Source organism: Schistocerca serialis, chromosome 10 (assembly GCF_023864345.2).
Source record: "Schistocerca serialis cubense isolate TAMUIC-IGC-003099 chromosome 10, iqSchSeri2.2, whole genome shotgun sequence".
In the NCBI taxonomy this organism is placed as follows: domain Eukaryota; kingdom Metazoa; phylum Arthropoda; class Insecta; order Orthoptera; family Acrididae; genus Schistocerca; species Schistocerca serialis.
In genome coordinates, this window is record NC_064647.1 from 243,177,527 (window position 1) to 243,312,800 (window position 135,274).

Sequence of the window (135,274 nt, forward strand, 5' to 3'; positions counted from 1 at the left end):
TCCTTCTGGTTCCAAAAATCACGAACTTCGATTCATCCACTCTTCCGATGTCCAATTACGATGTTTTCTAGTCCATTCAAGTCTCTTGTGTTTATTTATGGGCTTTAGAAGGGGTTTTCTTGTGGTGACACATCCTTTCAAGCCGGTTTCCTTTCTACCAATTCTGCACGAATTTGGGGCGCTCTATTGAATCTATTTCGCTCACTGGTAATTCTGATGTATTTATCGTCACTTTTAGTTGTTTTACGAGGTCGTCCTGCTCGTGTTGTGTCCTTATTACTACCTGTTGTCTTCTGGCGGTGAAGGGTGTTTGCACTCCCCCTATAGACACTTTGGCGAATAGATAAACCTGCTTGGCTAAGCGGTACAACTGCAGCACGTTTTTCTATGGCTATCTCAACTCGTGGAGCCATAGTAGCGATGTACACACTTCAGTGTCACAAAGGCACTGACGTGCAGGAACCACATGTTATGTGTCGTAGCAACGCTTGCCGTTCGCTACGGACGTCACATCACTACAGCGAACAACACAGGTGCATCAAATGCAGCGTCCGTAGGCAAGTAGGTAAACAAACATATCAGATAGGTACATAACGTTTAGGTACACAACATTGTTTGTTGGATGCTATTGTATCTCGATGACGACAAACAAAAATCATGACATGTTGTACAACTGTTGTACTATTCCTTTGCTTCGTCACCTTACCCACGGTATTAACCCGTATCTGCAGAGAACTAGATGTCAGCTATTGGGTGTGTTGAAATTAGTGAGCGGTAGTGTAGCTTACACAGCAAAGTGAAAATAAGAAGTGGCAAGATTTGTTACACCGCAGAGAAGTTGCCACAGATAGCTCACCAAATGTAACGGTAGCAACACTACAACTAACCAACTACACGCCATGACTGGCTTGCAGAACACTTACATGAAATTGCTGTGTATTCCCGTCCAAATGATGTACAGTAATTCTTTTTTTTTATAGAGAAAACACTTTTATGTGGAGTCACCGTACGTTAACTTGTGTAAAATTACAACACAGGGAAAGGTCTTCAACTGGGACATCGTATTATGTATTTGTTGAATTATAGCCTGTCATCTATAATTTAAAAACAGACTGTATTCATTCTTACTCATGTTATTACCAGCAACAGCCAGTTTTGTTTTTGTATACAGTGGCAACTAACGACATAAGATGCACCTTTACAGCATTGTACTGGGAAATACGGAAACAAATTGTTACGCAACGACATTGGCAGCACAAGACAAAAGTAAACGAACAGAGATAAGAAATTATTGTCATTCGCCGCCGCCTTTTCACCGTGCTGATGCTACAGCTAGGCTGAGTTTGAGTTTCTCGGCATCAGTCGAGCATTAAACACTGGGGTGACAAGTCATGGAATACCTCTTAATATCGTGTCCAACATTCCCATGCCCTCGACGAGGCATGCACTCGACAAGTGGTTGCAAGTCCCCTGTAGAAATATTGAACCATAGCCGTCCACGATTGCGAAAGTGCCGGAATGGCAGGATTTTGTGAAAGAATTGAACTGTCGATTATGTCCCATAAATGTTAAATAGGATTCATGTCGGACGATCTGAGTGTCCAAATCATTCTTTCGAATTGTCCAGAATATTCTTCAAACCAATCGCAAACAATAATCCGTAAAAATTCCATCGTGGTTTGGGAGGACGAAGTTGAGGTAATGGCTGCAAATTGTCTCCAAGTAGCCAAACATTTCCAGTCGATGATCAGTTCAGTTGGACAGCCCACGCCATTACGGCGCTCAAATGGTTCAAACGATTCTGAGCACTATGCGACTTAACATCTGTGGTCATTAGTCCCCTATAACTCAGAACTACTTAAACCTAACTAACCTAAGGACATCACAGACATCCATGCCCGAGGCAGGATTCGAACCTGCGACCGTAGCGGTCGTGCGGTTCCAGACTGAAGCACCTAGAACCGCTCGGCCACATCGACCAGCCATTACGGAGCCACCACCTGTTCGTACAGTCTCTTGTTGGCAGCTCGGGTCTGCGGCTTCGTAAAGGTCTACGCCACGCTCGGACCCAACCATCAGCCCTTCCCAACTGAAATCGGGACATGTAAGGAGGCCAAGGTTTTCCAATAGCCTAGGGTCCAATCGATGTGGTCACGAGGCCAGGGGATGCGCTGCAGGCGATGTCGTGCTGTTAGCAAAGGCACTCGCGTCGGTCGTCTGCCGCCGCAGCAGATTAACGCCATATTTCGCAGCACAGTCCTATCGGATACGTTCATCGTACGTCCCAAATTGATTTCACGGCGTTGCTTGTCTGGTAGCACTGACAACTCTACGCAAACGCCGCTGCTCTCCATCGTTAAGTGAAGGCAGTCGGCCACTGCGTTGTCCGTGGTGAGAAGTAACGCCTGACATTCCGTATTCTCGGCATACCCTTGACACTGTCAATCTCGGAATATTGGATTTCCCTAACGATTTCCGAAATGGAATGTGATATGCGCCTAGCTCCAACTGCTATTCTGCGTTCAAACTCTGTCAATTCCCGCCCTGAGTCCAAAGGCACGTAGGACAAATTTTCACAGAATCACTTGATTACATGTGACAGCTCCGCCAATTCACCGCCCTTTTATACCTCGCCACACTACCGCCATCTGTACATGTGGATATCGCTGTTGCACGACTTTTGTCACCTCAGTGTATATAGTTGTTGTGTACATAGTTCCGCGTAGTCAGCGCGTACACAACTTTCCCACTAGAGCGCGCCCCGCTAAGCACAACAGCGCAGGCGCAGGGCTCGTCCGTCTCCGCACTACGAGATGGCGCTGCCATAGAGACGGACCAATTTCTGCTTCCGTCGATCCGTGTATTAATATGTAACGCAGCCAATGAGATTGCTGCTAACGTAGAACCTTTTCTCCTCGCGGATCACACTCGCGCAGTGATACCTGAACGCGTGAGGTATTATAACGAGTGTACAGACCTCCGATTGGTCAGTCTGCATTTGTCTGCAACAGTCTGTACGAGTTCTACATTTGTCTGTACCAGTCTATAGTCAAGTTTCAGTCTGCGCCTAATAAGATTACCATATTCCTGTACATAGGCACGAAGATAAATGTTTAGACCCTTTTGTCAAGTATCAGAGATATATGTGAGAATAAGATTAACGTACCAGTACCAAAGGAACTTCAGATTGTCAATTGTAAATAGCATCCAGAACCAAGTTAAGTAATTTTTATGCTCCTTATTATTTTAATAAATGTGTGTGAAAATTAATCAAGTTCTGTTTAAAGTTGTTCACCGTCAATCTGCTACTCTAAGCGTGCCAGTGGCATTTCTATCGTCTGACCTAACGGCAGAAGATAAACACGCCACGATAAGACCACGAGACATATTGCTGACACTTGCCTACTTCGTTAGAGCGACAAGTCAAATAATCTGACGGTGTATGTACTGTAGGTCTTACAGTACGCACACCACAGTAGTACTGGAGAGATTTCTTCCGCGATCCCCGCCTCTTGTCCCGCGTAATCGCAGGAAATGGACAGACGTTCAGCAGGTGAGTGGCTCGTCCATCCCCTCCCCCCCCCCCCCCCCCCCCCCTTGCACGTGGTCTTTTGCCAACGGCGTTGTCCCGACACAGTAGACGACGAGGCAAAAACAAATTCCGATCGCCTCCTAACGGAACACTCCGCCCAACCGTGTCCCCTTTGGCAGTTGTAGAAGCTGGCATTTGTAACGAGGGAATAATTAGTAGGGACACGCAATGCAGACGGAGAATGTAAATTACTGGACTGTATCTAAAAAAATATCGCCATCGTCTCGTAAACAAAAACTAGGCGCAGACTGAGTGTTGTTTTTGTTGTTGTTGTTGTCGTCTCGCGTCCGAAGACTGGTCTGATACAGCTCTCTACACCACTCTATTCTGTGCGAGCGTCTTCGTCTCTGTATTACAGCTGCAATCTACATTCATCTGAACCTGATTACTGTAGTCAAGTGTTTTTACCCACCAACAATTTCTGACTATATCTTAATGCCTCAGTATGTACCCTGTAAAACCGGTTCCTTCTTTTAGTCATTTTGTGCCATAAATTTCTTTTCCACCCAGTTCGAAGCAGTACCTCGTCATTAACTACATTACCTACCCACGTTTCCGAAGCTTCTATTCTGTTATTGCCTATACTGCTGTCTTACACGTAGTTCAGTTGTTATTTTTTCGTTACGAATATATGAAGAGCAGTACGTCTTTCTTACAAGGGAACCTCCCCATCGCACCCCCTCAGATTTAGTTATAAGTTGGCACAGTGGATAGGCCTTGATAAACTGAACACAGATCAATTGAGAAAACAGGAAGAAGTTGTGTGGAACTGTGAAAAAATAAGCAAAATATACAAACTCAGTAGTCCATGGGTCACATAGGCAACATCAACATCAAGAACAACGTGAGCTCAGGCGCTCCGTGGTCCCGTGGTAGCGTGAGCAGTTGCAGAAGGAGAGGTCCTTGGTTCAAGTCTTCCCTCGAGTGAAAATTTTACTTTCTTTATTTTTGCATAGTTATTATCTGTCCGTTCGTTCATTGACGTCTCTGTTCACTGTAATAAGTTTAGTGTCTGTGTTTTGCGATCGCATCGCAAAACCGTGCGATTAGTAGACGGAAGGACGTGCCTCTCCAATGGGAACCGAAAACATTGGATCGCAAGGTCATAGGTCAACCAATTCCTCCACAGGAAAACACATCTGATGTATTCTATACGACACTGGTGACGGCATGTGCGTCACATAACAGGAATATGATGTCGACCCACCTAACTTGTACACTTGGCGAATGGGTAAAAAGATTCTTCTACCATGCCCGATTTAGGTTTTCTTGTGGATGTGATAATCACTCCCAAAAAAGTGATGAAAACATATGAGTTTGTCACATAAACTGAAAATAAAAAATTAAACTCTTCACTCGATGGAAGATTCGAACGAAGGACCTTTCGTTCCGCAGCTGCTCACGTTACCACGAGACCACGGCGCTCCTGCGTGCCAAGTGTCCTTGATGTTGCATATCTTCGCATGAACTACTCAGTTTGTATATTTTGCTTATTTTTTCACAGTTCCACACAACTTCTTCCTGTTTTCTCAATTGATCTGTGTTCAGTTTTTCAAGGCCTATCCACTGTGCCAACTTATAACTAAATCTGAGGGGGGTGCGATGGGGGGGTTCCCTTGTTAGAGAGCACCCTGTATTTTTTATTCGGTAACCCACTTCCTCTCGTCAAAAAGTGCGCGGAAACGCATCACAGTGCACCACTAATGCAAATATGACTTTATTAAAACGTAACACTAAATTGAATCGAACAATAAATTGACTTGAACATCGAACATGTCATAACCTAAATCCGAACATCTATAGTTACGTTTAGATGTTGATAAAGTGTGTGCACGCCGTAGTTTGTAACTAATTTACGTTTTCTTCAAATAGTTCAATGATTGTCACTTTGTATACACTGTCAATTGCTTTCCCCGTGCTGCTGTACCACGGTACACAACTAGCTGCTGTAACATACCGAATATGGTGCAAGGCATCCTGACACCTGTTAGTGGACATTAATATGGAGTGTGTCCACCCTTCACCTTCATGACGGCTTGATCTCTGCTCCAGACCTTTTCAGTGAGATGTCTGATTGTCTGTTCAGGAAAGGCAATCCATCCTCCCTCAACAGCCGACACCGGAGGAGCTAGTAACGTCTGACGCGGTCGTCTGGAGCAAAGTCGACGGTCCGACTTGTCTGTAAGGAATTCCATTGGGTTTAGGTCGGGAGCTTGGGCAGCCAAGTCCATTTCAAGGATGTTATCGTCCACAAGTCACAGGTGCCCCTTTATGACAGGGTGGATTGTCACGCTGATCCGATCAATCATCGCCTCCGAACGGCTCCTCTACTGTACACACTACACAGTACCGTAGAACGCTTCCGTACCTCTTCTGCATTTAGCCTTCCCTTAAGCATTCCAAAGAGAGATCCGTACCCAAAGACTGGAAAGTTGCACAGGCCACACCAATACTCAAGAAAGGTAATAGGAAGTATCTACTTAATTACAGGCCCATGTCGTTAACGGCCTCTCCCCAATGTTATTCAATTTGTATATTGAGCAAGCAGTAAAGGAAACAAAAGAAAAATTCGGAGTAGGTATTAAAATCCACGGAGAAGAAATAAAAACTTTGAGGTTCGCCGATGACATTGTAATTCTGTCAGAGACAGCAAAGGACTTGGAAGAGCAGTTGAATGGATAGTGTCTTGAAAGGAGGGTATAAGATGAACATCAACAAAAGCAAAACGAGGATAATGGAATGTAGTCGAATTAAGTCGGGTGATGCCGAGGGAATTAGATTAGGAAATGAGACACTTAAAGTAGTAAAGGAGTTTTGCTATTTGGGGAGCAAAATAACTGATGATGGTCGAAGTAGACAGGATATAAAATGTAGACTGGCAATGGCAAGGAAAGCGTTTCTGAAGAAGAGAAATTTGTTAACATCGAGTATAGATTTAAGTGTCAGGAAGTCGTTTCTGAAAGTATTTGGATGGGGTGTAGCCATGTATGGAAGTGAAACATGGACGATAAATATTTTAGACAAGAAGAGAATAGAAGCTTTCGAAATGTGGTGCTGCAGAAGAATGCTGAAGATTAAATGGGTAGATCACGTAACTAATGAGGAAGTATTGAATAGGATTGGGAGAAGTTTGTGGCCCAACTTGATAGAAGAAGGGATCGGTTGGTAGGACATGTTCTGAGGCATCAAGGGATCACCAATTTAGTATTGGAAGTCAGCGTGGAGGGTAAAAATTGTAGAGGGAGACCAAGAGATGAATACATGAAGCAGATTCAGAAGGATGTATGTTGCAGTAGGTACTGGGAGATGAAGAAGCTTGCACAGGATAGAGTAGCATGGAGAGCTGCATCAAACCAGTCTCAGGACTGAAGACCACAACAACAACAACACATCGTTAACGTCGATATGCAGCAAAATTTTGGAACATATATTGTGTTCGAACATTATGAATTACCTCGAAGAAAACGGTCTATTGACACACAGTCAACGTGGGTTTAGAAACATCGTTTTTGTGAAATCCAACTAGCTCTTTACTCGCATGAAGTGTTGAGTGCTATTGACAAAGCATTTCATATTGATTCCGTATTTCTGGATTTGCGGCTTGTAGTGAAGTTGCGTGCTTATGGAATATCGTCTCAGTTATGTGACTGGATTTGCGATTTCCTGTCAGAGAGGCCACACTTCGTGGTAAATGACGGAAAGTCATCGAGTAAAACGGAAGTGATTTGTGGCGTTCCCCAAGGTAGTGTTATAGGCCCTTTGCTGTTCCTTATCTATGTAAGCGATTTGGGAGACAATCTCAGCAGCCGTCTTCGGTGGTTTGCAGATGACGCTGTCGTTTATCGACTAATAAAGTCATCAGAAGATCAAAACAAATTGCAAAACGATTTAGAAAAGATACCTGAATGGTGCGAAAGTTGGCAGTTGACCCTAAATAACGAAAAGTGTGAGGTCATCCACATGAGTGCTAAAAGGAACTCGTTAAACTTTGGTTACACTATACATGAGTCTAATCTAAAAGCCGTAAAGTCAACTAAATACCCAGGAGTTACAATTACGAACAACTTAAATTGGAAGGAACACATAGGAAATGTATTGGGGAGGGCTAACCAGAGACTGCGTTTTACTGGCACGACACTTAGAAAATGTTACAGACATACTAAGGAGACTGCCTACACTACGCTTGTCCATCCTGGCATCCGTCGCAGATAGGATTGACGGAGTACATCGAAAAAGTTCAAAGAAGGGCAGCACGTTTTGTATTATCGCGAAATATGGGAGAGAATGTCACTTCAAATGGTTCAAATGGCTCTGGCCCTAGAACTTAGAACTACTTAAGCCAAACTAACCTAAGGACATCACACACACCCATGCCCGAGGCAGGATTCGAACCTGCGACCGTAGCAGTCGTGCGGTTCCGGACTGAAGCGTCTAGAACCGCGCGGCCACCACGGCCGGCAGTCTGTCACTGAAATGATACAGGATCTGGGGTGGGCATCGTTAAAACAAAGGCGTTTTTCGTTGCGGGGGAATCATCTCACGAAATTCCAATCACCAACTTTCTCCTCCGAATGAGAAAATATTTTGTTGACGCTTATCTACTTAGGGAGGAACGATCACCACGATAAAATAAGGGAAATCAGAGCTCGTACGGAAGGATATAGTGTTCATTCTTTCCGCACGCTATACGAGATTGGAATAATAGAGAATTGTGAAGGTGGTTCGATGAGCCCTCTGCCAGGCCCTTAAATGTGATTTGCAGAGTATCCATGTAGATGTATATGAACCATTACAAGACTACCTTCTTGCCCCACGGTTGGTACTGCATATGATCACAGATACCGTTCTCCAGGAACTCCTCAAATCCACGTCTTCCATCGGATTGTGATTGTCGTACCGCGTGATTCATCACTCGTTTCGAGCCATTCATTCCTACGAGTGTCGTGGTTTCCTGTAGATCTACTTTTACTTAATTAACGTGTATAGTAGGCAATTTAGGCACACGGATACAATGATGGCAGTGAGACCTGTTTCTTCTACTTTGACGCAGTCGTTCTGTGGTGTTCATGTTCACCGTCTTGGTGGGTGAGATGGGCATGAATGGTTACAAGTTAATGACTGAGACTTATGCTAAGTCTGTCATATGTGCGTGGTTGTCCAATGCACTTATATCTAATTTTTATTGTTCCCTACCGAAATTTTGTACACTGGTGGAGATGAGGTCCACACTGTTTACATTGTTTGTATGGTTTTGCGATCACTCTTGCTGGTTTGGTACTGAGGTGAGAGTGACTGGTGACATTTCGGATAATTGCTGGCTATATATCATAACATGAACGAGTATATATACGTTAAGGATCTGAACCAGTTCTTGTTGCGAAGGCTGGTGTACTGGCACCGTTTTCTGGTCTTAGCAGATCGGAGCGCCTGGTGTTTGGGTTTCTGTGGGTCCCTGTCCCAAGTGCCCGGATCTGCGGATTCACTGAACGTCTGGGTACGTAGTAAAACGCGAGACAGAACATCGAACTACAGAACAGGGTAACATCAATATTAATGTAAATGGAAGAGCTATAAAATGATAAGCCGCGGGTAGCAGATATGTTTAACAATCATTTCCAAATGTAGTAGAAAATATGTATCCCCAAGATGCTAACTTTGACCACCTACATTTTTCCATTACTTCCTCTGCATTTTAGGAACTGTATTGCAGTAGTTCGTATGTAATTCTTTCACACAAGTCCCTACGTTCACTAACATAAGGAGAACAGAAGTTAAACAACAGTCACGATAATCACATCTGAATCTGAAGATCGCTCGAAGAGGCCGAGTTTACGGTTCTCCTTTCTTTTTTCGTGTTCAGTAGATTGCATCAAGCAAAAGAACCTCAGGGATATGGAGCAAATCAAGGTATAAATTCCGCTTCCCTCCTCCCCCCTCCGCCCCCCTAAAAGTAGAACATCGTAATCCCAGTTCCAAACAAGACGAATGCTACCGCTCATCTGTTGTTGCCTGGTGATGGGTTAGTAAGACGAAAACTGGTTCATAACATATGATACTAGCGGAAGAATAAAAACACAATTTCTTTGTCGCTTACCGTTAAATGTGCAATTATTTTACAGAGAAACGATTTGTTTATTTAATCGTATGGTGATTTTATACAATAAACAGTTGATATAATGCAGATGATTTTATACAATATGCATATGATATTAGACAAGATTAAACCTTCAAGTCCGTGTTTTTCAACCAGTTAATTAAGCTGGGTGTGAGAGTGAACACGTCATCGGGAATTCCAGGGTATGAATGAAGTGGACAGCGTCGGACTAAATGTTCAATTGTCTGCTCTTCTTGATTACATTCACACACTGGTGAACTGATCCAGCCCCATTTGTACCTGAAGTAGCTACAGCAACCATGTCCAGTCCTTAACCTATTGAGGCGGCACCAAAGGTTAGAGGAACAATAAAAGAATTCATTAATATAGGCAAGAAAGCATTTGGCGTTTATTTTCTGTATGCTCGTACAGACGGAAAGTTATTTACAATTCCCGTAGGCTGGAAGGTGAACGATCGCGTACAAATACACAAGTCCCATTTGTGAAACCCCGCGTGACCCCTGGAGAGAGCTGCCCTGCGCCCGTTCCGCCGCCATAGCGGTCGTTTCGTGGTGTGGCTGCCATCGTCTGCCCGTCTCGCAGTTCACTGCGCCTGCTGCCTCAGAACTCGCCGCAGCAGCTTCCCGGAGGGATTCTTGGGAATGGTGTCCACAAACTCCACGCCACCCGCCAGCCTCTTGTACTCCACAACCTGCAACAGCACACGGGAGCTTTGAAAATCATACACGCCGACGTATTTCAGAGTTTGGTCAGTGATACCTACGTAGGGTGTCCAGCAAGTACTGCAACACGTTTTATCCGAAAGCAGTTTGGCTTTAATCAAGATTCCAGTGCACCACGTTATTCCACAGTCTTCAGCCCACAACACCACAATTTCCAACATTGTCTCCGCTCAGTGCGACGGCCTTACGCCACCTGACTGGGATGGCCTGGTACCACTCCACTGGTCGACGTCGGGGCCGACGTGTCGCTCCATCAGTAGCCTCCCCATCGCACAGGTACCTCTTTCCGAGGAGTGCATCCTCGATTGGACCAAACAGATGGAATTTGCGAGATCCGGGCTGTAGGGTGGACGAGGGAGAACAGTCCAACGAAGTTTTTTGAGCTCGTCTGGGGCCCGCAGACTTGAGTGAGGCTTCGCATTGTCATGGAGATGAAGTTCGTTTCCATTTTTGTGGTCCACAATGCTTAAGGAAGTGTTATGCAAGTGCAAATCCCTTTTTTTTCTGTCACAGTCAATAAAATTCTTCTGGGTTTGAGGCCTAATTATCATCTGTAAAATTCCGACGTTTCGGCGACTGTTGCACGGCGCCTTCCTCAGGGTGTATTGCTAACTGCTGAATGAGCACTAGTTTGGATACTTATATACTATGGAGGAGTGCTGTCATTGGATGTGAGGGTGAGGAGGAAGGGTATTAGGAGTTCGTTTTATTGGTCTTTGCATTGCGTGTTGTCATTGGTGGAAATGGGTGTTTTCCACTGGAGTTTCCTTTAGTGCTTGCCATTGGAGGAAATCGGTGAATAGGAGACTGAGCGGCGACTACAGCGTAGCGTTGTTTACTAACTGCCCAGTATCGACCAGGCCACGTCAGCGCACTGTGTACCCCCCACCGCTGTGGCCTACCGCGCACCTGTTGCTCTGCGAGAGCTGTCCTTCCGCAAAGCTGTCACAGCTGTCAACCATGACGCTGAAGTCGGTACTCGTCTTCTCTATTCACGCAAACCAGAAGAATTTTATTGCCTGTGACAACGACCGCGGAAGCCTACGTGTGCATCTAACGAGCCTGTATGGGAAGGAGATCTACAGCCGGCCGAAGTGGCCGTGCGGTTAAAGGCGCTGCAGTCTGGAACCGCAAGACCGCTACGGTCGCAGGTTCGAATCCTGCCTCGGGCATGGATGTTTGTGATGTCCTTAGGTTAGTTAGGTTTAACTAGTTCTAAGTTCTAGGGGACTAATAACCTCAGCAGTTGAGTCCCATAGTGCTCAGAGCCATTTGAACCATTTTTTTTGGAGATCTACACGAACATCGGGCAGCTCGAATCACTGAGACTTAAAAGAGATAAACTGCTGAATGAACTTGCGTTCCTGAAGAGATGCAGGGATGCCAATGTAGTACCAACATTTTTACCGCTGACGTCCCACATAAAACCGTACAAGGCCAGGAATACCTGTGCACAGGCTAGCATAGCTTTGTTGTGGGAAAGGATCCGCTAAATTCTTGGTAGTCTCGACGAGAACAACATAAAACTGTGTCAACTTCACCTCTTTCTGAGTGGGAAACTCGATGGGGATGACTGGCAGGAGGTCGGCAGGTTAGCCTTCCAACAAGCCACAAGGTCAAGTGAAAGTATCATTAGTCGCCAGGTGACGAAGTTCGACAAATTGCGACGGAAAACAACAGATGAAGGACTGATTCTGGACACGCGACGAACAGTGGTTAACCTCTTGAGCCACACCTCGAGCGGTGCAGCCACAAAAATTTTGGCCAAAGGGATCGCACCAAAACTAGTACCGAAAGAAGACATTATCGAATCAGTGGAGGCCTCGGTTCGTCATCTACCACAACCAGAAGCAGAGAAGATCCGACAAGAAACAGTACGAGTCTTGGCTCAAGCAAAGCCTCCGAAGCAAAACATCAGTAAGGAGGAACGTCATGCCATCGAGGAGCTGAAGCACAACCTCAGATAGTGGTAATACAGGCGGACAAGGGAAATGCCACCGTAGTGTTGGACACAGTAGATTACGACAAGCGGATGGAGGATCTTTTGAAACAACCCATTTGCCATAAACTTAAGGCAGATCCGACGGCCAAGATAATGAAACCCACGCAAGCGCTGCTGAAGCAAACCAGGATAAATTTTGACACGACCCGAAGACTCATTCCACAAGTGCCACAGGCACCAAGAATATATGGTGTACCAAAGATCCATAAAGAAGCCTTTCCTTTAAGGCCGATAGTGAGTAGTATTAACTCTCCGACCTACAAATTAGCGAAAGAATTGGCTCCGAAGCTTAGACGTTTAGTGAGACACGCAGATTCATACGTCAAGGACTCCACCCATTTTATAGCACTTTTGAAAGAAAAGCGTGTATCGGATACGGATCAGACGGTCGGTTTTGACGTGAATGTTCAGGAATGTACCCGTGGCGGGCCACCATGAGCGTCGTAGAGGAACGCATGGCACCTGATCTCTGCGAGCTACTCCGTCACTGTTTGACGACCACCTATTTCAGGTGGAAAGGGGATTTTTATGAGCCGACGGACGGTGTAGCTATGGGTTCCCCTCTTTCGCCGGCCGCAGCAGACATTTTTATGCAACCATTCGACGAAACAGCACTCCAGTCCGCACCATTACGGCCAGAATGCTGGCTACGATATGTTGATGACACCTTTGTTATCTGGTCACACGGAGAAGAAGAGCTTCGGAACTTTCAAGAACATCTCAACCAGCAGCACTGCAAAATTCACTTCGTCATGGAGATAGAAAAGACCGGGGTATTGCCTTTTCTCGACACAGAAGTTGACTGTAAGCCAGAGGGGAAGCTTGGACACAGAGTTTATAAGAAGCCCACCAATACGGACAGGTACCTGCATGCATCCCCCCACCACCATCCTACGCAAAAGAATTCGGCCCTGCAACCTTTAACTAAGAGAGTCTACAGGATCATTGATGAACAGAATCTAGAAGCTGAACTACAGAACCTCGGGTCCATTTTTGGAGCTAATGGCTACGACATGATGATGATACACAAAACCATGGCGCCGAAGGAGGTGTAACACCCCATCCGTCACTAATCTGGTTTTGGCGTGTGTTCACTCCAGGTAATTGACTAACAGATCAACAGAGAGTGCAAAACTGCCGCAATGTCAGATAACGCAAAGAAAGTAATAAGGCCTTGTGACTCCTGATTGAACTGCAGTGGCAGTGTTGACATTAATTGGTTCACAATTGATCCCTTTTAATTAATAAGGGGTACACATTGATGTTATATTCAGCTATTGAACACGAGATGCAAATGTTGAACATAAAATTAATTAAGAAAGTGACTTGGGATTTCAACTGCTTGATTGAAAACAGATGCAGTCGACTAGCACAAATTTAACTCCCAACCTTCCATCATCACATTACATGACTCTCCTAACAGGCAGTGGTAATAAATTGCGTTTGCGTGGAGTAAAGCGCGATAAATCAAAAGTAATTCCAACGATTGACCCAGGCGTAATGCGAAGTGCGAGAAGAATTCTACAATACGCGGCCTATGAAACCCTCGTGGAATCTTTGCCGACGTGATCCAACAAATTAATCAGTGGCCGGAGCGGGCGCAATATCACTGAGTACAGCGTGGCAGGGCGTCGTCGTTGTGCGGACGTCGGCCGACCTCATGGTGCTGCAAGGCTGCGCTCATCTATTGACTCCTAGCTATCTTGCTCAATACATAACTGAACCAAAACTTCCTATCTCCAAGCTCAATCGTTCCATTTGCTGTCCTAAACTGCAGAGATGCTCACTCTTTCTCAGGCAAGCTGAGTAAAGAACGCCACGTCCGCACTCTAGGCAAGCTGGGAACAGAAGACCTCTATGGAGACTTCTCACAGTCCACTCTTCGCCTCGGTTTCCCTCCAGCAAAATCACTTACGTCAATTGCAGCATAAGTCACGTTAATTATGAGTCACTTCCCAGCGCCGACCAATGCCTGTTCTGGGAAGTGAACAAATTCCCACAAAATTTCCCTTCCTCTCAACTTCTGCTATTTAGCTCCTGCCAGGCCACCCATCAAGGTTAGCATCTGCACAAACACCAGTTTTTCTGGAATTCTGACTCCCAGGAGAGTACTTCAAATTCCTTGGTCCTACATTCCCATCGGAGGCCAGCGTATTTCATTCTGTCGCTCTTCACCTGATTTACTTCAACCTCTGCGGACCGTGAATGCAGCGTGAAGTTGCTATAGTCACGAACATGCATATTTTCACTTTTGTTGACCTCTCCACTGTAGCTTTGCGTGGCTTTCTCTCATGTTTCACTGAAAACGGGACGACAGACATTTATCAACAGGCATACAAGTTCTCTGTCTGCTCCCCGGTACAGCAGCATGGGGTCAACCACCCACTCACAGTCACTCATCTTAAGGCAGCTGGAGGCTGCGCCTCGTTACCACTTTATCAGAGCTTAAGCCGCCCTAAGCTGCCTATTGTCGCTTCCCTCCGCTGTTCCCCAGCCGGCCACGTTCAACTCTAAATACTTCCCTGGGGTAAACTAGCATCCAGTAAATCGACTCGTTTCCACAAAGTTTTCATGTCGTGTGAATTACTTTAAAACCATCACCCGACATTAATTATTCCAATACGTCCATACTATACCCTCTACAAGATGCATTGTGCCTTGTCAGTCATTTTTGTTCAGCCCTACTGTTCGCTCAACGTGAGTTAGGTGATCCTTAATGACTTCATGTAAGGGGCATAGTTCTTGCCATCCTACAGAGGAGGGCAATGGGGAAATGCAGAACGAAGCACAGAACACCGTCATGCTGCCATATATACAAGGGGTTACCGAACGTCTGGGAAAAATTCTCTGTCGGGCAGGCATTAAGACGATTTTTCGTAGCAACAACAAAATAAAAGACATTCTCGGCTCGACGAAAGATACAATTGACAAGTTTCACGCCGCCGGAGGTTATGAAATCGGGTGCGAATGTCGACTGGTGTATGTAGGTGAGACTGGGCGTCCAATAAGCACAAGGTTAACTGAACACGAGAGATGTATCCGCCTCAAACAATACAACAAATCAGCGGTGGCAGAACATCAGGAACAGCGCAGCATGAAGATCGAATTTCGAGAGGCCTGCGTACTGGCGTAACAGCCGTTTAGAGTGAGGAGGAAGATTAGAGAGGCTGTAGAAATAGCCAAGCGAACATGAACAGAGAAGACGGGTACCGACTTCCAGCGTCTTGTCTGTCAGCTGTGACAGCTTTGCGGAAGGACAGCTCTCGCAGAGCAACAGGTGCGCGATAGGCCACAGCGGTGGGGTGTACACAGAGCGCTGACGCCGCCTGGTCGATACTGGGCAGTTAGTAAACAACGCTACGTCGCTCAGTCTCCTATTTGCCGATTTCCACCAACGGCAAGCAGTAAAGGAAACTCCAGTGGAAAACGCCCATTTCCGCCAATGACAACACGCAATGCAAAGACCAATAAAACGAACTTGTAATACCCTTCTTCCTCACCCTCACGTCCAATGACAGCACCCCTCCATAGTACATAAGTATCCAAACTAGTGCTCATTCAGCAGTTAGCAATACACCCTGAGGAAGGCGCCTAGCAACAGTCGCCGAAACGTCGGAATTTTACAGATGACAATGAGGCCTCAAACCCAGAAGAATTTTATTGACTGTGACAACAGCCGTGGAAGCCTATGTTTACACTTTTATTTCGTGTCTGGTGTTCACTGAATGAATGTCGGAGTTTCTTCTGAGCTAGTCAGTATTGCCAATAACAAATCGCGGGACGAGGTATGTGTGCAGGGAGGGTAGAGATAGAATTCCGAGACACCTGAACAGATATGACACAGTAAGAGATGGTGGAATGGAAATAAGCAAAGTGAAAAAGTGTTGGAGCTGCGGTGTCAGAGACGGTGGAGCAGCATTCAGTTTCTGCGCAATATCCAAAAGCTCCCGAAATATATTAATTAAAGCGATTACATGTTACCTAGATGTTATTTTGCACCGTGACCTGCACAGTAGTCCCTGTGGGGATGCGTGTACAGACCTCAACGTTCCTGCCATTTCTCAAATGCATTCCGAAAGCCTTTCTTCGTCTCGGTGTTAAGTGATTTCTGCGGTTTCACTTGAGTCTCCTTCACTGCGTGAAATATTTGCTCATTTCCCTTGGGGAAGAGGAAAATGCAACATGGAGTCAAGTTCAAAAATGGTTCAAATGGCTCTGAGCACTATGGGACTCAACTGCTGAGGTCATTAGTCCCCTAGAACTTAGAACTAGTGAAACCTAACTAACCTAAGGACATCACAAACATCCATGCCCGAGGCAGGATTCGAACCTGCGACCGTAGCGGTCTTGCGGTTCCAGACTGCAGCGCCTTTAACCGCACGACCACTTCGGCCGGCGGGACTTAACACCTGAGGTCATCAGTCCCCTAGAACTTAGAACTACTTAAACCTAACTAACCTAAGGACAGCACACACATCCATGCCCGAAGCTGGATCCGAACATGCAACCGTAGCGGTCGCGCGGTTCCAGACTGAAGCGCCTAGAACCGCTCGGCCACACCGGCCGGTTTGGAGTCAAGTATCGTGAGTACGGTCGGTGGGGAAGTCGGAGGGGAATGACTGTCATCTTCATTCAATAAAATTCTTCTGGGTCTGTGACCGCATTTTCAGTGTGTTTCCGACGTTTCGGCCACTGTTGCAAGTGGCCTTCGCCAGGTTGTCTTACTGCTAACTACTGAACGACAAAAGTTTGGTTCTTATTTACTGGCGAAAGAGAGACTGTTATCGAACTCTGATAGTCTATTGAGGGTGAGGAGGATTGGCGTTGGACGCCCACTATTGGCGTTTTCGTCGTTTTCATTCAGTGGTGGAAATCGTGATTGGTGTTTGCTTTATTGCTTGCCCCTGGTAGAAATGGGCGAACGCGAAACGGGTGGAAGTTCTGACGTAGCGCTGTTTACTTGCTGCCCAGAACCGTCTGGGTACCAAACGCCCCTAATGTCTCCCGCGCGCCTGTGTGGGTTGCTTCGTATGAACTGCCATATGCAGCGTTGATTCCCTTGGAAGGGCACAGTCGATTTCGTTCCCCGCCCTTGACATAACCCGAGTCTGTGCTCCGTTTCTAATGATCTCGATGTCGACGGAAAGTTAAAGCCAGCCTTCCGTCCTTCCTCTGAGCTGCGGTTGCGTAGCGCTCTTCCTGCTGGCAGCGAAGACGCCAGAAGTCTGTACCCGTCCTCTTTATTGACGTTGGCGGGTCGCTTAGCTGCCCAAAGTGACCCATCTATACGAACAGGGAAGACTGAACATACACTACTTTCTTCAGATTATTCCGCAAGAAAGCGTCCAGTGGGTTGGTGACGGAGGCGGTCAACTTAAGGGCCACCTTAACCAATCCAGCAATACTCAATCACCTGTCCGATTCTGGAAGACAGATTGGTGTTAGTGCCCCATTTGGCTGGAACCACGTATTCGATGGACTGCAAGTGCCACCTCTTCCAGTAAATCCGGCAGCACTTGTCATTACGCAGCTATCGCCTGTAAGCCGAGGATGGAGCATGTATGGGCCAAACACGCAATCATGTATCTCGCTAGCCAAATGCTTTTCTCGACGACCTCGCTGTTGGGTGGCGTGGAGGTTCTCTTCCGTCCGAATACGTCAACTGCGAGCGTTTAACACACCATCATGGTTGAGGAACGCCTCATCTATGAACGAAACATGCGCAGTGTAATGAGGCTTTGTATCCCAGTGCTGCAAACACCACTGCCAGAACTCCATATGGGGAGCAAAATCCTGGGCCGTCAGCGCCTGTGCATTCTGAAAATGGAGTGGATGCCTTCTCTCCTCGTGCATCACACTCCAAACGGCTATGTGTCTGCCACAGCGCAACTGCTTGTCGACGGGTATGTGTTGAATCTCTCTAATACATTCTCTGCAAATCGTAGCGTGTGTACGCCTTCTATGCGATCACCACCATTTGGACGTCATTCTCAAGTTAAAAGCATAGGTGCACGGGAAAGGAAAAGTTCAGTTGAAACTATGCGGTCCTGACATGGCCAAAACGGAAAGAACAATACCAGCGCAATACCCCCAATAAAGGAGTTTGCGTCGGTAAAAGCAGTTTTAACAGGGAATTTTTAATTAGGCCCCTGAAAAGCGTTGCCTCACCCAAGCTGAATGATGTATACAACATTACACTGGAGTTATGAAGTTAGTGCCTGGAATAAGGGCTATATCTACAGCGATATTCATAACCACCTCCAGAGTTTCAGAAGCTGACCAACAAACGCTACAAGACATATAGACATTAGGCACATATCGGTGCATATCGCATCTCTCCAAGTTTTTAGTTCACTTTATAGGTATGTGCACTCAGCCTCGTGATTCCAATTGAGGAGCTACTCGACCGAATAGTAGCAACTTCTGTCAAGAAAACCATCATAACGACCGGGAGAGCGGTGTGCTGACAACACGGCCCTCCTATCCGCATCCTGCACTGAGGATGACACGGCGGTCGGATGGTCTCGATGGGCCACTTGTGGCCTGTAGACGCAGTGGTTTTTCTTATGTATGTATTGAACTGCGGACCTAGAAAAGTCGGAGAGGTTTCGTCCCTGCCGTAGCCCTCAGTAATTCACAACCCCACAACAGGCTACAGCAGTCCACTCACCCCACCGCCGCCCCACACCGAACGCAGGGTTATTGTGCGGTTCGGACCCCAGCCCCCTCCCCCCCCCCCCCCCAATTCCCGGGAATGTCTCAGTCCAGACGAGTGTAACCCCAATGTCTGCATGGTAGAGTAATTATGGTGTATGCGTATGTGGAGACAGTGTTGGCACAGCAATAGCCGACATAGTGTAACTGAGGCGGAATCAGGGGAACCAACCCGCACTCGCTAAGGTAGATGGAAAACCGCCTTAATAACCATCCACAGGCTGGCCTGCATACCGGACCTCGACACTACTCCGCCGGGCGGATTCGTGCCGCGGACCGGCACCCCATCCCACTCGGGAAGCAGTGCGTTAGGCTCCACGGCTAGCCGGGCTGGCCACGTTGTAGTTACTCATATGCGTACTGTTTGTCATGAGGAAAACCTCAATACGATAGTAAAACTAATGCTACACTCGTTCCAACACGTTATGGTCAAAATCAGTCCCTTCATCAATTATCCTTTCTCGCAACTCTTCCAAATTAAGTAGCACACGATCTTTGACGTAATCTCATGAGGAGATATCACATAGAGTTACGAGTAAGTCAGCTGACTGTGTAGGCCAGTGAACAGGACACGAATGTCTCATACAAAATGTGGTGCAGCACTGTATTGTTACAAAATTAAGTCTCCACGGTCTTTCTTTAACTGTGGCATAAGACATTGCCGTAGCACGTCCAGGTACACAGAAGCAGTCACAGTTTTCTCTGCAAAGAAACATGGTCCATTAATACTTGAAGAGAACGTGGCACAAAATACAGACATCAAAAACGGTTTTGCATCACCTCGGTTCCGAGACTTTTGGAACCTGTACAGAAAATTAGAGCAGAGAACAACATAAACATCATTTCCGCTCTTTTTATTGCTCATCAAATCCACACATTGCATGTTGCACCACCATACAGCCAGACCTTCGGAGGTTGTGGTCCAGATTGCTGTACACACCAGTACCTCTAATACCCAGTAGCACGTCCTATTGCATTGTTGCGTGCCTGTATTCGTCGTGAATACTATCCACAAGTTCATCAAGGCATTGTTGGTCCAGATTGTCCCACTCCTCAAAGTCGATTCGGCGTAGATCCCTCAGAGTGGTTGGTGAGTCACGTCGTCCATAAACAGCCCTCTTCAGTCTATCCCAGGCATGTGTGGAGAACAAGCTGGCCACTCTAGTCGAGCGATGTCATTATTCTGAAGGACGTCATTCACAAGATGTGCACGATGGGGGCGCGAATTGTTATCCATGAAGACGAATACCTCACCAGTATGCTGCCGATATGGTTGCATTATCAGTCAGAGGATGGCATTCATGTATTGTACAGCCGTTACGGCACCTTCCACGACCACCAGCGGCGTACGTCGGCGCCACATAATGCCACCCCAAAACATCAGGGAACCTCCACCTTGCTGCACTCGCTGGACAGTGTGCTTAAGGCGTTCAGCCTGATCGGGTTGCCTCCGAACACGTCTCCGACGATTGTCCGGTTGAAGGCATATGCGACTCTCATCGGTGAAGAAAACGTGACGCCAATCTTGAGCGGTCCATTCGGCATGGTGTTGGGCCCATCTGTACCGCGCTGCATGGTGTTGTGATTGCAAAGATGGACCTCGCCATGGACGTCGGGAGTGAAGTTACGCATCATGCAGGCTATTGCGGCACAGTTTGAGTTGTAACACGACGTCCTGTGGCTGCACGGAAAGCATTATTCAAATCTTGGCGTTACTTTCAGGGTTCCTCCGAGCCATAATCCGTAGGTAGAAGTCATATAATGCAGTAGAAGCCGTTAGGTGGCCGAGCGAGGCATGTTATCGACAGTTCGTGTCTCTCTGTATCTCCTCCATGTCCGAACAACATCGCTTTGGTTCACTGCGAGACGCCTAGACACTTTCCTTGTTGAGAGCCCTTCCTGGCACGAAGTAACAATGCGGACGCGATCCAACCGCGGTATTGACCTTCTAGGCATGGTTCCTGGTGGAATGACTGGAACTAATCGGCTGTCGGGCCCCCTCCGTCTAATAGGTGCTGCTCGTGCACAGTTGTTTACGTCTTTGGGTGGGTCTAGTGACATCTGTGAACAGTCAAAGGGACTGTGTCTGTGATGCAATATACACAGTCAACGTCTATCTTCAGGAGTTCTGGGAACCGGGGAGATGCAAAACTTTTTTTGATGTGTCTGTACACTATAGATGATTCACGATTGTCTTCCACAGCCTTGTGTGAACATTCTGCTCCTCAAAGACACGTTATGACGATTCACTTTTTACTATCATGTGAATAGAGACTTTACGTCTGAAAACCAACCTCTGTGAAAAACAGTTTTCTTCCAGTGTGCAATTCATTGCAAAAGTAACACTGGAGCTTATTCTTCCGAATAGTCAGTGCCTGTAACAGCAGCAGCCGGTACCGTTCTACACGCAGACTAGAAGGTGCCACTCAGGAGGGGATCGTTCTGTGAAATGAAATGCTGCCACAGACCATCTCTCCTGGTTGTCAGGCTGTACGGCAGGTGACGGTCGGGTTGGTAACCCACTGCTGTCCGGAGTATCAGCAGTTCTCTGCTCGCACGTCTCGTCGGATTCTTCAAGGATCCTGACGAATGTTCCTGGGCATGCTCCATCATACTTGCTGACCATCCCACCTGGCTTGTTTTCTTTGCAACACTTGAGCAGCCAGTCTCGCAGAATGTGTTGTATCATCCACGGAGTGTTCTGCCTTTGGAACTTCCGCCTGGTATTTGGTACGAAATCGTGGCTGAACCATCACAACTCGCGCATACGTCACTCCACTATCTGCCACGTTGTGTCACGCCTGCCCCCTGCAACTACAGTGTGGTGCGTATTACAAATCTAAACTTGGAGAGTTGCTACGTGCACTGGTTTGGGTCTGTTCCCTGCACGCCTGTTAGATTTCCCTCTCTGAAACCTATGAGGTACTCACACTGAGAGACACTTTGGAGACCGGCAGGTGCCTACCTTGCCGTCGACGAACTGCAGGACGTCCTCCGGCCTGAGGCTGCCCTGCGCGCCCTTCTTGGGCACCACGAAGGCCTTGGGCGCCTCTCCGAGCCTGTCGTGCCGGACGCCGACCACCGCCGCCTCCTCTATCGAGGGGTGGCTGCGCAGGATCTCCTCCAGTTCCGCCGGGGCAACCTGCAGATAAGCGCTGCCAGTAATGCAAAGTACTACATTTAAATGCGCACATTTTAGGTTAGGTTTTACTGTGACTGTTATCGATATCAAATGAAAGAACAAGTTTTCTGTAGACAATCACTGTTTATTTATATTCACGAGGCGTTTCAAATATGTAAACCTCCATCATCAGGTGGATTAGATTAGACTAGATTAAATTTACTTTCATTCCAATCGATCCGTAGTGAAAAGGTCCTCCATGATGTAGAACATGTCAAAAAACAACAATACAAGACAAATATTTACAACTCAAAGAAATAAGCTAATGTACCATTCCACAGGTCCCAAGTGGAATGATCGTCATTTTTTAATGAACGCTATATGAAAGAGTCATTTTACAAATAATAATGCACTGAATTTAAAATAAAAAAGTTTATTTATTTATTTATAAGGTAATAAACGTGTAATACAACTACTATAATACTTATTTACAATGGACACATTACTGCACTGAAATGGTGCAGAAGTTAGATTGTACTTACACACACACACACACACGCTTATTTACAATGAACACGTTAGTGCACTCAAATTGTGCAGAAGTTATATTGTACATATATATTTACACACACAAATCAGTTGGTTCTACTGAGAAATTCATCAATGGAGTAGAAGGAGTTGGCCACCAATAAATCCTTTAGACTTCTCTTAAACTGAATTTCATTGGTTGTTAAGCTTTTTTATGGCTGCTGGCAAGTTATTGGAAATGCGTGTTCCTGAATAATGCACAGCTTTTTGTACAAGACTAAGTGACTTTAAATCCTTATGAAGATTATTCTTATTTCTAGTATTTATTCCATGAATTGAGCTGTTGGTTTGAAAAAGTGATATATTTTTAATAACAAATTTCATTAAGGAATAAATATGCTGGGAAGCAGTAGTTAGTAGCCCTAGTTCCCTAAACAGGCTTCTGCAGGATGTTCCTGAGTTCACATCACATATAGGTCTTACTGCACGTTTTTGTGCCCGGAAAACTTTAGCTTGGCTTGATGAATTACCCCAAAAAATAACCCCATATGACATTATGGAATGAAAGTAAACATAGTATGCCAGCTTTTTCATTTTTATATCATCTATGTTTGACACAATCCGCATTGCAAATAGAGATTTGTTAAGACGCTTCAGCAGTTCTGTGGTGTGCTCCTCCAAGTTGAATTTATTATGAAGCTGTAATCCCAAGAATTTAACACTGTCCACTTCTTCTATCTGCTTGCCATCGTATGTTAGGCATATACTCGTGGGACACCCCTTACAAGTTCTGAACTGCATGTAGTGTGTTTTTTCAAAGTTTAGTGACAAGTAATTGGCTAGGAACCAGTGATTAATGTCCACGAATATTTTATTAACTTATCTTTCTAAGACTACACTTGATTTGCTATTTATTGCAATGGTTGTATCATCGGCAATACGACGTGTTTGTGTGTTGTAATATGTCTTCTCTATTACTATGTACAACAAGTTAGCACCATATGCAGAGGAGATTCTGGGAGAGTATTAATGTGGATTTCGGTCTAATAGGTCAACAACAGACCAGATATTTGTGTTGAGGTAAATACATGAAAAGGTATATGAGTGCAACACTGAGCTTCAAAACCTCTATGTACACTTTATGCAGGCCTTTGATAGTGTAGACAGAGCACAAATGCTAATTGATTTGCTACTTGGTATACCATCGAAGTATGACTCACTTATTCAAACAAGGCTGCAGTCCGCGTTGAGGGAGAACTCAGCAATTTGTTTAGCATTAGTAAAGGAGTCACACAAGGGGACGCACTCTCTACAATACTTTTCATTCAGACTCTTGAAGCAGCCATGTGGAAGCTTCAGATATCTGGTTACATAGGCACAAGGTCGACTCAGATAGGCGCATATGCTGGTGGTGTAGCATTTATTAATAGAAGAAGGGTATCACTAGAGAGGACAGTAAGCCAGCTGAAAGGACCCACAGGACCTAGAGACCTTTCTATAAACGAAACGAAGACTAAGTACATGGATTCCACCAGGAAGGAAAATAATAAATTGGATAGACCATCAGCAGAAGGTTTCAATTTTGAACATGTGCAGAACTTTGACTTTTTGGGCTCTAATATGAACAGCACAAATTCCATGTCAACCGAAATAAAACGGCGCATCCTAAGTGATAGCAGAGGCTTCCACACGTTTAAGTAATTGTTGGCCTCTAGATAATTAAGTAGGCAGCTGAGGCTGCAACTATAGAGGGTCATGATCAGGCCAGTTGTAGCCTACGGATGCGAAACATGGACGCTAACGAGTGTTGATGAGCAGCAGCTCAGGATGTTTGAACATAGAGTGCTGCGCAAGATATATGGGGCAGATGAGGAAAATAATGGTTTATGGAGATCTAGGACGAATGTTGAGCTGGACCCCCCTCTTACAAGGAGCTGACATCGTAAGAATAAGACTTGGACATGTCCTCAGAATGGATACTGGAAGAAAAAGTAAAAATATCTTTGAATGGAGGCCATCCGGTAGAAGACAGAGATGAAGGCCACGAAAGCGGATGATGTGCAAGAAAATATAAAATCTCCGAGAGTCCGAGGGTGGCGGAGAACCGCGCTGGAGAGGGCAGAGTGGAGGAAACTTGTTGCTGAGGCTAAAACCCTCAAAGGGTTGTAATGTTGTGAGAAGAAGAAGTGTTTTGTGACATGGCTTAAGCGTAATCTGTGGCACTGTCTAGTGGAGAAACAAAACACTATTTCACAACGTGGCTCTGTGGCGGTCTTCGACTAAAAGCTAAAAGTAAATGTAGATGTGCAAATAAAACAACAAAAACGGAATACCTTCAATGGTCACAGGCTCCTTTCTCTGCGTAATACGGCACATCACATTACAAACTGTCACACTTTGTAAACAAAGATGGTGTCTGGAAACTGCTAGGTGCAAAGAACATATAGCAAAACAGAAATACTATTTCAAAATACAGATAACTTCTAGCAAAACAGCACCATTAGTTCAGAGTATATCTTAAAGCGTTGTGGACATGTTTGGTTGAGTTGTTGAACGTATACTTTGGAGTAAATATTTCAAGTGGTATACAGACACTTCCCTGTCAAATTTACATATATCTTTAATTTCGTACTATTTTATGTAATCTTATGACATGTTGAAAGTCTTAAGTGCAATAATTATGTTGCCAACAGCAGCAAAATTACAGACAAATAACAGTTTTGGCTGGGACTCAGAGATAAAGGATGGAAGGAGTGAGAAAATGAGAGAAAAGTTTTCGATGTGCTAGAGCTGTAGGTTCGTTAAACTTATATTTGCTTTCTTATGTGTTATAACTAAGTAAATGTTGGAGTAATACTCTGTTACCGAATTAAGGACATACAAATAGAAATACCCTTAATAATAGTACTACATGATATTAACAGGTCATGTAATATCAGGCTGACATGGTGTTCAAACTGTTGGTTTTATTTGTTTGAGTCTATTGAGTTTTGTAAGTTAGGCAGGTCAGCTGTTCATCTGGAAAATATCAAGGAAAACGTGCAAATAACTAAATTGGTTCATGGTAAATATGAGAAAGAGGAGAGAGAGGAGAAAGAGAGAGAGAGAGAGAGAGAGAGAGATGGTGAAAGGACTGACTGAATGAGAGCAAAGTCTTCCAGAGCTGTAGCTTGTTAACGTTACATCCGGTTCATGTTATAACTAAGTAAAGGCAGGAGTAAAACACTGATTATGCTTTAAGATACACTCTAAATACAAAAAAACGACGCACCAAAGGGACGTAAATCGGTAGATGTCATGTACATGAGCAAATAAATGATTACCATTTCAGAAAAATTGGACGATTTAGTCAAGTGAGAGGGCTTCGGCTGGAACCTCGTCGACTGAAGTAGAATTGTCCTCAGTGATGGGTCCCACTTCGAACTGAGCCCCGATGACCAGCAAAGACATGACTGGAGGCGTCCCAGACATCAGTCGGTTGCCAATTCGACAACCACACTCTGTACAGCCTGACAAACAGGAGTGGTGCTCTCTGGTGCCGTTCCACCTCATAGAGTGGCAGCCTTACAGCGCAACAGTACGTCGACGATATTCCATGTCCCATTTTGTTGCCCTTCATGGAAAGCCATCCTGGGCTTACATTTCAGCAAGATAACGCCGGCCCGCCCACGGCGAGAGTTTCTGCTGTTCGCCTTCGTGCTTGGCAGACGGTAGCTTGGCCAGCAAGATGGCCGGATCGCTCCCCAGTTGCGAGCGTTTCGAACTTTATGGGAAGGCCCTCCAACCAGATCGGGATTTTGACGATCTAACGCGCCAATTGGACAGAATGTGGCACGATATCCCTCAGGGCGACATCCAACAACTCTGTCAATCAATGCCAAGCCGATTAACTGCTTCCATATGGGCCAGAGGGGGACCAACACGTTACTGACTCGCTTAATTTGTGAAGCTCTTTTCACTTGAATAAATCATCCCGTCCCATTCGGATAAATTCTTCGTTGTGCGTCATTTTTTGTGTTAGAGTGCACTATTTGTTCTCAAGCTGACAGATGATATAAGCTGTTGGTGTGTTGGTATATTTGTGAATAAGGCCTGGCTGAATGAATTTAGAAAATGTCACAGTAACAGAACTAATTTCATGGTAAATATGAATGTGACATGTGTGTGTGTGTGTGTGCAACGAAAGTTTAATAATGTACGCCGCTGTTAAAAGCAGAGATAATGCTACTGTAACTGTTGTCATTTTTGTTCAAAAATGGTTCAAATGGCTCTGAGCACTATGGGACTTAACAGCTGTGGTCATCAGTCCCCTAGAACTTAGAACTACTTAAACCTAACTAACCTAAGGACATCACAGACATCCATGCCCGAGGCAGGATTCGAACCTGCGACCGTAGGAGTCACACGGTGCCGGACTGCGCGCCTAGAACCGCGAGACCACCGCGGCCGGCTGTCATTTTTGTCCTTTAAGATGGATTCAGGTTGTTTTCTATGGTGTTTGTATATTCGGTGTGTTTCGAGGATGTCTAGTTTTTTTGCTTTAGGTTGGTTATGTAGGATGTTGATACTTGTGTTGTTAGCATGGTGTTTTGTTTCATGCAGCTGAGTGGCTATTGCTGTTGTGTGGTACTTTTTGTTTTTCAGTGGTGCCACGTGCTCTTTGAAGCTAATGTCAAGTCTTCTACGTGTCTGGGCCAAATATTAAATTTTGTACACACCCGTATGGTGAAGCGGATTTCTTGGGTTGGTATTATTAAGTAACTGTTGCTCAATCTTGTTGTCGGTGGTAAAATATATGTTTATGCCTTTTCGTTTGAAGGCACTGACAGTGTGATATGAAATATTACCGAGAAGTGGGACTGTATGGAAGATATTATTTTCTATTTGTTTTTTGTGCTGTGATTATTTTGCCATTATTGTTTTAGATATGGAGATGTTATAGTCATTTTCAATGGCTGTTTTATTGTTTGAATTTCTTGTTAATTTATCTTCTGAGAGTGGTGGCTGGATTGCGCTGCTGATCATACAGTGGAATGTTGCCATCTTGTAGCCTGTGGGATCACAGGAGGAGCTGTGAATGGTAGTGTGCTGTGGTGAGCTTCTGATAAATTCTTTATTTTAATAGTAGGATTTAAGAAGTTTGTGCTGTTATCTGCTTGATGTTCAACTGTCAACTTAGTTTTCAGGAGCTGTTGAACAATCGGTTCCATTCATTGATACAATCTTTTGTGCCATTGATTAAAGTGACAGTATCATCTACATATAAATAGGAGTAGATGATATTTTGGAGAGGTGATGGTTAGTTTCAGATCTTTGTTTTGTAAATTGTTTATAAATATTTGAGTTAACAATCCAGAAAGGTTTGATACCGTTGCTAGACTATCTGTTTGTAGAGTTTATTGTTGAATGTGAAATAGTTGTGTGAGAGTAAGGATTCCAATGCGAGTGGAAGGAATTTTTTGTGTTTGTGTAGTTTGGCATAAATATCCGTGATTTTGGATCTGTTGGTATAGAGGAGTAATGTCAAATTAGGCAAATGTGACTTCATCAGGAACTTTTTATGTTTTTGACGTGTTGTGTAAATTCTGCTATGTTTCTGAGTGTTCTATTACTATTGAATGTGTGTGCCTCTTTATGACTTTTGAAGAGCTTTTTACTGAGTTTGAATGTCAGTTCTTACAACTATAGCATTAAGACACAAGCGAATTACAGACATTGGCTGTGAGCGGCGATTGATTTAAATCAGTGGGGAAAGGTCAAAATTTATGCTGCACCGGGATTTCAAAATGGCTCTCCTGCTTATGAGGCAGATGCGCTGACCACTACCCCATCTGGACACAGCAGTCACTGCAGTTGCACGGACTACCCTAGCACGCCTCCTGTCAGAACCAAATTCTCAACTTAGACCACACACTATTAACGTAGTGCCTCTTGCCCATTATCCTCATTACTCGCGGCATTTCGCCAATTCCCGAGCCTGGTGTGCATCTGCTGTGAAGAAATCATTGACTATCTTCTCCTGAATTGTACATACGTGGTGTATGAAACTTCTTGGCAGATTAAAACTGTGTGCCAGACCGAGACTCGAACTCGGGACCTTTGCCTTTCGCGGGCAAGCGCTCTACCAACTGAGCTACCCAAGCACGATTCACACCCCGTCCTCACAGCTTTACTTCCGCCAGTATCTCTCGTCTCCTACCTTCCAAACTTTGCCCGCGAAAGGCAAAGGTCCCGAGTTCGAGTCTCGGTCCGGCACACAGTTTTAATCTGCCAGGAAGTTTCATATCAGCGCACACTCCGCTGCAGAGTGAAAATCTCATTCTGGATACGTGGTGTATGTTCTTTTAATCATGTCTGAAAGATCAACCACCACAAACACACACACACACACACACACACACACACACACACACACACAAAATTCGAAACTGCAAATACATTCAAAGTAATATACATAGAGAAAACTTTGGACTTCCTCCAAGTCAGCCCAACATTCATAATAAACAGAAAGGTCTCAAAATTCTTAAAGAAACGTACACATTCAATAGCAATATAACACCAAGAAACACAACTGAGTAAAGGGGTAACTGGAAACAGAAAACTTGTTGTTGCATTCAAAATGTTACACTTTGACTGAACGCTACCAAACAGGTAGCGACATCTTGATTAAAATTTCATTCTTATACAAACTTATTTTCAGTACAGAGAAAGCCATTCCTACAGGTGAAGAATGGTGTGAGTACACGACGAATAGCAGGTGTACCTAACGCTACCGAAACTTTCTCAGGCGATGATCGCAAGAGACCATCTTTCGTATTATGAGAGAGGTCCAGCCATTGCAGTGACAGAGAAAAGAGCATCATTCTGACAGATCGCGCGGGCAGTCGGTTGCTGGGCAACAACTGCGGAATGAGTGGTAATGGGGTTGACTCAAGCCAACAATGTGCCGAAACAGAGTGGGCGCGGGTTTTTCCAGAAGTGCTGTGCCGGGAGAAGGGCCTAGAGCTATCCGACTCTCTCTACCGAATAGGCAGATGGCACCACGAACTGTAGGCAACACATTAGTGGTTGAGTTGTGGAGCTGCCATGAATCGTTCACTGCTGACATCACGCCTCAGACAACTGCGTGGTGTGGAGACTGAGTCAACTGGGACATCGAGTGGAATTCTTTGGTGTTCAGCAATGAGTTTCGTTTCCCTCTGTCGCAGTCAGATCCACTCCAACGTGTCGCAGACCACTCGCCAAAAGGTAATAAGAAGCAGCGCCCTCGAGCCCCACACCTCTGCAACTCCTGGAATCGTGGTGTGGGGATCTATTGAAGAAGACAATATGTGTGATTCGGTAATTGTTAATTGGATGCCGAGTGCTCGCCAGTATGTGGCAAGAATGGAAAATCCTGTTATCATTTCCTTCATAACAAACGTACCAAATGGCATTCCGAACAGGATTCCCTGAGACCTCTCAAGGCAGTTTACACCATGGACTCCTTAGGAATGCTTGAATCGTTGACTGGTTTGCCCGGTCCCCAAATATCTCACCCGTAGAGCATGTTTAAGATGTGATGGGAAGCCGTATACTTTCATACCAATCCTCATCCAGCAATCTTCGTTAAGTGATGCGGCATATATTTTGGGAATTCCAAGAAATTTCTACATACGTTTTGAGGACGATCTCTTGCAAGCGTTAATAAACACATAAGTAGGGTATATACCACTACAATAAAAACTATGATAATTTATGAGGCCTCAGTGTGGTGGAACAAAGTAGGACACTGCTGGGATGGAGACCATGCTGGTCATGCAGTGGTTAGCACAGTGGCCTCTCACTCAGAAGAACAGCAGAACAAACTTGCATCTGGCCATCCTGATTTAGATTTTCTGTCATTTCCCTAATTTGCTTCAGGCAAATGCCAGGATGGTTCCTTTAAAAGAGTACGGCCGACTTCTTTCTCCATCCTTCCCTAATCTGATGGGACTGACGACCCTGGTGTTTGATCCCCTTGCCCAAATCAACCAACCAACCAGCATGCCCCCATTACACATTGGGCTAAAATGGAGGCAACCGTGGGACCATACAGGCTAAAAACTGGAAACAATTGGATACCCATTGATTATCCAGAATCCCACATAATATAGGAAATGAGGCAAATACGGTAGTTGTCGGGGGAAATGTTGAGTGACTATACAATAACTTCCCGCTACTTCTATAAAAAGAATTGGTGGTAACAATTGGACGAACAACGACGCCATGCTAGGACATGACCTGGAAACAGACGAAGGCGCTGGGGCCGGAATATACGAGGTACAGCCTACACTAGGTCTCTCTAAAGAAGCTGGCCACGATATTCGATGAGGAAATATCCGCTATCAGGATGTGCAAGGAGGAGAATCTACGTAGGTGGAACATGGATCGTAGCATCTCCATTTATTCAGAGATCCAAGCAGCTCTGAACTCTTTATCAGCCCCAAAACAAGATCAAGGATCCTTGCAGGCTGCAACAAAGCCCTTTTGAGAGTAAGGGAAAGTAACAGGGTAAACGTGATTCAGTTGGTTCAAATGGTTCTGAGCACTATGGGACATAACTTCTAAGGTCATCAGACCCCTAGAACTTAGAACTACTTAAACCTAACAAATCTAAGGACATCACACACATCCATACCCGAGGCAGGATTCGAACCTGCGACCGTAGTGGTCGCGTGGTTCCAGACCGTAGCGCCTAGAACCGCTCGGTCACCCTGGCCGGCGGGTAAACGTGCTGTTGGTGCTTGGTCACTCAGGAATTAGTGGCAATGATCAAACTGATAGGCTCGCCAGGACAGGTGCGATGACTCCATTTATTAGATTGGAACACGTCCTAACCATTACTAAAGCGGTGGTTAAATCAAAGCTGGTTCTGAAGGCAGCACATACAATACTGAACTATGATCCCAAAACAAAAACATTCGAAGCTAATGCTGTGAAGGCATATTTTAATATAAGTTCGGTAACCCTATGCGTGGAAAGGTGACAGAATAAACTTATAGTAGGACGAGTGACTTTAAGAAACACCTGCAAACGGTGGGTATAGGGACAAAGCCCCTAAGTGCGGGCTGTGTGGTGAGGGTGATGAAGCCACACCACACCTAACGTTCCAATAGAAAGTGTCGGAGGTTAAAAGACAGAGTATTCGATGATCATCAAGTTCTGAAGAAATTTTGTCTAATAAAGAACTAGTAAAGGACCTCCTACTACTTTTTAAGCGTCCATGTTCGCAAAGATAGAATTGCAGGGAGTTAAACAGCGCAATAGACCGTGTTTTGTTGCGATCAGTAGTGATCTATGACTGCTGTTGTTTTTGTTTCCCTGTTCAAATCAAAACCAATCCTTCCAAAGCATCTACTAGCAAGCACTCCCTTCTCAGTGAATGTCCCAACCAGTTCTTCTTCCTTTTTCTTACAACCTTCAGCAGACATCGTCTCTCACCAAACATTTCCAATACTCTTTCATTACTCACTCTTTCCATCCAGCTAATTCTCTCCATTCTCCTCCACATCCACTTCTCAAATGCTTCTAACCTTTTTTCATCCTCTCGTCTCAGTGTCCATGTTTCTGCCCCATACAGTGCCACACTACAGACAAAACATTTGCCAAGACTTTTCCTTAGTCCTTTATCTAATTTGCCACATAAGAGTCTCCTCTTTCTGTTGAATGCCTCCTTCGCTGTGGCAATTCGACTTTTCACCTCCTGGTGACATCTCAAGTCTTCAGTTATTGCACTTCATTTGTGGAAGAAGACTGAGGAAGAAGGAGATACAAGATGATAGATGACATAAAGGGAAGACGAAATTATGCAGACCTGAAGAGGATGGCAGAAGACTGGACAGCCTGGAGAACTACCATGTGAAAACCTGCCTTTAGGCAGAACACTGTTGATGATAATGATAATGATGATGTTCAAATCAAATCAAATGAAATCAGTCCATGAGTATATTCGTACCTCTAGGATTCATACCTTATACTGGTGCTAAAAATGGACATAATCATTTCATATCTGTTATGATAGGGATATCTCGACAAAGTTTGACAGATATCGGACTGGTGCTTCATGGTGTAACACTTGCCACTGCCGTCACTGTTTTAGTACGCTGGTAGTGTCACATTCGAGAGAACAATACGTACCGAAAAGCCCTTCACTTTGATGAGCTCCTTCAGCCTGTCCACGATGTAGAAGTTGGAGTCTGCGTCGTAGTAGCCGATGTCTCCTGTGTGTATCCAGCCGTCACCTCTGATGGTCTCCGCTGTCGCTTTGGGGTTATTGTAGTACCCCAGCATCACCTGTCGCATTTGTAGGCACATAATCATTCGGATTCCAAAGAATTAGCATAAGTTATGGTTGCAAAATGAGCATACGAATTATTAACACAAGAGTGGAAAAAATAGCAGAAGCTGACATCACGGAAGATCTGTCTGGCCATAGGCAAAATGTGAGAACACGCGAGGCAGTACTTGCCTCAGAAGACGGACTGAGCGACTGCAAATCTATATTTGTAGCATTTGTAGATTTGGAGAAAGCTTTTGCCACTGTTGACTGGACTACACTCTTTCGAATCACGAAGGTAGATGGAGTAAAATACAGGGAGCGAAAGGTTGAAAGGTTGTTGTGTGAGAAGTGGCAGTTTTGTCTGAGATATTGACCACAGATAACACTTTTTCTGAGCGCATGTATGAAGGAGATTCTCTGGATTCCAAAGATTATGCAGTTGTTAAGTAGTCAGTCCACAGGAAACAGGGGCACTACGCTGTCAGGCGTACTTGGACGCAGATGTGTGACCTGGTAGGGAGGACTAATTTAGGAATTCTGTCACTGTAATTTTGAGGATGTTTAAAAATGTAATTTTCCATATGAGCTAGCTTTGCAGAAAATGGGACATCGCATTTAGGGAACATTTTCAGTTTTGGTTTATAAATTTTCGTAATTCGCATTGTTTGACTTTTAAGGTGCCTTTGTTTCATTATCTAGCAAATACGTGGCTTCAGGTAAGGAACACATCACTCTTTACCTCTTTTCATTTTCAAGTGCTGCATATAAATTTTATTTAAACAATTACATTTTGTGAGAGTTTTATCGAAGAGCTGACTTTGTAAACTTACTACTTTTTTCCAAACTATAACAATTTGCTGGTAATAATGTCCAATGATGTAGGTATGTATGTTCACATTTCCTAATTTAGTTAACGAATATATTCGACATTAAGCTTTCACATCCCACTTGCTGTCCAAGGGTTCCAGAAGTTTCTGTTGCACTCCTGGCTCTTCAGTCGGCATTAGGATGCACTCCAGATCTGTTCCCAGTGTCGAACACGCTCTCGCATCTTCCGCATTTTTTTTGGTATGTTTTTGTATCAAACTGGGTGACTGTTATTTATTTCACAGCATATGTCAGTAAATGAATGGTAATCGTATCCCGAAATGTTATTTAAAGTGGATTAGCTCCCATAAAACAGATCACAGCCACACAGTTGGACCGTTTGCATCTCTGAACGATTCCAATATGCTATGAGATTTGCTACAAGGGACTACATCTGTGAGAACATTGCACAGAACATGTGGGAGGAAGTTTTACGCGCCGATCCACTGAGGTAACCGAGAGTTATCTTAAAACTTGCAGTTTCCAGTGAATAATATCGACCAGTCATACTGCAAGATGTCTATATCACCTAATGCAAACTCGTAGCTACACCAAGAAATATTTGTGGAGGTATAGTACCACCAGAGGATCTTGCAAGTTTGCAGGATGTGTGTACATGGTTACTGTTAACATTAATGAACAGGTCATTTTTTGGTCCTACTCATGCCCTCATGCAACTAGACGTAAAAACTAGTTCTTTTTAAGTAAACATTAACACTTTAGATGGGTGGTTTAGCATTGTAGCGATGTTGTTAACCTTGTAGAATTTACAGAAGCTGTTATTTTGTGAGAAAGACTTACTTTACTGGTGTGATTCTCAGCAATTCATTAGCTAATGTAAATATGTTTTTCTCTTTTATGTTCCTATATGAGTGGATCTCTTTCCAGCCAATTCCAAGTTCCATACATTGTCTAGAAAGTGTATGCTCTAGAAATCTGTAGATCAAGAATTAAAATAAAAAAGAAAGATGTGCACTGTTGAAGCTTCCTAGTACATATTAAAAAGAATAATAATAGCCAAATATTAAACATCTTTTTTGTTTTTAAGTAGTTTGTACTGAAGTTGCTTGTAGATAAGAATAACTGTTATTGTGTTGAGTTCTTTGGATAAAGGTATGTGGTGCTTGATAATGAAACTAAAGTCCTCAATCTACAGACTACACTAACAACTAATGTCAATAAAGAGTCACCCCAAAAGTGCTACTATAAAATCAAAATGACTGAAAACAAAATATTTGTAGTAAAATAAGTACTTATTATTATAACATTTCTCTATGTCTTAAACAATGAAATGTAAAGTCTTTGATTAAAAATTAAAAATAAAAATCTGGCGCAAAACATGAGTAACAGTTATTCTCACATACAAGATAAACAGCACTGAATTAGCAACAAAGTGCAAATGTTATCAATTTAATCAGTACTGAAACCAAAAGATACGCAACATTGCAAGTACAGGACATTTCAAAATGAATATAGCGATGAAATACGGCTATGGCTATTTAATGCATAGCGATCCTTCGGTAAGAATTGCAGAGAATGTGAAAGCAAGTTCAAAATTTAATTGAATATTACCTTGTCTCACCGAAAGGTAATGATTTCTGTTCCGATGTCAGCACAAAACTTATACTGTCCGTTTTTCTTCACTAAGCTAAGTGTTTCAACAAAAATTTGCTGGAAATGTTTGATTAATGGCCAACGCCACAGCCTGGTAAAGAATTCAAGGACGTAATTCTTCAGTAAGATGGAGCACCACTAAGTGGGGCTGTGGAGGTTTGCACATTTTCAACCAACATCTTCGAAACCACTAGATCGGTTATACCAAATATGATACTGTGTTCTGTTCTCGACACCTGACACCAACTGATTTTTCTTTAGAGAGAGAGAACGTAAGAGAATGTTAAAAAAAGTACTTTCTTTAAACGTGATGTATATGACCCTATGACAACTAAGCGATAATCCGTTTTACACCTTAATTTCTGAAACATATGTGGAGTCATCGAATCGAAGACATCAGAAATGTGTTTTCAGTTTTAGAATTGTTTTTGGTAAAGGAGGCACATACACAAGGTTTTTCACATAAACTGATAAAAAGAAATCCATAGGTTTCAGGTACGGATATGTAGATGACCAACATCAGAATACAGCATCGTCATATCCACAAAGACCGATCCAACAGTTTAAAGCCGTTGTTTTAAAAATTTGCGAACCTGTGTACTTCAAAGTGGAGAGTGCTCTATCTTGCTGAAAGATGTAATCCGTGGAACCCGCACCAATATGTTGGATCAGCCATTGCTCAAGTATGTTACTGAACGACATGACTGACTAAACAAGAGGGACTGTACAATTTTTATGCTGACATCGCACAGAGCACATTAAGTTTCTGTGAGTCACCCTGACGTTTAGTTACACACGAAGACTTTTCTGTGCCCCCTACTCGAATGTTGTCACTTCTATGGAAGGATGTCTCACCACTAAAAATGAGACATGCAGCAAATGCTATTTCCTTCACGTTTTCCAACATTTTCATAGCGTAATAGACGTAAACTAGCCCAATAAAACTTATAAAGTTTCAAGATTCGGCTTTATCCCATTCCTGCCTTGTGGGAATTTGATGAATTCATGCACTGTCATCCTTTTGGAACGTCTATGTACCTCTGCTGTAGAACAGGAAATTCCTTGGTTATGGTAGTCCAGTATCTCTGCCACGTAAGAAGGAAAAAATTCGACAGTCTGTCGTATTGTTGCGTTGCTCCCTTCGACCATAAATATAATAGACTGGCCCTGACGTCATTTTCGTGGCTCCAACATCTCTGGACTAAAGTCACGTGAATGTTGGCAAAACACGGTTGTTTCGTGTTGCGCTTATGGCTGTACTCAGCGTTTTGTCGGGGGAAATGGCATTACATTTCACGTGTAAGTGTTCCTATGACAGTGCAGATGCGTTTATTGAAATCTGCTGACGTGTCTTTTATTTGTTTTTTACACTTGAAATAGAGTATCACGTAAATTAAAGTCTTGAAAGTGATGCCTGTAAAGTCAGACTCATATTACATTTTGGAAAGTATCTGTGATAATTCGGTTACAGAAGTAAGTATAGCTGTTTCTCGTTCCTACTCATAGGTTCCCTAAGGATGAAAACCGAAGGCAGCTTTGGTGGATACAGGCCCTGAGACGCACAAACTTTAAGCCATCTGCACATACGCGCCTTTTTGTATATACAAGTGAAATTATAAGAAGGTAAGAGCACCTATAGTCGACACATGAAGAGAATTTTTTTCTACCTTCTAATATTATTAAATAAATGTAGGCTCCAAAATTATTTTCTGAAACTTCAAAGTCTCACCTTTCATCTAAAATATCATTTTTTTTAACTGATAGTTTAAACTTTTGTAAAAATAGTAGGAACTGAACCTTTGAAGTGCACCTAAAATTGATACTCTAAAATGGACCTGCTCCTAATTTTGGCACCTATAGTTGAAATAATTCCCATATCCCATTTTCTTTTATAAGTGACTAGAGCTCAAAACGCGACGAATCCAATGTTTAAAGTTTTGACACGAGCCCACTCTTACTATTTAAAAGAATTTTAACGACATTTTACTTTAATTGATAGTTTATAGTAATTTCGCCCCACTGCCCACCAGAGCGGCGTTCAATGTATTTGTTAGATTTTATAAATGGTACTGTGAACAAATCCAGGTCAAATGTAGTTCTGACGTAATTTTTCGCAAATAAAAAAGTAATTTTTGTTGGAAGCGTTTGGCAGTCAACTGAGAAATGTGGGTAAAATACGATACAAACATAGGATGGCAGACCGCTGGTTTGAAATCCCGCCACGTTTTGCAACAGTCACGTGGTTTATGTTGGTGCCACACCAGCCCTATAGCTTCTGCACAGCAAGGCCAGTCTACTAGTATCTATGGTCGAAGGTTGCTCCATAGCGTAGACATATCTCTGGAGTGAGCATTCAGATGCGCAGAATTGATTTTGTGTTGTCTACATACATTGCCACCGTCGATAGTGTAGGTTTATGTGTAAAGCATCCTGTAAATTTTGAATGTCATCATATCGCTAGTACAGACAGATTCCCTTCATAAGTGCTGTGGATTTGGTATAAGCGTCCTGCAGACACTATAATAATTTGCACAATAGCTGAAATAAAGTGGGCTCTTATCTTTGAAGAACAAAATGAATGGGCATCACGTAACAGCACCGTCAGGTTAGCATGCATTTACACTGTCCGTCACGTCACGTCATTTCGCTTAGCCCAGTACCGTACGTTGAATATGGGGTTATAAATCACCATCTATGGCACAAAAAGTCGGAGTATAGCAGAATTGAGAAAGTAACAACGAGAACGTTTCATAATGGCCAAACCAAACTTCGTAACATATGTTAAAGTGCTGAGAAGTGAAACAACGTTTCATAATATCGACATTTATTTACTGGAAAAACGATATGCATACAAAAATCTCAAACAATAGCTACAAAGAAATAAATAGAGCCCGTTTATCTTTTCCATTACCTGTTTTTCTTACACAAGTAATAGCGTCATAAACAACTGTATTTTTCTCCTTCGTTATAGCTGACCTTTTGACTTAAATGCTATTAAAAGGAAATTGCTTTGTTAGTTATGTTCTTAATTATTATATGCTTTGTGGGAGTCAGCTCCATTTAGTTATTGTAAAACCTAAGTAATTTTTCGCTTTCAGATATCTGATCTTGCATAATAATAAATTGAAGATAAATAAATAAATTGAAGATTAAGACGACTCAAAAGCACAAAATCTAGTACTATAACATGAGAGAGTGGCGAAAATAGGTTAACTTACGTTGTTGGAAGACGACGATACCGTCAAAACTTTCTACCCGAGATGTGATGTGATAGTCCGTGATGGCCTTTGTGAATGCCGTCATTTGAAATGCATTGTGAAATATTTTTACGTGACATGAATTAACGTGACGCGACAGCCAATGTGAATTGGTCATCAACAACATCGTCCTGAGATCACGTGACAAGTCCTGCTTAATGTCGATAACGTGCGCAGAACGCATTGCTCACTCCAGGAATATTTCTACTTTGTGGCGTTCATTTCGTCATAAGAGTTTACACACATACAGAACCTGCTAAACGTGAGTGTTGTCAGTTTTGAAGTTCGTAATATGGTTCCGTATCGTTTCAGTTAATGTAAAATGATATTTCTAATGCAGTAAGTAAATAACACGGTTAGATACGATTATTGCACCGTGACTGGACTCAGCGTTGCCACTTTCGTTTTGTACATAAATTAAAACAATTAAATGTATTACAGTGAATTACTCTATTTTTAGTTGCTATGGTATTATTCTCTCAAATATTACATCTTTTAGTACCATTTTTCACAGTTCGGGTAGGAAAGGGTTAAATGATGTCCCCTCCACAGTGATTTACAGAGTATAGGCGTAGATGTAGAAATTCATACATTCGCCGTAACCTTCTTGTTTCAATTGCTATCAGATTTGAGTTACGCAGAGTTTAACTTCGGGTTTCATTTTGAGAACACGCCAAACCGCTGTTTGTGGCATCTTTAGCTCCATACTGGCTTCGTAGGTCGATTTCCATGGATTATTTTCAAAGGAAGGCGAGTTCTTTCAACTTTTGTGCAGGTACACGTGGGCTTCCCACAAGCATCCTGTTTCTTCAGACTGCTGATGCCATCTGCGAATGTTGTTAGCGTTTGGAGGTGGTCGACTACACGGTAGACGAAATCTTCTGTTCATTATGATGACAGAACGACAATTGTTAAATTCTAACACGCAGAATGCCATTTGTATGGGAGCCACCTTTTTTCTGTATGAAATGCAACTTTCTATTTACGCATCACCACGTATGCGCGAGCTTCGGATTCACTGCGCTTGCGCAATGATCTTTATTTTGAACATTTTTTAGATTCTCTGTAATTCTCATCGATGTTTCGCTACGCATATTTCTAGCCGTTTGTAATCACCATATTCATTTTGAATTGCCTTGTATTACTCTTTTACTCCATAAACATACGTTTCACGCCTGTTTTAAAAACTCTACATTGTTATTGACAACTTAGCTCAGAGACGTTGACTCTAATCATTTTATAGGGTATTGCGTTTCATGTCTGTCACATACCTGTGGCCCCTTCACAACAATTTCTCCAGGTTGGTTGGGTCCGAGAACTTCGGAGGTGTCAGTACTTACGACTTTGATCAAAGTGTTTGGTACTGGTTTGCCTACTGTGGTATAGCTCTCGACGTCTCTGTCCGGCAGAATCGTGGTCGGTGAAGTTTCCGTCATGCCGTAAGCTGTTAAAAATGCGGGACTGCGTGAGCCTCACTTAAACAGTAAAACCATTTCGTGAAATACTATTGTAACTTCACAACTCTAATGAAAACACACACACACACACAAACACACACGTGCAGGTAAACATTGAATAAACCCTAATTATGTAGATATAGATCCTGAAATTAGGAAACAGAAAGAATAACTGTTAACAGAATACGTGAGGTGTCTATTTAAAAAAAAAAAAAATGGACTTGTATTGGGCTATAAAAGTGGTCGGGAAACTTCGAAGTCAATTTTCTCGAGAAGTTTTGAGAGCGAGTGGCGAAGTGTTTGGAATTGTAAGGTGGTCGCTTTGAACATCTTCTCTAATATGAAAGTTGCTCGTACGTGCATGTATCAGCTCTGCGAAGATAAGCGTGGACGTCAAGTGTACACAATTACTGTGCATAGCATAATGTTCACTCTAGTGTAGCCGACATATTATGATTCTTGTACCTCACTGGATACAGACGATTTTACTATTTTCTATTGGCTTCGTTTGTGTCATGGAGGGAAGAAAACTAACCGTTTACGTTTGTAAGAAATTTATGTAATGTTTTAATGTTTAAATGAAGGTAATAGTATCAGAAATAAATACACAAGATTCCGCATTTTCCAGGACTAAATTGGTTACAATTTGATGCTTTAACTGAAAAAAAAAAAAGTTTGGCGTGAATGCTACTCGAATATCTGCGAGCCTCCATGTCCGTTACCCCAGGTACTGTCTCGTCTCACGGAGATAATGGGGCAACTCCGAGGCATCGCATAATTCATGCTACCTGTTCGTAGCTGAAGAGCAGTTACAGCACTGGCAGAGCTTCGTTTTTTAAATCATATTTCTATTAAACCTACTGACGACACTAGGTTTTGCTATATACACTTTTGTCTCGAATTGGGATGAGGGATCGCATGCCGACCGCCAAGTGCGGTATTTTTTCTTCACTCAGCATGTTCTGTAAAATAACCTAGAGTTCCTAAGAAGAGTTTTTCGAAACGAGTTTAATAAATTAAAATTTCCGTTTTTATGAACTTATTTTTTTTGCAAGTGTTTTTGAGGGTACAGAGATAAACTGCGATTGTTGCTAAACAAAGCAATTCATTTTCCGTAATAGAACTTCTCGACGCAGCGGCGCAATACTGGTTGGAGCTGCTTGGCAAACGAGTGACCGATTGCATCAATAACGCATGCAACGGATCGCTGCGATCCGCCGCTCGTGTATGGGGACCCAAAGTACATACAGCAACTTCGTGTACCAGCTGTACACATAACCATGGGAGTTCCATATCGGTATGAAGATGGTGTTTCTACGAGGGTGAGTCAAATGAAAACCTTACATTTGTAATAACAAATCGAAATTTCGCGCCGTTATCCTGTAAGTTGGTAAGCGTGCTACAAACAGCGTGTAGAATGGCCTGTAGGTGGCAGCATAGTGCAGATGTACACATACCGTCGCAGCATCAGTATAAAGATGACTGCCCCACTTGCGACTTGCACCATGGAAGAACAGCCTTCTGTTATTCGGTTTTTGCGTAGTGAAGGTGTGAAACATATTGAAATTCATCGACGAATGAAGGTTCAGTATGGTGATGCATGTTTGTCACAGCAGCAAGTCTACGAATGGAGTAGGAAGTTCGCAAATGGTGTGACTTCAGTGGAAGATGCTCCTCGTCCAGGTCAGGCACAACGAGTTGTGACTTCACAGAACATTGCAGCAGTTGAAGCCACAGTGAAGGAAAACCGCCGAGTGACACTGAATGGCATTGCAGCATGTCGGCAGATTAGTCATGTGCATGATGTGCTCCAGTTTCACAAAGTGGATGGGTGCTACGGCAGCTGACTCCTGAAGTGAGAGAATGACGTGTTGATGCTTGTAAAGAACTTCATCGGCTCTTTGAACGAGAAGGTGATGGCTTCCTTGCAAAAATCGTTACTGGGGACGAAACCTGGGTTCACTTCCACCAACCGGAAACGAAGAGAGCGAGCAAGGAATGGCGCCATTCCTTATCACCAAAACCAAAGAAGTTTCGAACAGAACCATCAGCAGGGAAGGTTATGCTGACTCTCTTTTGGGACGAAAAAGGCGTCATTTTGGAGCATTACATGCCTAGAGGGACCAGGGACCACTGTCACCAGTGCATCATACACAGATCTCCTAAAAAATCATCTGCGGCCTGCAGTCAAATCAAAGCGACGTGGATTGCTGTCAGCAGGTGTCCATTTGCAATATGACAATGCAAGGCCCCACACTGCCCGTACAACAGTTTCAACAATCGCAGACCTGCATTTTGAGTGTCTTCCTCATCCACCATACTCACCAGACCTTCCCCCAAGTGATTTCCAAATGTTGGGACCACTCAAAGACGCTATGTAAGGAAAGAAGTTCCGTTCTGATGAAGAGGTACGCCATGCGGTGCATGAGTGTTTGCACGGACTACCAAAAGAATTTTTTTCTAAAGGAATTTATGCACTTTGTAAGCGCTGGAGGACTTGCATTGATTGTGGGGGAGATTATGTTGAAAAGTGATACGGTTTTGTATCATTTCTGCACAATAAATAATATTTAAAAAAATGTTTAAGGTTTTCATTTGACTTACCCTCGTATAACAGAAACTAATTACCAGAAAAATTACGATTGGTTGCGATCTAGACCGACCGTTTATGTCAGTAAATTTTTTTAGTATATGTGACGGCATTCTCAGCATAGAGTGTAACGGATAATAAGTGCAGATATTTCTACTAAGGACTGAGGACAGTGTACTGAACAACATTACACCAGTATTTACGTCCATTACAGACTCATAATTATGATTGTTACAAGTTGTACGGTTTTTGGCTTGGTTAGTACGTCCATTAATGCTTCTTTTTACCTGGGCACCAGGTCAGGTGTTGCCCCGGGCTGCGGGTCAGGTGTCGAAGTGTAGAAGCGTGGACGCACAACGGTTAGTCTATACTGACAGGCGTAGTCCACTTACAAGTGGAGGCTGCCAATTGTGAAATTCAGATTCGATTCATACTGCGCATAATAAAAGCTCATGGCCAGAGGTGTAATGTGGCAAAGCACCAAGATGCACTTCTCAGCCGTTGTCGAGAAAATCGACAGTTAAAAGAAACCGTTGTGATCAAATACTCTCTACGATTAATAATTTTCTACAGCGTCATAGCGCAGCGGTAAGCGCTGGGGTTCGTAATCCGATGGGCGCCGGATCGAATCTCGCTCCATGCAATATTTTTTTTTATTATTAGTTTTTTGCAATTCAAATATATATATATATATATATATATATATATATATATATATATATATATATATATATATATAAAAACTATTAATGAATTGCTTATGCATGTTGGTGAAGGCGGATCGCTCTCCAATTGTACCGCCTCCATTTTTCCGTTTGTGTAACAGGGTGTACCAAAGCTGTCCCGTCCGCACTGATTTTCGACGATGTTATAAGTTGCGCTAGGGACCGCATCTACCTTCTTTCGAAGTTAGCAGGCAACTACGCTGTTACGGGGCGGCTCGTTAAGGCCCATTCAACATCTGTCCTTCAAGTGTAACGAGCGAGTAACGGAGTTTATATTTCATACCTGCCACAGCAAGTTTGTGTTCGTGGGGTCTCTATTCTAATTCGAACGTTTGACTTACGCTATACGTATTCGTTTCTACGACTTCCGTTAACTATACGTGGTTAACATTATGAAGACAATTAATAACATTTGTGAAATACAACTTTGTTTGCGGAAAACATAATGATGTTCGAAGTCGCCAGTTTTTCCACGACAAACGACTTTCAACAACTTATTATATGCATAATTGTTGCAACTGATTGCCGGGAATTATATATATATATATATATATATATATATATATATATATATATATATATATATATAAATTACAAAAAACAAATACTAAAAAAAAAGTTGCATGGAGCGAGATTCGATCCGGCGACCTTCGGATTACGAACCCGAGCACTTACCGCTGCACCACCACGCTGTAGAAAATAAATTATCGTAGAGAGTATTTCACCGCAACGGTTTCTTTTAACTGTCGATTTTCTCGAGAACGGCTGAGAAGTGCATCTTGGTGCTTTGCCACATTACAGCTCTGGCCATGAGCTTTTATTATGCACAGTATGAATCGGATCTGAATTTCACAATTGGCGGCCTCCCCTTGTTAGAGGTGCAGTCACGACCATGCAGAAAACGTCACGTTGGAAGGTTTGTGACGTGTTTGTGGAAATCGACGCAGAGAAAAAACGACCTCAGAGAATGTTATACAGGGTGTTCATAATTAAAGTTCCAGTTTCAAGACAGCGTAGGAAGAGAACCACTGGTCCGAATAATGTCAAATTAGAACAGCATATTATCGACTATTGGGGAAACCTCATGGAACAAAAAAAGATAAACTAAAATATGACCAGTGGATGGCGCTGTAAGCGGAGCACACGGCTATTCCCCAGTTCGCGTTCGAGACGCCCTGCGTGTCTGCCACCCTGCAGGATCGCTTGCTGCTGGTAAAGCTCTTTTACGAGAACAATCACAGTGCGCCAGTAGCCCTGCAGAAATTCCGGACACTCAGGTGTACGAAAAAAGGCATTGTCCGACATTTGCTAAGGGTTTGGAGAACATGATTACAAAATTCGAAAGAGACAGGCTCTTGTCAAATACCGTATGACGGAGGGAGGAAAGCAGTTCCGTTCGACGTCTATCGAAGATGTGGGCACTGAATTACAGGAGGGGTCGAGCGGAGGTGTGCAAACAAGCAGTGCACGGGAAGTTGTCCGAACGTTGGAGATGCCTATGAGCACTGTGCACACAATCCTATGAAACATCCGGCATTGCTGTCCATACGAAATCACCCATGTTCGGCAGTTGGTTCCTGCTTGCTTCCCAGCAAGACAAACTGTGGTGTGCGTACTGTAAGACCTTCGGTACACATGCCATCAGATTATTTGACTTGTCGCTCAAACAAAGTAGGTGAGTGTCAGCAATATGTCTCGTGGTCTTATCGTGGCGTGTTTATCTTCTGCCGTTAGGTCAGACGATATTAATGCCACTTGCACACTTAGAGTAGCAGATCGACGGTGACCAACTTTAAACAGAACTAGATTAATTTCCACACACATTTATTAAAATAATAACAAGCATAAACATTACGTAACCTTATTCTGGATGCTATTTACAATTGACAATCTTAAGTTCCTTTGGTCTTGGTACGTTAATCTTATTCTCACATATCTCTGATACTTGACAAAGTGTCTATACATTTATCTTCATGGCTATGTACCGGAATATGATAATCTTATTAGGCGCAGACTGAAACTTGACTATAGACTGGTACAGACTAATGCAGACTCGTACAGACAGGTGCAGATAAATGCAGACTGACTAATCGGAGGTCTGTACACTCGTTATAATACCTCGTGCGTTCAGGTATCACTGCGCAAGTGTGATCTGCGAGGAGAAAAGGTTCTACGTTAGTAGAAATCTCATTGGCTGCGTTACATATTAATACACGGATCGGCGGAAGCAGAATTTGGTCCGTCTCTATGGTAGCGCCATCTCGTAGTGCGGAGATGGACGAGCGCTGCGCCTGCGCTGTTGTGCTTAGTGCGGCGCGCTCTAGTGGGAAAGTTGTGTACGCGCTGACTATGCGGAACTATGTACACAACACAAACGTTCGTTCTGGAACTTCTTGTCCACATAGAAGTGGACAATTAATGGCAATGAAACATTCTATGGACAGACAAAGCCCATTCCCATGTCCAAGAACATGTCACTATGCTGAATTGCAGAGTACGGGCAACGGAAAATCCGCACGCACATCAATCGACAAGTACCACTTTCATTGTCCAAAGGTTGTGCGGGTTGACCCCATCATTTATAGCAGGACGGTATTCTTTCGAGGAGATGAGTCCTGCAGGTCCCATTACCTGTGCTATGAGAGTCTTTAGTGCAGCAATGTCATTCCAAGCCTTCAACACCATGCATATGTGAATAGGATCATTTTTATGCAAGATGGCGCCCCTCCTCACACTGCATAGCCATTGACGTGGCTGCTGCAGAGGCAGTTCGGTCATGCTGGAACTATCAGCCATCATTTCCCTACATCTTGGCCGTCCAGATCTTCTGATCTTCATCCGTGGAACTTTTGGCTGTGGGGTTATATGAAAGATGTGTTCAGTGCTCTAATTACGAACGCAGCCGAATCGAAGGCATGCTTTGTGCAGCGCGTCCCGACCGTGACCTCAGCGACACTCCGATCTGTTGTGGAACATGCTTTACCTCGATTTCAACTTGTGGCAGAAAACATTGGACAGCATGTTGAGCATGTCTTGCTCCAGTCTCATGACAATTGGAAACCGCTGTCACTTTGCTTTTTATGTAGTTTTTGACTACAGGACTATTAGAAAGCGAAGTCAGTTTGCTCTTTATGCGGTTTTTGAGTTGAGGACAATTAAAAGCCGATCTCTCCGAACCAGTGTGGTACCACCTAGCCCTGGTGGATTGGCTTACCTAACTAACATCGCCACAACTGTTGACTGCCGAACTTCAGCAGTCATGGACATCAAACAGTACGGATGTCGTAATAAGGGCAGCAGTCATGGACATCAAACAGTACGCATGTAGTAATGAGGTAACTCAAACCATATGTAATGCATACGCACATTCCCTTCATGTGTTTAAGCCAAGTATTACGCACATTTATGCGATCGGGAATGCTCAGTAGCAGCCAGGCTACACGAACATTTATCAACTAAGCGTCAGCAAGGAGCATTAGAGATGAAATCATAGGAGGCAGTGTTGCGCAACCTTAGTAGTGACAGGATCCGACTATTTGGGAGTAGGATCTTACAATCTGAGACAGTGTTCCGAGACAAACTTCCGTCACAATGTCCGCAAACGTGACGTCAGATACGCCTAGCAACAGCGATCTGAACGCCCACCGCCCGTTGGTTGAAACGAGAGAAGTGTCCTTATTGGCTGATGGAGAAAGGGGGGGGTCTCTCTTGTTCTTCGGGAAGACAGGGCGAGGTAGCCGCGAGGAGCCACTGAAAACGCACGGTCGAGTAACCGGGACCACTGTAAAAAAAACGGTCGCGAGTACATATTTCACCAGTTAAACAAGCTAGAAAGCGAAGCAATTAGTTATCAGAACGCCACGTGTCATGGGCAGTGTCTATCATGATGTAAAGTCAGAAATCGGTGTTAAACTGTGTAAAGGGTCGCCCTATTGCAAATGCTGATTCTGTGACATGTGTGACAAAGCAATTTCTGTATTAAAAGAAGTATAGTACAAACGTTGTTGAGAATTAACAACTGGCATCCTTAAACACTCCAATTCAGCAGGATCACCACCTACATGGAACCTGGCGACTGAGCGCTACTACTGTGCGACGAGGGACTTACCGAAGGCGCCGGCCGGTGTGACCGACCGGTTCTAGGTGCTTCAGTCTGGAACCGCGTGATCGCTAGGGTCGCAGGTTCGAATCCTGCCTCGGGCATGGATGTGTGTGATGTCCTTAAGTTAGTTAGGTTCTAGGGGACTGATGACCTCAGCTGTTAAGTCCCATAGTGCTCAGAGCCATTTGAACCATTTTTGAACTTACCGAAGCAGCAAGATACCAAGTCAGTGATACCGCCCAGAGAAGTACTTCCTCCTCGCTACAATGCCACTGAGGGTGTTGTACGCAGCCATTGTACTGCCATTCATCTGCCATTCATAGCCGACGCCATTTACGTTAAGACACTTACAGCGCCGTCTATTGATAAAATTTTCGTTGATTTTGTTTGTTTGTTCCATGACGTTTCCCCTGGGTCAATAACATACTGTTCAAATTTGACGTCATTCTAAGCAGTGTTTCTCTTTGTACGGTGTTTATGGATAGCCTGTATATTGACATTGCGGTCACGTACACTGAAAACTTTTATTGAGAATGAGAACGACCGCGGAAGCCTACGCTTAAGGTTGTCTGCGTGTTTTGTTAGAAAAAGATCAATAATGAAAGAGACGGATAATTTCTAGCAATTTCATGTAGTGGTCGTAAGTTTCTGTTACGTTACATCAGAACCAGCTTTCATGACCTTGCGTAGTAGTTTTCGTCTGAAGTATTTGTTACGGGATAGGAGAGGTCGAAATCGATATTGGATGTATAGAGGGAGCGGCGACTTCAGTAGAATTACACTAATCAGCTAGAGCGCTACGCCCGCCGACCTATCATCAATATACTTCAGAACCAGATTTCATGACCTTGAATTTTAGGTCACAATGTGCATAGTAGTTTTCGTCTGAAGTATTTGTTACGGGAAAGGAGGGGTCGAAATCGATATTGGATGTATAGAGGGAGCGGCGAGTTCAGTAGAATTACACTGATCAGCTAGAACGCTACGTCCGCCGACCTACCATCGATATAAACCCGTCCACGCAATGGCAGCGTCACCCGGCGAGGAATCATTGCTAATCAGACACACGCTCTGTTAATGTAGTAGCACTGAGGGTGCTGCCCGCGTGTAGAAAGGGCAAGGCGTGTGATACATCTGAGTTTTACCAAGGGCAGATTGTGATGGCCTGCGTGTTTGTCACGAGCATTTCTGAAACTGCACTACCTGCCGGGTGTTCGAGAAGTGCTGTGTTGTGTGTCTTCAACACGTGGCGAAGCCGAGAGGAAACCACATCAAGATGCTGTAGCGTTGGGTAGTCACCCACCGTGAAGGATGTCAGACATCGTAGGCTGGGCAGATTGGTAAAACAGGATAGGCGGCGGACTGTGGCGGTACTAACATAGATATTAATGCCGGGCGGAATACAAGTGTGTCTGAACACGGGGTGCACCGAACACTAATGATGGGCCCCCGCAGCCGACGACCCATGCATGTGCCAGTGTTAACACCACGACATCGTCAACTACGACTGAAATAGGCACGCGACCATCGGCGCTGCACTTTGGCGCAGTGGCAGAGTGTTGCATGGTCTGATGAGTTCCCATACCTTCTTCAACATGCCAATGGGAGGGTGCGAATTCTTCGTTTTAAAGGGGAACAGCCCGTTAACACCTGTACTGCGGGACGGACAAAAGCTGGCGGCGGATCCATTTTGTTCTGGGGAACATTCACTTGGGCATCAATGGGTCCAGTTCTAATATTTTTTTTTTTGCGGTATTCAAAAAATTTAAAAACCTCTCTCACACCGGCCTGATTTAGCTTCACTGATCAGGATAGTAAAAATATGCGTATGTTAAGGGAATTTTCATTCACAAAGCAGGCTTATCACATTCACACAGTTCAGTACTGTTCTATCCTGATTAAATTGAGCTTAACTTAAATTCCTTAAGGCAGTGAAGCAATTTCGAAGTCTCGGTGCGACGAAAATTGTCAGTCGATCTCCTGAAAACATTTGTAATAATTATTAACTTTCGGTGATCACATGGGGAAGACCGGAGATCTGCTGGTAAGACCGTGTTAGCCTATTTATTTGAAGTAACTGGATATCTTGAGCATACGAAACGGCAGGTTCGTCCAGTGTAAATCAGACGTTCCCCACTGATCCCGTGCAACACAGTGTAGTAAGCAGACACTGTCAATAATAATCAGTTAAATACGCGAGCACACTTACTTTAGTGTAGTTCATTCCATGGAGTAAATGGACGCTCCAAGGAATAATAGGGCTTGAAACTACTTTGCATTGATAATCATCGTATATTTAAGTTTAGGAATCGGTAAGATAAGAAGAGATATTTCGAGATATGTACTGAGTTATATACTTTATAAAATTTCTGAAAATATCGCGGAGAGACCGCTGCAAGAGACATTACACAGTGGAGTTCGTGCGAGGCACCATGACGGTCAAGGGGTATCGGTTGGTTCACCACGTACACTCCTTCATGACGGTCATGTATGCAGACGGCAGTGGAATTTTTCAACAAGATAATGCACCGTGTAACAAGACCAGGAATGTGATGGGGTGATTCGACAAACACAGTGGTGAGTTCCAATTGATGTGCTGCTCCCACAAGTAGCTATACTTGAACCCGATCGAGCACGTCTGGGATGTGATTGGACGTGGCATCACAGCTCACTGATCCCCTACCCACAATTTACGGGAATCAGGTGACCTGTGTGTGTGTGTGTGTAGATTTGGTGCCAAATTCGTCCAGCGACCTACCAAGGCCTCATTGCTTCCACGCCTCGACGCGTCGCCGCTGTTATCCGTGGCCGAGGTGGATGCGGCTATTAGGTAGGAGGTCGTAACCTTCTGGCTGATCAGTGTGTATCACAATGTGCATCGTGTCACCTATAAGTTACAAGTGAAGTTCATACGCGAGTAACTAGTCATGTCATAGAGTAGCTTGTGGCTCACTTTGGAAGAACTTGAGGTTGGCGGGCGCCCTCTCGAAGAACCGGGCGATGTCCTTCTCCCCCACTGGGGCGGCGGACGAGATGGCGCGACGCACCGTCTCCAGGTGGCTCTTCTTGACGGACGGGTGGCCGGCCAGGAACAGCACCATGGGAGGCACCAGGTAGAGCAGCGTCGCCTGCGGAACACACCCAGACAGTGGCCGGCGTGTCACCTGACTACCTGTCACAAGTCACAGCGACCGAAAAGCAGCAGTCTTCACAATAACGCCTTTGGCAGCAACTAAAAGTGGCATCCACTCTGCTGGAATATATTCGCGCAACAGCCTCATTGGTTAAGTTTAATGCTAATTAACTCGGGAACTGCCCGAGGTTTCCAGTTTTTGTCTTAACAGTTATTCCTTAGCGCAGCTACCCTGCAACACTCATACAAGCTTAACAGACCGTATCTGACGACCCTGTAAAACTACACTACTAGCCATTAAAATTACTACATCAAGAAGAAATGCAGATGATAAACGGGTATTCATTGGACCAATATATTATACTAGAACTGACATCTGATTACATTTTCACGCAATTTGGGTGCATAGATCCTGAGAAATCAGTGTCCAGGACAACCACATCTGACCGTAATAACGGCCTTGATACGCCTGGGCATTGAGTCAAACAGAGCTTGGATGGCGTGTACAGGTACAGCTGCCCTTGCAGCTTCAACACGATACCGCAGTTCATCAAGAGTAATGACTGGCGTATTGTGAAGAGCCACTTGCTCGCCCACCATTGACCAGACGTTTTCAGTTGGTGAGAGATCTGGAGAATGTGCTGGCCAGGGCAGCAGTCGAACATTTTCTGTATCCAGAAGGGCCCGTACGGGACCTGCAACATGCGGTCGTGCATTATCCTGCTGAAATGTAGGGTTTCACAGGGATCGAATGAAGGGTAGAGCCACGGATCGTAACACATCTGAAAGGAAACGTCCACTGTTCAAAGTGCCGTCAGTGCGAACAAGAGGTGACCAAGACGTGTTACCAATGGCACCCAATAGCATCACGCCGGGTGATACGCCAGTATGGCGATGATGAATACACGCTTCCAATGTGCGTTCACCGCGATGTCGCCAAACACGGATGCGACCATCATGATGCTGTAAACAGAACCTGGATTCATCCGAAAAGTGACGTTTTGCCATTCGTGCACCCAGGTTCGTTGTCGAGTACACCATCGCAGGTGCTCCTGTCTGTAATGCAGCGTCAAGGGTAACCGCAGCCACGGTCTCCGAGCTGATAGTCCATGCTGCTGCAAACGTCGTCGAACTGTTCGTGCAGGTGGTAGTTGTCTTGCAAACGTCCCCATATCTTGATTCGGGGATCGAGACGTGGCTGCACGATCCGTTACAGCCATGCGGATAAGATGCCTGTCACCTCAACTGCTAGTGATAAGATGCCGTTGGGATCCAGCACGGCGTTCCGTATTACCCTCCGGAACCCAGCGATTCCATATTCTGCTAACAGTCATTGGATCTCGACCAACGCGAGCAGCAATGTTGCGATACGATAAATCGCAATCGCGATAGGCTACAATCCAACCTTTATCAAAGTCGGAAACGTGATGGTACGCATTTCTCCTCGTTACACGAGGCATCACAACAACGTTTCACCAGGCAACGCCGGTCAACTGCTGTTTGTGTATGAGAGATGGTTGGAAAGTTTCCTCATGTCAGCACGTTGTAGGTGTCGCCACCAGCGCCAACCTCGTGTGAATGCTCTGAAAAGCTAATCATTTGCGTATCACAGCATCTTCTTCCTGTCGGTTAAATTTCGCGTCTGTAGCACGTCATCTTCGTGGTGTAGCAATTTTCATGGCCAGTAGTGTATATTATGAATAGGAACGGTCCTACGACACTCCCCTGCAGCACACCTGAAATCACTCTTTTCGGCTCCATTGAGAATGACATGCTGCGTTCTGTTACCTAGGAACTCTTCTGTCCAATCACACACTACAATGGCGACGTCTTGACCGATTTACACGACTTTCACGCGCTACCTGTTTTGTCTTTCTCTCTCTTCTACAAATTAATGTGAGTAGCACTTATAATATCTGAACAAATGTATCAGAACGGGGGAACACCTATTAGTGGACATTAATGTGAGGTGTTTACACGCTTCGCCGTTATGAAGGCTTGATCTCTGCTGGGGACACTTTCGGCGAGGTGTCTAAACGTCTGTGGCGGGATGGCAGCCCATTTTTCGTGAAGATCAGAAACCAGAGGATGTAGTGAACCTGGGCACTGGGGTCTGGAGCCAACTCGACGTTCTGACTCATCTCAGAGATGTTCCCTTGGATTCAGGTTGGGACTCTGGGCAGGCCAGTCTATTTCAGAGGTGTTATTGTCCACAGAAAATTGCCGCAGAGATGCTTCTCTGTGATAGGTTTCATTGTCGTACTGATACAAACATTCATCATCTCCAGGATGTTCCTCTTCTTTATGCAGTACCTAACGCCGTAACATGTGTTCGTGTCCTTCCGCGTTTGGGGTTTCCTTAAGCGCAGTAAGAAGATCACACTCTAACCACGAAAAACGCCGCCCAAAATTATAACACCTCCTTCTCTGTGCTTCACTGTTGACAATACACATGATGGCAGGTGAAGTTCCCTAGGCATTCGCCAAACCCAAACCCTTCGATTGGTTTGCCGCAGGGCATAACGCGTTTCATCGCTCCAAATCACTCGTTCCCCGCCATCCACTGTCCAGCAGTGCCGCTCTCTACACCACCTCAAGCGTCGGTTAGTACCGACCACAGAAATATGTGGGTCAAGAGCAACTGCTCCACCGTTCTGCCCCATTCCTTTGTGGCGCTGTCACATGGCTCATTGTCATCAATGGCTGCAAATGGTCTCCAAGTGGCTGCACATAACCACTTCCTGCCAATGAGCGGTTCAGTTGGACGTGAGTATGTAAACACATCCCACACCATTATGGAACCACCATCATCTTGCACAGTGCATTGTTGACGACTTGTCTCCATCTCTTCGTGGTATCTGCGCCACACTCGAACCCCACCATCAGCTCTTACCAACTGAAATCGGGACTCGTCTGACGAGGCCACCGTTTTCCAGAGTCCAACCGATATGATAACGAGCCTAGGAGAGGAGGCTGCAGGCGATGTGGCCATGTTAGCAGAGGCACTCGCGTCGATCTTCTGCTGCCATAACCCACTGACGCCAAGTTTTGCCGCGCTGTGCTAATGGATACGTTCGACGTACGTCCCACATTGATCTCCGCTGTTATTTTAAGCAGAATTGCTTGTCTCTTAGCACTGGAAACTCTACGCAAACGCCGCTGCTCTCGGTCGTTAAGTGAAAGCCGTCGGCCACTGCGTTGTCCGTGGTGAGGGGTGAGGCCTGAAATTTGGGATACTCGGTACACTCTTGACACTGTGGATCTGGGAATATCGAATTCCCTAACGATTTTCGAAATGGAATATCCTACAGGTCTAGCTCCAACTACCATTCCGCATTTTAAAATCTGTTGATTCCAATCGCGCAGCCATAGTCACGTCAGAAACCTTTTCACATGCATCATCTGAGTGCAAATGGCATCTCTACCAATGCACTGACCTTTTATGTCTTGCGTACATGATATTATAGCCATCTCTGTGCACAAAGTAAATGTTATTGATATAGAGGAAGAAAAGCAATGGAGCAAGGATTGAACCCTGGGGGTAGTTCTGAGATAAAGCATTTCCATGATGAGTTCTTTGATCAATAAACAGCTCGTTTATGTCTATTTTTCAGGTAACTGTCAAAGTACAGTATAGCGCTGTTTGAAAAAATTCAGCTGTTTCATTTTTTAATTAGTATTCCGAAATCAACAGAATCCTTATTGAAATTAAGCAATCTGAAAATGATGTATCCACAACTGTCCATCAAATATATATCAAGCCGTCACTGAGTTTAATAATGCATTTGCTGCACTATGGCGTTTTTAAAAACTCAATTCCCATTTACGTATTATGGATGTCGTAAGTACATGAATAATTTTGTCCCATGCAGCTGTGGCCTATGAAACACCTAACTGCCAGGCTGATAAAGCTATACTCACCTTTAGAAAATTTTGTCAAAAGAAACGGCCCTGATCTCTTATTACACACTGACGTGACAAAAGTTATGGGATAGGGATAAGTATATATATAGATGGCGGTGCGATCGCATACACAAAGTATAGAAGGGCACTACACTGGTGGTACTGTCATTAACGCGAATTAACAGACTTTGAACACGAATTGGTAGTTGCATCTACAAGCATGGTCAATTTCGGAAATAGTTAGGGCATCCAACATTCCGAGATCCACAGTGTCAACAGTGCGCCCAAATTTCAAATTTCAGGCATTTCCTCTCACCACGGACAATGCATTTGACGACCGAGAGCAGCGGCTTTTGCGTAGAGTTGTCAGTGCTGATAGACAAGCAACACTACGTTAAATAACAACAGAAATCAATGTGGGACGTACGGCGAACGTATCGGTTAAGGCAGTGCGGCAAAATTTGGCGTTAACGGGGTGTGGCAGCAGACGACCGGCGCGAGTGCCTTTGCTAACAGCACGACATCGCCTGCAGCGCCCCTCCTGGGCTCGTGACCGTCTAGGTTGAATCCTAGACGACTGGAAAACAGTGGCCTCGTCAGATGAGCCCCGTTTTCAGTTGGTAAGAGCTGGTGGTAGGGTTCGAGTGTGGCACAGGCTCCGTGAAGCCACGGGCCCAAGATGTCAACCAGGCACTGTGCAAGGTGGTGGCGGCTCCATAATGGTGCCGCTGGTGTTCACATGGAATGGATTCGTCCCTGATTATGTCCGGCTACTTGGATACCATTTGCAAACATTCGTGGACTTCCTGTTCCCAAACAACTACGGAATTTTATGGATAACAACGCACCATGTCACTGGGCCAGAACTGTTTGTGGTCGGTTTGAAGAACTTCTCAACTATTCGAGGGATTGATTTGGCCACCCAGACCTCCCAACATCAATCCTATTGAACTCTCATGTGGCTGATCCCGGCGGAGGCTCGAGTCCTCCTTCAGGCATCGGCGTGTGTGTTTGTCCTTAGGATAATTTAGGTTAAGTAGTGTGTAAGCTTAGGGACTGATGACCTTAGCAGTTAAGTCCCATAAGATTTCAAACACATTTTGAACTTTCATGGGACATCATCGAGAGGTCAGTTCGTGCACAAAATCCTGCACCGGAAACAGTTTCACAGTTACGAACGGTTAGAGAGGCAGTATGGCCCATGAGTCCATGCCATGTTCGGCTGCGGCACGAAGCCAGGCAACACGTAACCAATGGCACCCCATACCATCACGCCAGGTGATACGCCAGTATGGCGATGACGAATACAAGTTTCCAACGTGCGTTCGCCGCGATGTCGCCAAACATGGATGCGACCATCATGATGCTGTAAACAGGAGATGTCCTGTGACTTAAGTCACTTCACTGTAAGGCATTAGTGACTATGAACGAGGGAACCAGGCCAGTTTTTTCGCTCTTTCATGTTCAAAGTGATTCCTTAGGGTTTAGTTTACGACTCAGGTTTTGTATCTATCAAGACACTAAATAAAGCTCATCTTCATGTTCTTTGGGCCACTTAGACACTGGTAGGTATTTTCAGCACATAAATCGCATAAAAGCATTGCAACGCAAAGAGAATTATGAAAATTATGAAAATCACTGGGCTATGGACTGAACCGCGCAGGCATTTCTAGGAAATAGGATTCTGAGACTTTTCTAATCGGTAAACAGATGCTGTTGGTGTTAGAACGACACGACTCACCTTGTGCTTGGCCAAAACGTCGAGGAAGAGGGCGGGCTCGAACTTGGGCATGCACACCATGGTGGCTCCGGCACACACCTTCTGCAGCATGATGAGCGCCAGCGCGTACAGGTGGTACATCGGCAGCACCACCGGCACCACGTTTCCCGGCTCGCACACCCCACCTGCAAAGTGGTGTTGAGTCACTGGTGGGAAAGCCACAACTACTGCAGACTCTAAAGAGCGCACTTTCTCTCATATTCGAAATATTTTGCTCGGCATGCTGTAGCCGGTGAGACTCAGCTTCCTTCCTGTTTGAGAACATTACGAGGTGTGTGGGAAAAGTAATGAGACTGACAGCACTCTGAGCGATCTGGCAACGGTGTGTTGTTCTACCTGTGTAGACTGGGGTGTTCATTCTTGCAGCTGATCAGTCCGAGTTTCAGATCCGTACAGCCATCATGTGATTTTTGAGAGCGCCATCAGTGAAATTGTGTTTTTGTTGTGAGGTATGAAACTGAAACAACGGAATTTAGAGCGACTTCGTGCCATGAAGGTTTGTGTTAAACTTGGGGAATCCTCGAGTGTGAACTTTGAAAAGTTGAAACAGGCCTATGGGGAACATTGTTTATCATAAACACTGACACGCCAGAGAAACTGGAATAGGCGTGCATATTCAAGTACAGAGCTATGTAAACAGGCAGAATGCGGCGCTGCGGTCAGCAACGCGTATATAAGATAACAAGTGTCTGGCGCAGCTGTTAGATCGGTTACTGCTGCTAGAATGGCAGATTACCAAGATTTAGGTGAGTCTGAACGTGGTGTTACAGTCGACGCACGAGCGATGAGACACAGCATCACAGCATCTCCGAGGCAGCGATGAAGCAGGGATTTTCCCATACCACCATTTCACAGGTGTACAGTGAATATCAGGAATCTGGTGAAACATCAATTCTCCGACATCGTTGTTGCCGGAAAAGCTCCTGCGAGAACGGGACCAACGAAAACTGAAGAGATCGTTCACATCTAGATCTACATCTACGTGATTACTCTGCTATTCACAATAAAGTGCCTGGTAGAGGGTTCAATGAAACACCTTCAAGCTGTCTTTCTACCGTTCCACTCTCGAACGGCACTCGGGAAAAACGAGCACTTAAATTTTTCTGTGCGAACCTTATTTCTCTCATTTTATCGTGACGATCATTTCTCCCTATGTAGGCGGGTGCCAACAGAATGTTTTCGCAATCGGAGGAGAAAACTGGTGATTGAAATTTCATGAGAAGATCCCGTCGCAACGAAAAACGCCTTTTTTTTTTTAGTGATTGCCACCCCAGTTCACGTATCATGTTTGTGACACTATCTCCCCTACTTCGCTAAAATGCGAAACGAGCTGCCCTTCTCCGTACTTTTTTGAAGTCATCCGTCAGTCCCACCTGATGCGGATCCCACACCACACAGCAGTACTCCAGAATAGGGCGGACAAGCGTGGTGTAAGCAGTCTCTTTAGTAGGCTTGTTGCACCTTCTAAGTGTTCTGCCAATAAATCGGAGTCTTTTGTTTGCTCTACCCACAACATTATCTATGTAATCGTTCCAAATTAGGTTATTTGTAATTGCAGTCCCCAAGTAAGCCTTCAGATTTGTGTGACATATCGCGTAAACTAAATTTAGCTGATTTATTTTAGTACTCATGTGAATAACTTCACACTTTTCCTTATTCAGGGTAAATTGCCACTTTTCGCACCATACAGATATCTTATCTAAATCATTTTGCAAGTCGTTTTGATCATATGAGTTTACAAGACGGTAAATGACAGCATCATCTGCAAACAATCTAAGATGGCTACTCAGATTGTCTCCTATGTCGTTAATATAGATCAGGAACAATAGAGGGCCTATAACACTTCCTTGGGGAACGCCTGATATTACTTCTCTTTTACTCGATGACTTTCCGTCTCTTACTACGAACTGTGACCTTTCTGACAGGAAATCACGAATCCAGTCGCTCAACTGAGGCGATACTCCGTAGGCACGCAGTTTGGTTAGAAGACGCTTGTGAGGAACGGTGTCGAAAGCCTTCTGGAAATCTAAAAATATGTAATCAATTTGACATCCCCTGTCGATAGCACTTATTACTTCATGAGTATAAAGAGCTAGTTGTGTTTCACAAGAACGATATTTTCTGAAACCGTGACAGTTGTGCAACCGTTCCGCAAATTGCTGCAGATTTCAATGCTGGGCCATTAACAAGTGTGAGCGTGTGGAACATTCAACGAAACATCAGCGATATGAGCTTTCGGAGCCGAAGGTCCACGCGTGTCCCTTGATGACTGCATGACAGAAAGCTTTACGCCTCGCCTGGGCCCGTCAACACCGACATTGGACTGTTGATGACTGGAAACATGTTGCCTGGTCGGACGAGTCTCGTTTCAAATTGCATCGAGTGGATGGACGGTACGGGTTTGGAGACAACCTCATGAATTCATGGACCCTGCATGTCAGCAGGGACTGTTCAAGCTGGCGGAGGCTCTGTGATGGTGTGGGGCGTGTCCAGTTGGAGTGATATGGGACACCTGATACATGTAGATACGACTCTGACAGGTGAAACATACGTAAGCACCCTATCTGATCACCTGCATTGATTCATTTCCATTGTGCATTCCGACGGGCTTGGGCAATTCCAGCAGGACAATGTGACACCCCATACGTCCAGAATTGCTACAGAGTGGCTCGAGATACGCTCTTCTTAGTCCGCTGGCCACCAAACTGCCCAGACACGAACATTATTGAGCATGTCAGGGATGCCTTTCAACTGCTGCTCAGAAGAGATCTGTAACCTCTCGTGCTCTTACGGATTTACGGGCAGCCCTGCAGGATTCATGGCTCAGTTCCCTCCAGCACTACTTCAGACATTAGTCGACTCCACACCACGTCGGGTTGCTGCAGTTGTGCGTTCTCGCGTGGGCCCTATACGGTACCAGCTTCTTTGACTCTTCAGTGTATATTGGCCACAACGTCTTGGTACATGCAGCATCTGTTTGGTTATGAGTTACATTTTTTCACATGGCTTATGAAGCCTTCGCAGCATGGCACCTCTTGCTGCATTTGTCGCAAGTACATCTAGCTTCTGAGGCTGGAGCAGCGGTAGCACTGCGAAACTTTTCTGCCTTAATGTATCTAATGTATCTAACAAGCGTCTTTGCAGTTGGTATATCATTACGTTACTCTGATCTCAGGCTAGCCCGAGCCTCCCACCTGTCGGTGTTGATGCCAAAGCTCTCCATAACTCATTTACAGGAGTCCTTGGACTTCAATACAGGACATTCCAAGAGTCTTTTGGCTGTAGAAATCTCTCCAAGCATCACACCACGTGGTAATCTCTCAGGACCCATGCGCTAGACGTGACCCAGCCAGCAGAGTCGTCTGTGCTTCAAGGCAGCTGAAATGCTGCTACAGTTAGTTTTAGGCAGTACTGCCCGATATCAAGAGCACAAGTTTTTTGCTGGGACAAGTCATTTTTGGAAGGCGGAGAATACGTTAACGATGAACCTCGCTCAGGGAAACCTTCAACTTCAAAAACAGACGAAAATATCGAACGTGGGCGTGCTGTTGTTGAGGTTGTTCCCCCAGGGCAAACTGTCAGTCAAGTGTTTCACAAGGTTCAGGAAAACGCTGACTCCAGTGAGACACGACGATTGCATCTAGACAATGCCCCATGTCACACAGACAGTTCCGCCATGGAATTTCTGGCCCCACAAGGCATTCCTCTTTACCCACAGCCCCCCTCCCCCGCTGTCGCTATAGATCCGTCGCTATAGTTCTATTTGGTAAGCACGTTTCTGTAATTAACACAGCTATTAAAAGAGGTTATATGTCGCTTCCTGAAGCCTTTTCGAAAATTATTTGGATGAAAATAGAATTATGATGTTAAACCGTTCAGGAAATATCTGAGGTGAGTAGCTTAGGTGAATCACGCTATTTAGGATTTAGGCTACACAAACAATGGCGACCTACTGTCTAACACCTCATAGTTTATTAGCAGTTAAGTATCTAAAAACGTCATATCGAGGTGAGATGTCTGGCAAATTAGCTGGGCTGCTCAAAAACACAAACGTACAAGTAAGTTGAGTACCTCTAACAAACTAAGTAAACGGCTTGTACGCAACATAAAGCCCATATGAACAAATCTGGTTACAACTGCCATCTGCAAAATCACCTGCAGACGGAGCACAAAATTTTACGGAGGGCATTCGATAAGTAATGCAACACATTTTTTTACTGAAAGCAGTTTGGTTTTTGTTCGGGATTCCAACACGCCATATTATTCCCCACTCTTCTGGCTACAAAACCTTGTTTTTCAAAGTAATCTCCGTTCAATGCGACCTCACCTTACTGGCAGGACCTGTATGCTCGCACGGTATCAGTCTAGTGGTCGACGTCGGAGCCAGTATCTCGCTGCATCAGTAACCTCCCCACCATCCACGTTGTGGTTCCCTCAGGGTGTATCCTTTATTGGGTCAAACTGATGGATGTCAGAGGGCGCGAGACCCGGGCTGTTTGGTGGACGAGGAAGAACAGTCCAGTGAAGTTTTGTGAACTTCTCTCGAGTGTTCAGCCTGGTGTGAGGCCTTCCGTTGCCGTCTGAGGGTGTGGCTTTGAGTTTTTTCTTCGGAGGAGAGGTATAGTCTGTCTGCAAACTGAAGAGCGAGCAACGCTTTTGGTGGGGGAAGTGGCCTTTACCGGAAGACCGCTGCCACCGGCCCTCAGGGGCACCCAAAATCTGTTGCCCCTTACCTGTCTAGTGGCGTAGATCGGCGTGCGGTGATATACGTCGTTTCTGTTCGTGGGATCTTAGTTGCCAGTGTCAGTCAGTTAACTTTGTATACTTACTGATATGCTCGATATCCGGAGGTGATGGATAATCGTCTAGCATTGCAAGAAAATGTGTAGAATACGAAGAAGAGGAGGTATTTGCGGAGTAACGAGCGTTCAATCGTCTCTAATGTTATTGCAGCGTGTATTGAAGAGGCGACCCAAAAAGAACTATAACTATAATAACATTACCAGTCCGAACCAAAGGGCGGCAATTTATGCTAACGTCAGCCTCGCGCAATAGAACGCATAATGAAGGAACGTGAAAATAAGTCGCATGTTTTACTGGAATCACCACGAAGGAAAACTAATAATTTTGGGCAGAAAACCCAATCGTGTAAAACATTTGATGCTTATGGAACCCTAAATCTCTATCTCGGTCACTATTCACCTGATTCTAAGACAAATTGCTTAAAACATGTGCCCAATAGCTATTCCAAACACTGCTGAAATTTTCTTCGAAACATGTACACCGATTCTGGATTTCTAAGCAAAAAGCTTGACCTACGAGGTGCGTTCACATATTAATTTTTATTTTTTGGTAACAACTTTATTTGTTAATCTACAGCAATGTTATCCTCTTCAAAATATTCCTCATTACATACTGTACACTTATGCCAGTGCTTTTTCCAATTCCCGAAACACTTTACGAACTTTCTTCGGGACAGTTTATAGGTCTCTTAACTGTGTATTTTTAATCTCATCCATGCTTGTAAAACCGCTGTCCTTTAAGGCCTGCTTTGAAATTTTTGTATCACTTGAATGCCCTTGGTTTACTCATAACAGGTTCACCAAAAGCAATATTTAACATTTCTAAAAATTTCATACACTTTATTCCATTCTTATAACAAAATTTAATGTAGGTTCTCTAATCTGTTTTTATACAAAACAAATATTCGTTGATGCTACCACATGTAACCTTTTTGACAGCTGACAACAGAGTAAATACCCAATACGCATAACATTGTACACATACTTTTGAGACATATTTACAAAGACAGTGATAAAAAAGTAGTACAAATCGGACTACTTTTTAAACTCTCTTCGTGTTGCAAGATTTGTTAAATTTCATTGCAGTTGGGTTGGGGTTTTGTTGTTTGGGGGAGGAGACCAGACAGCGAGGTCATTGGTTTCATCGGATTAGGGAAGGACGGGGAAGCAATCGCAATCGCGATAGGCTACAATCCGACCTTTATCAAAGTCGGAAACGTGATGGTACGCATTCCTCCTCCTTACACGAGGCATCACAACAACGTTTCACCAGGCAACGCCGGTCAACTGCTGTTTGTGTATGAGAAATCGGTTGGAAACTTTCCTCATGTCAGCACGTTGTAGGTGTCGGCACCGGCGCCAACCTTGTGTGAATGTTCTGAAAAGCTAATCATTTGCATATCACAGCATCTTCTTCCTGTCGGTTAAATTTCGCGTCTCTAGCACGTCATCTTCGTGGTGTAGCAATTTTAATGGCCAGTAGTGTATGTCAGTACTTCCAAGTTGAGGTGGAGCACCCAGCTCAACGACCTCTTTGTCCAATCCAGGTATTTACAAGACTTTTGTAAAACGTACCACCCAATAGCAATATTCTCTACTACACAAACAAGCCGCTAACGTTATTTCAGTTTCCCGCTGACGTTCAGGCTTGGCAGATTATAGTCTATGTAACTCAGTGTGTTTGACTGTATGACGAACCATTGTTCAAGAATTATTACATATTCTAAAATCGAAAATCGTGTAAGTTCATAAACATCACGCCGTAATGCTTAATGCCTGTATGTAATGTTTTTTCGTAGTTCTGCTCGCCATATGAGCACTATATAATGTATTTATTTAATCAAGTAACTGCTTTGGCAGAAAAATAAAAAATTGAACATATACTCGGTGATAAAGGCCTGCATATAGAAGTATGCAGCAACATCCGTCTCTTAGAAGTAGCTGTACTGTGCCCCAAACACATCTTCATAACTTTCCTGCACGTGTAGCCGTCTCACTCACGCAGCCACTTGGAATAGTACAGTGGTGGGGGAAGTGCGATTGTGCTCACGGAGCGCAAATGTTGGCCACGCCTGCTGTAGACGTTAAAAGTGCGAGGAACGCAGCTAAAACTTTTCTTTAGTAATGGTAGCTTATTGAAAACGGATTCAGCAGAATGCAGCACGCACTCCTGCGCCAGAGTCAAGCACATGGGATTCACATGCAGATTGGATTTGTGCCTAGTGTTAAGTCAGTAAAAGCTCCTAATTCTTAGGAATAAGCTCGTATTGTTAACAACAAACGACGTTAAAGGAGATATATATTGAGAGGCTAATGTCAAAACTCCCAGATACCTGAATGCCGTTCGACAAGAGGTTCTCGAATGTACAACACATTTTGTTCGAGCTGCCTGTTTCGCAGCCAGAAATTCCCTTTGTGACAGGGAAGACTTAGGCCAGAGCGTAATGTCATATGTCATAAGCGAGTGAAATTAAGCAAAGAAGATTTATTTTCGTCCTAACCTATTACTTACAGGGCAACGGCCTTGCCGCAGTGGAAACGCCGGTTCCCGTCAGATCAACGAGGTTAAGCGCAGTCGGGCGAGGCCGGCACTTGGATGGGTGACCGTTCGGGATGCCATCCGCTGTTGCCATTTTTAGGGATGCACTCAGCCTCGTGATGCCAATAGAGGAGCTACTCGACCGAATAATAGCGGTTCCGGTCAAAGAAACCCATCATAACGACCGGGAGAGCGGTGTGCTGACCACGCGCCCCTCCTGTCCTCATCCTCAGCTGAGGATGACACGGCGGTCGGATGGTCGCGATGGGCCACTTGTGGCCTAAAGACGGAGTGCTGTTACTTATAGCAAATACTTTTCTAACGGTAGATACTGCACCATTCAGTTCTTGTACAGCATCCCGAATATGGGCTTTGCATGACATCTTACCACCTACATTATCGCGTAGGAATTTTAATTCTTCACAGTCACTAATCGTATGCCCATTCTGTGTAATCAAGATGACGGTTTTAGTTGAACTGTATCTTAGAAACTGCGGAAATTGACTCTTATTGTGATTTAGCATCACTTTATTTTCTACAAATCGTGATTGCATCTCCAGAACTGCACTGTTTTATAGATTCCCTATGTTTATTTCAACATCCTTCACTACTGAGCTAGTGTCACCAGCAAACAGAAATATTCTAGACTCAACAGTCATATTAGAAGGCACAAAGAAGCTGTTGCCACAGCACAAAAAGCGTCTGACTATATGGAGAATTGATGTAAACATGTCAGTAAGGATTGCACACAAAGAGAATCTACTTCTTCGCTTTGATAGGTTAATTTATTATAAGGATGTAAGTGACTTTCGCATGATTTGTTACTGCGAAGTACACTATTGGGCATTAAAATTGCTACACCACGAAGATGTGCTACAGACGCGAAATTTAACCGACAGCAAGAAGATGCTGTGATATGCAAATCATTAGCTTTTCAGAGCATTCACACAAGGTTGGTGCCGGTGGCGACACCTACAACGTGCTGTCATGAGGTAAGTTTCCAACCGATTTCTCACACACAAACACCAGTTAACCAACGTTGCCTGGTGAAACGTTGTTGTGATGCCTCGTGTAAGGAGGAGAAATGCGTACCATCACGTTTCCGACTTTGATAAAGGTCGGATTGTAGCCTATCGCGATTGCGGTTTATCGTATCGCGACATTGCTGCTCGCGTCGGTCCAGATCCAATGACTGTTAGAAGAATATGGAATCGGTGGGTTCAGGAGGGTAATACGGAACGCCGCGCCGGATCCCAACGGCCTCGTATCACTAGGAGTTGAGATGACAGGCATCTTATCCGCATGGATGTAACGGATCGTGCAGCCACGTCTCGATCCCTGACTCAACAGATGGGGACGTTTGCAAGACAAAAACCATCTGCACGAACAGTTCGACGACGTTTGCAGCAGCATAGACTATCAGCTCGGAGACCGTGGCTGCGGTTACCCTTGACGCTGCATCACAGACAGGAGCGCCCGCGATGGTGTTCTCAACGACGAACCTGGGTGCACGAATGGCAAAACGACATTTTTTCGGATGAATCCAGGTTCTCTTTACAGCAACATGATGGTCGCATCCGTGTTTGGCGACATCGTGGTGGACGCACATTGGAAGCGTGTATTCGTCATCTCCATACTGGCATGTCACCCGGCGTGATGGTGTGGGGTGCCATTGGTTACACGTCTCGGTCACCACTTGTTGGCAATGACGGCACTTTGAACAGTGGACGTTACATTTCAGATGTGTTACGACCCGTGGTTCTACCCTTCATTCGATCCCTGCGAAACTATACATTTCAGCAGTATAATGCACGACCGCATGTTGCAGGTCCTGTACGGGTCTTTCTGGATACAGAAAATGTTCGACTGCTGCCCTGGCCAGCACATTCTCCAGATCTCTCACCAAAACGTCTGGTCAATGGTGGCCGAGCAACTGGCTCGTCACAATACACCAGTCACTACTCTCGATGAACTGTGGTATCGTGTTGAAGCTGCATGGGCACGCCATCCAAGCTGTGTTTGACTCAATGCCCAGACGTATCAAGACCGTTATTACAGCCAGATGTGGTTGTTCTGGACACTGATTTCTCAGGATCTATGCACCCAAATTGCGTGAAAATATAATGACGTGTCAGTTCTAGTATAATATATTTGTCCAATGAATACCCGTTTATCATCTGCATTCCTTCTTGGTTTAGCAATTTTAATGACGAGTAGTGTAACACAGCCTGATGAAAGTTAGAATGTACACAGAAAGAACTGCTACAGTATAGTACAGACGGTAACTGGAACAGATACGCAATGAGAGGAAGAGAAATGACGCTTTTATTCAAAGACAATGGCACCGAAGCCACCGCGATTCGTGATTGTCCCCTCGACATTAGAAAAGGCGCCATATGGTTGTTAGTAGTGTGTGTGACCACCGCAGACGGTAGCGCGTGCTCTGCAAAGTGCTCCCATGCTGGCCACGAGGGTTGGTAAGGACTTCTTGTGGTAGGCCGTTCCATTGCTCCACCAGCGGGGTTGAAAAATGCTGGATGGACGTTGGTGCATAAAGAAATAAACGAATAACAAGGTGTTTTGCCTCAAGGCGGACTCCATTTCTGATATTGTTGTTTTTCGATGCAAACACAAACCAAATGGAAGAGTTCCGAGACCAAATTATTGTGGTCGTTGCTACAATACGTCTCTCCAGCATATGCCACACGTGCTCGATAGGGTTTAAGTCGGGGTAATAGGCAGCCCAGTCCATTCACTAAATATCTTCTCCTTCTGGAAGCTCTTCCACATGCGCTGTTCGGTGCGGTCACGAATTTTTATGCATGAAAATGAAGTCAGGGCCATATGCACTGCTGAAAACGCGCACTTGGGGACGCAGTACAGTGTCCAGTGACGTTGTCCAGTCCGTGAACCGTGTTCAGTATCTTACATTCAACATTATATCTCTGCACATCATAACACCTGGACCACCGAATCGATCACGTTCGACAATTTTTCTGGCTGCATTATGTGCTCGTACCTCTCGCCTAATCTGAATCTGCTGTTAGCTGAGAAGAGCAAGCGACCCCACGTCTCTCTGCCCAGTCCCTTATGCTGTTGACACTATCGCAAATCTTTGACCACGGTACACTCACTGATCAATATTATTGTGACACTCTGCGTCTTTTCCGGGTTGCAATCGCATCACACATTTTGTGGATGACAATGTGCCAAATGTTCAAATGTGTGTGAATTCCTGTGGGACCAAACTGCTGAGGTCATCAGTCCCTGGACTTACACACTACTTACACTAACTTAATGCTAAGAACAAAACACACACACACACACACACATAGACACACACACACACACATACACATACACACACACACACACACACACACACACATGCCCGAGGGAGAACTCAACCCTCCAGCAGAAGGGGCCGCGCAGTCCGTGACGTGGCGCCTCGAACTGTGTGGGCACTCTGCGCAGCTGTGCCACCATGCATGACAGCACAGATGGAGGACCTCTCGGATCGGGAGCGTATTCGATGAATGAACTGCCTTGCCCGTGGCCCTGATTTACATTCCATCGAGCTTGTGTGGAATGTGGTGGGGACACATATTGCAGCACGCACACATGCACCAGCTGTACTGGCATAAGCCGTCGCCAAGACGCTGGTCGGCAAAGATCTATAGTAGGCGCTGGATCAAGTGCACCTATCAGGAGAGAGGCCAAAGATACACTTGCAAGCAACATGCCGCCAACGCCCTCTCCACCGACAGTATTTAGGCCGCCGCTGCTGACCGGAGGGTCAGCCACTAGCACATTCTCCAGTTTGGTGTCCGTCATTAATTGCAGTGCAGTTACTGTCCACATCTCAGGCTACAACAGTACTAAGCATCCGACTGTAGCAAGATTGGTATTGTCTGCAAGGATGAGCTTGTACCACAACATATGGACTCTATTAAAGTTAAGTAGTAGCTATCTGTTCACGTAAATAAAGAACCGTGTTCATCCACGTGAGCATTTGTGTTGCAGAGAAAGGACACCAGCCACCCATAACAGCATCCCGTCCCTTCCTTCCTTAAGGTACAAGACACTACACCAACAACCAGCGAACATTTAGCTGCACTGCTGAAGGAATGGAACGCCCTAGCACAACAACTCCTTACCAACCTTGTGGTCAACATGGGAGCGTATTTCAGAGCACACAGTACCATCCATGCCTATCACACTGCCTTCCGTAATGTCCGGGTGACCACCGTAAAACACGATGATGTCACTGTAATTATTGTCTTTGAATACAAGTGTCATTTATGTTCGTCTCATCGTGTATTTTTTCAGTTATCTTCTTTACTGCAGCAGTTTTTTTATATTCATGGTCGACATGGAGCTCTGTTACTTGGCACGACACATCACGCGATAGTTACTCTCATCCTTACTTTTTGCGTACCAGTGTAGTTAGCCAGTAAGTTACTTTGCGGTCATGACTGAATACACGTTTGCAAATACAGGATGAGGCATAATAAAGAGCGATTTTAAAAGGCTGTCAAGTAAAAACACTTCGTTAAATTTTCTTATTTCATAATCTTAAAATACGTGAAAAGCATTTCCTGGAATAGTAAAACTTCGATTATTTTTTGAAGATAACTCCGGTAAGATGGCGTCCGTTTCGACGCACACTTTCCTCCAGGCGGATCTTGAAGTGACTCGTGGCACTGTGCAGGATTGACAGTGGGATTTGAACAACTTCCTGTCCGATCCGCTCTTTTAGGGCTTCAAATATTCAAGGAGGGTTACCTTGGTAAACATTGCTTTTCGGATAATCCTACAAGAAAAAGTCACACGATGTGAGGCACAGTGAACTCGAGGGTCATGCAATATCGCCGTTTCTAGAGATCACATGATTTGGAAACAAACGGTTGACAATATTCATAATTACTCGAGCAGTGTGGAAGGGTGGTCCACCTGCTGGAAAAACGTCTCATCGTTCACTTCGCAGTGTGCAAGTTGTGGAGTGAAAAGTTTGCTAACATGTCTGTGTAGCTCTGCGAAGTCACTGTTACAGTATTGCCAAGGCCATCTTCAAAAAAATATGGTCCTATGATCCCTAATGAAGACATGGCGCACCACACAGTAACTTTTCCGGAGTGCAATGGTTGCTGATGCAATTCTCTAGGATTAACGCCACTCCAAAATCGGAAGTTCTGCTCGTTGACGTAACTGGAGGGATGGAAGTAGGCTTCATTACTCATCCAGAAACGGTTTACAATGTCCTCATCATGATTAATCATGTCCAAAATTCTAAGCAGAACCGGGTTTGGCTCACATAATCTGTTTCCTTAAGGGCCTGAACCATTTGGATTTTGTAGCGGTGAAAGTGCAAATCTTTGTGTAAAATTCTTTTTACCAATCTTTTTGAAATCCCAAGCGTAGCGCTTCCCTGAATGGCAACTCTTACACGTTTGATGCTTTCAGGTGTGCCCACAGTTTTTGGTCTCCCAGTTTTCCTCCTTCTTGTTGACGCCACCTTCTCAAAGTTCTCAACCCACTTTTTAATAACACAGGCACATGGCACCGGCCGATTCCGATTAATGTTGAAGTGGTCGCAGAATGCATGACGTGCTAACAGGTATGAACTAACGTTCTGATAAAATGCTCTGACAGTATACGTACTATGCCGTGGGGTCCAACGCTCCATTATAATTAAATGCTATTTCGCGCCAAACGTAACTGACGCTGTTGTTGTTGTGGTCTTCGGTCGTGAGACTGGTTTCATGCAGCTCTCCATGCTACTCTATCCTGTGCAAGCTTCTTCATCTCCCAGTACTTACTGCAACCTACATCCTTCTGAATCTGCTTAGTGAATTCGTCTCTTGGTCTCCCTCTACGATTTTTACCCTCCACGCTGCCCTCCAATGCTAAATTTGTGATCCCTTGATGCCTCAGAACATGTCCTACCAACTGGTCGCTGCTTGTTGCAAAGTTGTGCCACAAACTCGTCCCCAAATCTGTTCAATACCTCCTCGTTAGTTATGTGATCTACTCATCTAATGTTCCACATGTACATCTACATTTATACTCCGCAAGCCACCCAACGGTGTGTGGCGGAGGGCACTTTACGTGCCAAAGTCATTAGCTCCCTTTTCTGTTCCAGTCGCGTATGGTTCGCGGGAAGAACGACTGTCTGAAAGCCTCCGGGCGCGCTCGAATCTCTCTAATTTTACATTCGTGATCTCCTCTGGAGGAATAAGTAGAGGGAAGCAATATATTCGATACCTCATCCAGAAACGCACCCTCTCGAAACCTGGACAGCAAGCTACACCGCGATGCAGAGCGCCTCTCTTGCAGAGTCTGCCACTTTGCTAAACATCTCCATAACGCTATCACGTTACCAAATAACCCTGTGACGAAACGCGCCGCTCTTCTTTGGATCTTCTCTATCTCCTCCGTCAACCCGATCTGGTACGGATCCCACACTGATGAGCAATACTCAGGTATAGGTCGAACGAGTTCAGCATTCTTCTGTAGCACCACATTTCGAAAGCTTCTATTCTCTTCTTGTCTAAACTATTTATTGTCCATGTTTCACTTCCATACATGGCTACACTCCGTACAACGACTTCCTGACACTTAAATCCACACTCGATGTTAACAAATTTCTCTCCTTCAGAAAGGCTTTCCTTGCCATTGCCAGTCTACATTTTATATCCTCTCTACTTCGACCATCATCAGTTATTTTGCTCCCCAAATAGCAAAACACCTTTACTACTTTAAGTGTCTCATTTCCTAATGTAATTCCCTCAGCATCACCCGACTTAATTCGACTACATTCCATTATCCTCGTTTTGCTTTTGTTGATGTTTATGTTATATCCTCCTTTCAAGACACTGTCCATTCCGTTCAACTGCTCTTCCAAGTCCTTTGCTGTCTCTGATAACTGACGCTATCCCCTCCAAATCTCTGCGACGCAGCTTGATTCGCGCGCTTTATAAAATCGCTCGATATTAAGCCTCACCGTGTATTGTAATGAGCGGAATGTAAACACCGCTATGAAAAATTTGATGCAAACTGAAGGTGGACTCACTGGCGTCGACGTCGAGCACCTGCACGCGGGGGTACGCCGTCTGCTGGACGTTGGCGACCAGGTTGCGGTTGGACAGCATGACGCCCTTGGGCAGCCCCGTGGTGCCGCTGGAGTAGGGCAGCAGGAAGAGGTGGTCGGGGCCCGTGCGCTCCGGCCTCAGGGCTCCGTCCAGGCTGGCGTCCCCCACCAGCTGGCCGAAGTCCGCCGCCCCCTCTGGAGTGGCTCCTGACGTAGGCTGGGTGCTGGAGTAGGCCACCCCCACGGTGACCAGCAGCTGTGGCGGTTCCAGGCGCGCCTCCTGGAAGGCGCTGGACAGTGACGGGGCGAGCTCGGGGGTCGTCACAGCCGCAGAGGGCCGGCAGTCCCTCAGTTGGCGGCTCATCTCCCCTGTGGAGCACCGGCATTAGGTCAGCATGCATGCTGAGACATGTACAACTGGCAGCAATAACGTGAAAACAGCTCGTGTGATTTGGGAGAGCGAGCACTGCATCTAGTGCTGAAGCTGTGTGAACGGCTATGACTCCACACAATTGCCTTCATACAGGGTGTCCAGAAAAGGGCTCCCTGATTTCAAAACTAAATATCTCGAAAACAAATATCGATAGAGGAATGCAGTAAACGGTATGTTTATCGTGAAAGCTGTAAGAAGTTTATACAGCAGTTTGAAATAATAGTTACAAAAGCTGCTAACAGATGGCGCTGCACGCTGTACAGCTCATATCAGCACACATAAGTGAAATAATCGTATGAAAACAATCGTTACAAACAATCACATTACAATAATCAAAATATCCACGGGTGTGCTGCCGGTCTATAGTGTCCAACGGGCACAATATTTCGGCGATCATACATGTCGCCATCATCAGGTGAACTGACGGACTGAGCTCCTGTGAACGTGCCGGCACGGAGATCCGTACGCTATGGCTGCTCAGAGGGAACTGGGTTCGGTCGTGACGGCGGCCGATTTAAATACCCTCCGCCCGCGGCGCGCTCCCTCCGCCGTCCGCGCCCCGCGCCACGGTCTCGCGGTGGAACAGATTGCGACGGTGTCTGAGATGACGTCGGTGTGATGGCTCTGTCCGCCGTGGTCGTCACAACTATACGTTTGCTCGATTTACTCTCGATTAACCCAATTGCTGGTTCCCAAGCCTTACTAAGATTATAGCCACAGTCACGGTTTATGAGGTCGTTCACAGGCACGTTCACAGGAGCTCAGTCCGTCAGTTCACCTGATGATGGCGACATGTATGATCGCCGAAATATTGTGCCCGTTGGACACTATAGACCGGCAGCACACCCGTGGATATTTTGACTATCCAATACGCCGGGAGAAACTCAAGAATCAAATCACATTACAATGTTTTCAAAATGTTCACCATTGGCACTACAGAGGTGGCGCAAACGAAGAATGAAATTCGCCATCACATTCCGTACTGTCTCAACCGAAATGGATTCACATGCCACAGAGATCGCCGATTCGAGCTCGTCCAGCGTGGCGGGATGCTTCGGGTAGACCATGTCTTTCACTGTGCCCCACAAAAAAAAGTCACAGGGAGTCAAATCCGGCGAATATGGAGGCCAATCCACGCCTGCACCAGTAAATTTGGGATATTCCAAAGCAATGACTCGATTCCCGAAGTATTCCTCAAGAAAGCGAAACACTTTTTCGGTCCGATGTGGTCGGGCTCCACCTTGCATAAACCATTCAGTACCTGGTCGATCCTCCAACGCTTGCTGTGTGGCGGCAAATTGTTCCAAAATTGCAACGTAACGTGCACCAGTGACCGTTTCTCGAATGAAAAAAGGGCCAATAATGCCTCTGCTGCATACTGCAACCCACACAGTAACTTTAGGAGAATACAGGGGTTTCGCTTCGCACCAATATGGCTTTTCGGAACCCCAGAATCGCCAGTTCTGCTTATTCACGTATCCATTCAGGTGGAAGTGTGCTTCATCTGTAAACCAGATGCAGCCAACATCAAATCCTTCACCATCAATCATTGTGAGCATCTGATTAGCAAAGGCAACCCTTTGTTGCACAGCTCGTACGGGTATGGCCTCGTGCGTTTGAATCTTGAATGGAAACATGTGTAGGCTCTTTCTCAGTATTTTCTGCGTGCTGGAACGCTTCAAACCAGTCTCAGATGCAATTCTACGGACGGATGACAGTGGATTTCGCTGAATAATTCCAGAAACTGTGGCGATATTTTCAGGCGTAACTGCGGTTTGCTTGCGGCCAACATGCCCCACTAGATCATCAGTTACGCTGCCTGTTCGTTGAAATTTTGCGAGGAGCGTACGAATGGTTTTCGCATCGGGTCCTTTTGGAACATTAAATCGTGCTTGAAAACTTCGCCTTGTTGCCGTGGGACTCTCTTCTAATCTGTGGTACTCTAGCACCAGAAAAACGCGTTGTTCAATGGAGTACATGGTTTTTAACTCTTCCTTCGGTACGCTAACCTCCTTTCACGTTTCAATAGTGGAACTGATCGCTCTGGGCTTCGATTCTCTGTTTATACTATGCATTACGTATGGCGATTACAGCGCCATCTGTTAGCAGCTATTGTAACTATTATTTCAAACTGCTGTATAAACTTCTTTTAGCTTTCACAATAAACATACCGTTTACTGCATTCCTCTGTCGATCTTTGTTTTCGAGATATTTAATTTTGAAATCAGGGAGTCCTTTTCTGGACACCCTGTATGAGGCTTTACTCAGATATGGGTCCCGGGTTTGGGTTTGAGGGGGGTCACAGTTTGTTGCCATCTCTCCCCTGGTCCGTGTGTTACTTTACATCATTCCCACTTTTAACGTCGCCCAGATGCCTATGACTTTAACAGTAACATAAAACATGTAAAATGTTTCTAATATGATAGCAACAATCTATTTACATCAGTGGATATGGATAGCTCAAATCAGTGGGGTAGATGGGGTTCCAGGTGGTGATGGGGGCTATAGACATTTCTGGGAATGTAAGGTACAGTTGAAAGTGGTGATGGAGAGTGGAGGTCTTACTGGAGATGAAGGTGGAGTTGCAGGTGGTGACGCAGACTGGAGCACATGCTGATGGTGTAAGTGAAGCAGCAGAGCTCATGAGGGTGGTTTAGGCATGATTGCTAGTGGTGATGGGGAGTAGAACCCATACTGGCGCCGTAGGTGGAGTTGCAGATGGTGTGGGAAGTAGAGCCCTCATGGGTGCTGTAGGCACAGTTCTAAAAGTGTTCAAATGTGTGTGAAATCTTATGGGACTTAACTGCTAAGGTCATCAGTCCCTAAGCTTACACACTACTTAACCTAAATTACCCTAAGGACAAACACACACACCCATGCCCGAGGGAGGATTCGAACCTCCCCCAGGACCAGCCGCACAGTTCATGACTGCAGCGCCCTAGACCGCTCGGCTAATCCCGCGCGGCAGGCACAGTTCTACATCCACATTTCGTTCATTGAACCACCTTCTCAATAATTCTCTATTATTCCAGTCCCGAACAGCGTCCAGAGAAAACGAACACCTATATCTTTCTGTGCGAGCTCTGATTCCATTATTTCATTATGATGATCGTTTCTTGTTACGTATATCGGCGTCAACAAAATATTTTCGCATTCGAAGTTGGTGATAGAAATTTTGTGAGAAGATCCCCCTTCAACGAGAAACACCTTTGTTTTAATGATGTCCACACCAAGTCCTGTATCATTTATGTGATGTTCTCTGCCGTATTTCTCGATAATGCAAAACATGCCGCTCATCTTTGAACTTTCTCGATGTACTCTGTTAATCCTATCTGGTAAGGGTCCCACATCGCGCAGCAATACTCCAAAAGAGAACGGACATGCGAAATGTAGATCTGTTGCATCTTCTAAGTGTTCAGACAATAAGACTCAGTCTTTGGTTCGACTTCCTCACAATATTTTTTATGTGTTCTTTCCAACTCAAGTTGTTCAGAATTGTAATTTTTAGCTATTTCGCCCTCCCCCCATGAACCATGGACCTTGCCGTTGGTGGGGAGGCTTGCGTGCCTCAGCGATACAGATAGCCGTACCGTAGGTGCAACCACAACGGAGGGGTATCTGTTGAGAGGCCAGACAAACGTGTGGTTCCTGAAGAGGGGCAGCAGCCTTTTCAGTAGTTGCAAGGGCAACAGTCTGGATGATTGACTGATCTGGCCTTGTAACAATAACCAAAACGGCCTTGCTGTGCTGGTACTGCGAACGGCTGAAAGCAAGGGGAAACTACAGCCGTAATTTTTCCCGAGGGCATGCAGCTTTACTGTATGATTAAATGATGATGGCGTCCTCTTGGGTAAAATATTCCGGAGCTAAAATAGTCCCCCATTCGGATCTCCGGGCGGGGACTACTCAAGAGGATCTCATTATCAGGAGAAAGAAAACTGGCGTTCTACGGATCGGAGCGTGGAATGTCAGATACCTTAATCGGGCAGGTAGGTTAGAAAATTTAAAAAGGGAAATGGATAGGTTAAAGTTAGATATAGTGGGAATTAGTGAAGTTCGGTGGCAGGAGGAACAAGACTTCTGGTCAGGTGACTACAGGGTTATAAACACAAAATCAAATAGGGGTAATGCAGGAGTAGGTTTAATAATGAATAGGAAAATAGGAATGCGGGTAAGCTACTACAAACAGCATAGTGAACGCATTATTGTGGCCAAGATAGATACGAAGCCCACACCTACTACAGTAGTACAAGTTTATATGCCAACTAGCGCTGCAGATGATGAAGAAATTGAAGAAATGTATGATGAAATAAAAGAAATTATTCAGGTAGTGAAGGGAGACGAAAATTTAATAGTCATGGGTGACGAGAATTCGAGTGTAAGAAAAGGGAGAGAAGGAAACGTAGTAGGTGAATATGGATTGGGGCTAAGAAATGAAAGAGGAAGCCGCCTGGTAGAATTTTGCACAGAGCACAACATAATCATAGCTAACACTTGGTTTAAGAACCATGAAAGGAGGTTGTATACATGGAAGAAGCCTGGAGATACCAAAAGGTATCAGATAGATTATATAATGGTAAGACAGAGATTTAGGAACCAGGTTTTAAATTGTAAGACATTTCCAGGGGCAGATGTGGACTCTGACCACAATCTATTGGTTATGACCTGTAAAACTGAAGAAACTGCAAAAAGGTGGGAATAAGGAGATGGGACCTGGATAAACTGAAAGAACCAGAGGTTGTACAGAGTTTCAGGGAGAGTATAAGGGAACAATTGACAGGAATGGGGGAAAGAAATACAGTAGAAGAAGAATGGGTAGCTTTGAGGGATGAAGTAGTGAAGGCAGCAGAGGATCAAGTAGGTAAAAAGACGAGGACTAGTAGAAATCCTTGGGTAACAAAAGAAATATTGAATTTAATTGATGAAAGGAGAAAATATAAAAATGCAGTAAATGAAGCAGGCAAAAAGGAATACAAACGTCTCAAAAATGATATAGACAGGAAGCGCAAAATGGCTAACCAGGCATGGCTAGAGGACAAATGTAAGGATGTAGAGGCTTATCTCACTAGGGGTAAGATAGATACTGCCTACAGGAAAATTAAAGAGACCTTTGGAGATAACATATGAATATCAAGAGCTCAGATGGAAACCCAGTTCTAAGCAAAGAAGGGAAAGCAGAAAGGTGGAAGGAGTATATAGAGGGTCTATACAAGGGCGATGTACTTGAGGACAATATTATGGAAATGGAAGAGGATGTAGATGAAGATGAAATGGGAGATACGATACTGCGTGAAGAGTTTGACAGAGCTCTGAAAGACATGAGTCGAAACAAGGCCCCGAGAGTAGACAACATTCCATTGGAACTACTGACGGCCTTGGGACAGCCAGTCCTGACAAAACTCTACCATCTGGTGAGCAAGATGTATGAATCAGGCGAAATACCCTCAGACTTCAAGAAGAATATAATAATTCCAATCCCAAAGAAAGCAGGTGTTGACAGATGTGAAAATTACCGAACAATCAGTTTAATAAGCCACAGCTGCAAAATACTAACACGAATTCTTTACAGACGAATGGAAAAACTAGTAGAGGCCGACCTCGGGGAAGATCAGTTTGGATTCCGTAGAAACACTGGAACACGTGAGGCAATACTGACCTTACGACTTATCTTAGAAGAAAGAATAAGGAAAGGCAAACCTACGTTTCTAGCATTTGTAGACTTAGAAAAAGCTTTTGACAATGTTGACAGGAATACTCTCTTTCAAACTCTAAAGGTGGCAGGGGTAAAATACAGGGAGCGAAAGGCTATTTACAATTTGTACAGAAAGCAGATGGCAGTTGTAAGAGTCGAGGGGCATGAAATGGAAGCAGTGGTTGGGAAAGGAGTGAGACAGGGTTGTAGCCTCTCCCCGACGTTATTCAATCTGTATATTGAGCAAGCAGTAAAGGAAACAAAAGAAAAATTCGGAGTAGGTATTAAGATCCATGGAGAAGAAATAAAAACTTTGAGGTTCGCCGATGAAATTGTGATTCTGTCAGAGACAGCAAAGGACTTGGAAGACCAGTTGAATGGAATGGACAGTGTCTTGAAAGGAGGATATAAGATGAACATCAACAAAAGCAAAACGAGGATAATGCAATGTAGTCGAATTAAGTCGGCTGATGCTGAGGGAATTACATTAGGAAAAGAGACACTTAAAGTAGTAAAGGAGTTTTGCTATTTGGGGAGCAAAATAACTAATGATGGTCGAAGTAGAGAGGATATAAAATGTAGACTGGCAATGGCAAGGAAAGCGTTTCTGAAGAAGAGAAATTTGTTAACAACGAGTATAGATTTAAGTATCAGGAAGTCATTTCTGAAAGTATTTGTATGGAGTGTAGCCATGTATGGAAGTGAAACATGGACGATAAATAGTTTGGACAAGAAGAGAATAGAAGCTTTCGAAATGTGGTGCTACAGAAGAATGCTGAAGATTAGATGGGTAGACCACATAACTAATGAGGAGGTATTGAATAGAATTGGAGAGAAGAGAAATTTGTGGCACAACTTGACCAGAAGAAGGGATCGGTTGGTAGGACATGTTCTGAGGCATCAAGGGATAACCAATTTAGAATTGGAGGGCAGCGTGGAGGGTAAAAATCGTAGAGGGAGACCAAGAGATGAATACACTAAGCAGATTCAGAAGGATGTAGGTTGCAGTAGGTACTAGGAGATGAAGAGGCTTGCACAGGATAGAGTAGCATGGAGAGCTGCATCAAACCAGTCTCAGGACTGAAGACCACAACAACAACAGGTATTTCCTTGAATTTACGGCGTTTAGATTCGATTGATTTATAGTGCAGCTGAAGTTTAACGGATTCCTTTTAGCACTCATATGGATGACCTCACACTTATTGAGTGTCAATTGCCAATTTTCGCACCATATGGATATCTTTTCAAAATCATTTTGCAGTTTGTTTTGATCTTCTGATGACTTTACCAGACGATAAACGACAGCCATATTTGCAAACAGTCTAAGACGGCTGCTCAGATTGTCTCCTAAATCGTTTATATAGATAAGGAAGAGCAGATCCTTATAACACTACCTTGGAGAACGGCAGAAATGACTTCCGTTTTACTCAATTTTCCGTTGGTTACTGCGAACTGTGACCTCTCTGACAACGAATCGCCAATCCAATCGCGTAACTGTGACGATATTCCATAAGCACACAATTTGATTAGAAGTAGCTTGTGAGGTACTGTCGAAAGCCTCCTGGAAATCTAAAAATACGGAATCGATTTGAAATACCTTGTCAATAGCACTCAGCACTTCGTGTGAGTATACAGTTTTCACGAGCACGATGTTTCCTATATCCGTGTTGACTGTGTGTCAATAGACCGTTCTCTTTGAGGTGATTCACACAATATATGTTCCAAAACCCTGTTGCATATCGATGTTAATGATATGGTCCTGTAAGCTACAGTCTGGATCCGCGCGACCGCTACGGTCGCAGGTTCGAATCCTGCCTCGGGCATGGATGTGTGTGATGTCCTTAGGTTAGTTAGGTTTAAGTAGTTCTACGTTCTAGGGGACTGATGACCTTAGAAGTTAAGTCCCATAGTGCTCAGAGTCATTTGAACCATTTTTTTGGGCCTGTAATTTAGTAGATTACTGCTACTACCTTTCTTGAATATTAGTGTGACCTGTGCAACTTTTCAGACTTTTGTCCAGGAGAGCGATAGTATATGATTTTTAATTACGGAGCTATTGCGTCAGCACACTCTGAAAGGAACCTAAGTGGTATACAGCCTGGACCGGAAGACTTGCATCTATTAAGTGATTTAAGTTGCTTCACTTCTCCGAGGATATTCACTTCTGATTCAGTTCTCGATTCGAATTCTTGAATCGGAAGGTTGTGTTTATTAACCCTACTTCAGCAGCACTGCCATCGATAGTATTTCCATTGCAGTCGTACAGAGAAGGCACTGATTACGTCTGGTTCAAAATGGTTCTGAGCACTATGCGACTTAACTTCTGAGGTCATCAGTCCCCTAGAACTTAGACTAATTAAACCTAACTAACCTAAGGACATCACACACATCCATGGCCGAGGCAGGATTCGAACCTGTGACCGTAGCGGTCGCTCGGTTCCAGACCGCAGCGCCTAGAACCGCACGGCCACTCCAGCCGGAGGATTACGTGTCGCCGCTAGCGTACTTTACATACGACCAGAATATCTTTGGATTTTCTGCGACGTTTCGAGCCAAACTTTCATTGTGGAAACTATTATAAGCATGGAAGTCCACGCTGAATTCCGAGCTTCTGTAAAAGATCGCCAATCTTGGGTATTTTGCGTTTATTTAAATTTAGCATCTATTTTTGTTGTTTCTGCAACAGTGTTCTGACATGTTTTGTGCAGCAAAGGGGTCAGCTCCGTCGTTTGTTAATTTATTTGGTATAAACTGAGAACTGTGTCTATAAAATATTAAGTTAACACACAGAAATTCAAAAACTAAACTATCAGTGCACACAGATGAAACTATACAGGGTGTTACAAAAAGGTAAAACAAAAAGGTCCGGAAACGCTTAATTTCCATGTTAGAGCTCATTTTAGTTTCGTCAGTATGTACTGTACTTCCTCGATTCACCGCCGTGATTTCATACGGGATACTCTACCTGTGCTGCTAGAACATGTGCCTTTACAAGTGCGATACAACATGTGGTTAATGCACGATGGAGCTCCTGCACATTTCAGTCGAAGTATTCGTACGCTTCTCAACAACAGATTCGGTGACCGATGGATTGGTAGAGGCGGACCAATTCCATGGCCTCCACGCTCTCCTGACCTCAACCCTCTTGACTTTCATTTATGGGGGCATTTGAAAGCTCTTGTCTACGCAACCCCGGTACCAAATGTAGAGACTCTTCGTGCTCGTATTGTGGATGGCTGTGATACAATACGCCATTCTCCAGGGCTGCATCAGCGCATCAGGGATTCCATGCGACGGAGGGTGGATGCATGTATCCTCGCTAACGGAGGACATTTTGAACATTTCCTGTAACAAAGTGTTTGAAGTCACGCTGGTACGTTCTGTTGCTGTGTGTTTCCATTCCATGATTAATGTGATTTGAAGAGAAGTAACAAAATGAGTTCTAACATGGAAAGTAAGCGTTTCCGGACACATGTCCACATAACATATTTTCTTTCTTTGTGTGTGAGGAATGTTTCCTGAAAGTTTGGCCGTACCTTTTTGTAACGCCCTGTATAATTCGCTGCTGGTTGGGAACTCGTAATATATCACAAAATCGGTTACTTCCCTGTTGCTGCTTGTCTCAGCCGGCTGCTGCTGCCTGACCGATGGTGATGAAGAGTAGAGGCTTTATTGGAAATGCAGATGGAGTTGCAGGTGGTGGTGGTGGAGAGTAGAGCCCTTACTGTTTTTGAGGCTGGAGCAGCAGAGTCCTTACTGGTGGTGCAGGTGATGATGGAGAGTGGAGCCCTTGCTAGGGTATGGATAGAGCTTGATGTGATGATGGAGAGTGCAGTACTTTTTGAGGAAGTAGGCTTGATTGCATGTTGTGATGGAGGGTTGAGCCCTTACAGGGGGAAGAAGTTGTGAAGTTGTAGGTGGCAATGGAGACTAGACCTCATATAAGTAGTACAGGTAGGGTTGCAGGTAACGACATAGAGCCCATACCTGTTGTGTAGGGTTAGTTGCATATCTTACTTACTGGTCATGTAGGCTGGGTAGCAGGCAGCAGAGCCTGTAGCGGCGGTGTGGGTCCATTACACAAACTGATGGAGTCCTTACCAGTGGTGTAGGCAGGGTTGCAGGTGGCGATGGACACGCCCGCCTCGTTGGCACCGAGGATGATGGCCAGGAATTCGGGGCAGTTGGGGAGCAGCACGAAAAGCACGTGGCCCGGACCCAGGCCGGCCTTCTGGAGGGCCGCCGCGAACCTCCGGGAGGCCGTTCTCAGCTGGGAGTACGTGTAGCGGCGGCCCGTCACTGCGCACTCCTGTGTACACACAGCATCGACAAAAGCAAACGAGTTCGACCACAGGCTGCCACAAGGAAATTTCGTACAGCAAGATAGGGCTAGAAATTTACCGTATTGGGCAGTGTAAATCAAAAATTATCCATCACATGGACATTATGTGTGCATCCCATAACAACCTATTTGCCAATTTACCCAAATATAGAGTTTTCTCCTCGCTTGTCTGCTTCTCTCGTGAAGCACAGAAATCTTGAGAAGTACCTCTAAAAATGCCTCTACTTTATTCTCTTGTTGTTGTTGTTGTGGTCTTCAGTCCTGAGACTGGTTTGGTGCAGCTCTCCATGCTACTGTATCCTGTGCAAGCTTCTTCATCTCCCAGTACCTACTGCAGCCTACATCCTTTTGAATCTGCTTAGTGTATTCATCTCTTGGTCTCCCTCTACGATTTTTACCCTCCACGCTGCCCTCCAATACTAAATCGGTGATCCCTTGATGCCTCAGAACATGTCCTACCAACCGATCCCTCCTTCTAGTCAAGTTGTGCCACAAACTTCTCTTCTCCCCAATCCTATTCAATACCTCCTCATTAGTTATGTGATCTACCCATCTAATCTTCAGCATTCTTCTGTAGCACCACATTTCGAAAGCTTCTATTCTCTCCTTGTCCAAACTATTTATCGTCCATGTTTCACTTCCATACATGGCTACACTCCATACAAATACTTTCAGAAACGACTTCCTGACAATTAAATCTATACTCGATGTTAACAAATTTCTCTTCTTCAGAAACGCTTTCCTTGCCATTGCCAGTCTACATTTTATATCCTCTCTACTTCGACCATCATCAGTTATTTTGCTCCCCAAATAGCAAAACTCCTTTACTACTTTAAGTGTCTCATTTCCTAATTCCCTCAGCATCATCCGACTTAATTCGACTACATTGCATTATCCTCGTTTTGCTTTTGTTGATGTTCATCTTATATCCTCCTTTCAAGACACTATCAATTCCGTTCAACTGCTCTTCCAAGTCCTTTGCTGTCTCTGACAGAATTACAATGTCATCGGCAAACCTCAAAGTTTTTATTACTTCTCCATGAATTATAATACCTACTCCGAATTTTTCTTTTGTTTCCTTCACTGCTTTCTCAATATACAGATTGAATAAGATCGGGGATAGGCTACAACCCTGTCTCACTCCCTTCCCTTATTCTCTTAATCTTTTTTAAGTAGATTATTGCTTCATGATTTACCCCTTCTGGCATAAATGTAAAGGCATTGCGAATAATCTCACATATCTGGTTGTGTAATTTCCCTGTACCTAAGGTGCAGTGACATGCCATATAGTACAGAGACAGCGTAAACAGGTCGGCAGGTAACAACAAAGCAATAGACTCGCCCAGTGCTCAGAACGAGAATTACTTGCCACATGCTCTAACAGTGTGCAGAGATGTGCCTGAGTTATTTTCTGCCACAGCCTGTCTGGTAATACAGGTATCGTGCCAGCCAGCACCGAGCAGAGGTCGTCTTACCATGGCAACCCTGTCAGGATATCGGTCGAGGTGCATCCAGGCGTACTCGTAGAACGGCACGTCGGGAATGTCGACGTCTGGGTAGGGCGACCTCAGCACCCCGGGGGCGGCGGCGGCGGCGGTGGTGGGGGTAGCCAGGCTTCTGGAGACCGAGAGGGCAGCCGCGGGCGTCGCCCTCGTCCTCACAGGTGGGGTGCACCCCAGAAAGCGGCACAATCCACGGGCCAGCATGGCGGCCGACATGTCCTGCAGCGAGACACGACTCTGGTCACTCACTCAGTCACTCATTCACCCGTGTCATTCAGTCACTCATACACCGATCTCCGTAAATCTCATCACAATGGAGTGCCTCTAGGGACACGGATCGAACCAAGTTGTACGGGGTGTTTCAGATAAGGGTTTTCACTGTAATCTGAAAATAATTAGTGAAAGGAAAATTTATTTAGATTGCTGGAAGTAAGAAACGTTACTCTTTCTGTGGAGCTATGACCATACTTTACTTGCCACAGCGTTACAGCAACGAGTTATAATTTTCTAACAGAACTGTGGACGGTGTCGCCATGGGGAGCCCTGTTTCTCCTGGGGTGGTCAATTATTTTGTGGAGGACTTTGAAGATAAAGCGCTACAGTCAGCCACTGTCAAACCCTCTTGTTTTCTGCAGTTTGTGGGGTGGCCACACGGACTGGATACTCTACCTATGTTTCTTCAACATTTAATTTCGCTCCATCCGAATATTAACTTCACAATGGAAGTGGAAAAAGATGGCACTTTACCTTTTCTTGATGTTTTGGTACGAAGGAAAGCAGATGGAACCTTGGGACACAGCGTATACCGCAAGCCAACGCATACAGATCTATATCTGGAGGCCACAAGCTGCCATCATCCAGCACAATGCCGTAGTGCATTACGTACGCTAGTTCATAGAGCGCGTGTGGTATCTGACTCTGAAAAGCCTGCCGAGTGAGATGCAACATTTGAAGACAGTCTTCCGTCAAAACGGTTATTCTGAGAGACAGATACGTAATGCATTCAGGCCCAAGCGAGTTCAATCTATGGAGCAGAATGAAGATACGAAGACACCCACCACCCTGGCCTTCTTGCCGTACTTTGGTGCCATGTCGTCAATAATCGGAAGAGTTCTGGAAAGATATGACATCAAGTGTGTTTTCCGACCATCTGCAAAACTGAGGAACCTGTTAGGTTCGGTTAATGATGATCTCGGTCTGAGGAAACGCGGTGTGTACAAGATTCCTTGTCAGTGTGGGGCGGCATATACAGGTCAGACATGTCGCACAGTACGAGAACGTTGCGATGAACATCAGCGTCATACACGCCTACGCCAACCGGAGAAGTCGGCAATTGCAGAACACTGTCTGAACACAGGACATCACATGATTTATGAAAAGACGGAAGTTTTATTCCCAGCATCCCTTTTCTGGGATTGCGTCATTAAGGAAGCAATACATATCCGTACATCTGATAACCTTATTAACAGGGATGCGGGATTTCAATTGAGTACAGCCTGGAACCCTGCATTGGCTGGTGTCAAATCACGACGAGAAAGAAAAGAGCTTTCTATAACGGACCCGTCACAACTTTGGCAGCATGTTAGTAAACACAGCGTCAGCGCACGCGCAGAACGGCCGCCCTGCGTTTCCCGGCAGAGGGCGTTTGAATTTGGCGCAATCTATCTGCAAATTTTTGCACATACGTGGTTCCCGCGCATGCGTGGTTCCCGCGCCTGCGCAATCTTCACGCGCGTGCTCTATATACAGCGGCGTCAACATGCGGATCTTGTCAGTCGTACCTAGCCACCAGCGAGGTTCAACCACCTGATGATGTCGGACAGTTGCTCCGAGGAAATATTGTGTCATCCGGCGGCATACCCGCGAAGACTATTTACAACATATCCGCCGGGAAAGCCTGAAGAGTCACATCCAGAATTGTACATACAATGTAAACTTTCATGGCCGGTATTGTCTTCACTTCTGCAGTTCGCCGCTTTACCTCCGAGGATGTCTCCCGCAGTCGGAGACGAAACGTCAGGGGAGAGTTTTATACTTCGACCACGGCCTATCAGCCCGGAAGTTTTAAGTGAAGACAGAATTGTACAGTTTCCTACAATGTAGCAGAAGTACTTATCCAGATATGTTGAAATCAATTCAAATCGAATTTCTATCAGTTGTGATTAGCGAGCTAGAAACATTAGAAGTTTCAGTGGTGGATGCATCACGGTGTACATAATTCGCTGTATTCCGGTGCATATTTTGGCGGGACAGCATTCGTTTACGTGAGGTGTCCAAACGAGTGCCCATTCCTCTGTACGTAGCACTCACTGCGCCTTCTAAACGACCTGCAGACGAGACGTAATGATTTCACTGGTGTCTCAGAGCGACGAGCTCCCGTGATAGAATGGAAGGTACTTGCTGTGTGAGGTAAGGCATGACTCCTGATACAGAAGAGACCGTGTTACGTACTATTGGTGACAATTGTATCACTGGTAGTTGGTGTGTTGCATTATCTCTGAACCAGACCAAACAAGTGTTTTGGGCATTTTGCAGGGACAAAGAGTTATACCCTTATCACACATAGAGAGTTAATTCTCTGCTGGCAGTGTACTTCTCATGCGTATTCGAGATTGCAAATGTGCAGGAGGCTGATTTTTCGCTGCTTTCGTGTTTTTTTTTACAGACGAGACTATTTTTAAAGGGAGTGCTTGATGGACAGAAGGAATGGATGTTTCTGGGATGAGAAAACCAGCATGCAGTGGTGTGTCTATCCTATCAGTACAACTTTGCTGTGATTATCAGGAGCGGTACTGTAAGTGATTACGTGATTGTCCTTGCGTTCTTCTCAATAAATCGAACAGGGCTGTCTGCAAAACTTTTAAAATGTCCTCCGACAGTTACAACAAGATGTGCTGCCAAGAAATGAATATCACAGGCTCTTTCACTGTTCCGGAAATATTTTCACAGAAGTAAACGTAATCGGGGTGACAAACCTAATTATCCATGTTTATGTATAGGCTACACGATTATTCGTAAGTACCTCCAGGGTTTCCGAAGACCACTGCACGAATGCTACGAGACACACTGAAAATTAAACGTATCAGTGGACAGACCACCCTTCCAAGTTTTGATTCGTAATACGTGCCATGATACAGTCGCAGAAAGGCCGGTTGGGTACTGCATTCAGCGTCTCATTTCATAATTTAATTTCCACAGCATCGCCTGATTTAATTCGGCTATATTCAAGTATCCTCTTGTTTTAGTTTCGTTGACGTTCAACTTTTAACACCTTTTCAAGACACTATCAGTTCCGTTTAACTGCTCTTCTAAGAAGGAACTCCTTGAGTGCGGTGTCGTAAATTCAATCCTAAGTAAGGCTCATTAGAATTGTGTTAACAATTGCGTCAGGAAAAATATCAGCTGCTAATGACTCACTATGTGCATCAGGAGGGCGACAGGAAATCAGTCTCCGGGAGGTGCAGAGATCAACCTTTTATGAGATGTACGTATTACACTTCTAAAATGGACACCGTCGACATTAACTTGCACCGTGAACACCGAATGAAAATAGGCACGCCACAATGATCACAAAGTCTCGAAGACGAACTCCTTGCGAGCAACAAACCGTGCAGGGCGTTCGGCTAGGTACCCGCTCTTAAAGAATCCTTACAGAATCGTACTGATGTAACGGGGCCAGGAGATCTGATAGAATGTGATGGCATGCAAGCGAATGCCCAACAGTCTGTCGCGGTCATTACTGTGAGACTAGCTGTCCTTTAAGGCGCAACTGCAGATTGTGCGATGACATGTTTTATAGGCACAGAAAAAACAAACATCCAGAAACTAAGTTGGTTCATTGGTTACAGATGGTATCAACTGCAATGTCACACCTTTTCAGGAGGGATAGTTTGATCTAAAGGAGTATGACTTTTATACGCAGACCAGGAACCAAGCAAAAGCAAGTTATTTTGACCAAATACTGGCCAAAAGCGGTGCACATACCATAGTTGTAGTTCTACTGCACCCCGTTTCCCACTATTGCTTGCTTTGACGTAAATATTCCCCACTGCCCTTGCAAGATCACGCACACGAGAAACAATCGTAGGGGGCGAACCACGTCCAACTTCTCGCAGCACAATAAATAACTTCCCATTCAATTTACCAAACAGATTAATAGTTGGCATAGTTGAATACGAATGCGTTAAGGCATTGATGTTAATTCACCTTGACACAACTCTCTAAGTACTTCTAATTTTCAGGGTTGCTTTCATGTGCATTTACTCTTCAAATTCCGATTGTTCGAAGTCCCGATCAGGCTATGAAGGCCCAACGGTTCCGACCGGCCGCCGTGTCATCCTCAGAGCACAGGCGTCACTGGATGCGGATATGGAGGGTCACGTGGTCAGCACACAGCTCTCCCGGCCGTATGTCAGTTTCCGAGACCGGAGCCGCTACTTCTCAGTCAAGTAGCTCCTCAGTTTGCCTCACAAGGGCTGAGTGCGCCCCGCTTGCCAACAGCTCTCGGCGGACCGGATGGTCACCCATCCTAGCACTAGCCCAGCCCGGCAGCGCTTAGCATATATGATCTGACGGGAAGCGGTGTTACCAGTGCGGCAAGGCCGTTGGCCAATACCATATACATCCTGTAAATTAAATCGAGCAGTTTCAAACTTGCAAACACCAGTTTTTGTAGCAAGTGAGCTTTGTCCTCCCTCGAATATCCATAGTTTTTCTTATATACTATACGGTCATAGGGCTGCATACTTCTTCGAAATCGGTTCATAATTGTTTTTTTTTAGTATACCACGGACGATCTTCTTGTACGTAATTATGTTTAGTATTAGCTCCTTGGACAACGATTGCCCTTTACTGCGTTTCACTGGAGACGGGATTTGCGACCCCCTGTCCGACAAGGATGATGAACTACATGTCTAGACACGTGTTTCAATTTCACTTTCACTTTTAATCACGTATCGTCATCACTGTACTCCTCATGCATATTGTGCTCACAGACGAGCGTATACGACACCATACACTACTGGGCATTAAAACTGCTTCACCACGAAGATGACGTGCTACAGACGCGAAATTTAACCGACAGGAAGAAAATGCTGCGATATGCAAATGATTAGCTTTTCAGAGCATTCACACAAGGTTGGCGTCGGTGGCGACAACTACAACATACTGACATGAGGTAAGTTTCCAACCTATTTATCACACACAAACAGCAGTTGACCGGCGTTGCCTGGTGAAACGTTGTTGTGATGCCTCCGGTAAGGAGGAGAAATGCGTACTATCACGTTTCCGACTTTGATGTAGGTAGCCTATCGCGATATCGGTTTATCGTATGGCGACATTGCTGCTGGGATTGGTCGAGATCCAATGACAGAAGAATATGGAATCGGTGGGTTCAGGAGGGTAATACGGAACACCGTGCTGGATCCCAACGGCCCCGTATCACTAGCAGTCCAGATGATAGGCATCTTATCCGTACGGCTGTAACGGATCGTGCAGCCACGTCTCGATCGCTGAGTCAATACATGGGGACATTTGCAAAACAACAACCATCTGCACGAACAGTTCGACGACGTTTGCTGCAGCACGGACAATCATCTCGGAGACCATGGCTGCAGTTACCCTTGATGCTGCATCACAGAGAGGAGCGCCTGCGATGGTGTACTCAACGACGAACCTGGGTGCACGAATGACAAAACGTCATATTTTCGGATGAATGCAGGTTCTGTTTACAGCATCATGATGGTCGCATCCGTGTTTGGCGACCTCGCGGTGAACGCAGATTGGAAGCGTGTATTCATCATCGCCATACTGGCGTATCACGCAGCGTGATGGTATGGGGTGCCATTGCTTACATATCTCGGTCACCTCTTGTTCGCATTGACGGCACTTTGAACAGTGGACGCTACATTTCAGATGACCAGTGGCTCTACACTTCATTTGATCCCTGCGAAATCCTACATTTCAGCAGGATAATGCACGACCGCATGTTGCAGGTCCTGTACGGGCCTTCCTGGATACAGAAAATGTTCGACTGCTGCCCTGGCCAGCACATTCTCCAGATGTCTCACCAATTGAAAACGTCTGGTCAATGGTGGCCGAGCAACTGGCTCGTCACAATACGCCAGTCACTACTCTTGATGAACTGTGGTATCTTGTTGAAGCTGCATGGGCATGTGTACCTGTACAAGCCATCCAAGCTCTGACTCAATGCCAAGGAGTATCAAGGCAGTTATTACGGCCAGAGGTGGTTGTTCTGGGTACTGATTTCTCTTGATCTATGCACCCAAATTGCGTGAAAATGTAATCACATGTCAGTTCTAGTATAATATATTTGTCCAATGAATACCCGTTTATCATCTGCATATCTTCTTGGTGTAGCAATTTTAATCGCCAAGAGTGTATATTGCACTGACTCATGTAGCAGAAACGCTAATATTTCACCTGGCACTTCTTTCTCACTCTGCGAAATTCCTCGGATTCCGTTCTGACGAAATGTCAACTTGGCCAACTGCTGCTGAAGCTATAGCGCAAAGTCTGGTTCCTATCAGCAGCACCAGCACTGCGGCACTGCCGTGAGCTGCTCGTCGAGTAAGCACTCCCTCAACGCTCTCCAGCCTCGTGCTCTGAACACCCTTGGATACCTCCAATCCCGCCCATGTTGCCGTTAGCAGCCAATATTTTGGTTGCATGGTAGACAAAAATGGCTCTGAGCACTATGGGACTTAACTTCTGAGGTCAGCAGTCCCCTAGAACTTAGAACTACTTAAACCTAACTAACCTAAGGACATCGCACACATCCATACCCGAGGCAGGATTCGAACCTGCGACCGTAGTGGTCGCGCGTTTGCAGACTGTAGCGCCGAGAACCGCTCGGCCACCTCGGCCGGCTATGGTAGACAATTGTGGGGCATCGAATGCTGTAAACATCATTGGCGTTTTGCGATCTCACACTCGAGGGGTTCCTTCTAAGTCCCTGACTGTAGCTGAGAAAATTATAATGTCACTGGCAAAGTTGAAACTTCAATACTCGAACCAAATTTCTCCTTGAGTTTCTTTACTGCTTGCTCAATGTAGAGATTGAATAACATCGGGTGTAGGCAACAACCCTGACTCACTCCCCTCTCAACTTTGGCTTCGCTTTAATATCCTACAACTCATACACTGAAGCACCAAAGAAACTGGTATAGTAATGCGTATTGCCGGCCGGTGTGGCTATGCGGTTCTAGGCGCTTTAGGTTTAAGTAGTTCTAAGTTCTAGGGGACTGATGACCACATATGTTAAGTCCCATAGTAAAAAAAAAATTTAAAAAAAATAAAAAAAGAGAGAGAGAGAGAAAATTATGCGTATTCAAATACAAAGACATGTGAACAGGCAGAACGGCACTGCGGTCGGCAACGCCTATATAAAACAGAAAGTGTCTGGCGCAGTTGTTAGATCGGTTACTGCTGCTACAATGGCAGGTTATCAAGATTTAAGTGAGTTTGAACGTGGTGCTATAGTTGGCGCACGATCCATGGGACATAGCATCTCTGAGGTAGCGATGAAGTGGGGATTTTCCTGTACGACTATTTCACGAGTGTACCGTGAATATCAGGAATCCGGTAAAACATCAAATCTCCGACATAGCTGTGGGCAAAAAGATCCTCCAGGAACGGGACCAACGACGATTAATGAGAATCGTTCAGACAGAAGTGCAACCCTTCCGCAGATTGCTGCAGATTTCAATGCTGGGCCATCAAGAAGTGTCAGCGTGTGAACTTTTCAACGAAACTCATCGGTATGGGCTTTCAGAACCGGGTCAACACCGACATTGGACTGTTGATGACTGGAAATATGTTGCCTGGTCGGACGAGTCTCGTTTCAAATTGCATGGAATGGATGGACGTGTACGGGTAGGGAGACAACCTCATGAATCCATGGACCTTGTATGTCAACAGGGGACTGTTCAAGCTAGTGTAGACTCTGTAATGGTGTGGGGCGTGTGCAGCTGGAGTGATATGGGACCCGTGATACGTCTAGATACGACTCTGACAGGTGACACGTACGTAAGCATCCTATCTGATGACCTGCGTCCATTCATGTCCATTGTGCCTTCCGACGGACTTGGGCAATTCCAGTAGGACAATGCGACAATCCAGACTTCCAGAATTTCTACAGAGTGGCTCCAGGAACACTTCCTCTGACCACCAAACTCCCCAGACATGAACATTATTGATCATATCTGCGATGCCTTTCAACGTGCTGTTCAGAAGAGACCTCCACCCCCTCGTACTCTTCCGGATTTACGGAGAGTCCTGCCGGATTCCCTCCTGCACTACTTTATACATTAGTCGAGTCCATGCCATGCCATGCTCTTGGGAGCCCTACACGATCTTAGACAGGTGTACCAGTCTCTTTGGCTCTTCAGAGTATAACTGCATTCTGGTTTCTGTAAAAGTCGTAAATAACCTTTGTTCCTCGTATTTTACCACAGCTGCCTTCATAATTCCAGTCAACATTTTCGAAAGCTGTCCCTAAATTCTACAAGTGCTGGAAATGTGGGTTTGCTTTTCTTCAACCTATCTTGTAAGGGGGGAGCAAGAGGAGCATATGTCTCTTGATGTGGTCTGGGATAAGGACTTTTTATTTATTACAGGATTCTCTCGAATTTCTTGCAATGATTGTCGGTGAAGCTGCTAAACTGTAAATTAACACTGCCGTGCATGATGGGAAATACTGTGACCTTAGCGATGGCTACGAGTCTTGTGTGCTTTTTTTTTCGTATTCACGCCGTTAACGAGGAATTATGCTGACTCTTTGACGTTCTCGCTGTTTCGGCGTTAAGAGCGTGTGGACCTTTATAGAACATCACTAAAATAGTGCCCTCAATCTTTTCTCTGTCCCATCTCCACACAGCCCACAAGGAACCGGTCCAGCATGCTGACGTGGTAGCAGTATATCGTGCCCATCACGTGTCCTCAAGGACGCCCCCCGTCTTGCTGCAGAATGGAATCTCAACAGTAGTCGACCGATTGTCTGTAGAGGAGAAGACCCATAGTGGCTTACAAATTTTACTTTCAGTTTTACACTGCAGGACTACTGCAGTAGACTCTAATGAGCACAGGTGTCTCTAAGTTATCTGTGAGTCGAAATGCTTCAGTCGAAGTAGAAAATATCATTTTATGCCTACAATGGCCGGAAAAAAGTGTGAAATTTCAAAGTCACAAAGGTGTCCACTCCAGCAGATGGAACCCTCTCAACTGCATGAAATGTAACACAGCACCACTTGCAGTCGTAGACCTGCGAATTCGGCAGTCGAGTTGGCGTGGTTGCTGAATAACGTGATCAAGTGGGAAGGTAAGGATTGACTTGGTTCAGTCCTGGGCTGTTAAAAGTGGATTCTACCGGCTCGTTTGAGAGTGATCGTAGAAGATTTCTCATGTTCCTCTGGCAGGTGAAGTGGTTTCTTCTGTATAAACTGATTAATTTTCCAGATCATATCATAAAGTCTGGTACAAAAGGATCCAATCCGAAGGTGATAAAAGAGGGAGAGTGCAATTATTCTCATTTGTAACTGAAACTGTTCTGAATGCTGATTAATTTACTTTAAACGAAGTGGTATTCATTTATTTTGGTAGAATGAATAAAAATGAGCTTCAGGCGAAAAATTCGTTGTTGGCTAATGACGCTTTTGGTGACGAATGACCGTTTATGTAGTTAATGTCCATATAAAAGAAACTAATTTCTAAAACGTTAACCCCATTTTGCATTGAGATGTAGGCTAGATTTTTAAGAATAATAAAATAACTAAGGATAAGCACATATAGTGCTCGATCATTGCATCACCAAACTCATCGCTTCCAGCTTAATATAAATGGCTAGAATTTACTTGAATTGTTTAATTGAAACAAGAGAACTTAGAGGATTGTCGTTTTGCAAAAGAAAGAAGATATTATTTTTCCAAGACTTTGCCTTTTCATGCGTGGAACAGTTGTTTGCTGTTCCTTGAATAGAACTACATCATTTCACAAACACTTTGACTGAGGTAAATGTTACATGGAAGCCCACAGGTAGGAATAGCATGCCCCTTCGGGACTTTTCAATCAGATTCAGAAGTTCACCCATGTGTCTTTATCAAAAGACATTTTTATTGCTCACAGACCCTAGGATACACTTTACGTATTCAAGCCAATTTTCAAAACACAGTTTCTTTAATTTGAGTTATGGTAGACAACATCAAAAAATAGAAATTGTGTAAGTGATGAAATAAATCCACTAACTTCGTCAGACGTGCTTTGTAAGCAAAGGAAGTGTTGTGGATGACGCTAACTCTAACAAGCCTTCCTCTGAAAGTTTGCAATGTGTTCCTCCACTTCGAGGAGTATTAATGTCCCTTATTTTTGTTGTATGCAACAGCGTTTTTTAAATTGTTCTCACTTTTCACAGTTTCAGGTTTTTAAGTTTAGTTTCAGGTCGCACTATGTGACCACAAATAACATTTTTATAAATGTCTTCTAGCATTATTTCATAGCCCATTGGATACACTAGATTTAATAGCACGAGCATGAAATTTTAAATCGTTGAATCAAGATGGTGCTGTTATGATCATATTGAAAACACAAAAAAATGTACTTTGCATGCACAAATGAACATGCTTACTGTTTGGTTATGGAAGTTATCGATTTTAAGAATATTAACTGGATAACTATCAACGGTTTGAGGTACAGTAAATTTTGTGTAATTATTGATAAATTTAGTTCCTGGAGCATGACATGATTTCAAAACTCATCGAATTGGCCACATAAGAAATTACAGTATCAGAATTTGGCTGGAAAAATTTCTGCGGCGCCCATGGTGGTAAGACAAGTCATAGGGTGCTGTAGCTTATTGCAGGGATTCTCAAATTTTTTCCATCGCGTCCCCCTTCTGAAACATAGGCGGCCATAGGAGGTATTTAGAAGAATGTTCCTGGAGCCACTCTGTACAAAATTCTTCATGTGTGGCGTTCGCATTACCCTGCTGGAATTGACCAGGTCCGTCGGAATGCACATGGACATGAATGGATGCAGGTGAACAGACAGGATGCTTACGTACGTGTCACCTGTCAGAGTCGTATCTAGACGTATTAGGGGTCCCATACCACTCCACCTGCACACGGCCCACACCATTACAGAGCCTCCAACAGCTTCTACATTCCCCTGCTGACATACAGGCTCCAGGTATTCATGAGGTTGTCTCCATACCCGTACACGTCCATCAGCTCAATACAATTTGAAACGAGACTCGTCCGACCAGGCAACATGTTTCCAGTCATCAACAGGCGAGGTATAAAGCTTTGTGTCGTGCAGTCGTCAAGGGTAGACGAGTGGGCCTTTGGCTCTGAAAGCCCATACCGATGAGTTTCGTTGAAAAGTTCGCACGCTGACACTTCTTGATGGCCCAGCATTGAAATCTGCAGCAATCTGCGGAAGGATTGCACTTCTGTCTGAACGATTCTCTTCAGTCGTCGTTGGTCCCGTTCTTGGAGGATCTTTTTGCCCACAGCTATGTCGGAGATTTGATGTTTTGCCGGATTCCTGATATTCACGGTACACACGTGAAATGGCCGTACGGGAAAATCCCCACTTCATCGCTTCCTCGGAGATGCTGTGTCCCATCGCTCGTGCGCCGACTATAATACCTCATTCAATCTTATTTAAATCTTGATAATCTGCCATTGTAGCAGCAGTAACCGATCTAACAAATGCCTCAGACACTTTTTGTTTTATACAGGCTTTGCCGACCGCAGCGCCGTATTCTGCCTGTTTACATATCCTTGTATTTGAATACGCATGCCTATACAAGTTTATTTGGCGGTTCAATGTATTACTCGCGACTTTTAATAGAAATGAGAATCAGACGCTAGCAATTTGTTTCTGAGAAGTCTTTTTCTTATTAACCGCTGCCCCCCTCCCGCCCCCAGGACGTCTGCCCTAGTGGGTTGAAGCTGATGAACTGGGGAGTGGGGAGACAGCCTCACAGAACCAGGCCAGAGACGTCCACCACGCTGGCCAGCATTGCACTGTAGAGCAAGCGTGCGTCCCGTGCGAGGGGAACCAGCCGACTGTCGAGTGCGCAGAGTTGAGGAAGACCCCAGCCGAGAGCGTGTTGAATGGCCACGACCCCATCTGGCGGTGTGCCTTACTCGTCGGCGGCAATGATCAGGTGTGGCCACGCCGATTAAGAGGCCGACGACAAACGTGCCGCAGCCTCAGTTTACCTTTAGAGCTGTCTAGTTGCAGCCATCTGAGCGGCTCGCGATATCTCTGTGTGTTGTTTCTCGGCTGGTGCATTTTAATTGCTCGCGTATCTGGCTTTTTATCTCCATAGAGATTACCCTTGCGTTATCTGCGGCACGTGCGCTGTTGCTATCTTCTCCTGATTGTTTTGGTGCTTCGCTGTTACCCGCTGATCAGTATTTCATAACATTAGGTTCTCTAGCACCTGACCACTACGGACGTTACCAGGTGGTACCCAGAAAAAAACCGGAATTATTTTTTAAAGGCTATACAGGGTGATCCATTCATCGTACGCGGCTCACGAAATAAACATCAAACCAAAATACTACAAAGAACGAAACTTCTCTAGCTTGAAGCGGGAAACCAGATGGCGCTATGGTTAGCCCGCTAGATGGCGCTGCCATAGGTCAAACGGATATCAACTGCATCTTTTAAATAGGAACCCCCATTTTTTTATTACATATTCGTGTAGTACGTAAAGAAATATGAATGTTTTAGTTGGACCACTTTTTTCGCTTTGTGATAGATGCCGTTGTAATAGTCACAAACACATGGCTCACAATTTTAGACGAACAGTTGGTGACAGGTAGGTTTTTTAAATTAAAATACAGAACGTAGGTACGTCTGAACATTTTATTTCGGTTCTTCCAATGTGATAAATGTAACTTTGCGAACTTATCATTTCTGAGAACTCATGCTGTTACAGCGTGATTACCTGTAAATACCACATTAATGCAATAAATGGTCAAAATGATGTCCGTCAACCTCAATGCATTTGGCAATAAACGACATTCCTCTGAACAGCGAGTAGTTCGCCTTCCGTAATGTTCGCACATGCATTGACAATGCGCTGACGCATGTTGTCAGCCGTTGTCGGTGGATCACGATAGCAAATATCCTTCAACTTTCGCCACAAAAAAGAAATCCGGGGACGTCAGATCCGGTGAACGTGCGGGCCATGCTATGGTGCTTCGACGACCAATCCGCCTGTCATGAAATATGCTATTCAATACCGAGCTATGTGCCGGACATCCATCATGTTGGAAGTACATCGCCATTCTGTCATGCAGTGAAACATCTTGTAGTAACATCGGTAGAAAATTACTTAGGAAATCAGCATACATTGCACCATTTAGACTGCCATCGATAAAATGGGGGACAATTCTCCTCCCATAATGCTGCACCATACATTAACCCGCCAAGGTCGCTCATGTTCCACTTGTCATCGTGGATTTTCCATTGCGCAATAGCGCATATTAAGCCGGTTTACGTTACCAAATTGGTGAATGACGCTTCGTCGCTAAGTAGAACAATTTCAAAGTCGTCGCCATGCATTTCCTGGTGCATAGAAATACGGTACGGATGGAATCAATATTGATGTAGCATTCTCAACACCGACGTTTTTGAGATTACCGATTCTCGCTTAGTTTGTCTGCTACTGATGTGCGGATTAGCCGCGACAGCAGCTAAAACACCTACTTGGGCATCATCATTTGTTGTAGGTCGTGGTTGACGTTTCACACATGCCTGAACACTTCCTGTTTCATTAAATAACGTAACTATACGGCGAACGGTCCGGACACTTGGATGATGTTGTCCAGGACACCGAGAAACATACACAGCACACGTCCGTTGGGCATTTTGATCACAATAGCCATACATCAACACGATATCGACATTTTCCGCAATTGGTAAAACGTCTATTTTAACACAGGTAATGTATCACGAAGCAAATACCGTCCGCACTGTCGGAATGTTATGTGATACCACGTACTTATACGTTTGTGACTATTACAGCGCCATCTGTCACAAAGTGAAAAAAGTGGTCCAACTAAAACATTCATATTTCTTTACGCATTACACGAATATGTAATAAAAAATGGGGGTTCCTTTTGGAAAAAAACGCAGTTGATATCCGTTTGACCTATGGCAGCGCCATCTAGCGGACCAAACATACCGCCATCTAGTTGCCCCCTTCAAGCTAGACGAGTTTCGTTCTTTGTAGTTTTTTCGCCCGATCACTATCAATGGACCACCCTGTATATTTTCAAACTGTTTACAAAACAACCTTATGCCCTTCAAAATACTCTCCATTGCAACTAATACATTTGTCCCACCGGTGCTTTCACTGTTGGAAACATTTTTTTAGTCGTCTTTAGAAATGGCTGACAGCCCCTCCATTGTTTTTCTCTTGACTTCGTCCACGTTGGCAAATCTGTGTCCTTTCACGCCCCTTTTCATACATGGAAATAAGAAAAAGTCGCACCGAGTCAGGTAGGCGAGCAAAGTGCGTGGGGCAGCGGAACCGTGCCACTTTTAGCCAAAAACTGTCCAACAGAGAGGTCTGTGAATGCAGGTGCGTTGTCGTGGGGGGGAGGGGGGGGGGGGAGAACTAGTCTTCTGTCTGCCACAAATCGGGTCTTTTTTGACGGCCGCTGTTGCGCAATCTTCTTAAAACTTCTTAAAACAGTCTGTGAGCACAAGCTCTCGAATTTTTTCAATATTTTCGTCGATTCGGGCAGTTGATGGACGTCCAGAACGACGTTTGTCATCTATCGGCTGGTCGCCATTTCTAAATCGAGCAATCCCCTCGACAACACAGGCGGCACTGAGCTGGCACTGAGCTGCGCTGTACTCGCCTAGCGGCAGAAATGCGTACTACACAAGCTCCGTCCACGGCAGTGTCATTCCGGTTTGTCTTTTTGGGTAACCACTCGCATTCTGGAAGCTATTTTGTTGATTACACACCATGATTATGATGCCTCCATCGTAAAAGAAATCTATTCTTGTCATAAATAAGGTCAGACAAAATTTTAAGCGCTTCACTGCGTTCTATATTTATGGCTTTCTGGAAACGTACGATTGCCGTGGGTTTTGCATATATGAAAGTCGATTTACAGATTCTGTAGAAAAACGTACAGTGATATTAACATTTTTTTTTCAAAAAACTAGATTTTTACTCCTTTGGAAAACGAATTTGTTTCTAATTTTGCATAGCGCTCATCCCAGAACAGAAAATATCCAGTTAACCGCATCTGCAATAGAAGTAGTTCATTTTTCAGTGAATTGTAAAGCTTTTAAATGTACAGGCCTCTTACATGGATGTTGTTACTGTTGTATTATTTTTATCTGTATTTTACCAAAATTTTTATCCAGTACTGACAGGATTTCATTTCATACATATGACTGATGGTTACCCCACTGTTACACGAAATAATTAATTTCTTACTGTGTTTGTCTGCACGGCCATTGTCCGCAGCAGCTGTTAGGTATCATTACTACTAATTTTTCCAACTAAAACTTATTGCAATTTAAGCACTTTTTCACAGACGTGTTCCGATTTTATTTATGAAGCATCTTCAGTGGTCAGTCTGAAAATATGCAAAACGTTACACACACATCAAAAAAAAGTTTTCCATCACCTCGGTGCCTGAATCTCTACAGAAAATTGGAATAGAGATCAAGATAAACATCATTTCCGCCCTTTTTATTGCTCATGAAAACCACACATTGCGTGTCGTACCACCATACAGCGAGACATTCAGAGGTGGTGGTCCAGACTGCTGTACACACTGGTACCTCTGATACCCAGCAGCACGTCCTCTCGCATTGATGCATGCCTGTATTCGTCGTGACATACTATCCACAAGTCGATCAAGGCACTCCCACTCCTCAACGGCGAATCGGCGTACATCCCTCAAAGTGGTTGGTGGGTCACGTCGTCCATAAACAGCCTAGCTGCACTCGCTGGACAGTGTGTCTAAGGCGTTCAGCCTGACCGGGTTGCCTCGAAAAACGTCTCCGACGATTGTCTGGTTGAAGACGTATGCGACACTCATCGGTGAAGAGAACGTGATGCCAATCCGGAGGGGTCCATTCGGCATGTTGTTGGGCCTATCTGTACCACGCTGCACGGTGTCGTGGTTGCAAAGATCGACCTCGCCATGGACGTCGGGAGCGAATTTGCTCATCATGCAGCCCACTGCGCACAGTTTGAGTCGTAACACGACGTCCTGTGGCTGCACGAAGAGCATTAATTCTATTTGGTAGCGTTGTTGTCAGGGATCCTCCGAGCCATAATCCGTAAGTAGCGGTCGTCGACTGCCGTAGTAGCCCTTGGGCAGCCTGAGCGAGGTATGTCATCGACAGTTCCTGTCTCTCTATATCTCCTCCGTGTCCGAACAACATCGCTTTGGTTCACTCTGAGGCACCTTGTTGAGAGCCCTTCCTGGCACAAAGTAACAATACAGACGCGATCGAATCGCGGTATTGACCGTCTAGGCATGGTTGAACTACAGACAACAATAGCCGTGTACCTCCTTCCTGGTGGAATGACGGGAACTGATCGGCTGTCGGACACCCTCCGTCTAATAGGCGCTGCTCATGCATGTTTATTTGCATCTTAGGGCGGGTTTAGTGACATCTCTGAACAGTCAAAGGGACTGTGTCTGTGATTCAGTATCCATAGTCAACGTCTATCTTCAAGAGTTCTGGAAACAGAGGCGATGCAAATTTTTTTTTGATGAAATACTATTTTTAATCTACAAACACAAAAATGTAGAGACACTGAGGTGACAGAAGTCATGGGATAGCGATACAGACATATACAGATGGCGGTAATATCTCGTAGACAAGGTATGAAATGACACTTCACTGGCGGGGCTGTCATTTATACACAGGTGATTCATGTGAATAGGTATCCGGCTTGATTATGGCCAGACGACGGCAATTAACACACTTTGAGGAAAGAATGGTTGTTGGTGCTAGATACATGGCACATTCCATTTCGGAAATCGTTAGAGAATTCAATACTGCGAGATCCACAGCGTCAAGACTGCCGATAATACAAAATGTCAGGCGTTATCTCTCACCATGGACAATGCAATGGCCGACAGGCTTCGCTTAACGAAAGAGAGCAGCGGCGTTTGCATAGAGTTGGCAGTGCTAACAGACAAGCAACACTGTGTGAAATAACCGCAGAAATCAACGTGATACGTGCGAGGAACGTATCCGTTTTGATAGTGAGGCGATATTTAGCGTTATTTCAAGTAAACAAAATTACAATAGGAGAACAGGAAATCAAAATTGTTGATAAATTTAAATATTTGGGCCAAATAATAACATACAATCTAAATGAGAAGCCATCATGGCAAAATAGAATAAAAAAACTGAACTATGCAAATTACATTACCAAAACTACATACAACAAAAAAAAGCCTATCTATACATGCAAAATTAAAACACTATAAAACAGTTGCACAACCAGAAATAACGTATGCAGCTGAAACTATCTTCAAAACAACTAATACAGTAGAAATTGACAGAATACTAAAAATAGAAAGAAGAATAATTAGGACATGCATAAATAAACAGTATAAAATAAATGGACATTGGAGAATAGCATCAAATGAAACAGTATATAAGAAAATAGAACCAGGCATGAGCACAATCAGGAAGAAACGCATCTCATTCTTTGGACATCTGATGAGAACTCCAGAAAACAGAATTAGTAAAAAAATAATACAAAAATTGTGGAATAGCAAGAGCGACATTAAATGGATCACAGAAATTAAGGAAGATATAAAAGAACTTCAAATTACAGTAGATGACCTAAAAAACAAGACAGAGAAAACCAGAATACTGCAAGACCCGCAAACCAGGCTACAAAAGAAAATCAGTAAAAGGAGTACAGGAAGAGTTGTCTCAGATGAAGAAAGAAAGAAAATATCTGAAAGAATGAAGAAATATTGGGCAGACAGAAGAGCAAAACACATTTCATATAAGAATAGCCTCTAATAATTATATTACCTAAATATATTAAGTTATTGTCGAACCAAATTGTATCCATGTGTAACAACTTGTTTAGAACTTTGTATTTTTGACTACAGTGGTCAAATGAAGGCCATACAATAAATAATAATGAAATAATAATAATAAAAACACCAAGGAATTGCAATTACCGATAACTTAAATTGGAATGAACAAAGTAATGCAATTACCGATAACTTAAATTGGAATGAACAAAGTAAACCAAAAACTCCATTTTACTGCTACATCACTAAGAAGATGCAATGAGACTACTATAAGGACTGCCTATACTACGCTTATCCGTCCTCTTCTGCAGTACTGTTCCACAGTGTGGGATCTGTATCAGGCAGAGTTGACGACGAACGTCGAAAAACGTCAGAGAAGAGCAGCTCGTAATGCACTGTCGTGAAACAGGGCTGATAGTGTCACGGGTGTGATACGAGACTTGTGGTGCCAGTCAGTAGGACAAAGGCATTTTTCGTTGCGGCGAGATGTTTCCTGAAATTTAAATCGCCAGCTTTCCCCTCTGGATGCGAAAATATTTTGTTGACGGCAACCCCAACGGAGAAATGATCATCGTTGTAAAACAAGAGAAGTCAGAGCTTGGGCGAAAAGATTTCGTACTGATTTCTCCCGACCGCTCTTCAAGAGTCTGAAATTAGTCTGGAATTAGGCAGCTAAGTTCGATTTGCAGAGCAGCCATGTAGACACAGATGTACTTTTCCGTGAAATAACGTGTTTTAACTGCTATTTCACTGAAAAGCTACAGGTCCCTCATAATTTTTGATGTAATATGTGTGGAGATGTACACCGTATATACGCAGGCAACAGAGTGGCTGTGTAAAATTACAAAGGTATGCTAAACATTTCGTAGAGATAGAGAACCAAAATCAGCTGACAGTATCAGACATGGAAGAAGCCTGGAGATACTAGAAGGTATCAGATAGATTATATAATGGTCAGACAGAGATTTAGGAACCAGGTTTTAAATTGTAAGACGTTACCAGGGGCAGACCACAATCTATTGATTATGAACTGCAGATTAAAACTGAAGAAACTGCGAAAAGTGGGAATTTGAGGTGGCGCAACCTGGATACATTGGAAGAACCAGAGGTTGTAGAGACCTTCAGGGAAGGCATTATGGAACGACTGACAAGAATGGGGGAAAGAAATACAGCAGAAGAAGAATGGGTAGCTTTGAGAGACGAAATAGTGAAGGTAGCAGAGGATCAAGTAGGTAAAACGACGAGGGCTAATAGAAATCCTTGGGTAACAGAAGAGATATTGAATTTAATTGATGAAACGAGAAAATATAAAAATGCAGTAAATGAAGCAAAAAAAAAAAAAAAAACAATACAAACGTCTCAAAAATGAGATCGACAGGAAGTGCAAAATGGCTAAGCAGGGATGGCTAGAGGACAAATGTAAGGATGTAGAGGCTTATCTCACTAGCTGTAAGATAGATACTGCCTACAGGAAAATTAAAGAGACCTTTGGAGAAAATAAAACCACTTACATGAATATCAAGAGTTCAGATGGAAACTCCGTTCTAAGCAAACAAGGGAAAGCAGTAAGTTGGAACAGTATATAGAGGGTCTATACAAGGGCGATGTTCTTAAGGACAATATTATAGAAATGGAAGACAATGTAGATGAAGATGAAATGGGAGATACGATACTGCGTGAAGAGTTTGACAGAGCACTGAAAGACCTGAGTCGAAACAAGGCCCCCGGAGTAGACAACATTCCATTAGAACTAATGACAGCCTTCGGAGAGCCAGTCCTGACAAAACTCTACCATCTGGTGAGCAAGATGTATGAGACAGGCGAAATACCCTCAGACTTCAAGAAGAATATAATAATTCCAATCCCAAAGAAAGCAGGTGTTGACAGATGTGAAAATTACCGAACTATCAGTTTAATAAGTCACAGCTGCAAAATACTACAGCAAATTCTTTACAGACGAATGGAAAAACTGGTAGAAGCCGACCTCAGGGAAGATCGCTTTGGATTCCGTAGAAATATTGGAACACGTGAGGCAATACTGACCCTACGACTTATCTTAGAAGAAAGATTAAGGAAAGGCAAATCTACGTTTCTAGCGTTTGTAGACTTAGAGAAAGCTTGTGACAATGTTGACTGGAATACTCTCTTTCAAATTCTGAAGGTGGCAGGGGTAAAATACAGGGAGCGAAAGGCTATTTTCAATTTGTACAGGGAGCAGATGGCAGTTATAAGAGTCGAGGGACATGAAAGGGAAGCAGTGGTTGGGAAGGGAGTGAGACAGGGTTGTAGCCTCTCCCCGATGTTATTCAATCTGTATATTGAGCAAGCAGTAAAGGAAACAAAAGAAAAATTCGGAGTAGTAATTAAAATCCATGGAGAAGAAATAAAAACTTTGAGGTTCGTCGATGACATTGTAATTCTGTCAGAGACAGCAAAGGACCTGGAAGAGCAGCTGACGGAATGGACAGTGTCTTGAAAGGAGGATATAAGATGAACATGAACAAAAGCAAAACGAGGGTAATGGAATGTAGTCGAATTAAATCGGGTGGTGCTGCGGGAATTAGATTAGGAAATGAGACGCTGAAAGTAGTAAATGAGTTTTGACATTTGGGGAGCAAAATAACTGATGATGGTCGAAGTAGAGAGGATATAAAATGTAGACTGGAAATGGCAAGGAAACCGTTTTTGAAGAGGAGAATTTGTTAGCATCGAGTATAGATTTAAGTGTCAGGAAGTTGTTTCTGAAAGTATTTGTATGGAGTGTAGCCATGTATGGAAGTGAAACATGGACGAAAAATAGTTTGGACAAGAAGAGAATAGAAGCTTTCGAAATGTGGTGCTACAGAAGAATGCTGAAGATTAGGTGTGTAGATCGCATAACTAATGAGGATGTATTGAATAGAATTGGAGAGAAGAGAAATTTGTGGCACAACTTGACTAGAAGAAGGGATCAGTTGGTAGGACATGTTCTGAGGCATCAATGGATCACCAATTTAGTATTGGAAGTCAGCGTGGAGGGTAAAAATCGTAGAGGGAGACCACGAGATGAATACACTAAGCAGATTCAGAAGGATGTAGGTTGCAGTAGGTACTCGGAGATGAAGAAGCTTGCACAGGATAGAGTTGCATGGAGAGCTGCATCAAACCATTCTCTGGACTGAAGACCACAACAACAACAATATCAAAATATATTACTATTATCGTAATACAGCAAAGGTAGAAATGGAATCGTCTTTCAGCTTTGTATATGAGCAGCATAAGGCATAAGCACCTGTGCAATGAGGTGATAAAAGTCATTTTGGGACACCTCCTAATATCGTGTCCGACCCTCTCTTGCCCGGCGCAGTGGAGCAACTGGACGTGGAATGGACTCAGGTCGTTGGAGGTCCCCAGCGGAAATGTTGAGCCATGCTGCCTCTGTAGGAGTCCATAATTGCAGAATTGTTGCCAGCGCGGGATGTTTTCCACGAACTGACCTCTCGATTACGTCCCATATATGTTCGACGGGATTCTGGTCGGGATCTGGGTTGCCAAATGACTGTCCAGAATGTTCTTCAAATCAATCACGAAGACCTGTGGCCCGGTGACATGGCGCATTGTCGTCCATAAAAGTCTCGTCGTTGTTTGGGAACATGAAGTCCATGAACGGCTGATAATGGTTTCCAAGTATCCGAATATAATCATATCCAGTCAATGATCAGCTCAGTTGGGACCAGCGGATCCAGTCCAGTCCATTTCAGCACATGCCACACCATTATAGAGCCACCACCAGCTTACACAGTGCCTTGTTGACGAGTTGGGTCCATGGCTTTGTGGGGTCTGCCCCACAGTCGAACCTTATCCGAATATAATCATTTTCAGTTAATGATCAGCTCAGTTGGACCAGCCGATCCAGTCCAGTCCATTTAAGCACATCCCACACCATTATGGAGTCACCACCAGCTTACGCAGTGCCTTGTTGACGAGTTGGGTCCATGGCTTTGTGGGTTCTGCCCCACAGTCGAACCTTATCCGAATATAATCATTTTCAGTTAATGATCAGCTCAGTTGGACCAGCGGATGCAGTCCAGTCCATTTAAGCACATCCCACACCATTATGGAGTCACCACCAGCTTATACAGTGCCTTGTTGAGGAGTTGGGTCCATGGCTTTGTGGGTTCTGCCCCACAGTCGAACCTTACCCGAATATGATCATTTTCAGTTAATGATCAGCTCAGTTGGACCATCGGATCCAGTCCAGTCCATTTAAGCGCATCCCACACCATTATGGAGCCACCACCACCTTACTCAGTGCCTTGTTGACGAGTTGGGTCTATGGCTTCGAGGGGTCTGCCCCACACTCGAACCTTACCAGCAGCTCTTGCCGACGGAAACTGGGGCTCATCTGACCAGCTCATGTTTTTCCAGTAGTTCAGGATCCAACTGACATGGTCACGAGCAGAGGAGAGGCGCCGTAGCAACACCGACTCAAAGGAAGGCCTCGGCGCTTGTTCGTGACGTCACGTCAGCTAGGCACAGCGAACGCCAGGTCTGTTGCAGGCATAGTCGTAAAGGTGGTGTCTCCCTCTCTCTGACACAGGAAAATGTGAAACTATTGGCGGTAGTTGACCAACACACATTGTTCTGAGAGATTTCTGCAATCAATTAATTGTGCAATTCATTACACTTCTTAACAAATAGTGTACCCCTGAACTTCCTGTTTTAAGGATTGACATACAAAAACATCTTCATGGTCCAGCAGGAACAGAACTCGTGCTTCTTAACCTTATTTGTAAATCTGAGGAAGTTACGTTTGTACTGGGTTGCTTTTACAAGAAACTATGAACATGTTGGTGCTCTTCTTTAGGTATCTTGGTTGACTATGGGGTGAGGAGCACTGAATGTTAATGAAATATCTTGCGATTGTACACGTTGGGGGAGGGGGTGGGGGACATAAGAAGAGGCAAAAGAGAGATACTTGTTTTATGAAATAAAATTTTTTTATCTTACAAAGTTGCTCCTTTCATTTGCAAGAGGGGAATATTTATCTTTTCTAACGTGCATGTTTAAAAAAAGTTTAAGCTCTTCAGTATTTTCGATGTATGAAGCGATTTTGTTTCCTGTTTATAATTGCTTTCGTTGAAAACGACTGTAGTCTTATGACTGGCAACAGATGGACATTTAGACATGTAAATTAAATCACATTTCCAGTGACGATGTCAAACGAAAATAAATAAATAAATAAAAGAAACGAGTTAATTATAAGGGGGTTGGGGTAAGTTTCGATAACAAAATAGATCAAGTAAATATAGTTACTTGAATGTAAAATTTTCGAAGCTTGCAATGGGGCTAAGCTTCTGCTCATATTGATCTACGTTTGTTTCGACAGGATTCAGTAGTACAGAACTATGACCTTCATTTGTAGTTTTACGATAGTAAGAAAATCTTTCTTCTAAATAAAACTGCAGAATCCAAAACAATACCAAACAGTTTGTCCAAAAATAAGAGACTTATAGTGATAAGCACGCCCAGGCGTTTCTGCCTGCAACAGACCTGACGTTCGCCGTGCCTAACTGACGTGACGGCAGCAACAAGCGCCGAGGCCTTCGTCTGAGTCCGTGTTGGCAGTAGGCGATGCCGTACTGTGAGCGAAGGCACTCGCATTTGTCGTCTGTTGCCATTGCCCATTAACTCCATATTTTGCCGCACTGTCCTAAAGCATACGTTCGTCGTCGCCTCACATTGGCTCCTGCGATTATTTCGGGCAGCTTCGCCGTCTGTTACCAGTGACAACTCTACGCGAACGACGCTGCTCTCGGTCATTAAGTGAAGGCCGTCGACACTGCGTTGTCCGTGGTGAGAGATAACACTTGAAATTTGGTATTCTCGGCAGATTCTTGACGCTCTGGATCTCAGGTACTGAATCCCCAAACGATTTCCGAATGCTATATCCCGTGCGTCCAGCTGCAACTACCATTCCCCGTGCAAAATCTGTTACATTACTGGCCATTAAAATTGCTACATCACGAAAAAAACGTGCTACAGATGCGAAATTTAACCGACAGGAAGAAGATGCTGTGATATGCAAATGATTAGCTTTTCAGAGCATTCACACAAGGGTGACGCCGGTGGCGACACCTACAACGTGCTGACATGAGGAAAGTTTCCAACCGATTTCCCATACACAGACAGGAGTTGACTGGCGTTGCCTGGTGAAACGTTGTTGTGATGCCTCGTGTAAGGAGGAGAAATACGTACCATCACGTTTCCGACTTTGATAAATGTCGGATTGTAGCCTATCGCGATTGCGGTTTGTCGTATCGCGACATTGCTGCTCGCGTTGGTCGAGATCCAATGGCTGTTAGCAGAATATGGAATCGGTGGGTTCAGGAGGGTAATACGGAACGCCGTGCTGGATCCCAACGGCTTCGTATCACTAGCAGTCGAGATGACAGGCATCTTATCCGCATGGCTGTAAAGAATCGTGCGGCCACGTCTCGATCCCCGAGTCAACAGATGGGGACGTTTGCAAGACGACAACCACCTGCATGAACAGTTCGACGATGTTTGCAGCAGCATGGACCATCAGCTCGGATACCACGCTGCGGTTACCCTTGGGGCTGCATCACAGGAGCGCCTGCGATGGTGTACTCAACGACGAACCTGGGTGCACGAATGGCAAAACGCCATTTTTCGGATGAATCCAGGTTCTGTTTACAGCATCATGATGGTCGCATCCGTGTTTCGCGACATCGCGGTGAACGCATATTGAAAGCATGTATTCGTCATCGCCATATTGGTGCATCACCCGGTGTGATAGTATGGGGTGCCATTGGTTACACGTCTCGGTCATCTATTGCTCGCATTGACGGCACTTTGAACACTGGACGTTACAGTTCAGATGTGTTACGACCCGTAGCTCTACTCTTCATTCGATCCCTGCGAAACCCTACATTTCAGCAGGATAATGCATGACCGCATGTTGCCGGTCCTGTACGGGCCTTTCTGCATACAGAAAATGTTCGACTGCTGCCCTGGCCAGCACATTCTCCAGATCTCTCACCAATTGAAAACGTCTGGTCAATGGTGGCCGAGCAACTGGCTCGTCACAATACGCCAGTCACTACTCTTGTTGAACAGTGGTATCGTGTTGAAGTTGGATGGGCAGCTGTACCTGTACACGCCATCCAAGCTCTTTTTGACTCGATGCCCGGGCGTATTAAGGCCGTTATTACGGCCAGAGGTGGTTGTTCTGGGTACTGATTTCTCAGGATCTATGCACCCAAATTGCGTGAAAATGTAATCACATGTCAGTTCTAGTATAATATATTTGTCCAATGAATATCCGTTTATCATCTGCATTTCATCTTGGTGTAACAATTTTAATGGCCAGTAACGTAATTCGCGTCGTGCAGTCGTAACCGCGTCGGAAACCTTTTCACACGAATCACCCGAGTACAAATGACAGGTCCGCCAACCCACTGCCCTTTTACACCTTACGCACCTTACGATACCACCACCATTTGTAAACGTGCTTCTCGTTACACCACGCCTTTTGTCGCCTCAGTGTATTTGTTCGTGTCTGCCTTACCGCCTTTTATAAGCCGTGCGTGCATCGAAGCACATTTCCAGTCCCGTCGCACCGTTCCACCCTCCCGGATTTTTATGATCACGCGCGTGTATTGTGCAGGCGTCGGGTTCGGACTCTGTATGTTTTTCTCTTTGCCTGACTCGGCACGCCCAGCTACTGAAGCGCCGCCATTGGGAGAGGCCGAGCCTTTTATCTGCCCGTCCGTCTTACGTAAGACGGGTCACGACCGTGGCTGCTGTATTTTTGCGATAACAAACTGACAAAACGGGCGGTGTGAGCCGCCGCTCAGATTACTGTCTCTGTGCTCACAAAGTGCCGGGTTCCAGTCCGTGTACAGGCGACCCAGGTGGATCCCGCCTTGTATCCTGGTCCGTACTCTGTGATCTTCCGTAAAACGCGTGGGGAAAGCTACCTTTTGTTCTGCCACTTAAGGTGCAAAATGAAGATAACACGGACGCTAGTGAACCCGACATGGCTTCGCAATGTTCTTCTTTTCCGTACATAAAAGGCAATATCCTGATTGACTGACTCACTGGCTGATGATAGCCACTGTGCGTCTGGTCCCGGCGGAGGTTCGAGTCCTCTCTCGGGCATGAGTGTGCGTTTGTCCTGAGGATGATTTAGGTTAAGTAGTGTGTAAGATTAGGGACTGATGACCTTAGCAGTTAAGTCCCATACGATTTCACACACATTTGAACATTTTTATCATCGCCCAGCCTAGACCGCTAAGGATAGATGCTTGAAATTTGGAGAAGGCGTAGATCTTATACAGGAGGTGTCGTTTAAGAAGCGATTTTTCGGAATTTCAATCCTTAGGGCGTGAAACAGGGAATGAAGCGTTTTTTTTAAAAAAGCTCGCTACTGAGACGATTTTAAAGCTAGACCTACGAAAATTGGTATTTGGTTTCTCGGTCAGAAATAAAGAAATACGCGTTGCAGCATTTTTGGAAATTTAATGTTATGCGAGTGAAATGATAGGTGAAAGCTCTTTCTTTTTAATAAATCATTATTATAGAACTACTAATGTGTTTTAAAAGCTACATCTGTGAACGCTGGTATTTGACTTTTCTGTTGCAACCAAAAAAATACGTGTTTGAGTGGTTTTTGGAAACTGAGACCCCACGTGGGTGAAATAGGGGATGAGATTTTTTATGAAAATATTTTATTATGAAAGCATTTGTAAAGCTAAATTATGAAAATTTAAATTTGGCATCACAACTACAAGTAAAAAAAATTATGTGTTTCACTGTTTTTTGAAATTGAATCCTTGTGGGAGTGAAACGGGGATGAAAGTTCTTTTGGAAGTATTTCACTTGTTGTGGAAAAGTCTCCACAAGAGCGTAAAAAACATGATTAACAAAAACTTTGCACTCTAGCTACCAGAATCTCTTTTTGGTCAGAAGTACATTTCGAAAAGATCGCGCTTCTATTGCCTTAATCAGCGTGAAAAGCTTATTTGTTGCAGTTTGTGAACAACATAAAAATTCATTTAAATACAAGCAAAATAACCTCTGCACGCCATACAGTTCATGCGACACAAGCAGCGGACCCTAAGCTTGTTGTTAGCTGGACGAACTTCCTAATTCCTTCTCCCCCTCTAACTGTCCACTCAGCTCTGCCCCCTCTCTCTATCCATCATCTCCTCCTCCTGTTTCTCTTCTCTGCGTCTACCTCTTCCTCCTCCTCCTCCTCTCTCTCCCTCTTCCTCTCTCTCTTTCTCTCTCCCTCCCCATATCCTCCTCCTCCTCCTCCTCCTCTCTGTCCACCTCCTCTTACCCACTCTCTCCGACCTTGAGTCTTGTTCCTTGGTATTGCAAACGAGACCTTGATTCAGTACTGTAGTCGCTTAAAATGAATGGGTAAATTCGTTGGGATCATTGGAACAAAGAGTACGATAAAGACCTTTCCAGCTGCTGGATCTGTGTGGATAGAGGTTTCAGTGGTAGTATTCCTCATAGTTTTGATCTGCGAGTGGATAGGATTACAAGGTTCCGAACGATTCAGATTCCGTAATAATATTTCAATCATAAGCTCCATTAATTCAACTTTCATCTTTGCTTTTCAAGCAGACTGCAAGGAGCAAAACGAAAGAGCACATTGTTTTCTACGCCAGTTTTGCGTAAAATTATATATAACGAAAAAAATGTAGTGGGAGAAACAGTTAGTCTAATCGTTTAAATTCGTTTCTTTTGTAGTTAAAACTCACTGTGAGAAAGAATACGAACCAGCACATTTTCACAGCACACCATTTTCTTTCTCACAATCGGTTTTAAAAGAAAGCCTGTAGGTTATAGATTAAAAAATATCAATTTCCGAAAGTTTGTACGAAAACATTGTTAGCCAAAATTTCCAAAAGTTTGTGACCGATAGCCTTTAAATTATTACACGATACTCTAATAAATATTCATATGTATACAGACTTTATACATATAAAGGTGTCAGGCAAGTCCAACACCTTCCATGAAAACCCTGACATGATAGCAAATCCGGCAATAGGTCACATAGCTCCGAATAAATCCTGACATTAAATTAAGCAAATCAATACAATCAATGAGTGAGCAAATGGAATACCACAGACTAACACAAGAATGCCTAAATGCGTGTCATTCTTCCCACCGTGAAACAGACCCAGTTCCGAGGAAGAAACGAGAACAGAAGCCGAGAGCAGAGCCGTGTAGGCTAGAAGGCCCTACGATAAGGGACGGACACCCATAACGCCGGCCGACCGCCAAGACCACCCACCAGCCCATGTTAAAAGATAGAGCCCTCCAGAAGAACAGTATAGATCTTACGATAATACTAAAAGGGCCACGCCAGCTGCAAGTTTTAGCGTGAGACTATATGCGTCTCTGTTAAGTAGGAAACATTAAAAACATTGCCCCACCACGAAAAGTATGTTTCTCATTGGATAGACAGAATTTTTGTAGGTAGAGCTTAAGGTTAACATTGAGACGCTGATTGGTCAGTTGAAAACACAGCCAGATACCTTTTTCTTAAACCAACTTCGGTAAACAGTAGCAAGGATAAGTTCGAGAGAGATGCTACCGAGACGGCGAGGTGTGTGGAGCTGCGCTGCCAGCCGCCCCCTGACACTGACTAAACAACAACAAGGTAATGAACGCACGCGATGCCGCATAAGAGCGCATAAGGCTTCACTCAGAACTGCAGAAGTCTCATCTGTTACATCCCCTTTTTACGTAATACTAGTGTCGATCGTCAATTAAACTTCGTGGTATTCACATTTGCTACTTGAAGTTAAAATGTGAAACGCGATTATTTTTCTGTTATATAATTATTGAGACGCCACATCAGCCACTGTAATTTACGACAAGTTAAATAACTAATTAAAGATAATTGAGCGTCACTGTAGACCATTTTTGATAGTTTTCTCTTTTATGAAACTTAATTTGAACCTAGATTATAGATGTGATATGGCATAGGTCATCCTTTGATCCATTATAGAATTTGGAAACTCATTCAGGGAATATTCGTTCACATTTTTGTTGAACGAAGTTGGTTTTTATCATCCTGTATTAACATATTTCCTTTTATCAATAGTGCAATTTATAAACAATGTTTTGTGAGTAGAATAAAATTTCCAATGGTAAACTTAACTCCTTTTTCGACGTTATTTTACCAGCTAACTAAAAATAGGAAAGCTTTGAACCCCTTCCACTAAATTTAGTTAGTATTAAGATTCTCTTACAGGGAGTGCAGTGGAGCTGACGCTGAAATCATTAAGTGTGTGTGTGTGTGAAATCTTATGGGATTAACTGCTAAAGTCATCAGTCCCTAAGCTTACACACTATTTAACCTAAATTATCCTAAGGACAAACACACACACTCATGCCAGAGGGAGGACTAGAACCTCCGTCAGGACCAGCCCCACAGTCCATGACTGCAGCGCCCTAGACCGCTCGGCTAATCCCACGTGGCTGAAATCATTAAGTATTTGATTATATTATCGCTTGTCTCACTGAACTCTACATGTCATGTGTGATCTGGCGTCTCCTTACCAGCAACAGGTCCCATGTTCAAACTAGTCAATTCCCTAAAAAACACGCTCAGAGCGTCGTTGCACGAAAGCGATAGGGAGACACGACTTAGAACAGACACCATGCAGAAAATATATATATATATATATATATATATATATAAATTTTTCATGATTACTGAAAGTTCGGACGGACAAAGAATATATATATATATATATATATATATATATATATATATATATATATATATATATATATATATGCTTGATTTTTTTTTAAAAAAAGATATTCTGTTACTGTGACCTTCCAGGGGGTGTTTTTTCGAAATTGAAACGTCTTGAAACGTTATTTTAACGCTTTTTTTCGGCAGAGACCCCGGCATGTATCGCCATAAAGGAACATAGACTGCTACTTACCGTTATGAAGACGCGTCATGTTGCACACAGGCGGGGTAGCCGCGCTGTCCAGTGCGGTTTTGTCCTTAGCGTAAATTAGTTTAAGTTAGATTAAGTAGTGTGTAAGCTTAGGGACCGGTGACCTCAGCAGTCTGGTCCCATGGGAACTTACCACACATTTTTGTAGCATCTCGGCCCGCCAAACTTGGCGTTTGCACCGCGATGCTGAAGTCATCGTCCTTCATTTCGTGATTATATTCGAGTGACAGCTGTTCCTTGGTTGCTTTAGTCGGATACGTCGCTGATGTTCCTCGCATATCTCTTCTCCTCAGATTTTTATTTTCCAGTGGGAACCGATCCCCATTTTTTTTTTTTTTTGTTGCAGATTCGGATTCTACGCCAAAAATTACCTAGGTTTTATCTGAAACAAATTTTTTTTTCATTCGTCGTAGACGGCGCGCTAATCCGCGCGAAACGAAGAGAGGACGGAAGAAGACACCGGAACCTGTTGGCCCATTGGAGAGATTCGAGGGGACTCGTGGAACTGAAGCTTCCTGATCTGGAGTCTTGCCAAAATCAACGCACAAAGGAACGGGAAACTACAGTATGCTAAATGTAGCGTATTTGGGAGGCTTTTAAACGTCTGAACGTAAAATTTTTCCTACAAAAACAAATTTGTAAAGCTAATTTAAATTCATAAGGATAATATCAACTGGTCAGAACATGAAAGTTTACATTTTTTATCGAAAATATAAAGTAGAAGAGCTAAGTCGATTCGTAATTGCAAAAACCGGAAAAAAATTAATTTTTACGATTACAGCGCTATTACCGCGAATGGAAAAATGTCTTTCGTAAACCCTAGGTATTTTTGGCTTAGAATCCGAAATTGCAATAAAAATGGAGGGTTCCTAATAGAAAGTTGATCCCCACATGTGGTGGATGGGTGGGGGGGGGGGGGGGGCGGGGGGCTCAGTTTTAGGACCGCCGGACGCCCCCGTGAAAGTAGCTTTTCATCTGTAATATTTTTTTTTTTTCGTGCGATGCTTATTTTTCGAAATGTTTATTTGTTCCAAGTTAAAAGAAACACCGTGTATGTATACACTGTTCGTATGTGATCTACATGTAACAGGCACATCGCTCCCGCACGAGGTGTCCGTAAAGGTTTTTATCCTTAACTTCCTGAAGGTTAACATTCACGGTTGTTTCGACTGCTTCGTATGCAACACGTTGACGGTGGAATCCGATTTGCAACACAATTTCATCATATTCCTAGTGGAGGTAAGTTTTCATAACTGTTAGCCTTGACCACGTCCTTGTATAAACAATTACATTATTTTTGTTTATGTTATGTTTACAAGAATGTTTCTGCTGATATTTGTAAGTTCTTGATGGGCGATTACACTCTAACCGATTTAGCTGACATGCATCTCATTTATGGGAATGCAAAGTGTGACGGTCGAGCATCAAGGCATCTGTAATGCAGAACGATTTTCAGAATACGAGGTTATCAAATCACGTCACATTTCGAAGTCTTGATGGCCGGCTTCGTGAAACAGGATCCATCGGAGCAGGCCGACACGAAACAGGTAGATCTCGCAGTGTTTCAAGGTAGGAGGGATAAACTGCAGGGACTGGAAGGCTGCTTACAACTTGTACAGAACGACACGGCAGTTGTAAGAGTCGAGGGGCGTGAAAAAGAAGCAGTTGTTGAGAAGGGAGAGAGACAGGGTTGCAGCCTATTCCCGACGTTGTTCTATCTGTACATTGAACAAGCAAGAAAGGATACCAAAGAAAAATTTGGAGTAAGAATAAAAGTTCAGGGAGGAGAAATAAAAACTCTGAGGATTTGACGATGTCATTGCTACTGTGTCTGAGACACCAAAGGACTTGGAAGAGGAGTTCAGAGGGATAAACAGTGTCTTGAAAGGAGGATATCGGATGAGCATCAAGAAAAGCGAAACAAGGATAATGGAATGTAGCAGAATTAAGTCAGGTGATGCTGAGGGAATTAGATTAGGAAACGACACAAAGTAGTAGATGAGTTTTGTTATTTGGGGGCAGCAAAGTAACTGCTGACGGCCTAAGTAGAGAGGATATAAATTGTAGACTGGTAATGAAAAGGAAAGCGTTTCTAAAGAAGAGAAATTTGTTACCGTCGAATACAGATTTAAGTATCAGGAAATTTTTTCTGAAATTGTTTGTACGGAATGTAGCCAAGTATGGAATTGAAACATGGACGACAAACATTTTGGACAAGAAGAGAATAGAGCCTTTTGAAATGTTGTGCTACAGAAGAATGCTGAAGATTAGATGGGTAGATCATGTAACTAATGAGGAGGTACCAAATAGAATCTACATCTACAACTGTATCTACATTTATACTCCGCAAGCCACCCAACGGTGTGTGGCGGAGGGCACTTTACGTGCCACTGTTATTACCTCCCTTTTCTGTTCCAGTCGCGTATGGTTCGCGGGAAGAACGACTGCCGGAAAGCCTCCGTGCGCGCTCGAATCTCTCTAATTTTACATTCGTGATCTCCTCGGGAGGTATAAGTAGGGGGAAGCAATATATTTGATACCTCATCCAGAAACGCACCCTCTCGAAACCTGGACAGCAAGCTACACCGCGATGCAGAGCGCCTCTCTTGCAGAGTCTGCCACTTGAGTTTGCTAAACATCTCTGTAACGCTATCACGCTTACCAAATAGCCCTGTGACGAAACGCGCCGCTCTTATTTGGATCTTCTATCTCCTCCGTCAACCCGATCTGGTACGGATCCCACACTGATGAGCAATACTCAAGTGTAGGTCGAACGAGTGTTTTGTAAGCCACCTCCTTTGTTGATGGACTACATTTTCTAAGGACTCTCCCAATCAATCTTAACCTGGTACCCGCCTTACCAACAATTAATTTTATATGATCATTCCACTTCGAATCGTTCCGTACGCATACTCCCAGATATATTACAGAAGTAACTGCTACCAGTGTTTGTTCCGCTATCATATAATCATACAATAAAGGATCTTTCTTTCTATGTATTCGCAATGCATTACATTTGTTTATGTTAAGGGTCAGTTGCCACTCCCTGCACCAAGTGCCTATCGCTGCAGATCTTCCTGCATTTTCTAATGCTGCAACTTCTCTGTATACTACAGCATCATCCGCGAAAAGCCGCACGGAACTTGCGACACTATCTACTAGGCCATTTATATATATTGTGAAAAGCAATGGTTCCATAACACTCCCTTGTCGCACGCCAGAGGTTTCTTTAACCTCTGTAGACGTCTCTCCATTGAGAACAACATGCTGTGTTCTGTTTGCTAAAAACTCTTCAGTCCAACCACACAGCTGGTCTGATATTCCGTACGCTCTTACTTTGTTTATCAGGCGATAGTGCGGATCTGTATCGAACGCCTTCCGGAAGTCAAGGAAAATGGCATCTACCTGGAAACCTGTATCTAATATTTTCTGGGTCTCATGAACAAATAAAGCGAGTTGGGTCTCACACTATCGCTGTTTCCGGAATCCATGTTCATTCCTACAGAGTAGATTGTGGGTTTCCAGAAATGACATGATACGCGAGCGAAAAAACGTGTTCTAAAATCCTACAACAGATCGATGTCAGAGATATAGGCCTATAGTTTTGCGCATCTGCTCGACGACCCTTCTTGAAGACTGGGACTACCTGTGCTCTTTTCCAATCATTTGGAACCTTCCGTTCCTCTAGAGACTTGTGGTACATGGGACTTGCGGTACACGGCTGTTAGAAGGTGGGCAAGTTCTTTCGCGTACTCTGTGTAGGATCGAATTGGTATCCCGAGAATAGAAGAGAAAAGAAATCTGTGGCACGACTTGGCTAGAGAGGGGATTGGTTGATTGGATACGTTCTGAGACATGAAGAGTTCACCAGTTTAGTATTGGAGGGAAGTGGGCGGATGAAGTGGACGATTAGAGTGGCTGTTTTGGCCACCCAGATGGCCCGACATGAGTCCCATGGAACATTTATGGCACATAATCGAGAGCTCAGTTCGTGCAGAACATCCTGCAGCGCCAAAATCGCAGTTACGGACGGCTATAGAGGTAGCATGAGTGAATATTTCTGCAGGGGGCTTGCAACGACTTCTCGAGTCCACGCAAGCTCGAGCTGCTGCACCAGGCAGTTATTTCAGCTTCTACGGATTGAACATTTGTGTTGCTATCTTTATTAGTAAACTGCTATACCGGAACCCGATACCAGTTGCCGGCTGCCTACTTAACACCTTCCAAGCACTCCGTCTTCAGGCCACGAGTGGCCTACCGGGACCCTCCGACCGCCGTGTCATCCTCAGTGGAGGATGTGGATAACAGGGGCGTGGGGCCAGCACACGCTACTATTCGGTCGAGTAGCTCCTCAATTGGCATCACGAGGCTGAGTGCACCCCGAAAAATGACAACAGCACATGGCGGCCTGGATGGTCAGCCATCCAAGTGCCGACCACGAGCGACAGCGCTTAACTTCGGTGATCTCACGGGAACCGGTGTAACCACTGCCCTAACACCTTCGAATGGCAGCAAAAATTATATTTCCAATATTTCGCTTGATTATAGACAGATTTTAAAAATTTAAGAAGCTGTCGTAATCTAGTCATTAGGAGGTAAAATCGTATATTAAAAATTTAGCCCAATAATATACGTGTTACAATTAAACATTGTGAGTTCGTCTTGAGGCAGGCTCAGTGAAGGCGCTTATATTCCCGAACTTGATTCATCCAGTATTTAACAATGAGCGCATTTAGCAATTTCCAACAAACTTCACGTATAACTTCAGTCATTTAAGAAACTTTTTCACACCGACATGCCCCCCTCCACTTCCTCCAGAAAATGTGGAAACAAAAGATCGTAGAGGGTGTAACAACCGTACCACAATAAAGGTCAGCATTTAATAACGATTGTGGTGTTGCTCACGCTGCTAAATACTGCATTTTCGGGCAACAACAAAGTTATTATGTGGCAGGTGTCATTAGAGCACAGCTAATAAAGTAATTTCTTGAAATAATGAATAAACTAGGCACTCATCTTTTCGCGTTTCCCACGCTGGTCTCGTTGAAAAATCATGGCTCAGTCGTCGAAAATCTAGGTGGTGATGATTCCAAGCTCGGATGCAAAGAGGCCTAGGTTTTATTCTGCTGTATTCAAAAGTTTTATAGATGTGTTTCACAAACCATTCTTGAAGATTAGACCTTTGAAAGTTAGCACAATGGTGATGTAAAAAATAATCAGCACTCCGAATTTAAGTTACACTTCTTTTTTATTACTTTTGCTGCAATATCACGTAACACACAAAACATCACTTCACAATAAAAAACATACTTGAAAACATCTTCCTCACTGTTAAAGTTCACATTTTATAAGCTGACTACAATATGCGTCTTTCCAACATGACGTCCAAGACTTGACCTTCTCAAGGTCCGACTCTATAACTAACTGCTTACGCGCCCAAAAATCAAGAGTTACAAGTACGTCAAAGATCATAGTGACAAAAGAAAGAATACACATAAGAATAATATCATTGTAACATAAACATATCGATGTATCAAAGTATCTCTAAATCAAATCTGAATGTTGTCTCAGAAACATGTTAACTACTTTACAGAAACACAGTAGAATATTGCTGGTATCAAGAGGTTCAGGTGGGCTGCCGTAATGGTTACGTCATTCAAGTACCATTACAAGGGAGACCAAGAGACGAACACAGTAAGCAGATTCAGAAGTTGCAGTAATTATTCGACGACGAAGAGGCTTGCAGAGGACAGTGTGTCATGAAGAGCTGCATCAGACCAGTCTTCCGACTGAAGACAAAAACAGCTGAAACAACAACAGCACATATATATATATATATATATATATATATATATATATATATATATATATATATGTTGAGAACAGCAAAGCTCACAATACTGTTCGCCCCGCCCTCAGGCTCGCGTTCAGAACTGCTCGGTTCTGTACCAACGTCAATTGTCCGGAAAGAGTGACACACAGCAGTGTGGGCAAATTTACTGCTCATCAGCTGGCCGATTTTCACGTCGCTTGTGGGTTCACTGAATGCAGCGCGAGAGCAGCAACAAGCGTCATACTGCTGTCGTGTGTTGTATATTTTGCGGAATTCGTATTATAGATCTTTTGACTGTTGCGAAGGTATTTTCAAAGAACCCAAGGTAATTGGGGCAGCAAAGCGAATGAATCGTAATTACGTTATTACTCTGTAACGAGCCATCTGACAACACGGCTGTCTTATACCAAAATACTCAGAAAATACCACTATATATATATATATATATATATATATATATATATATATATATAGTGGTGACACACAGCAGTGTGGGCAAATTTACTGCTCATCAGCTGGCCGATTTTCACGTCGCTTGTGGGTTCACTGAATGCAGCGCGAGAGCAGCAACAAGCGTCATACTGCTGTCGTGTGTTGTATATTTTGCGGAATTCGTATTATAGATCTTTTGACTGTTGCGAAGGTATTTTCAAAGAACCCAAGGTAATTGGGGCAGCAAAGCGAATGAATCGTAATTACGTTATTACTCTGTAACGAGCCATCTGACAACACGGCTGTCTTATATATATATATATATATATATATATATATATATATATATATATATATATAGTGGTATTTTCTGAGTATTTTGGTATAAGACAGCCGTGTTGTCAGATGGCTCGTTACAGAGTAATAACGTAATTACGATTCATTCGCTTTGCTGCCCCAATTACCTTGGGTTCTTTGAAAATACCTTCGCAACAGTCAAAAGATCTATAATACGAATTCCGCAAAATATACAACACACGACAGCAGTATGACGCTTGTTGCTGCTCTCGCGCTGCATTCAGTGAACCCACAAGCGACGTGAAAATCGGCCAGCTGATGAGCAGTAAATTTGCCCACACTGCTGTGTGTCACTCTTTCCGGACAATTGACGTTGGTACAGAACCGAGCAGTTCTGGACGCGAGCCTGAGGGCGAACAGTATTGTGAGCTTTGCTGTTCTCAACATCCAAGAACCGTGAGCGGATGCAAAAAGATTGTTTCGAGACAAGACGCACAACGCACACCATTGAGATGTGTGCCGCTGTTGCAGGCATTTTCAGTGCAATATACATTGACAGAAGTCGCGAAATGGCGATTTTCTCATTCACAGATGGCGGTAGTAGAGGTATAAGTTGGCAGTGCGTTAGCGGAGGTCTCATTTGTACTCTGGTGATTCCCGTGAAAAGATCACCGATGTGGTTACTGCCGCAAGACGAAAATTAACAGAATTTGAATGCGGAATGGTAGTTGGAACTAGATGCGTGGGACATTCCATTTCGGAAATCGTCAGGGAATTCAATAATCCGAGACACACAGCGTCAAGAGTGAGTCGAGAACAGCACATTTCAGAGGTCAGCTTTTACCGCGCATAACGCAGTTGTTGTCGGCCTTCACTTAACGACCGAGAGCAGCAACGCTTGCGAAGAGTTGTCAGTGCTGACAGACAAGCAACGCTGCTCGAAATAACTGCAGAAATCGATGTGGGACGTGCGAGGAACGTATACTTAGTGAGGCGAAATTTCACATTAATGGGCTGTGGCAGCAGACGAGCTAAGCGAGTAGCTTTGCTAACAGCACAACATCGCCTGCAGCGCCTCTCCTGGCCTCGTGACCATTTCGGTTGAACCCTAGACGGCTGGAAAACGGTGGCCTGGTCAGATGGGCCCCGGTATTAGCTCATGGCAGGGTTCGAATGTGGCGTAGACCCCACGGCACCACGGAGCCAGGTTGTCAACAAGCCACTGTGCAAGCTGGTGGTGGTTCCGTAATGGTGTGGGCTATGTTTACATGGAATGGGCTTGGTTATCTTGTTTAGCTGAAGCCATCATTGACTACTTGTAGACCATTTGCAGCCATTCGTGGACTTCATGTTCCCAAACAACTATGAAATTTTTATGGGTGACAGTGCGGTGTGTCACTGGGTCACAGTTGTTCGTGATTGATTTGAAGAACATTCTGGACAGTTAGAGCAAATCATTTGGCCACCAAGATCGGCTGACCAAAAACCTATGGAACATTTATGGGACGTAATGGAGAGGTCAGTTCGCCCACATAATCCTGTACCAGCAACACTTTTTAGCAGTTATGGACGGCTGTTGAGACAGCATGGTTCAGTGTTTCTGCAGGGACTTCAGTCCATGCCACACAGAGTTGCTGCAAAACTCTGGGCCAAATGACGTCCAACATGATCGGTGTAAATACAAAAATCAAGTGGGACGAAGAACTCAAACGAAACGTAGTTATACTGTATCGAGCTAGCGGAGACCACGAGTGGCCTAATGCGAAACTCTCAGAAAATACCCCCGGTCACCCTCCGCAATATTGTCTGTGTAACCAGGTCCGCTCTGCTGACAGACTTACGCGACTCGCGTGTGCTTCGAACCCGCGGCCCGGCAGTGAGCAGCGAGGCAGTGGCAGCTGTCAGGAGCCTTCCCCGCTGCCGCCGGCTGTTGACACGCGCACGTCCGCCAACTGACTGTGGACCATCTGGTAAACACTGTGCGAGCCGCTACACGCTTTATCAAGTCCAAGGCCAGGGGCGATATCTCTTCGCAGTCACAAACAAACTTCTCGTGACTCTACAGAATCCTCTCTCCCTCCCTCCCTCCCCCTCTCCTTCCCTCCATCTCTCTCTCTCTCTTTCTCTCTCTCTCTCTCTCTCTCCCCTAGCATTATCTCGTCGTACTGGCACAGCTGTCGTTCCCTTTTATTTTAAGCAGGATGGGTATAGATGATTTTTTTTTTTTTTTTTTTTTTTTTAGTAATCGCGCTTATACACTACTGGCCATTAAAACTGCTACACCACGAACCACGAAGATGACATTCGCGAATTTAACCGGCAGGAAGAAGATGCTGTGATATGTAAATGATTAGCTTTTCAGAGAATTCACACAAGGTTGGCGCCGGTGGCGACACCTAGAACGTGCTGACAGGACGAAACTTTCCAACGGATTTCTCATACACAAACAGCAGTTGACCGGCGTTGCCCGGTGAAACGTTCTTGTGATGCCACGTGTAAGGAGGAGAAATGCGTACCATCACGTTTCCGACTTTGATAAAGGTCGAATTGTAGCCTATCGCGATTGCGGTTTATCGTATGGCGACATTGCTGCGTGCTCGCGTTGGTCGAGATCCAATGACTGTTAGCAGAATATGGAATCGGTGGGTTCAGGAGGGTAATACGGAACACCGAGCTGGATCCCAACGGCTTCGTATCACTAGCAGTCGAGATGACAGGCATCTTATCCGTATGGCTGTAACGGATCGTGCAAACACGTCTCGATCCCTGAGTCAACAGATGGGGACGTTTGCAAGACTACAACCATCTCCTCGAACAGTTCAACGACGTTTACAGCAGCATGGACTATCAGCTCGGAGACCGTGGCTGCGGCTACCCTTGACGCTGCATCACAGACAGGACCGCCTGTGATGGTGTACTCAGCGACGAACCTGCGTGCACGAATGGCAAAAAGTCATTTTTCGGATGAATCCAGGTTCTATTTACAGCATCATGATCGTCGCATCCGTGTTTGCCGACATCGCGGTGAACCCACATTGGAAGTGTGTATTCGTATCCCCATACTGGCGTATCACTCGGCGTGATGGTGTGGGATGCCATTGGTTACACGTCTCGGTCACCTCTTTTTCGCATTGACGGCACTTTGAACAGTGGACGTTACATTTCAGATGTGTTATGACCCGTGGCTCTACGCTTCATTCGATCCCTGCGAAACCCTACATTTCAGCAGGATAATGCACGACCGCATGTTGCAGGTTCTGTACGGGCCTTTATCGATACAGAAAATGTTCGACTGCTGCCCTGGCCAGAACACTCCAGATCTCTCAGAAATTGAAAACGTCTGGTGAATGGTTTCCGAGCAACTGGCTCGTCACACTACGCCAGTCACTACTCTTGATGAAGTGTGGTATCGTGCGTGGCCAGGTGTACCTGTACACGCCATCCCAAGCTCTGTTTGACTCAATGCCCGGGCGTATCAAGGCCGTTATTACGGCCAGAGGTGGTTATTCTCGGTACTGATTTCTCAGGATCTATGCACTCAAATTGCGTGAAAATGTAATCACATGTCAGTTCTAGTATAATATATTTGTCCAATGAACACCCGTTTATCATCTGCATTTGTTCTTTGTGTAGCAATTTCAATGGCCAATAGTGTATTTTAAGCAGGATGGGTATAGACGATCGTTCTTGCAACAATTACGTCACCTAAAAGTAAAGAGTCCCACGAAAACGGCCATTCTACATTTTTTTGAGCAATCACGCTTATAATAAACTGCCTCTTAAATTTTTAGAAGCTCCCAAAATATCTTTGTAGTCATAACGCAGAAGGCAGTTATGTCAACAGTCGTTTCATGTCAATATACACCGAGGAACCAAAGTCTTGCGATACCCCCTAATAACGTGTCGAACCTCTTCTTGGCCGGCGTAGTACAGCATGGACTCAACAAGTCGTTGTTAAGTCCCCTGCAGAAATACCGAGATATGCTGCCTCAACAGACGACCATAATTGCGAAAGCGTCGGCGTTGCAGGATTTTGCGTCGCAATTTTGTTACATCAAAGATTTTAAATTAGGGTCATTTCAGGTGTAAATCCGGTGTAAAATTATCTAAGATAAAATATGTGGCACATTACTGGTAACTAATGAACTATACAAATATTACAACAGTTGTTCATAAAGGAAAATAAATTAAACAATGAACTTCGGTGACATGTTTCCAATGTGTGGCTGAACAAAATAATCTTTTTTAAACAGGTCTTAAATTACAAACAGATAAGATGTACTAGTGAGATTAAGCAGGTAAGTAAAGCAACAGTATTACAAAGAAATCTTTAACATAACAAGAGAAAATATAGTAACGACACCAAAGGAAATCGGAGCATGGGAGTAAGAAGGGTAGTTTACATCCATCATCCCAAGCCTATAACTGTTCCCTTACTCGCCACTTCTAACAGCATTACTGCTCATAATCCCATCCAGCCCATGTTGTAAATCATCCCTCTTACTCACGTGTCCCATTTTCCTTTATTTCCTTTACAATAATTTCTCTTATTGTGTTAAATATTTTGCTTTGTATAATCACAGCTGCTTCACTTACCTGCTTAATCTAACTAGTATATGTTATCTGTTTGTAATTTAGGACTTGCTAAAGACAAGATTATTTTGTTCAGCCACACAATTGGAACATGTCACGAAAGTTCATTGTTGAATCTATTGTCTTCTATGAACAAATGTTGTAATTTGTGTATAGTTCATTAGTTACCAGTAATGTGTCACATATTTTACATAGGTTAAACAACCTTACCTCGCATTTATACCTGAAATAACCACTCTTGTTTTATTCCTAATCCTAACATTAACATTTTAATCTTTGGTAATGGAGATATTCTGTAGATGTACTAGTTTATAATCTTCGATCCAACAACATTTCTGTGCACCACATGCTTATCTTTGTACCTCATGATGGCATAAAAGGCGAAAGCCGATTTGTTAAGTAAATAATAAATATCGTAGAATATTACGCCAGTATTGTGTGTGTTTCCATTCGTAATTTATAAAATACTCTACCAAGAATCGACGGAACAGTCAACCAATGTAAATAAATTCTGCAAATCACGAGAAAATTTCCGAAAAAATATCGTCCACGCAGTCCCGAAGATAGCAAGGGGAGATATGAACTATCGCACAATCGAGTTAACAGCTCATGCGTCCAAGTTGTTGACAACAAAAATATACCGATGAATGAAAAACTAGATGCTAAGTTCGGCTTTACGAAAGGTGAACGCACTAGCCAGGCAGTTTTGACGTTGCCCCTGATAATGGAAGCTAGAGAAGAAGAAAATCAAGGCACACCATAGGACTTGTTGATATAGAAAACGCCTTAGATGGTGCGTGTGTGAACAGCATTGCAGGGTTGGTTTTCCAAGAGGATAACGCTCGCCCACATACCGCTGTTAGATTAGATTAGATTAGATTTACTTTCATTCCAATTGATCCGTAGTGAGGAGGTCCTCCTGGATGTGGAACATGTCAGAAAAACAACAATACATGACAAATATTTACAACTAAAACAAATAAAGTAATGTACCATTCCACAGGTCCCAAGTGGAATGATCGTCATTTTTAATGAACACTAAGAGTCATTTTACAAATACTAATGCACTGAATTTAAAATAAAAAACGTTTTTTTATTTATTTATAAGGTAATAAACATGTAATACAACTACTGTAATACTTGTTTACAATGAACACATTACTGCACTGAAATGGTGCAGAAGTTAGATTATACTTACACACACACACACACACACACATACACAAATTTTCAGTGAACACATTACTGCACTGAAATTGTGCAGAAGTTATGTTGTACTTATATACAAATCAGTTGGTTTTACTAAGAAATTCATCAATGGAGTAGAAGGAGTTGGCCACCAATAAATCCTTTAGGCTTCTCTTAAACTGAATTTCATTGGTTGTTAAGCTTTTTATGGCTGCTGGCAAGTTATTGAAAATGTGTGTTCCTGAATAATGCACACCTTTTTGTACAAGACTAAGTGACTTTAAATTCTTGTGAAGATTATTCTTATTTCTAGTATTGATTCCATGAATTGAGCTGTTGGTTTGAAAAAGTGATATATTTTTAATGACAAATTTCATTAAGGAATAAATATACTGGGAAGCTGTAGTTAGTATCCCTAGTTCCCTAAACAGGCTTCTGCAGGATGTTCTTGAGTTCACACCACATATAATTCTTACTGCACGTTTTTGTGCCCGGAAAACTTTAGCTTGGCTTGATGAATTACCCCAAAAAATAATCCCATATGACATTATGGAATGAAAGTAAGCATAGTATGCCAGCTTTTTCATTTTTATATCCCCTACGTCTGACAAAATTCGCATTGCAAACAGAGATTTGTTAAGACGCTTCAGCAGTTCTGTGGTGTGCTCCTCCCAATTGAATTTATTATCAAGCTGTAATCCCAAGAATTTAACACTGTCCACTTCTTCTATCTTCTTGTCATCATATGTTAGACATATACTCTTGGGACACCCCTTACAAGTTCTGAACTGCATGTAGTGTGTTTTTTCAAAGTTTAGTGACAAAGAATTGGCTAGGAACCAGTGATTAATGTCCACAAATATTTTATTGGCTGATCTTTCTAAGACTACACTTGATTTGCTATTTATTGCAATGTTCGTATCATCGGCAAACAAAACAAACTTGGCATCTGGTAATGTTACTGATGAAAGGTCATTGATATACACAAGAAAAAGTAAGGGCCCCAAAATGGAACCTTGTGGGACCCCACATGTAATTAGTTCCCAGTTGGATGATGCCTGATAGACATGTATCAAGCTCTTTCCTAATAACACCCTTTGTTTCCTGCCAGAGATATAAGATTTGAACCATTTTGCAGCATTTCCTGTTACACTATAATATTCTAGTTTACTTAAAAGGATATTGTGATTTACACAGTCAAATGCCTTTGATAGATCACAAAATATACCAGTTGCCTGCAATTTTTTGTCTAATGAATTAAGCACATTTTCACTGTAAGTGAAGATAGCCTTCTCAATATCAGAACCTTTTAGAAATCCAAACTGTGACTTTGACAGTATGTTATTTGAGATAAGATGGTTATAAAGACGACAGTACATTACTTTTTCGAAAATTTTTGAGAATGCTGGTAACAGTGAAATTGGACGGAAATTTGATGCTATTTCTTTATCTCCCTTCTTAAACAGTGGCTTAACTTCAGCATATTTCAGCCATTCAGGAAATATTCCACTGATAAACGACTGGTTACACAGATAGCTTAATATGTTACTTAGCTCAGAATCACATTCTTTAATTAACTTTGTTGATATTTCATCATACCCACTAGATGTTTTTGATTTTAAAGATTTTATGATGGACATTATTTCTGTTGGGGTAGTGAGGGTCAAATTCATATTATGGAAATTACTTGAAATGTCTGGTCTAAGGTAATCCATAGCAGCATCTACCGAACCTGACAACCCCATCTTTTCAGTAACAGTTATAAAATGTTTGTTAAAAAGTTCTGCAACACTATACACATCTGTCACCAATGTATCATTTACTCTTAATGCTATTTGTTCCTCTTCATGTCTGGTCCTACCGGTCTCCTCCTTCACTATATCCCATATTGTCTTTATTTTGTTATCTGATATGACTATCTTTTCCTTGTAATATATTTGCTTTGACATCCATATTACAGTCTTTAATATTTTGCAGTATTTCTTATAATGTGCTATAGCATCAACATTGGAAATGTTTCGGATTGACAGATACAGTTTTCTTTTTGTTTTACAAGATACCCTTATTCCTCGAGTAATCCATGGCTTCTTTGTAGATTTTCCTCTAACCTTGGTAAGTTTTGGGGGAAAGCAGTGTTCAAATAAGGTAAGCACTTTATTAGCAAAAATGTTATATTTTTCATTCATGCCATGTTGTAACCCAACACGCTCTACAGAGTGTCGGCATGTTGCCTTGGCCTGCTCGATCACCAGATCCGTCTCCATTTGGGCATGTATGGGACTTCATTGGACGACAACTCTAGCGTGATCCACATCAGCGAGTGTAACAGACATGGAACTTCATCCCACAAATTGACATCCGGCAACTGTACAACAAAATGCATACAAACAAACAGCATTAGCTGTTTCTGTATTTACTGACCAAGTGCAATAGGTATGGAACATGAGCCTACAAACTGACATCTGGAAATTTTGGAAATTTGTGGTAAGATCCTATGGGACCAAACCGCTGAGGTCATCGGTCCCAAAGGTTACAAACCACTTAATGTAACTTAAACTAACTTACGCTAATCACAACACACACTCCCATGCCCAAGGGAGCATTCGAATCTCCAGCGGGAGTCTAACATCCGGCACCTGTACAACACAATGTCCGCCGCTCGTGGTCTCGCGGTAGCGTTCTCGCTTCCCGAGCACGGGGTCCCGGGTTCGATTCCCGGCGGGGTCAGGGATTTTCACCTGCCTCGAGATGACTGGGTGTTTGTGTTGTCCTCATCATTTCATCATCATCCAGGAAAGTGGCGAAATTGGACTGAGCAAAGATTGGATAATTGTACGGGCGCTGATAACCACGCAGTTGAGCGCCCCACAAACCCAACATCATCATCATCATCATCTGTACAACACAATGCATATACATTTGCATGTTACAGTCAACATTCTGCTCGTTACACCTGTAATTAATGTGCCGACATTTCACGTTTGCAGTGCCTTATCTAGCGCTTACATTAACCTGTGGAGTTGCAACGTTAATCACTTAAATATTTTATCCAGAAAACTGTACAGCCGCGCGGGGTTAGCCGAGCGGTCTGAGGCGCTGCAGTCATGGACTGTGCGGCTGGTCCCGGCGGAGGTTAGAGTCCTCACTCGGGCATGGGTGTGTGTGTGTGTGTTTGTCCTTAGGATAATTTAGGTTAAGTAGTGTGTAAGCTTAGGGACTGATGACCATAGCATTTAAGTCCCATAAGATTTCAACACATTTGAACGTTTTTGATTTTTGAAAACCGTACTCTGAAAATTTCATTAGTTTACATTAATTTTTTTTGGCCTTGGGATTTTTCCCATGGGTGTAGGATTTTAAATGTACGTCTTTTGGCTGTCATTATTTATGAACAAAATAAAATTGTTCTTGTTACAGATTAAAAGAAGAACACAGAGTAAATAAATTTAGATAGTATATTCTTCTTTCTTGGCGTGTCTTCGACTGCACCATCGCATTAGATTGTTTATATCGTCTTCCGGAGTAGGGAGATGATAAACACAAAAATTTTTAGAACTTTTTTTGTGTATCGCTCATTGCTTGTTCCGCGTCTAAATGCACGTTTACACGGTACCGTGTCTACATGCCAGTAAGATGTTTCGCCCCTCGTGCACAAAACCTGTTGGTGAGACCTGTCTCCAAGACTCCGACTACCTCCACATGCTCCGCATCATTGGAGCAGGCAAGCTACACGGTTGCGACCTTGTGGCAGACTTTCGCGTATGTGTGTCCTGCCATACTGCAATTTGGCGGAAATCGTCTCTCGGCTTGCATTTAAGTCATTAAGGAGAATCAGAAATAATAATTTTCTATCCAAATTTCCGCAGCAGGTGTCTGTAGCAAGACGAACCTTTCTAGAGGCTATAATGTTTGAGAAGAACAATCTTCTGCAGCTTGAAGGAAATGTCTCTCCTGCCTGCACTCAATCTAAAAGTGTACAATGATGTTCCCATGTCAGACGAAACAAAAATCTTTTACCACCTTTCCTGCAAAGTAGTGGGAAGTTCTGGTAATGATGATGGAGCTACACAGCGATCACGCACCCTTCTCTCCAAAGTAGACCACGAATGCTCAACAACACTGAGGTCTGGTGGGCAGGGACATGTGACAGTTCATCCTCTTGCTCGCAGGACCAGTCCCGACGATCAGCACTGTGTGATCAGGTGCCCTGTCGTCTTGCAAACGCAGCATCATCACTGGGGAACAAACGTTGTACCATACGATGGCTCCTATCAGCCAAAATGGTCGTATAATCCTCCAGAGTAGCCGTGACGCTCTTGGCACGCGTGGGGCATTGGCTGCACAAATCACGACCGAACCCCCGCCGTGTTTCACTCTCCGGACGTAAACTCGACCAGCTTGTGGAACAGTGTGAAAGAATACAATTGCGTAGGCTTCCGCGGCCAGCAGTCGACATAAAAGTTTTCTGGGTTTGCTACCGCGCCATAATGTAAAAAACTGGGGCACAGAGTATATCGCAAGCCTACACATACAAACAGGTATCTGCACGCCCAATCCTACCACCACCCAGCGCAGAAGAACTCTTGTCATCCGCTCTTTGTCAATGCGTGCGCAGCGCCCAAGTGATGCTCAAAACATCACACCTGAGCTTAAAAGGCTACGCACAACGTTTCTAGCCAATGGCTACAGCCGTAAGTCGATAAACACAGCCTTGTCGACGAACACAAGCAAGAAAGACAAGCAGGAAATAGACAAACTGCAGCCAACAGTGCGCTTACTCTTTGTAAAAAACGTTTCTCACCGAATAGGCAAACACCTTCGCCGCGTTGGGGTGCAGCCTGTCTTCTTTAGTGGTCGTAGGATCCAGGACGTGCCAGGCTCCAACAAGGACAATGTGGATGCATTACACACTGCAGGCGTTTACAAGGTGGAATGCGAATGTGGAGAGGCATACATCGGCGAGACTGGTAGGCCAATAGCAACCCGCATTCGGGAACACGAGCGTTGTGTTCGTCTAGGGCAACACAACAAATCCGCAGTGGCAGAACATCACCAAGACTGCGGAGAAGAAATAAAATTCAGCGAAGCCTGTATGTTGGCCAAGCAGCCAATTATGACGAAACGCAAAATCAGAGAGGCCATCAAATACTTAAACACCCTAACAACATGAACAGGGAGGATGGACTCAGGATTGCCCCATCTCGGCTGCCGGCAATCAGAGCCCAACAGACCGCACGAGGCACGAGCACTACCGGCGAGTAACTGCCGACGTCCAGCTGTTGGGAAACAGCAGCAAACTTCTCATTCGACGGTGGCCGCCAGTCGTGGCACACAACACAAGAGCCAATCGACACCAGAGGTCACGTTCTCCCTCCACCGCAATAACCTATTAAAGTAAAGTTCCCTCTCCTTCTTCCTTATGTGACCAATGAAACTAACTACCTTTTTAAAATTATGACGTAATGGCATGCGCAGTGAACACTAACAACAAAATATGAAGGACACTGCATAGCTAGAACGCACCATTAGACTCAGAAGAAGGCCGCTGCAATCGTGGCCGAAACGTTGGTTTTTCTGCAACAGCAGTACGTACGCGGTACCAACCCAGAAAACTTTTATGTCGAGTGTGAAAGAAGACTCGTCCGACCAAATGACTTTCTTCCATTGCATCACAGTCCAGGTTTTATGGCTTCGGCACGACATTTTCCAGTTATGCGAAATTGCGTCACTGGTGAGTGGTTTTGGAGTACCATATCGCCCTGCAGTTCCCTGTTTCTGGAGCTGGCTTGGTGTTATTTTGGCACTGACAGGGTTCACGAATGTGACATCCAGTTCAGCGGTGAATCTTGCCGCTGGCGTCCTCTTATTTTTCGCCACAATCCTGTTCAGTGGCCTTCTGTCACGGTCACTCAACACACACTTTCGTCTGCATTATGACGTAGCGGATCACGTTTTACCCCTTTTCTCGTGTGCGATTAATCTTTGACAGGGTGCCTCTTGAAATACGAAAGCCTTCTGCTACCTCGGTTACGGAAGTACCCACCATACGAGCCCAGATGATTGGCCGACGTTCGAAGTCACTTGGCTCTGACACGATGCACCCACAACTGCACACAACACTGTCCTGGCCACGACTGTGAGGTAACGGGCGAGCTGTGGCGCCCTGCAAATATTCTGGCGGCCACGTGGTGCCGGATGTTAGCTGGGGTCCACCGGCCGCGGGGCTGGGAATTCCATGGTGACACTGTGTCGACGAGAGGAGACACGCCGGGAGTGCCAAAGATGGCGGACTTTGTGCAACCTTAATGGCAGACATTTCACAGTTCATATAGAAATTAATATTAACCAGATGAATCATGATACCTCAAAAAGAAACATACGCATTACCATTATTTGCACGACGATACTGATGGTGTAATCAGATTTTCAATATCTTTATTAGTTTAAAGTTTTGTATATGAAGATAAACTATACAAGTAACACCCAGCAACGAATTTCCAAAGTCTGAACTGTTCGTCCGATTTCGACGATCAATATGTCTTTAGAAAGCTATTAATGAAAACCTAAATTGGTATGAATTACAGGCATGTAACTTGAATGGTACATGAGTTATTGGAGGACAAAGTGGCCGATTACTATCGATCGCGTCAGGCCGTAAATACTCTACAGTTACACGAAAAAACGGTAGCAGCAGGCTTATAAATATATTTATTCGTCTATGTCTCTGTTTATATACATATATGCTATTCATGAAGAAATCGGTCAATTATTTACTGTGTTTTAGAAACCACAGAGACATTACGTTACTGGCCTACTTTTGCTTGGTTTATGTATTTAATAATGTGTCTTAGAGCGTGTTTATGGTCCAGCCGTAGGAATATTTATTTAATTTCAAGTTATTTAAATGTAAATCCAGTATTTCGAATGTGTTTCATTATGTTTGTGTGGATACGTTGGCTTGGAGACATGGAGGGAGCGCTCTAGCCAATCACAGCGCTCGTTACTAAGAGAGACGCATGGAGGTTGGGGAGGGGCATCGTTTTCGAGAGAGGACACAGAGTTCAGAACAGTTCGGCGCGAGGGACGGTCACACTCACACAGGACCTGGAGAGAGCCCTGGAGTATGGCACGACGGACACACGGTCGCAGGAAGGACTTGAGTATGGAGCAGTTTGCGTGTGGTCGCGGCAGAAAGAAATACTTTGGAGTGCCGACCTGTACTCTTGTCAGATTTCCATGTCTTCTACAGTGAAGATGTAGTGTACGTTTAGAAGTGAATGTCTTGCAAGCTATGTTGTTGTACATAACTAATTACGTGCAGTAGGAATCTATTGTTTACCTGTTATTCAACTTATATTTTATTTAATTTCTGGACCATCGACACCAATAAGTGTTTTGCAGAAATATACCACATTCTCAAAAGTACTTCTACTATCGTACTCATCATTTAAAGTCGTTAAGATTTTTCTCATATCAATCTTTCATTTATAAATTTCTACGTTACATTCCCAATTGCCGAGTGATAGGAACCTTCGACCATTCGATTCATGTGTATATTCATACTGTATACTGTAGACTCATCAGTATTTGGCTTGTAATGTGGCCCCTAGATAACGAAACCAGCCAAAGCTTTTAATATTTCAACTCTGAGTCGGAGGGTACGTAGTTGAGGGCCGTAACACCACATCACAATTATTATTGTGAATGTCCACATGACTCACACTTAAAATGTATTGAAGACATTGCACAGATGTCGGCCGTGCCCAAATACAACAAAACAACGTGCAGGTTTTGCAAGCATCTGCATTTGTGTTCAAGCATGCATTTCTCGAGTTTTCCTATGTTTTTGCCCAACACCTGTGCAAAGAGTATTTTAAAACAGTCCTTCATTCTTAGAGCAGATAGATGAGTGTTTTCCACTAATAAACTGGAAATATGCTAGGATAGGTTAGGAACACTGAAACAGTATAACTAAAAAGTAAGCTTTTCTTTACAAAATACTGATACTTTGAGAACTAATTTTCTTATTTATATATAAAGACAGCGAATACAAATAATTTGTAGCATAAAAGCAGGAATGTGTAGTTTATAGCTACGAGGTATATGCCAATTATCATGTCAATAAAAAACTCCATTCTTCACCTAAAATTACTCCTATCTAAATAAAGTTTTCTGTGTACATAGACCATAAAATTGTGTTTTATAACACCATTGTTCGTCAATTCTTTATAATAACTCATTTTTACTATATGTGACATGATGCATCAAGATTAATTGTCAGAGCTGCAGTAATGCAGAAGGAATTTCTAGGCAACTGGCGAGTATGTGGAGTGTGTGCCCCCCTGAAACTTACTGGCAGAGGGAAACTGCGAGTCAGACAGGGAATCGAACCCAGAACCCTTGACGTTTAGTGATGAAAGCTCTTACAGACTTAGATATCTAGATGCGACTCATGACCTACCCTAACGGAAAACTTCTTCTCTCCTAATTTCCAAACTTCACAGAAGCTCTCCTCAATGCTTTGCAGAACTAATACTACTGGAAGAAACGAAGTTTCACATCGGCGCACACTTTGCTACACAATGTAAATTTCCTAGGCTGGGCAAAGCCATGTCTGCAACATTCTTTCTTCCAGTAACGCTAGTCCAGCAAGGTATGCTGGAGAACTTCACTGAAGTTGTAAAAGTGGAAGAGTGGACCCGGGAGAACCAAAACTGTGAGCAAATCTTGGGTCGCGCCTGAGTAGCTCTCTCAGCAGACTATGTGCCTGCAGAAAGCGAGGGTCACACATCACAGTCCCACTTCGGCACACTGTTTTCATCTGCCAGAAAGTTTTAGATCTGTTGCCACGTGATGCGAGGTACATGTTGACTTGGCTCTCTCTGTAGCTCTGCTATCCTGTGAGAGTGATGATTCATCCTGGTGACCTACCGTTGCACAGCCCAGTATCCACCCCCTTCGAACACAGCCTGCAGCAGTGCAGGGTCCTTCTGCACCGCCTCGGACAGCTGTAAGCGTAAAGCTCCTACATAATAGGCTGAATCGTCCTCCATGTTTTCTCCATCTCTGAGGATTCAGCAATGGTTACCTTGCGGGTGGTTAACATATACACACAACTTTTTACAGTGTTACTTATAAAATATTTTATATTGCATGTGTGAAGTGAACCAAAAAGTAATTAATGTTCATGGAGATATTCAAAATGCCTATCTCATATAATAGAAAAATTGAAATGTAATATTGCACGGTTATGGAAATGTAGACTAGACCTTGTGTGGTGGTTTGTAAATATTAAATGTAACGAGTTAAAAGCTCAGAACCAATGTTCTTCAAATATGGTTGTTATGCAGTAACAACTTGTGGCTATTTATTAGTTTTGCCTGTATATAGCCACTTGTAAGAGAGGCGTTTATTTTTTTATTCAAAAGAAGATACTTTAAGAAATGCTGCATTTTTATTTTACAGTGGGGGGGGGGGGGCAGCACACACCGAAACGAATTTTTATTGATAGTTTCATCTATCATTTAACCAGTATTCATTTTCCGCCATATTACCACTCATTCTACCGTACTGATATAAGAAATGGAGTTAAGTGTGAAATAGGTACATATAATGAAAATGGTAAATTTTAATGTATTATCCAAGAGCATAAGCGATATGTCGATTACAAATATGTACGTGTGTAAGAACCATGGAGGTATTCTTACCTCCATGGTAAGAACGCTGTGGAGCAACTATCGCTGATCAGAGTATGTGTAACAGAGAGCTTATGTTCATGGAGGTAAGAAAAAATCTATTCTTACCTTCATGCTTATGTTAGATCGCGCAGTGGTGGGCAGTTGTTGCTCTGGTGTAGCAGGAGTAATGCGTCAGAAACTGGCAGTGTATGTTGCGATGCTCCGGAGTGGGCAGTCGCTTAGTATTAAATACTCAGTGTAA

At 44.1% G+C, this 135,274-nt stretch overlaps 1 protein-coding gene across 1 annotated transcript; it reads right to left on the reverse strand.

Annotated features, from left to right (window-relative positions):
* Nucleotides 1–10,067: 10,067 nt before the first annotated feature.
* On the reverse strand, nucleotides 10,068–121,518 carry LOC126424894 (uncharacterized). Its single transcript, XM_050087728.1, has 10 exons — nucleotides 121,396–121,518; nucleotides 82,896–83,141; nucleotides 81,180–81,387; nucleotides 70,936–71,322; nucleotides 56,484–56,647; nucleotides 50,660–50,834; nucleotides 40,104–40,276; nucleotides 32,953–33,108; nucleotides 22,111–22,287; nucleotides 10,068–10,398 (listed from the first exon to the last, which is right to left on the reverse strand). The coding sequence occupies exons 2-10, from the start codon at nucleotides 83,136–83,138 to the stop codon at nucleotides 10,291–10,293; spliced, it is 1,791 nt and encodes a 596-aa protein (XP_049943685.1). The 5' UTR covers nucleotides 83,139–83,141; nucleotides 121,396–121,518; the 3' UTR covers nucleotides 10,068–10,290.
* Between the last annotated feature and the right edge of the window lie 13,756 nt (nucleotides 121,519–135,274).

What these genes read in the sequence shown, in the direction of transcription:
- LOC126424894 (XM_050087728.1), bottom strand. Translation starts at nt 83,138, where the DNA reads ATGTCGGCCGCCATGCTGGCCCGTGGATTGTGCCGCTTTCTGGGGTGC. An exon ending in ACGTTTTGGCCAAGCACAAG is followed by an intron (nt 50,835 to 56,483) that starts GTGAGTCGTGTC and finishes TGTGTTCCGCAG; the next exon opens with GCGACGCTGCTCTACCTGGT. An exon ending in TGCAGTTCGTCGACGGCAAG is followed by an intron (nt 10,399 to 22,110) that starts GTAGGCACCTGC and finishes GTGCTGTTGCAG; the next exon opens with GTTGTGGAGTACAAGAGGCT.